The 110,000-nt window shown below is 36.5% G+C and overlaps 4 protein-coding genes and 1 long non-coding RNA gene across 8 annotated transcripts; 4 read left to right on the top strand and 1 right to left on the bottom strand.

Annotated features, from left to right (window-relative positions):
• Positions 1–4,624: 4,624 nt before the first annotated feature.
• Positions 4,625–20,313, top strand: LOC144967951 (ADP-ribose pyrophosphatase, mitochondrial-like). The gene is made up of 9 exons (XM_078905753.1): positions 4,625–4,703; positions 5,919–6,117; positions 8,341–8,492; positions 9,810–9,899; positions 11,360–11,446; positions 13,009–13,114; positions 13,903–14,046; positions 14,441–14,558; positions 15,961–20,313. The coding sequence occupies exons 1-9, from the start codon at positions 4,684–4,686 to the stop codon at positions 16,071–16,073; spliced, it is 1,029 nt and encodes a 342-aa protein (XP_078761879.1). The 5' UTR covers positions 4,625–4,683; the 3' UTR covers positions 16,074–20,313.
• Positions 20,314–24,516: 4,203 nt separating this feature from the next.
• LOC144969273 (sodium-dependent phosphate transport protein 3-like) lies at positions 24,517–60,010 on the top strand. Its single transcript, XM_078908385.1, has 8 exons — positions 24,517–24,766; positions 50,794–50,984; positions 54,760–55,007; positions 56,528–56,631; positions 56,798–56,927; positions 58,058–58,145; positions 59,288–59,382; positions 59,903–60,010. The coding sequence occupies exons 2-8, from the start codon at positions 50,873–50,875 to the stop codon at positions 60,008–60,010; spliced, it is 885 nt and encodes a 294-aa protein (XP_078764511.1). The 5' UTR covers positions 24,517–24,766; positions 50,794–50,872.
• On the top strand, positions 59,288–85,434 carry LOC144967952 (sialin-like). Of its 3 annotated transcripts, none has more exons than XM_078905755.1 (6): positions 59,288–59,382; positions 61,363–61,495; positions 63,369–63,510; positions 83,318–83,450; positions 84,056–84,303; positions 85,034–85,434. In XM_078905755.1, the coding sequence occupies exons 2-6, from the start codon at positions 61,392–61,394 to the stop codon at positions 85,238–85,240; spliced, it is 834 nt and encodes a 277-aa protein (XP_078761881.1). In that variant the 5' UTR covers positions 59,288–59,382; positions 61,363–61,391; the 3' UTR covers positions 85,241–85,434. The 3 variants fall into 3 exon arrangements, with proteins under 3 accessions (XP_078761881.1, XP_078761882.1, XP_078761883.1); XM_078905756.1 differs by having other exon boundaries at positions 63,404–63,510; XM_078905757.1 differs by lacking the exons at positions 59,288–59,382; positions 61,363–61,495; positions 63,369–63,510 and adding an exon at positions 80,635–82,197.
• On the top strand, positions 71,265–76,141 carry LOC144967953 (uncharacterized). The gene is made up of 2 exons (XR_013644487.1): positions 71,265–72,350; positions 75,069–76,141. It is a non-coding gene; the product is annotated as an uncharacterized LOC144967953 (long non-coding RNA).
• A 7,943-nt stretch (positions 85,435–93,377) lies between the features above and the next one.
• On the bottom strand, positions 93,378–107,579 carry LOC144967954 (uncharacterized). 2 transcript variants are annotated; one of them, XM_078905759.1, is made up of 5 exons: positions 107,356–107,579; positions 102,183–102,251; positions 96,704–96,785; positions 95,163–95,333; positions 93,378–93,661 (listed from the first exon to the last, which is right to left on the bottom strand). In XM_078905759.1, exons 1-5 carry the CDS (start codon positions 107,377–107,379, stop codon positions 93,504–93,506), a joined length of 504 nt encoding a protein of 167 aa, XP_078761885.1. In that variant the 5' UTR covers positions 107,380–107,579; the 3' UTR covers positions 93,378–93,503. The 2 variants fall into 2 exon arrangements, with proteins under 2 accessions (XP_078761885.1, XP_078761884.1); XM_078905758.1 differs by having other exon boundaries at positions 95,163–95,330; positions 107,356–107,482.
• Between the last annotated feature and the right edge of the window lie 2,421 nt (positions 107,580–110,000).

The following is a 110,000-nucleotide window of genomic DNA, read 5'->3' on the forward strand; positions in this document are numbered from 1 at the left end:
TTTGACGCGTACCTATCCTCAAGACCTTTGACTTTGCAGGGTGAATTCTTAGACCAATTGATTCCGACAGGCTGTTTATAATTGTGGTTTTTGCTTGCATCTGGTCCTGGGTGTGGGACAAAAGAGCCAGATCATCTGCAAAATCCAGATCATCCAACTGTGTCCAGGGGGTCCACTGTATCCCATTTCTTCTCCCTTTGGAGGTTTCCTTCATTAGCCAATCAATGGCAAGGATGAACAGGAATGGAGAGAGCAAGCATCCCTGCTTGACACCAGTCTTAATTTCAAAGCTGTCAGTAAGCTGATCTTCATGTACAACCCTGCAACTTGATCCTTCATACATCTCCTTAATGAGGTTTACTATCTTTTCAGGGAGTCCATAATGTGCCAGAATTTTCCACAATGTTGCTCTGTCAATACTGTCGAAAGCCTTCTCGTAATCCAGAAAGTTGACAATAAGAGGAGAGTTCCATTCTATAGACTGTTCCACTATGACTCGCAGAGAGGCAATCTGGTCGGTGGTTGAACGGTTTTTTCGAAAACCTGCCTGTTCGTCCCGCAGTTTAGCATCTGTTGCATTCTTAATTCTCTCTAAAATAATACGGTTGAAAACCTTTCCTGGGATAGAAAGAAGAGTGATGCCTCGATAATTATTACAATTACTGAGGTCCCCTTTCTTTGGAAGCTTGATAAGATGTCCTTCCTTCCAATCCTTTGGGAATATCCCGTCATTCCAGATTCTCTCAAATAGTGGGTGCAGGGCCTCAGCATTTCTTTCCGCATCAACTTTTAGAGCCTCCGGTGGAATCTGGTCTGGTCCAGCAGCTTTCCCCCTTTTCATCTTGTTAATGGCACCCACAATCTCTGCTATCGATGGTGGATCACAGCTAATTGGTAGCTCATTCCTTGCAGGCAAAATTTCTGGCTGGTTGTCTGGTGGTGGTCTGTTCAGAAGGCAGTTGAAATGTTCCCTCCATCGTTCAGATTGAGCCTCTTTTCCAAAAATAGTTTTCCCATCTTTGTCTTTGACTGGTACCTCTGGTTTCCCATATTTTCCAGCAAGTGTCTTGGTAGTTTGATAAAGGATCCTCATGTGTCCTCCAGTCGCTGCTGCTTCTGCTTTCTCTGCAAGTCTGTTCATGAATGCTTCCTTGTCTTTCTTCACAGATCTTTTGACTTCCTTAGCTATGGCTCGATACTGCTCTTGTGCATCCAGTCTTGAAGCCCTTGTTCGGCTTGCATTCACTTGTTCCTTCCTTGTTCTCCTCTTTTCAATAAGGTCCAAGGTGGTTGGACTTATCCATTCTTTATGTTCCGATTTCTTTACCCCCAATACCTCGTGGCAAGTTGTTATGTAGACTTCCTTGATCTTTGCCCAATGTGACTCTACATCTATGTCCTCCTCGAGCTCAGTAAGAGGTTGGAATCTATTACTCAATTGTAGTTTGAATTCCTCATTTTTTTCCCCATCAAGTGCATTCACCTCGAATTTTCTTCTTGTATGTGATCTGGCCCCGTGTTTTCTGAGTCGGAGCTTAAGCTTTGCCAATAGCAGGTGGTGGTCTGATCCAACATCTGCCCTCTCCGTACTGTCACATCTTCCAATGAACGTCTGAATCTACGAGAGATACAAAAATGATCAATCTGATTCTCTGTCATACCATCTGGTGAGACCCAAGTTGCTTTGTGGATCCTCTTATGGGGGAACACTGATCCTCCAATCACCAAACTGTTGAATGCACAGAAATTTGCAAATCTCTCACCATTATCATTCATTTCTCCCATGCCATGACGTCCCATGATACCTTCATAGCCTACGTTATCCTGTCCCACTTTTGCATTAGCATCTCCCATCAATATGTTGATGTCTTTCCTTGGCAACTTGTCAATGACTTGTTGTAGCAGACCATAAAATGTATCTTTGTCCTCATCTGTTGCATCATTTGTTGGGGCATAGATCTGTACAATGTTCATGCTGATCTTCTTACTCCGTGTTGTAAAGGACGCCATGATGATCCTTTCTTCGCATTGTTCCCATCCTCTCAGTGACTTCTGGGCAAACTTGCTTAGAATTATTCCTACTCCCTGTGTATGAATCCCGTCCCCTCTCCTGAATATAAAATCTTCTCCCCAGACTTGAGGTGTTTCTGTCCGGATTGTATCCAGTGGGTTTCGCTTACTCCAAGTATATGCAGCCTGTATCTTCTCATCTCAGTCACAACTTGAGAGCTTTTTCCTGCTTCATACATGGTGCGAACGTTCCACGACGCAATTCGAAGCTGCTTGTTTGGCGAAGACGTCATCGGGTCAGCAGAGTCCTTTCGGCTTTGTCTGTTGTCCTTCATAAATTCTGATATTCCAGAAACTCTTCGGTCGCCCAAGCTAAAAAAAGGATTTGGTTTGTCTGTCTGTGTTTCTGTAACGGTTAGAGTTTAACGGAAAGGGGTGTTAACCCTTTGCCAACCCCCAACCTGGAGGACCAGGTGACTCAAAGATGGAGGAATCACACACCATTAGTCGCCTTTTACGACACGCTGGCTTGGCGTTGGGCTATTCTTGACCCTCTCAGTTGAGGGACCCCGGACACCACACGGGGTTATATATATATATATATATATATTATATATATATATATATATATATATATATATATATATATATATATAGAGAGAGAGAGAGAGAGAGAGAGAGAGAGAGAGAGAGAGAGAGAGAGAGAGAGAGAGAGAGAGAGAGATGACAAACCAAAATAAAACGACAACAAAAAATAATAAATAAAAAAAAAAATCAGGTTCATCTTGTAACGGAAACCACTTTAATAATAATAATAATAATAATAATAATAATAATAATAATAATAATAATAATAATAATAATAATAATAATAATAATAATAATAATAATAATAATAATGATAGATGATGATGATGATGATGATGATGATGATGACGATGATGATGATGATGATGAAGTTTATACTATCGAAAGATGTTATCTACGTTGTTGGTAAATCATCATCATATCTTGTCGCGCCAGTGAGTCAGCCAGTCTGGTTGCATTCCCTCAGGTCAGCATTGGTGCAGTGAGGTCCCAGCGAGCATTCAGACAGGATGTGGTCCATGGTCTGTCTGGGGTGACCGCATGGGCATTCATTCAGTTGGTAAATGATAAATGCATAGATATGTGGGTCAATGGGACATTGAGGTCTGGAATGTAGTGCCATGTGCGCATTGAAGCATAAAAGAAAGAATAATGGTGTAATCAATTCGAGCTCTAACAGGCAATTTACGCTACTTTCTGATCAAAACCTCTAGATATATGCAATCAAAACGATGAATAGACAGTACGAGAACTATTTCTTTGTTCTGAATTTTGTGAAGTTTATTGATTTCAAATAGATCGGCAATTTTTTAAATTTTTATTTTGGTTTATTTTACTATTGTATTGATATTTGTCGTACGAACAAAGGAACTAAAGACATACGACGACGTTACGGAAATAGAAAGATATGCTCTATATCTTACTGTCAAAAGTAGTTCGATATTACTGGGTGGGGTCTTTTGTCCTCCCATTGTGGGCAGGGAAGGAGGAACTTACTGTGCCTTCTATCCCCCTATACTGGGTGGGGTTCCTGACCTCCCATAGTGGGCAGGGGGGGGGGGGGTACATACTGTGTCTTCTACCCCCTTATAACTGTTTTCCAACATGCTTTCTGTCTTTGTCTTGGAATGAGATTACTTGGTTTTATCCTGGCCCTGGCCGGAGTCCTAGCCCGGAGGGAAACAGTCAAATGCATAGTATTGTTTTGGGAGATGATATTTTTTTTCCTTGTAAATCATCTCTCTGTTATGTATTATTATAATTGTTATTTTCAATGTATAATGTAAGCATTTGAGTGTGTTCCTCTTTGTTGGATTTTGTGCTTGTGTATGGATGAGACTTGTAGGTGATTTCAAACTAAGTACATTGGTGGCATGCTCTTGGAATCTACATCTGATACCTATATGTTCTCAGTTCCCCTTTGTCTTACTTTTTTTTTGGGTGCGTTAATTGTAATTCTATAACTTTTTACTATCCCATTTTCTTCCTTTTTACTGGCGCTGATATAATTTTTTTCCAACTTGCCCTGTCTTTTTCTTGGAATGGGATTTACTTGGTTATGTAAATGCCCTGGCCGGAATCCTTAGCTGAGAGGGAAGCAGTCGAATGTATAGTTATACTTTTGGGAGATTATATTTTTTCCCTTGTAAATCATTTATTTACTGTTCCTTGCTCTGAATATCATGATTTGTAAACATTTGAGCATTGCTCTAAGTGGGAATCTGTGCCTGTGTCTCGATGGGCCTTTAATGTTATCTCAAACTCAGTACATTGATAGTCTGCTCTTGGCTCTTGGAATATCTCTCCCCTTTGTCTTACTTTTTCTCGTGTGCTTTTAACTGTAAATCCATAATTTTTTGACTATCACATTTTCTACTTTTTTTTACTGACGCTGAAATGTTCTTAATGTTTTGCAAGCGCAGTAAAATCCTTAAAAACATAAAACAAAGGCGAATAAAAACATGGTTGTCGAGAAACTTGGAAGATTAGCCAAAACTAATACCTAATCATTGGATTATCTACCTACTCACTTCACATTTCTCCCCTCAGCTTCCTGTCATAGGTAAACATCTCTAAACCGTATCAATGTTTGCTAGAATTTTCAGGTAATAACAGGTAGTCTAGTCAAGAAAAGAAATGGTCTTAATCTTTTATATATTTAGTTTAAAACGTTATTGTGTAACAAGTGTGTTCTGTGCCTATTGCATTTTCTCAGATTGGTTTATAATGATTAAAGTCAAACTGTCATCGGCAATGAAATATCCATGGAAACTTAATCAACACACATTTCAATTTCATTCATGTCATCATTCACATTCGGCAGTTTTGCAAGCGAATCGTTTTTTTTGTTTGTTTTTTTTTTTTGAATTCAAATGATTATCATTGACCTTTGACTCTTGATTTTACTTTTGATGATGAGGCGTTTTGGAAACTCTAGTCGTCTTGGTTTTGAGAATTGATAAAACTTGGACTTGGCAGAGATTCTCTTCTGACTGATTGCTTCCTGATTTTACTGCCACCCACCATGCCCTTAACTTTTAACTCATTCTTCGTCTTAGAAGTCTAGTTTTAAGTTTAGAGAGTTTTAAACCCTAGAGCCAATATCATATGATCTTCAGATTGCATCAGATCAACTAATTTAAGGCACATGAGAAAGAATTTTCACGCCTTCCTACCCTCTCTCTCTCTCTCTCTCTCTCTCTCTCTCTCTCTCTCTCTCTCTCTCTCTCTCTCTCTCTCCCCCTCCCTATCTATTTTCTTTTGAAAAGAAGGCATTTTATTAGCATACAAAGCCTAGTAAAAACAGAATTGAAGGAAAGTTTAACTAGACGGTCTATACATTCGACTGTTTCCCTCTCAGCTAAGGATTCCGGCCAGGGCAATTAAATACACGTCACACAGTTGACAAAAATTAGATGTTGTATTGGCAACATATTTGACAATCGTTCAAATTCAATGGATTTCTTCTTTGTATTTATTTTTAAATAAAACTTTAATTTCACAGTAATTTTCATGGCTTTTAAAACTTTTTGATTGTTTATATAGACAGCCGGGGTGTCACTGCAATTTACCTTTATTTTAGGAAGTGTCTAGGGAGACCAAGATTTTCGTCTCCCTAGCCATATTAGATTCTTTAATCAAGCTTTAACTACAATCTAAATATTTGAAATTATTTATCTTGGAAAATTCAAGGATTTTCACCTAAACAAACCCAATTGCAGATGGTTTTCATATAGGTAATGATTTGTTGCAACCTTTGAAATGTTTTTTTTATAATGATTACTTTAAAACTAAACATTTAAAATGTTTTCTTTCGCCAGATTTTCATCCCCTTTATTCCTTCACTCATTTCGTAATATCAGCCGGTCCTCTAGATCCTCACAAGGCAAGCACATACTTCTTTCTTCAGCATTCCATCAGCCAAGTACAAAACAGGCCGTCTTTTTCACTGCCTCTGCCTGCCTTTTGGTGTCAGGATCGGCAATCAAAATGAAAACACACATAAAAGCCAGATGTGCAGTAAGTACTTACTCTCTCGAAGAGTATATATATATATATATATATATATATATATATATATTATATATATATATAATTTTTTTTTCTCTCCATGTCTAACCCTTTACAGACAGGGTATGGTTTATATGTTGTCATGACATGATGGTCATGTTTGTATTAATGAAAAATAAGTTAATGTGTAAACAATAAGGCAGTGCGGATAGTTTTCCGCAAATCTGTGGAAATCCACGATTTTGGTATCATAGGAGGAATTTCCTCCTTTTAATAAAAATTGCAACAATTTTCCTAATCAATGAACTGGCATTGAGAGAGTTGATGTGTGGTGGAACAAATAGGTGCAGTGTCCCACTCTCCAGAAGTCAGCTAGAGCCTGTCTGTATATTAATAATAGTTTATCATCTCACTTGCTCTAAAAATGGGGATGGGGGGGGGGGGGGGGGAAGGACACAGTATAAAAGTGGCTTAAAGACCATCATTCAAAATTTTCCTCCTTTTTCACTTTTGTTACCATCAGCACTGATTAAGCTTCATATTTAAAGGTATGATGTTGAGGTTCAATTTATATTATGAATAATGAATGACGCACATCCAGCCCTGAATCAGGTGTAGAAGTATGCTCAAGATCTCAGATTCCCCCCAACCATACGAAACAAAAAATGTTCAGGAAATTTGTGTGATGATTTTATGAAATGAATCCTGATTGTTGAAGAAAAAAAAAACAACACATAAAAAGCGTGATGCCATTTTTAGCATAAAGTAATGGTGAGTGACTAAGTGGCTTGACATTGTACTCAAGGGGGCGGGTTCGAGGTTTTGTCTTTCCCTAAACAAGATTATTTACCTGAGTGGGTTCTTTACACCTCTCATGATGTCACTGTTGCTATGTCTTGTTATATCTCCCTATGTTATATCTCCCTATATTTCCTTTTTAAGGTTGATTTCTGTCTTTGTCTTGGAATGAGATTTTTTGGGGGGTTTTTTCTTGGCTCAGGTCGGAGTCAGTGGCTGAGAGGGAAACAGTCAAATTTATATTATTAGTTTTAGGAGTTTTTTTTTTACTTTGTAAATTATCTCTCAGTTTTGTACTGTAGTAGTATTTCTTTTGTATATAATTTGTAAACATTTGAGTGTATTCCTTTAAAGTGATCCAGTGCTTGTGTCTTAATGAGACTTTAAGGTGATCTCAAAATAAGTGCACTGATAATGATAGTTTGCTCCTTGATGTCTTACTTTGTCTTCCGTGCTTTTTGCTGTCAATCTAGGATTTTTGGAACATCCCATTTTCTTTTGTTTTACTGGCACAGGTATGAGACGTGCTGTATTAGGCCCATGGAGCTGGAGTTAATCCCGGTTTCTATAGCATGAAAGGGACAAAAGCTATTGCTTGCTACTCTTTGGAAAGGATGCTAGCCTATCACAAAGCACTTTTCACCAGATCTTACAGACCCAGCTACCCAATCACTGCTGGGTGGTCAGGGGGGTCAGAAAAAAATTTCGACTTTACCTGGGATTGGTATCAGTTCCTTTGTGTGTGAAGCAAGTGTGAGCTATCTTTAACCCCCTATTAGACATAGCACAAAGAAAAATACAAGAAAAAAAAAACATCTAAAAAAATCAGCTTGACTCAACTTGGGATCAAGCCGAAGACCTCCTGAATTCCTGTCTTAGTTTGGATGATTTAATGCTTATATTCTTCAGAAGGGGAACAAGGGAGGACAAGGATGGAGACATTTGAGTATGATCCCTTTTTATTGCCAAAATATCAATATAACAAATTAGGAGCTGGCACTGTTGTAAGATAAAGATCTGAAAAGGTGTGTATGAAACAGTGCCAGACAAAGCAGAAAGAAAAAACACCCCAAGATAATAACTATCCCAAAAATTCAGCCTGTGCCCACTGGTGAACAAACCCCAAACCTCCTAGTTACCAGTCAACAACTTAATATTGATATCTTTCATACTCAAAAACAAAAGATAAAGATGATAAATAATAGAAATAATGATGATTGATTCAATTGTAATCCAAGGCACGTGGTTATTTATTCTGACTAAGACGTTTGTAATATTTAAAAAAATTAATATTCAATTCTATAGTGTTATTATTACTAGTTTTTCTTTATGGTTTATTTGTGTTTGGTTTGTCAAGTTTTCACTGTAGCTCTCTCAAAACTTAATCCTCGGATTGGCTTAAAGTTTTACATTTTCTTTTTCCTTCATCAACAGGAATACCCTGGTAGTTCTGTCCGAAGACTTCCTGTGCCTGATAACAAAGTATCATGGGATGTGGAATTGCCAGACTATACTCCAGTTGAATACACAAGTGAAGTGGTCCTGAAAAGACCTGTGTGGGCTGATGTGCCTAAAGAAGAATTACAGTAAGTGTCATGACAAGTTATACATTGTGATTTAGCCCTTTCATAATCTTAAATCAGTGTATTATCATCAGTTCTTGAAGATTGGTGTTAGTGATCATTATTTAAGTTTAAAAAACCCCTATTATTTGCATTTTATTTTCTAGTCACATCCTTTGATTTCATTCATATATTATATATAAACATTTTTAGTCACAGATACATCTTTAAAAAAAAAAAAATTTTCAATGCTTAGGATTAATTTTTTAGGCTATCCTCTTTTCCATCCCAAGGGTAAAATTGTTTGATGGGAGTTATACAAATGTTAAGGTAGTCCAAGCTATACCATAAAACAATGTTCATTTATCAAGAAGGACCAACCGATTCTAGAGTGATTTGTTGCAATGTTTTATTCTCTAGCATTTGTTTTACTGCATGGAGGTACAAAAACTTTGCTCTTACCCTTTATTAGCAAGGCTTAATTTCTTCCATATCTATATACTTGCCATTATATCTGTGATTATGTTTTATTTACTTAACTCAAGACACCGGTAGCTTTGATAAGATTTGGGATTCATGAATGAAGCCAGAATCGCATCACATGATACTCGTTTCCTTGTGTAATTGGTCTGCAGTCATAACCAGATAGATAATGCTTCGCTTATTGTTTGCTGTCGCTCTCCCATTAATAAATTTTAGTTGAATGAATAGGCCTTATGCCAAATTTGGTTGGAACAGTAAAAAAATTTCGATAAACCAAAAATGTCTACAAAAAATCATTTATGCTCTTGCCAGTGTGTATGGTTAATTAATTTCACTCTTTTCCTACCACCTCAATGAAAAATTTTATAAGCAATGTCAGAATGGAGAATAGTTAAGTGACAAATTATCTCTGTTTATACAACTGAATGAGTGTAAACATTTTTTCATATGGATACATAACTACAAGGATATACAAGTCCATTTAGCTATTATTTCAATCGCAAATGGTGGAAGACTTGGTAGATAACTGAGATAAAATATTGTTGCATTGATTTTCACAAAGTAATTTTTAAATTGTATGATTAAGTTTTTTTTTTTTCTTCTTTTGTTTTACCCAGTGAAATTAAGGACAATAATATGTCTTTTACCGAATGGAAGTGGCTAGGTTGAATACACAAATGGAAATTTTATTTCCTTTCTTTTTAAAATTCTATTTGAATTAAGTTTAATGAATTAATATGCTTTTCCTCAATTTAAGAAAGAGCTCCAGATTCTTATGTTCGTAGAAAATGTATATACAGATCATTACCTTTGATATTGTAGTTAACTTTGAGTGTGAATTCTTTGTGTCTAATTCAGATCCAACCCAATCAAATTCAACGGCCTTGACGGTATAATAAACAGAAGGAGTCATCTAGGAGACTATCGAATTGTAGATTCATTGCCCAGGTCAGTAACACAAATCCCAAATTCACTGTTTTTATTCAGTTGTCATGGAATTCATCAACTACTTTTTCTTTGTGTGTGTGTATGTGTGTGTGTGTGTGGGGGGGGGGGGGGGGGCGGTGGTTGAGCGGTTGAATTGAGAATTCACATGCTAAGTACTAAGAATTTAATTTAATTTAATTTTTTAAAGAAAACTTTTTATTCTCTATTGTCTTCTGGCACTTTTCTACTCACTTCATTTTCTGTTATTATTAACATAAGTGCCTGCTTCACTCACTTTTCTGAATTAATATTCAACCTCAATATCAGAGCTTACTCAATGTCTCAATCGTCTCTATGTTATATGTTTGTGTTGAGAATAGAGCTTTAGCATTACTGCTGGCTTGTAAACAAACTTTGCAGGGTTGTGTGTCTTGAACCCATGACCTCAAGAAGTCAAGAGAGGGACTCAGGATAGACACTACGTTTGAAACCACTTTTTTTTTAGTGGCGGATGGCGTTGACTGCATAGCATCCCTCTCACGGCCAGGCGGAGTTGTTGTATCAGTAATGTCGTGGGTTCGAGCACCCATCGGCGTGACCTTTTTATTCTCTATTGTATTCTATCACTTTCCTACTCACTTGTTAAGAATTTAACCTAGCTTTCAGCATCTAGACATTTTACTTGAGCAATAAACGGAATATACCTATCCTTGAGTGCTTAGTTTGCAACCAGGGGGCAGTGTGGGTCAGGAGTACGGTCTTTGCTTTGCACCCGAAAGGTACCGAGTTTGTCTACCACTGCCTGTGTGGCCTTGAGGAAGTCACCTTGCCCTAGCTCACTTTGCAGCGCTGCACTCCAGCTAATGCCTGGGTTATTTCAGTCTTCCCTTGGGATAGACCCTAAAGACAAAATTATCTTTGGGGATGAATATAGGGAATTTTATTTTAATTAAAATTTTTGTGTTAAATAGTTGTGAACAAAAATGAATATAATTTTGTATAGGCTTTTTGGTACAATTCATACTGGAGGCAGCTGTACACATGGTGCACACGCCAATGTCAATGAGATTAGAAGTGTTATCTTATTCCTTGTTTTTCTCCACTGCAATGGATATTTGGGTTATCTCTTGTCTATTTTGAAGACAAATCTTTCTTGAGCTAATGTATATCTTTCCAGATTGTCTCATAAATTAGTTGATACCCTCAAAGTATGAGAAAGGATTAGTCGGAAATTGAAGGAATAGGCAATGACCCACTAAGCCTCCTGATTCTTTTGAACGGAGACGAGGTCAAAATAGAAAATGTGACTGAAATGGATTTAATTACCTCTTGTGCTGGTTATTTTATCATTCATTGTTTCTAGCATTATTATTGTGTGCATTCATTTTATTATCATATCAAATTTCAGTTGAAAGTGTTCATTGTGCTATTAATGTCTTCAAGGTTTATTTTTATTATTATTATTCCTCCATCTTCCACAGAAATCCAGTTGGTAGGACGGGACTGACAGGTCGTGGCCTTCTGGGCCGATGGGGGCCAAACCATGCGGCTGATCCTATAGTCACTAAGTAGGTGGTCAGGATATAAACTCAGATCTGTGTTTGGAATCATTGCATTTGACAACAAGCAAATTACACAATGCATTTCATTATTTTTGAAATCTTCCTCAGCCAATATTTATTTGACAAGAATGCGATTTTTCCAATTCGAATGAAAATGAGTTAGTTACTGCTTTATATCTCTGAAAAATTTCCAGTTGCTTAAAAGATTCTTCACAGCCTCATAATTTTTAGAATAATCTCATCGAAAAAGGGATAAAGATTCCTCACAGCCTCATAATTTTTAGAATAATCTCATCGAAAAAGGGATAAGTGTTGAAGGTAGTAAAATGTATTGTTTGTAATTTTGCTGCTCAGAAATAAATCGAATGGGTTGTATCATGTTTCATTGCCTGATACATATTGATGTGTGCTCTGAATCAAGATATCTTGTAGCTTCTTGCTGTGGTTGATTAATTTAATATGACATTATTCCTTTGTGGCTTTAGTTATGTTTCCTTCTTTTCCTTCCACTTTCTGTTGCTTTATCAGACAATGATCCAAGACTAAATAGGTATTTATAGGCGAAATACAATTTCTTTTAAACATTTTTTTGGGATGGCCTTCATGAAAATTTTATGATGTGGATCGACAAGTATGTTGCTTTTAATTTCCTCTGTGCTACTGTATTGCCATTTAAACCTTGTAATGCAGATAACTTCGTGCTATTTTTAGGCACAGAAAAAGTAATACATAAATTTATCTGACAGTCCATCTATTTTGAGATTTTTAAAATAAAGATTCCTGCATGGAAACTGATCCACTTAAGACATATGTCACACTAAAAACATTGACTGCACTTGACTTAGACTTAATGCTTTCTTTTTCACTTCCAAACTACCCTTGATTAGATGGAAATTATAAAACAATTCACACCAATGTGTTTTTGTGTGTTTAAACTTTCACTTTTCTTTCTCTTCTTCGCTTAATATAACTCAGGGTCTGCCAATAGTTTGCCAAAAAGAATATTTTTTGCTTAATTTCACCATCGTTAGATAGTGTGTTTTTTCTATCAGATTGTACATATTCTTTTTCATGAGAATAAAATGTTAACATTTTAATGTAAAATTTTGTTTTTATTTTGTTTTTCGTAAGGTTTCTTTGCATTCTCTCTTCATGAAATATATATTTAAACAATTTTTGTTCGATAGGTTTAAGTGATTTGTTTGCATTGCTTCGTGATTAATTTTAATTTCACCAACACGAACCTGTTATAGTTATTTCCAAAATTGCTGATTAACAGGAAGTGAGATGACTGAAGTGTTATGTTATCAAATTGTACACTTTTTCTCCAAATCTTGCTCATTTTTTTACAAGCAACTTTACAATATTTCTTGTTTTCATGTTGGCAGCCCTTATAAAGTAAGACTTGGTATATGAAAGTAGGCTATTCCTGGAGAAATATTAAAAAAAAAAAAATAGAAAATAAAGATGATTATATTAGAAACAAATGATTTAGGTTTCCTGCATCCCGTGGAAAAAAGTTTTATCTATATTTCATAATTATTAAAATATTTCTCAAATATCTTCAGGTGGAAGAAGGACAAAAATGGTCAACGGGTGATGAAGAATGGCAAACCAGTCTTACAGTTTATAGCAGTCCAGAGGAGGGACAACGGCCAGTGGGCTATCCCAGGGGTGAGATAGATGACCAATCCAATTTCATTTCAGGCATTGAATCCGTCTAGGTTGCAAATTGTTGGCTGAATTTACTCCTCCTTAGTTTTAGAATTCTATGGGTTTATTACAAAAGATTTTACGATGGTCAGGTTAACTCGATGGATAGAGCACTTGACTCACATACAGACAGATAAGATGACAATTCAGATTGAGTTGGACTTTGTTTTTTTTCTGAATGTCCCTCCTGTGAGTTGCTGGATCTATTATATCTGACAATAGAGTGGTATCGTATTCAAAGTGGGAATTATTTTTTTAAAGGAGTTTGTCTTCTCATTTTTGTTGAAAATGAATTGTTGATACTGTAGTGTTTATATGTGATTAATTTATAGTGATGATGATGATGATGATGATTATTATTATTATTATTTTTATTATTATTATTATTATTATTATTATTATTATTATTATTATTATTATTATTATTATTATTATTATTATTATTATTATTATTATTATTATTATTATTATTATTATTATTAGTATTATTATTAGTATTATTATTAGTATTATTATTATTGACTTGGATCAACCTATAAAATAGTATTGTATTCATTTTTAAAAGTTTCTTGAATCTGATTAATCAATACAAGGTACAATAAATTTTGGTTCTCTTTGTTGTGTTTTTTCTCTCACCTTTTATTTGTTTTTATTTTTTATCCCCCCCCCCCTTCACTTTCTTGTTAAAAAAGGGGAAAACACCATGAACTTATATTTGATTTTATTGATTTTTTTATTTTTTTTCTCAGGGCATGGTGAATGCAGGTGAAGTGGTGACTATCACAATTAGACGAGAGTTTGCAGAGGAATCTATGAACAGTCTGGAGGCAACGCCAGAGGAGAAGAAAGCTATTGAGGCAGCTGTAGACGAACTATTTGCCGGTGGAGTTGAGGTAATCCAGTAGAATGAGAGAACATGATTTTTCATGAGTTTAATTATTATTTTTTCTCTTGAATGCTGCTTTTAGGATAAGAAATCATTTACCTGCTTTGTTGTATTATAAGATTTATGGCTAAAACTTTTGTTTGTAATGAATAAATAGATAAATAAAAGAATGAGTAAATAAGTAAATAAATAGATAAATCAATGAATAAATAAACAAATAGATCAATGAAAGATATTATATTTTCATTGGGTACAACAAAAAGCTTTTATTTTTACATTTGTTTTAAGAGAAGATTGTGTTTGGATTACAAACTTGTTTGTCTTCCCCCCCCCCCCCCCAAAACAATATGAAAAAATAAAATTGCGAGTCTCATATTGTTTCTGTGTATTTTGTTTCATAGGTATACCGTGGCTATGTAGACGACCCTCGTAACACAGACAATGCTTGGATGGAGACTGTAGCCATGAACTTTCATGACAAGGATGGCACCAGTGTGTCCAAATTCAACTTACATGCTGGTAAATTCTTGATCATATGACTTAAATGTGATGCATTCATAACACAGCCTGTGACAACTACCCTATCCAATTATCTTACTTTCTAATGAAGTTCAAATTACACATATCAGTTCTCTATCAAGCAGAAGTGTTTTTCTCCATTTATTTTTCTTCATTCATTGACCGATAACAAAACTAGGAATTGCTGTTGATGCACTTAGCCCCTCCCTCTCCCCCTTAAAAGAAAAATATAATAAATGGTACCTATCCGATAATGAACTTGCATAGTGTGTTTCTAAAGGTCTCAAAATTGTCTAATAACTTGATCCCAGCATCAAGTTGTTCTCTAAATAGAGTCAATTTTAAATAGAACAACCTAAGGTTACTGTTGATATTTGGTACAGTCAGCTCCGTATAATCGCAACACCCTGGGATCAGCGAAAATGTTGCGATTAACTGAAGCTGAGTTTCCTGTCCACTAATGCAACATTATACACATATATGGTAAAGTCAAACCAGTCGTTGTAAACATTGTTCTTTGTCCACCGCAGACTGAGCAATTGATTGAAATAAAAACCATATGGCAGCCCTGTTGGTCACAATGCACTGTTATCAATCCCAAAACAAAGGATATCACTCAGTCTCGCTTTACAACCGTCATTATCTGTTGTCAAGACTCTACCCAGCCCCCTCAACTCCTATTTGATAATCACAGATGACATCATAAACCATTACTGCAAAGCCCCCCTCTTTTGTCTCTAATCCAGTGATGACACACTACTTGTAGCATTAAACCCCGCTTACTCTCAATTCTTCAATCTGTCATGATTTGGTATTGAGCTCTTTAATAAATAATAAAATAAATTCCCTGTATTCATCCCCAAGGGGAAATTTGTCTTTAGAGTCTATTCCAAGGGAAGACTGGAATAACCCAGGCGACAGCCACAGTGTAGCGCTGCAATGTGAGCTAGGGCGAGGTGACTTGCTCAAGGCCACACAGTGAAATGGGTAGTCGAACTCAGTACCTTTTGGGTACAAAGCAAAGACCGTACTGCTGAGCCACATTGCCCCCTCTTTTAAACAAAAATAAAATTAATAAATGAATTAATAAATTTGTATTCCTATGTGGCTATTTAGTCCTCTGTTTAATTTTATTTTGTAGTTTGTACATTAAGGTGTATTTATCATCCTTACTCATTCTTGTGTACATCTGTTTTCACAGTTATGAACGAATTTTCATCTGTAAAGGTTAAGTGGTCCTAAATTTCATATGAATTAAAATCAATTGTGGATTTTATAAAAGAGTTGTGGAAATGAATAAATACACATAGAGCTAATGAAAGACTTCAATTTCTTTCTTTTCTTTTTTTTTTTTTAATATAGTGGGAAACATTAGCCATGCCAACCTTTATTCTATTTTCAGGAGACGACGCTGTAGGTGTAAAGTGGATTGACCTTTCCAGCGACCTTGAATTATTTGCAAGCCATGTTGACTTCCTTCAGACCACAGCCCAGAAACACGATGCCAGCTGGTAGCCCATATTCACTTTCTGTAGTAGCATCCTACGTCTTCGGTTACCTCCCCTCTATGTAGGTCACAAAATTTGGCATCTTTTGTTAATATAACCAAAGTTTTCACCACTCATTTTTAAAATTTTGATGCTTGCTTTTTGTGATCTCTTTTGATGTGCTGGTCCCAAGAGGGTTGATAAGGAGAGGAATTCTGTTTACTGAGGATAGATACTTTTTACAATTGAAATAACATTCATTATTGGAATTATTTATTAATTTCGAATTATTATATCTGATTCTTTTGTTTTCGTTATAATCATAACGCAAATTTGATCAAATTGTTAGTGTCTTTTAATACTTCGTGATTGATTCATTTAACCGTCTTTGTCTTTTGAATAAGAGAGAGGTAAACACGGATAATTGACTAGTATATCATTGAAACATATAGCTATGTCGGAAAAAGTTGATTGCTATCTAAGTTGTTGTTTTTGATCAATGTCATATAGAATTTTTCGTTCAATAATTGATTATAGAATATTATTTTTGTTAAAACGACTGACTTTTAGTATCACATTGTTCTTGTTTTGCCATTTGAATTGTTAAATTTTCCTTTGAAAATAAAAAATTAATCAAATATCATTGAACATTATCTTGACATTATTTGTTCAATGAATGGTTAAATGTTACATTTCAAAACGTTGTTCATTGAATTATCTTTTATTGCTACATTAGATTAGAATTGTAAAATGAATTAATATTGAATATTACTAATTACATTTTATTTATATGTCCCTTGAATTGGGAATAGATATTGCATATGATTAAATTTGACTTTTTACTGTCAGTTTGAAAGTCATTAATCTTTAGATACTAAGTGTATCTTAAGGTGAGCTTAGAAAATGGATTATGCCTGGATATACATAAAGAAATTGATTGTTTGTGTCTGATTGAGATACTGGTATGTGTCTGATTGCCATAATAATTTGTGTCAGATTGAGCTGTCTGATTTGACTAGTATAATAGTTTATGTCAGATTTGACAAATAGTTTGTGTCAGAATGGAGTGCTAGTATAGTTTGTGCCTGGATGGGCTAACTGTTTCTTGCTTTTGAAACTTTGATCCGAGTCATAGTGATATTTTGAAATGTAGAGATAGAGACAGGAAGTAGGAAAGATAGGTTTATATCACACTTAATATTTTTTAAAATATCATGACTATTCTTTTTACATTGAATGCATGACTTTTAGTTTGAGTGGCATTTTTAAAATTATAGATTCAGTCACTAGTTATTATTGCTTTTGTTGTGATTTTGTATTACAAATTCTCTTTTATTGCTTTTCTTTTGTATTTTGATTTCAATATAAACAGTGGCGTCTTTGTTATTTGTAGTTCTATTATCCTGATAGGTGAAATGGACACATGGTTTTCCTTCCTGGATTGATTTCTGTCATCCTGAAATTCTTGATATAAGGGAAAACAATCAGATGAATGTTTTTGTCGGGGACATGTTTTTTTTTTGTTGCAAATCATCTCTTGATAGTATGCTATTATTATAAACTGTTAAATGTATATTATTGTCATTTGAGTGTATCCATCTTGGTGGGGTTTCTATGCCAGTGTATAAGAAGTACTTTCTGGAAGTCTCTGACTCGGATGTTGAGATCAACTACAGGTTTCTGTGTGAACCGTTTTCTTTTGTCTTACCTTTTCTTGTCTGCGTGGGCACGGATAAGCTCTCTTTTTTTAATCTATCCCCCATCACTTTCCTTTTTGCTGACTATAATTTCAATGTTTCATGAGCACAATTAATGTACAAATTTAATGAATTGATTCGAGTCAGTTAAGCACAGCACTATATGAAGAAGTTATGAAAAGTTTAAATAGTCATTTTTTTCATTTCTGTTATAGGGCAATGCTGAATAACTGGTCAGGAGTAGCGTCCTTACATATGTTAGGTGATTCTCTAATAACTTTCCTGATTGAGGGAAAAATGTTCAGTCCAGAACTTCTTTATAAACAAAATATTAAAATTCTTTGCTTGGAATGAAATTTTCAAATGTATAGTAATTTTTTTGGGGATGATATTTTGGTGTAAATCATCTCTCTGTGTGTGGTGTGTTATATACTGTTATCGTTTTTTGTTTTGTATTTCATAATTTGTGAACATTTGAGTGTTTTCCTCTTGGATCCTCTTGATTGGAGTTTTAGGTAGTCTCAAACAAGCACATTGATAGAGTGCTTTTGGGATCTAATTCTGTTCCCTATTTGAGTCAGTCTCCTTAGTCTTGCTTTTTTATGGCTGCTTTTAATTTGTAAGTCTATAATTTTTTGACTCTCCCATCTTTGTCATCTTTAATGGCGTTGAGATATCCTAAAAACTCTTTGAAATCATATCTGTCGGATAACTATCACCTGAGAAAACGTTTTCTTGGGGATATTTGTTTTATTTAAGTTATTGAACAGAAATCTTGACATAACTTTGCTCTCACAATGCATTGGTCTTTTTTTTGGCTCAACGTCATACATCATCATTCTGATTTCAAATGACAAGTAAATGCTTCTAAATGATTACAGTCTTGTAGTGATTATCTTGGGAGTTAAACTGGTTTTTCAAATAACTGTTGCTCTTATGAGAAGTTTGTGTAAGGAAATGTATTGGAATGCATGATTACTAATGTGATGTTTTTATTTTATAAACTTTTCCCTTTTTATACAATAACTAACTGTAATCAACATTTTATTCTCTAACAAATCATTTTTGCTTTCCCAATTCACGAATTGAATAATTTTTACTGCCATTTCGTATCTCCAAAAAACTAGAGAACATCCATTTACAGCACACCTTGGGTGTCAGTCACTATCGGTGACAAACATTAGGTGGAATCACGATTCAAGGCAATCAACATTTTGGACGAATTGAGTCATGATGGCTACAAAATATATCAAATCAAGTTGTTCATAAACTCAAAATGGTTTAGTTGTATCTCTATTACTGGCGCAGATGAAAATACTTAATTTGTAAAATAATATAAGGAGTGTACGGATTAAACAAAAAGAAAAAAAAAAGAAACCCAATTCAAAAATAAATAAAACTCTAAATAGCTAAATTTTAAGTAAAAATGAAACTGTTGGTATTTTGCTTCATTGAGTGATTAAACTGATGAATTTATCTGTTTTCAAATACGTGAGGGGATTTGGATATAAGTGAAGAAGAAAATGAGCAGTTGTAATGCAAGTTTAAGGTATACATGGTGTGCCATTATGAAACCCTTAAAAAGAAACACAGCAAAAATTAAAAAAAAAACTCCTTATAATATAATGGCAAGGGGGAAGAAAATCGGGGAGGCAAAGAAGCAAGGAGAGGCGGTTACACATGGAAGCAGGTGGAGAAGATAGAGGAGGCAGCCCAAGAAAAAGTCAAATGGTAGAGCATCATTGATGGCATATGCTCGACTGGGATTAACCCTTTCCTTACCACCCATAGGAAAATCGTCACATTCGTTACGATGCAGCCAACATTTTTCTCATTCTCTATTCTTTTGGACATCACAAAAAAATAAAAAAAATACTTTGATTACAGCTATAACTACTAAACACTGTGTTGTTGAGATCATTTTGCTGAACAACATTATATAATTTTTTGTTTGATTAGATAAAGTCTATTTTTGTGTCGGGTGGGTGTGAATTTTAAGGGGAAATTCTAAAAATGGCTGGTAAGGAGAGAGTTAAGGGCTTAAGTCAAGCCAATGAAGGTGAGAGGGACGCCTCTTTAGGATTTTTTATTTTCTCATCTCTGAAATTTGAAATTCTATTTTCCTCGTTACAGGTTATGATAGATACAATGTGAATTATTAAGTACCATGAATAGATCGCATGAGGTGATTCAAAATGGCAGTATTTATTATATTATTGTTGTTCCTATGATTTATCATTCCTTCATTCTATTTCATTGTTTAGTTTCATGAAATAAACGTCTTGCTATTTATTATTTATCCATCTATAACAATTTATCACTATGTTATATACATATAGTTTTAGCTTTCTTACAGTAAGAAATTTATTATCACTGAGCCGTATAGAAATATAATTTTTACATTACTTTTGTCCACCGAGGCCTGTGGATTGGCGATGGCTAAGGAGAAGATAGAGACAAAGACTTTTTTTTTGTTTTGTTTTTGTTTTTGTAACACTTATGATCATCTGTCAACTAAGCTTAATAATTTTGATCCATTATTTACTTAAATAAATTATGAATAGAAATCACCACGTCTGTGTTTAAGTTTGTTGTTTTGATAAAGTGTTTAAATTATTATTGGTGAGTAACTTGGATGGATATGCCTTGACTTTCATTTCCATGATAACTCAACATCAGTGTCATAAAATAGTCCTTCAAAGGCAAAAGGCCAATGGAGTTGGGAGTTAATCCGGTTTCTATAGCAAAGAAATGGAAAATAGCAATTGCTTGCTACCCTTTGGATCAGATGCTAGTCTATCGACAAGTACATTCCACCAGATATACCCATTTACTGCTGGATGGACAGGGGGATCAGAAAAAAACTTCGACTTCACCCTGGATCGATCTTGGACCCTCAGCGGGTCGATCCCTAGTCATCATCATCATCATCATCATCATCATCATCATCATCATCATCATCATCATCATCATCACTTTCTAAATTATAAATGATCATATTATCGGAGACTGAAATATGGAGACGTGCAACTTAGGGGCTCCTTCCGTATGTGGGTTTTCAATGTCAAGTCGGTATACATGGCAACTGTGTATTGATGGCGTATGTTTAAAAAAAATAAACACCATTTCTTCACGCCATATCAATCGTATAAATCCTTTCTTTAAAAAATATAGCCTTGTGGAGAACATTGTGCTTATAAAAATAAAAAAATTGATACGGCGCACAACTCTACTGAAAGATTTGAAAATTAGAAATGTATTTTTTACAGATAGATAAACAGATAACTTGATTTCCTTTTATAATTTAAAGTCAGTTTGAAAGTTCGTTAAGTCAAACAGATATCATAAAAAATTTACCGAAGACACTAACACCTCATGACCACACCCTCAACTCTATCTGTCCAGTCGAGTCCTTACTTCCGTTGTGTTGATTTAGCGGTGACCAGTATTGTTATGTAGTGTAGTGTGTTCTCATTGCGTGTATGTTTATATGTGTGCGTGTGTGTGTGTGTGTGTGTGGTGTATAGATAGTTCGAAGATGACGTCACTCGTCTTTGTTATTGTTTTTTGCCATCCGCGTTTATGAGTATTGCTCACTGAACTGTATTAACCCGACTATAAACGTTCATGGATACACATAGTTTTGTGTGTTGGTCCGTTATGCTTCCGGATGGCAATGTTAAAGCTCCTTAGCCAAGCGCATACTATCTATACATGTGTGTGTGTGTGTGTGTGTGTGTGTGTGTGTGTTTTGGAAAGTGGTTGCGTGGAAGAAAAAAAAAAAAGGGGGGGGGGGGGGGGGGCGGAGGGTGTCCATTAAGTAGAGAAATTCCTGAGCAAGGGGGAGGGGGGTGTGTTTGCTAGGAACTGTCAGATTGGCATTTTTCAGCAAATCATGGCATTCATGGTGATATAATTCACTTGAACACATGACGGTATTCGGATTTACAGAAATTTTAAACAAGTTTCACCGATTAACAACATCAACTAATATTACTGCTGATATTACTGTCGTTTTTATGCCATCGATGTGATAATTATTGCCCTGGGAAATATTTAGTTAAACGTTTCGGCAAACTGTTAATTGGTTATGTCTAGCTTCTAGCCCGAACAAACCAAAAGTAGACAGATTCGGGGACTTTATATTTTTCGCGTCCGCTTCAGATTTTCATTTGACCTCACATAAGTAAAGCGGAGACATTCCGAAAGCTCCTACATCCCCAGTATTCATTCAATTTGTATTGTCACCGTTGATCTTTTGTCAGGCGTTTATTTATTCAATTTGTCATCATATAAAAGCGTTTTAAAAACTCTAGAACAAACCTTGATAGATTTGTGAAAGTTTAGAATGTCCTAATTTGACCATTATTTTGATTCTCGGCCGCCATTTTAATTTGTGAAGTATTGAAGGTAGTGCAAAGCACTCCCAAGTAAAGCGTGGTAAAGACTTGTGACTTATTGATATTGATATCTACTGACTGATAAACTAAAATCATGCCGAATAAAGCATGGCAGCGACGACAAGCACATTGATTAAAATGTGCATCTAATCGTAATCAAGCTAATCAAGAAAATGATTCTGGCAATATCGAATGAAAATAGTTCTTTCCCCGCGAAATTGCGGGCTTTTTACTAGTACAAAAAATATATCTAGTAGTCTGAGAGAATTTAGTGAAAAGATATCACATCTGGACAAAGAAAGGCTGCGAAAACCTGTGCCAAATCATTACATATTATAAACATTATGAGTGACAGGTTGTTAACTGACTTTACACGACCTGACAATTTTTTTTTGGTTACCACGATGTTACTAATGTGCATCTGCGTGAGTGTGTCTATGTCTATATTGTATCGTTATAAATATGTAACCAAATGACAAATTGACACTTTTTTTGAGGACAATAAAGATTTATTTATATTATATTATTATATTATATTACGCATCGTCTGCCACTTCAGAAGTTTCGCGTCTCTATAGATAATATGCGATTGGCTAAGAAGCTCACACCATTGCCATCCGGAAATGTTACGGACCAACACACAAAACTACATGTAACCATTAACATTTATAGTCTGGTTAATACAGTTTAGTGAGAATTACTCATAAACGCGGATGGCAAAAAGCAATAACAAAGACCTGAGTGACGTCAACTTCATACTATCTATATTGTCGTCTCCGATAATAAAATAGGTTTCAACAGTCGTGACGACACTTCCCTCGTAATGACGCATAGTAACTTAGTAACTGGTTCTAAACTATGGGAACAATGGCCCTTACGAAATACTTCTCCGACGAGCATAAAAGTGTATCCAGAGGTTAAAAACATTATAGATAAATCTGATCATGTTTTGACTTTTATACATTCTGATCACATGACATGTGAAAAAGTTATAGCTAGCACGGAGAATAAAAGGTACCGATTTTCTTTGTTTAGAACCAAGCTGCTGGTTGCTGGGTGGACGTGTAATCAGACTATTAAACTCTCTCGAGTTCACCCTCATTGAAAATCGAACAAATTTGTTCGATTTTCCATGCATATGAATTTGAGAGAGTTAAATCCTATAGATAGAATGCGCTTGGCCAAGGAGTTCACAACATTGCCATCCGGAAGTATAACGGACCAACACACAAACTCTGTGTAACCATGAACTTTTATAGTCTGGTTAATCCAGTTTAGTGAGAACAACTCACAAACGCGGATGGCAAAAACAATAACAAAGGCCTGAGTGACGTCATCTGCATACTATCTATAGACAGTTCGAAGATGACGTCACTCAGGTCTTTGTTATTGTTTTTGCCATCCGCCTTTATGAGTAATGCTCACTGAACTGTATTAACCCTACTATAAACGTTCATGGATACACACAGTTTTGTGTGTTGGTCCGTTATACTTCCGTATGGCGATGTTGTGAACTTCTTAGCCAAGTGCATACTATCTATAGTAGATCGTTTGATGTACGATCTTTTTTCACGCTGGAACAATAATAACAATGAGTGAGTTAATTTTATAAACATCAATTCACAATCAACATTGACACAGACAATAAAATACACACAATAGATAGTATGCACTTGGCTAAGAAGTTCACAACATTGCCATCTGGAAGTAAAACTGGCCAACACACATAACTGTGTGTAACCTTGAAGGTTTATAGTCTGGTTAATACAGTTTAGTGAGAAGTACTCATAAACGCGGATGGCAAAAAACAATAACAAAGACCTGAGTGACGTCATCTTCGAACTATCTATAGATTTCATCACCAAATTGTATCATTTTGACTGTAAAAGTTTAAGGTTACACACATGTTCGTGTGTTGTTACATTATAACTGGCTGGTGGATGTTGTGAGTTATTAACCAAGCGCATACCACCAATATAAATAGAACGAAGCTGACGTCACTCAGGTCTTTGTTATTGATTTTTGCCATCTATGTTTGTGAGTCATACTCACTAAAATGAATTATCCAGACTATTGATAGTATGCGCTTGGCTAAGAAGCTCATAACATTGCCATCCGGAAGTATAACGGACCAACACACAAAACTGTGTGTATCCATGAACGTTTATAGTCGGGTTAATACAGTTCAGTGAGCAGTACTCATAAACGCGGATGGCAAAAAACAATAACAAAGACCTGAGTGACGTCATCTTCGAACTATCTATAAACGTTCATGGTTACACATAGTTGTGTGTGTCGGTCCGTTATACTTCCGGATCGCAATGTTATGAACTTCTTCGCCAAGCGCATACTATCTATAAATTGTTCAGACCCGTGAAAAACAAAACAAAAACGGGCACGGACCGGCGACGGGCTGACGATGGGCTTACTCTGTTTGGACTCAAGTTTAGTGTGTTGATCCGTTATATTTCCGGATGGCAATGTTGTGAGTTTTCTTAGCCAAGCGCACAGCATCTATACTGGGGTGTTTTTCTCCCGGGTCTTATTATTCTTGAATCAAAGCCCAGTGCAGTTGCATTTCTTATCAGTGAAGGAAAAGGATAACAATACATCCCAGATTCGCAGTGAGTATTATGGATTCTCTCATTTATTTACCAAAAATAAATAATTTAAAGAATATATTGTTACATGGTCCAAATAGGCTGACGTGCACTGATTTGCCGGTCTGATAACCCAATTCATTATGGGCTCATTGTTATCATGGAAATCTCAAAAAATGTATTGTCCGTTACAACTGTTAAACTAGGCCCATAATCGTACTCGGATGTCAGACCTGCATGTATGTACATGTCGCAATACTATTATTATCTATAACATTGTCGTATTCTGAACATAACAAACCGAACAAAAAACAAAACAAACCAAAGCAACACACAGAAGGTGCGCCCTTTCATTGACTTTTGGAAAACGTACTGGAGTTAAAATTAAAGTTTTATTAATAAAAAAGAAACTATCTAGATAGACTGGCAGGATTAAAATTAAATATATAAATTTTTTCGTCTAAATTAGTGTCTTCATTTTGTTTGGGTTAGAACACCCGCGGGACTCTCAGACACATCTGATAACTAACCAACATGGTGGCACAACATTCGCTCGACTGAAAATTTTTGAACCATGAAAATAAAGAAAACTCGTCGTTTAAGTGGCTTGATAGGGGTCAATTTCCTTCTTTCTTTGGGTTAATGAAATCAAACCCAGGTGAGCAACAAGGTAAATTGGAAGGACTTTCGTCCCCCGAACCCCCCCCCCCCCCCCCCCCCGCCTCTTTCAACCCTACAAAGACATACTATAACCCGATGAAACATATTATTGTTCGTCATAACTTGCAATATCGAAATTGATGGGAGTCAGAATAATGGCGTCGGCTGGAGTCGTAAAGGACCACCACTCAGCAAGATATTGAATTTGAAATTTGAAAAATCACACTAATTGTAAGAATGAAACTTATCCTCAATAGTAATATTAATTTATTGGACATTGAAACTAACTGAAAATCCACAATGGCTAAAAGATTAAGTGATATAAAAGTGCTGTGAAACTGCGGAAGTCCTCCTCGGGTGTGAATAGATGCCCGAGTGTATACATAGTGACGGTTATTCTAAGAGCTCTATAGATAGAATGCGCTTGGCCAAGGAAGCCATCGAGTACCCACACACAAAATTTGCCCATCCGAGAAGTATAACGGACCAACACACAACTAACTCTGTTGGTAACACATGAATCAACTGTTCTATTATAGTATGGTTAATACAGTTTAGTGAGAACAACTCACAAACGCGGATGGCAAAAACAATAACAAAGGCCTGAGTGACGTCATCTGCATACTATCTATGAGGAGCCCATTTCATACAGCTACCCCTAACCGGACTGGTAGGATTAATGTTATTAATCAAATAAATTTTGTGTCTATAAATAAAGGTATTTATTTTGTTTGGATTTTAACGCCCGGAACCACAGACTAGTCCTGTGTAATCTGTGCCCGGAACTCTGGGGCACAGCGTATCTTAGATGTTAGAGAGAAAGAGATAGATAGATAGATAGATAGATAGATAGATAGATAGATAGATAGATAGATAGATAAGTGGGGGGGGGGTGATATGGAAGAGTTGCCTTTATTTTTTGTTTTATTTATATACTTGCCTTCATCTTGATTCAAATACAGTAATAAACCATCACCTATTCCCACTGGTCCCATTGTCAATTTATCGGGAACTAAGGGTTTCTCACGGATTGAGGTCTTTTTACCTCCATGACAGGCTCAGGAGGTCACTCTTGCCGTGCAATCAATCCTCTTACATCTTTCTCACCCTTCTCTCGTTGCTCTCTCTCTCTCTCTCTCTCTCTCTCTCTCTCTCTCTCTCTCTCTCTCTCTCTTTCTTTTTTTTTTTTTTGCTCAGGAATGGTTGGTATCTACGAGCACATATTATTAGCAGGTCTGATAGCCGAACCCAATTTTGGGTCTGATTTAACATTGTTGTAATGGATAATATTTTTCTGTAAAATTCTTCTTCTTCCTGCATATCTGTAAACCGAGAGAGAAAACAGTCAATGTATACCTAACCCCTTTTTTGAGAGGTGATACTTTTGTAAATCATCTGTTTTATACCGTCACAGTTTTCAGTTTTTGATATTATATAATTTTATTTTGAGTTTATTTATCGGATCCTATCCGTTATACTTTCGATGGCAATGTTGTGTGCTTCTTCGCCAAGCGCATACTATCTATAGATAGAGTGCGTGTGGCTAAGAAACTCACAACATTGTCATCCGGAAGTATTACGGACCAACACACAAAACTATGTGTAGCCTTGAACTTTTATAGTCTGGTTAAAACAATTTAGTGAGAATTACTCATAAACACGGATGGCAAAAAAACAATTAAAGAGACCTGAGTGACGTCAACTTCATTCTATCTATACATTCAAAACAACAAATATAACAATACACAATGGGAGCGATCTATAGATAGAATGCGCTTGGCCAAGGAGTACACAACATTGCCATCCGGAAGTATAACGGACCAACACACAAACTCTGTGTAACCATGAACAAATAATAGATTTAGATTACAAGATCATATCATCCTTGTGCAAAGCTTGATCTCACTTGAAAGTCTTATCTAGCCATAAGCATAAGATCCCACAAAGAGGAACACACCCAAATGATTACATTATAGATAGAACGAAGTTGACGTCAGCCAGGTCTTTTGTTATTGTTTTGTTTTTCGTTTGTTTTGGGGGGGGGGGGGGTTGTTGTTTTGTTGTTTGTTTGTTTGTTTCTTGCCATCCGCGTTTATTAGTAATTCTCATTAAATTGTATTAACCAGACTATAAACGTTCAAGGTTACACATAGTTTTGTGTGTTGGTCCGTTATACTTTCGATGGCAATGTTGTGTGCTTCTTCGCCAAGCGCATACTATCTATAGATAGAGTGCGTGTGGCTAAGAAACTCACAACATTGTCATCCGGAAGTATTACGGACCAACACACAAAACTATGTGTAGCCTTGAACTTTTATAGTCTGGTTAAAACAGTTTAGTGAGAATTACTCATAAACACGGATGGCAAAAAACAATTAAAGAGACCTGAGTGACGTCAACTTCATTCTATCTATACATTCAAAACAACAAATATAACAATACACAATGGGAGCGATCTATAGATAGAATGCGCTTGGCCAAGGAGTTCACAACATTGCCATCCGGAAGTATAACGGACCAACACACAAACTCTGTGTAACCATGAACTTTTATAGTCTTGTAAATACAGTTTAGTGAGAACAACTCACAAACGCGGATGGCAAAAACAATAACAAAGGCCTGAGTGACGTCATCTGCATACTATCAATAGATAGTTCGAGTATGACGTCACTCGGGTCTTTGTTATCGTTTTTTCCCAACCGCGTTTATGAGTAATGCTCACTGAACTGATTAACCTGACTATAAACGTTCATGGATTCACACAGTTTTGTGTGTTGGTCCTTTATACTTCCGGATGGCAATGTTATGAGCTTCTTAGCCAAGCGCATACTATCTATATTCATGTTTCGTCCAACCAAGTCATCAATCACATGCTGTATTGCTGTCCAACGATTGAATATTTCTTCAGAAAAAGTAAACACGCTGCTTTGTTTATAAAACTTGTGAACACACCCATGTGTCAAGCTGAACAAAATGACCGATCGTGATGTTAAATATTTCAAAAACTGTGAACACTTTTCACTATGTGGGTCACTTTGATCACATATTCCAATGTGACCAATGACCTCGAGCACATGGAAATGTAATATAGATCATGCCCATTGAGAAATGATTTACAAGGGAAAAATATCATCTCCCAAAACCATACTACGACTTGGGAAAGGACAAACCAAGTATTCTCATTCCAAGACAAAGACAAAAAGCAAGTTGAGAAACAGATATAGGGGGCATAAAAGACAGAAGGTGACCATTATTGAAGCGGAAGTGGTTCAAACAGGGATTCGACTTGGCGTAGATTCCAAAAGCAATATTAAAACAGAAACCGAGATAACCACACCCATAGATAACATAGGATGTGACCACACCTGTCGGACAGTCGTCATAATGTAAACAAGGGCACTGGTTGGTAAACATAGCAAACTACACAGGTTTTACTATCGATGGTATGTGTTTTAATAAAATACACACTCTGCTCTACCGCTTGATCAATAGAACAAACACAGAAATAGGTGTATGTGTAAACGTAAATGTTTATAATAATATGATCAAGAAAATCATGTGATAACTAGTCAATTCATTTGGCGGTATGAGGTCAATTTTCATTCACGTTATTGTTTACAAACAACCACCCATGTTTGCCCGAACATGTTTGAAGGTGTGTCATAAATTACATGTGTTGTTTGGTCAAAAAATCTATCGAGACCACTTTAAAATGAATAGTCCTATCCATTATATAACGCGGATGGCAAGAAACAAACAAACAAACAACAAAACAACAACCCCCCCTACCCCCCCAAAACAAACGAAAAACAAAACAATAACAAAAGACCTGGCTGACGTCAACTTCGTTCTATCTATAATGTAATCATTTGGGTGTGTTCCTCTTCGTGGGATCTTATGCTTATGGCTAGATAAGACTTTCAAGTGAGATCAAGCTTTGCACAAGGATGATATGGTCTTGTAATCTAAATCTATTATTTGAACCATTCCCCTTGTCTTACTTTTCTTGTGTGTTTTTAAAAATTGAAAATCTTTAATAAATAGATCTTTTATATAGCGAAATATTCACTAAACATGCTCAAAGAGCTTTACAAGGGGTCCCTGGCCAACAACAACACTTAACACTTAGGACGGGACATGACGCCTGTTAGGCAGTTTAACAGTTTTTTTCGGACAGAGACAACGCCGTTATCGGCCAGGTACTCATTTTACAAATGAGTACGATGTGAAAATGTGAGTAAATAGCCTTTTCCAAGGACTCAACTAGGCGCAGAGCGAGACTCAAACCCAGGACCTTCGGATCCGAAAGCGAGTGTCATACCACAAGACCACATAACCGCACAAAAAAAATCTTAATATTGCTATTGATATATTACTTAAAAGAGTCGCAAGCGCCGTGTAAACCCTTAAATACAAAAACATAAAAAGTTAACCACTCCCATTTTGTTATATATTTTTAAAGGCACTTTTCACTGAAAAAAGTAGTAGTCTTTCAAAGCCATTAGACCAATAGACCGGAGTTTATCCAGGTTTCGATAGCGTGAAACGGACAATAACAATTGCTTCCTACCCCTAGGATAGAACGCTAGTCTATCGCAAAGTACTTTCCACCAGATCTAACAGACTCAGCTACCCAATCACTGCATGGTGGAGAGGGGGGTGGTAGTGTCAATAAAGAATCTCGATTGCACCTTGGATCGATCTCGATCCCTTTCCGTGTTAACCCTCTCCTTACCACCCATAAAAAAAATCGTCACATTCGTTACGATATAAATTAACAATTTCTCCATTCTAATTTCTTTTGTATATCACATACTTTAAAGATAATAAAAGCTATAAAAACTTGACACTGCGTTGTAGAGCTTATTTAGTTGAACAATATTATACATAGAATGTACTTGTTGCTTTTCTGTTTGGGTGAAGAAAAATCCAATTTTGTATGATGTTTTAGGAAAAATTCTGAAAAACAGCTGGTAAGGAAAGAGTTAAACGAGCGATCTACCGAGTTATTGGGACCCCCGCTTTTAATTGAAATTATATTTTTCATTCCATCAGCCTCCTTTTTACTGGTCGTGGAAAAGGACTATAGTCAGGTTTTTAATAAATGGCGCGTGTTTTTCGTCATTTTCTCAGCTGTCCCCCAATGCACAGCTGCAAAACTTTGTATGACCCTCTGAATCAATTTGTCTTAATCAAAAAATATTTTTTCATTGATTGTAAAACAATAGGAAAGGATTTCGCTTATAACAGCTATATTAAAATCGATAACTGGTAAGGATCGTAACTCATAGATGATTTACAGTATCAAAATTATGAATTTTCCGATTATCCATTTTGAAGGAATTCGTTAAAATGGAATGTTCGGTTAATTGAAACATAAACGATATACGTACAGTATCTGAATATAAAGGAACGAATGGCAATCCTTAACTATCAGACATCTACATTTTATAACTTTCAATACACATTATTGATGAAAATACAAATGAAAGTGAACATTACGCGCTTCCAACATTATTTTGATTGCTACATTTATAGAAATAGCTTGTGTTTATGCCAAAGATGATTACAGAAATTTATTGTAAACTGGTCAAGAGTAGAAATTTATCATCAATTTATGACACAGTGTTTTTACAAATAGGTACACGTGTTCAGCATTAACAAATACAACGACAACAGCATCAACAACAAGAAAGACATACTGGACACAACAATCATCACATTCTGATGACTAGGATGAGGTAAATGAGAAATGGAACAACTATGAAAAGGTTTCATGCATCACTCTATCCAATAAAATGTACATTTCCTCCTGTTTGCAAAGGTTGGAGCATGCCTTTTCTAGTCTTCCTTGTTATATCATTGATTGCCTCGTCGGTGAGAGAGTAAATTTGATGTTCCACCTTTCAATCTTTCCCTATACTTGGGTCCAATTGAGCACGATTGGATTGCGCTCACCGTGATATGGGGGAAGTCGCGCAACCTCGTGTCAAAACTCCTTGAACAAGCAGTCTGCTTTGAAAACTCTTTCTGTGTTGTTACTTTTCGCTAGAATATAGTTGTAACTTATTTTTATTTTTTACAGTGTAAAATCTCGAATTTTATGACAGCGGTTTTAAAGTAGTTTCTTTTAATAGGTCTTAAAGAAGAAAACTTTTTTTGATATGGCATCAACACGGTCCAAACTCTAGATTCAGTTAAGACAAATTGATTTGGAGGTTGACAGAAACTTTTACAACTTTTGATAGAGGGACAGCTGAGAAAAACCAGAAAAACACGCGCCATTAATACAAAATCTGTATACGCCGTAAAACCCCTAACACAAAATAACAAAAAAAATCTTGAGCATTTATCTAGAGCAATATCCACTAAACGTGTTCAAAGCACTTTACAAGGGGTCTCTAGCCAACAGCAACACTTAACATGTGGGACGAGACCTAACGCCTACTAGGCAATATCATATTTTTTTTTTCAGATAGAGAATATGCTTTAACGGCCAGGTACTCATTTTACACCCGAGTAGATGAGATGATGTGAGTAAAGAGCCTTTTCCAAGGACTCAACTATACGCGCCCAGAGCAGGACTCGAACCCCGGACCTATCGATCGGAAGGCGAGTGTCATACAACTTGACCACACAGTCGCAGAAATGAAACAAAAGACAGTCGTATAATTATGCATTGCATAGATTCAGACTGATTATATACTAGATGTAATAGAATTATACAATTATACTTTTTGGTCCTTTTTATCGATTGCACAATGCATACTTAATTATGTATCGTTTGTTTCCATCTTTCACTTATGAAATATTAATCCATCTTAAATTAATTCTGAACAACAGCTGGAGCGCACCACTTAAAAGAAAAAAAAATCAAGTAATAAAACACAAAAATATATTTTTAAATAACGCAAATTTATAAAAAAATTGCAAAGAAAAATTCCTTTGTAGTTCAGTGATATCCAGTGCGGGCTGTCTGATGTTTGCATCAATCTCACTGCGATCTAAACAAAATAACGGATGGATAATGATATACAAATGTTGTGATGCCGTTGTCAAGTCTTTGTGTTCAATAAACCATTCACGGTGAGTGGGGTGCTGACCTCCTATTAGCCAGGCACACGCCTTGATCTGAAAAAAAGTACGTGAAATTAAAGGGGAGGCAAGAGAAAATCAGCTGATCGTTAAAATAGTAACAGAAAAGTGGAGGTGCTTGGCAATGAATGCAAGAAAGACATTTAAAACGCCGTAAAAAATCACTTAATGTTATAATTACCATCCATAACAACCTGTCAAATTCACATAATATGTAAGATGCCAAGCCAAAATTAATGATAAAATAATAAAGAACACGATTGAACGGTGGTCCGTTGACTACACATGCATACGAGTACCAGAAATATTTTGTAATCAATGTAACACAATATAATGTATAAGTTTCAAACGAAATGCAACCACAGATAACATCAAAGAACAATGTGGGACTACTGTTTTAATTTCATAAAACCAAACGCATGTTTTCTGTCCCCGATAGTGAACGCGTAGTTAGTATGTATCTTACAAACAACATTCGTTTAGACAGGTAGTCGGGATTCTATCGCCAGTTTTATTTGGGCAACCATGATTGGAATGGACTTATATAATAATAATAATAATAATAATAATAATAATAATAATAATAATAATAATAATAATAATAATAATGATAAGTAGTTGAAAGGATATAGTCTTTGGTGTATATGTACAATATTTCTTATAATAAATGCTTCAAAACAAAACAAAACTAAAAAAAAAAAAAAATGACCAAATGAATAAAAATATCTATTTGGGCATTTACTTACATTAATAGTCTTGAAAATCACAATCACAATCCATGAAAATTAAATATCCCAAAATCCGAAGAAGAATGAATTTAATCCCAAATCCAACACAATCTATTTTAATAGGAGACAGATATCCTATTAACACCATAGCATTACTTGCAAACAACAGTACTCTACTCTGCGTTTAACGGGCCGTCACATTGTGGCCGCATTAGGGTAATCGGTGTCCTAAAGACTGACATACTGAGAACTATAAAGAATCCATTCTAGAATTCAACTACAAACTGAAAAGCATGATCAATACCTGAATAATACTTCATTTTAATCTAGAAAAAAGGGCATGGCTTACTGTTTCGCTCATTGATTACATTTCTCTCTCAAATAATTTTCTTTGCTCAGGTTCACACACACTCCCCTTTATTGCAAAACATTGATGAGTGACATAAAGTGTGTATTTCAATTATAAACTTAATCAGATAATCTAAATGGTGGGGAATAAAAACAGCTAATTATCCAAAATTTCACGCATCAAGTTATCTATTTGAACTCGGCATATTTAGCTTAATTACTCAATGAACATATATTTTTAATTATTGTATTGCAGTGTTTCGTTTAAACAAGACCATGACGCTTATGTCTGGACCGGGTATTCGCAAATTCTGCCTTTGTGTTCCACTTTTCGAAGAGAATTAATCTCTATTTTATCCGTTTATTTGCAAAGTTTCTGCACTTTGTGAATAAGACCATGACGCTTATGTCTGGACCGGATATTCGCAAATTCTGCTTTTTTGTTCCACTTTTCAAATAGAATTAATCTCTATCTTATCCGCGGTTATTTGCAAAGTTTCTGCACTTTATAAATAAGACCATGACGCTTATGTCTGGATCGGGTATTCGCAAATTTTGCTTTTGTGTTCCACTTTTCGAATCCAAATAGTCTCTAGTTTGTTCCCTACCTCCACAGTGGGCAGGGAGGTACTTATCGTGTCTTCTATCCCCTTATATCTGTTTTCTAACATGCTTTCTGTCTTTGTCTTGGAATGAGATCACTTGGTTTTGTCCTGGCCCTGGTCGGAGTCCTGGCTGGGAGGGAAACAGTCAAATGCATAGTTATTGTTTTGGGAGACGATATTTTTTCCCCTGTAAATCATCTCTCTGTTATGTATTATTATATTTGTTAATTTCAATGTATAATGTAAGCATTTGAGTGTATTCCTCTTTGTTGGATATTGTGCTTGTGTCCAGATGAAACTTATAGGTGATCTCAAACTAAGTACATTGGTGGTAGGCGCTTGGAATCTACATCTGATCCCTATTTGTTCCCAGTTCCCCTATGTCTTACTTTTTCTTGGGTGCTTTAATTGTAATTCTAGAACTTTTTACTATCCTATTTTCTTCCTTTTTACTGGCGCTGATATAACCTAAATGTGTTGCAAGCGCCGTAAAACCCTAAAAACAAAAACAAACAATCTCTAGTTTATCCGTGTATTTGCAAAGTTTCTGCACTTTATAAATAAGACCATGACGCTTATGCCTGGACCGGGTATTCGCAAATTCTGCCTTTGTGTTCCACTTTTCGAATAGAATTAATCTCTATTTTATCTGTTTATTTGCAAAGTTTCTGCACTTTATAAATAAGACCATAACGCTTATGTCTCGACCGGGTATTCGCAAATTCTACTTTTGTGTTCCACTTTACGAATTCAATTCTGTTCTATTTAACCAATTTAATTGTAAAGTTTCTGAACTTTATAAACAAGACTATGGTGCTTATGTCTGGAACGGGTATTCGCAAATTCTGCTTTTGTGTTCCATTTATCGAATTGAATTCTGTTCTCTTTTATCTATTTATTTGCAAAGTTTCTGCACTTTATAAACAAGATCATGATGCTTAAGTGTGCATCGGCCAATTGCATATTCTACCCCTGTGTACCATTTCTCGAATCGGATTCTTTATTATTTAAAATCGTTGTAATCGCAAACTTTCTACACTTGATAATTATAATCAAGACTATAGTGCCTAAGTCTACACCGGTTAATCGCATGTTCTGTCTAAGAAGTACATTTCTCGAATTAGAATCTTTTTTAGTTAACCATTTTAATTACAAAATTTATATTTATAAGCAAGACAATGACACTTTAGCCCGCATTGGATAATCACACACTCAGCTCATGTATTACACATCCTAAATCAAATTCTTTCCCATTTAGACACATTAACTGTAAATTTTTTGCACCATATATGCAAAGCCACAAATAAAAAAAAAGACGTACAATCTGCTTAAAAGCTCATTCCTTATGAGAAACACAAGAAAAAACACAACTTTTTACTTATCTTCTTCAATACTATAAATACATATATATAACTTCCTAAAGAAATACGATTGCAAATTTGTGGATATGGCAATCCTCTGAAAGGCATAATGAATTATTACATGCTCCGCTGTCCATGATTATGTTGTGGTAAACTAAAGAATGAATTTTTACTATAAAATATGTGTATTATTGAATTTTAAAACAAAAGTAATTGTCTTATGGATCATTTTAAGGCGTATTGCCTATTCACTCAGCATATTGATATGATACTTAAGTGTAATTCAATTCTACAAAAATGCATACTGGTTGCAGATGTGAAAAAATCCATTTTCTTCTTTTCTCTTAAGTTTTTCTGACAAGATTATTTTTGAACCATTGTGCTAACAGTACTATACAAAAACTTTAAAAAATCCCTTGAGTCAATAAACTGGATGATGCTTTTTATTGAAAAGTCTGCATATGAACTGCATTTTTCTTTTTAATGAAAAGCCAAAAAATTATATTGAAGTGTGGGCAAAAATCATCTGCGACTGACGCAGGGATCGGGTCATAGAGACCCAGACTTGCCCATCACGGGTACAGAGCTCAACGTTTATGGGGGCCAGCATCATCTGTAGTAATGGCTACAATAATGTAGCATGTCGAGAGAGAGAGAGAGAGAGAGAGAGAGAGAGATAGATAGAGAGAGAGAGAGAGAGAGAGAGAGAGAGAGAGAGAGAGAGAGAGAGAGAGAGAGAGAGAGAGGGAGAGGTGCTGTATACAAAGAACAAAAAAAAAAAAAAAAAAACAAAAACAACAAAATAACAAAAAAAACAAAACAACTTGCGCCATATATGTTAGACGAAACATGACCCTTGTTAGGCGATATTACACTTGTTGCCCAACAGAGACGACGCTGTAAACAGCGAGGTACTCATTTTACACGTGAAAAAGGTGAGAGAATGCAAGTAATGAGCCTTTTCCAAGGACTCAATTATGCGCCGCTCAGAGCGGGACTCGAACCCAGTACCTTCCGATCCGAAAGCGAGCGTCATACCACAAGACCACATGCATAGCGGCACAAGAAAGTGATGAGAGAAAATAGATACATATGTATTGAAGGAGGAGAGAGCGGATGGAGTGAGTAACGTTCTTGGATATGTATAGAAGGAACCAAATTGACGTCACTCAACACGTTGTAATTGGTTTTAGACAAACTTATCACTAAATTACATCAATCAGACTATAAACGTTCGAGGTTACACGGTTTGTTTGTTAGTATGTTATACCCCGATGGAGATGTCGTGAGTATTTTTCCAATACGCATAACATGTGCAATCAGATTTTATTTTAAAAGCAACGTAAACCACGGAAATTTTTCCATTTTGTCGACAATAAAGTTTTATTATTTATTATCACCATCATCATCATCATCATCATCATCATCATCATCATCATCATCATCATCATCATCATCATCATCATCATCATCATCATCATCATCATCATCATCATCATCATCAATCATCATCATCATATCATCATCTCATCACATCATCATCATCATCATCATCATCATCTCATCATCATCATCATCATCATCATCCATCATCATCATCATATCATCTCATCATATTATTATTATTATTATTATTTTATCATCATTATCAATATATATTGTTATATTATTATTATTATATAATTTATACAAAAATCGACAGTGCTCCCGTGACAGGTTAAGCGGGCACTCCTCGGGACTACCCGCACAACCACCCCCCCCCCCTTTTCAAACATCCACCTCTTTATATTTCATTCTTTTGGGGGGATTTTTTGGTAGACTATGATTCCAGGTTACAGCCTATCCTATCCTATACCGACGCCTATCATCTCGTAGTCAAGGCATTTTGGCATCTGCCAATCCTAAATAAAATGTGTGTGTCAAGATTAAACCGTGATGTCGCGTCAACGGTTGAGGAGGAAAAAAAATTACGGTGATCAAGAACAAAACCTTTTGTTCATCTACCTCTTCCTCAATCAAAATTTATAAAAATATTATTAAAAAAATAATAACACAGCATTTATTTGGCGCAATATCCACTAGACGTGCTCAAGCGCTTTACAAGGGGCCCCAAGCCAACAGCAATACTAAACATGAAGGACGAGACATGACGCCTGTCAGGCGATATTACAATTTTTTTTCCGACAAAGACAACGAACGGCAATGCACTCATTTTACACCTGAGTACGGTGAGAGAATGTGAGTAAAGAGCCTTTCCCAAGGACTCAACTCTGTGCCACTCAGAGCGGGTCTCGAAACCTGGACCTTCCGATCCGAAAGCGAGAGTCATACCACAAGGCTCCACCACAGAGCAAGGAGGGGGGCACTGTTCTGTCGGCCACATAGCTCACTATTAATTAAAATATATTTCTAATTTCATCAATTTTTTGGTGTAATGACATAGTTCTTGGTATCAAACATATTGTAAATTTGACGCTGATCACGAATCTGACGTCAAAACAGCGAAAATCCGAAACAATTGTCCATTTTTTTATACTGCCACGCCCCCGATCGCTGTGTCTAAAACCGGTCGCACATCTAATCGGTAACTTGTGTGATCAATTATCTTTATCGTTATTTATTTCGGGAATTCTCAATGAAAATATTTTGTCCTTAAGTAAGTCCTTCTGAGCCACTTGGGCTCATTGTAAGACAAATTAAGTTCTTTAGAGCCTTGTAGCCAATGGCGCAGGAGTCATCCCGATTTCAATAGCGTGAAGCGGACAATAAACGTATTTGATTGAAAACCTTTGCACAGGACAATTAGTCTATCGCAGATTACTATCCCCGCTTGACATGTACCTTTTTACACCTGATTGGAGTGAGTGATTGGAGTAAAATTTCGTGCTCTTGGAAAGTGCAAATTGTCTTCGGTCGGAATCGAACACAGGACCACTAAGTCCAGAGTACAACGCGCTAACCACTCGGCCATCCTGCCTCCTAAACTTATAGACCCGGAACTTATCCACGTTTCTGTAGGGTTGAGCAGACAGATAACAGTTTAAAATTTAAAAAACAAATTCCTTTTATTCATCCCATTGAGGAAAATTTTCTCGAGGGTCTATTCCAAGGAAGACTGGAATGACCCAGGTGTCAGCCGCAGTGCAGGTGACTTGCTCAAGGCCACACAGCGCAGTGATCGAACATGGTACCTTTCGGGTACGAAGCAAAGACCGTACCGCCGAGCCATGCAGACCCTCTATTATCCTCTTGAAAGGACGCTAGTCTGTCAAAGATTACTTTCATCAGCGAACTGGTAATCATTTGCACCTGGGTAAAGTGAGGTGATTCCAAGAAAAACATTTTAGGATAAGATCGGAGATCACCATAGCCTATGGATTTGATCCTCGAGCAATCTTTGGGTCATTAAAGGATGCACCCAATATTATTTCCTCTTTCCATTTGTCTCTTTTTCTACGTAGTAATGCACAGAAACATGCAACCTCCATTTCATCCATTTTGATAATGCATTTAATACGCGAGGTGTGTCTTGGAACAGTCCTGTCCTAGTGCGGTACCCCTTATGAATAGAAGTTTTCTTCAGTGGGACAGGACAAATTCGTCCTTGGACAGTTCTGTCCTAGTGCGGAAGAAGCCTTTGTGGTTATTGCTCTATATAAATGCTCTGGTTTTTTTTTTCATTTTTCATCGCAACAGCCCCGTTACGCAGAAATCATTACAATTAAGCGGCGTATCTGTTAACCGATTTCGGTTGTGGCCTCATCTGTAGATCATATCAAAACTACGTACAGATAGAACATACTTTACGTCACTCGGGTCTTTGTTATTGTTTTTTTTTTGGACATATATTGATAGAATGAAGTTGACGTCACTCAGGTCTTTGTTTTAGTTCTTTTGCCATCCGCGTTTATGAGTAATTCTCACAAATTTGTGTAAACCAGACTATAAACCATCACGGTTACACAGTTTTGTGTGTTGGTCCGTCAAACTTCCGGATGGCAATGTTGTACGTAAGTTTCTTTGCCAAGCGCACAGCATATTTAACAGGTTACTACCGGACTCTGGAAAACCGTGTCGGTTAATGATTTGGCCAGAAAACTCGTCCTTCAAATATCGATCGATTTAAATGGCACTCACCTTGGCAAAATCTCTTAAACCTGGGACCTCACGAGGTCCAAAGTTTGAGAATTTTGTCAAGGTGAGGATCATTTAAATCGATCGATATTTGAAGGATTAATTTTCTGGCCAAATTTTTAATTCATGGCTTCCCCGTGTACGGCAGTTAACTGGTTAAGGGGAATAGTCCATAAGAGGCTCAATGCCGTTGTTAATTAACGGACGTTTTTATCATTTGAAGACATGACCTTGGCTGGTCCCAGGTTTGATGAGTATTTGCCAAGATGAGGGTCATTTAAATAGATCGATATTTGAAGGACGAGTTTTCTGGCCAAAACTTAAAAAACACCTCTTTCCAGAGAACGAAAGTTAACTGGTAAAAGAAAATCTTCAGTTTTTGTATGCTCCATCTCTCTTCAATGTTATCCATTTGCTCCCTACCATCATGCTTTGTAACGCTTTTTCTGTCCTCATAGTTACTATGGGTAAATCTGCAGATTGGCCTTTGACTTTTTCAAGTTGGGTTATAACTTTATTTGTCAGGGGTTCCATACACTGCAGTTGTATTCCAAGCTGAGTCTTACCCATAGATGGGCATCACTTGACAGTAAACAATGACCGACATTTCGTGGGCGGATCAGCTAATTACTGTCACACCGGAACTAATTCTTTTTGTCTGAAGAACAAATTAAAGACGTTCTTTGGTACATAGACCTAACCAGGGGGTGACGCCGTCAAAGCAAAGAAAGACTGGCAGCACGTGGTAAAACACGTGCTCCTACCTTTTCATAGCAAATTATAGAAAGAAATAACCATAAAATCGTGGTTGTAGGGTGGCAAGAAAAACAAATACAAATAAACAAATATGCATCAAATAACGTCTAGATATTGATATTTTATGAAGCAGGTGGTAACATTTCTCAAAAGTTACCGTCGATAAAATCAATTATTCAAAATTGATGCACTTGTGTGAACAAAACAAGAACTATGCAATTATTTAATCAGTATGTCAAAATATTGCGAGAAATCCCCTCTCACTGGACCTGAACTATTTGTGTGTTTGAGCGCAGGCCTTTTCGTGGACTGGAAATATTATTATAGTCGAGGGGACGGAGCGGGGTAAATGGCAGGACATATTCTGATTGGTTAATGCTTAGTAATCCTGTGTGGGATTCCTAACTCCCATAGTAGGCAAAGAGGCACTTACTGTGTCTTCCATCCCCCTATATCTGTTTTTCAACATGCTTTCTGTCTTTGTCTTGGAATGAGATTACTTGGCCGGATACCCTAGCTGGGAGGGAAACAGTCAAATATATACACTGTAGTAATAAACTTTTTAGAGATGTAAATCATCTCTCTGTTACGCACTGTATTGTTTTGTTTACATATAAATATTCATGATTTGTAAACATTTGAGTATCCTCTTAGTCGGGACCTGTGCTTGTGTCTGGATTTTTATTCTCTATTGTCTTCTGGCACTTTTCTACTCACTTCATTTCTTGTTGTTACCAACATAAGTGCCTGCTCCACTCACTTTTCTGAATTAAAAATTCACCCCATATACCGGAGCATACTCAATGTCTCAATTGTTTCTGTTATATGTTTGTGTTGAGATTATTGGCTATTAAGCTTTTCTGCTGGCCAACTAACTTCGCGTTGGTTGTGTGTGTGTGTGTGTGTGTGTGTGTGTGTGTGTGTGTATCCGCTACCCCCAGTAGTCGGTGAGAGAAGGCTCTAGTAATGAATGACCTGAGTTTGATACGATTTTTTTTGGGGTTCGTGGATAGCTCATACGGTAGAGTCACGCTCTCACCGGCCAGGCGGAGTTGTCGTACCAATAAGGTCGCGGGTCCAAACCCCATCACCGCCGCGAAATTTATAAAAATTCTCTATTGTCTTCTGGCACTTTTCTACTCACTTCATCTCTTGTTAATTCTGGATGAGACTTTTAGGTGATCTAAAACTCCCCTTTGTCTTACCTTTTCTTGGGTGCTATAATAGTAATTCTAAAACATTTTACTATTCCGTTTTCTTCCTTTTTACTGGCGCTGATATGACCTTAATGTGTTGCAAGCACCGTAAAACCCTTAATGACAAATAAAACAACACAAAAATGCTTAGTAACCGACGAATCATCAGCTTGTTATGAAAAATGTCATCATCGATTTCAGTTATGTAAAGGATTAGACTTGTACCTAATTAACGATTGTTTTTTCAATATTATGAGGCTATTGAATTTTGAGAGGTATTTGTTGATAGATTAAATAATTTTTTTCCCCAAAATTAAAAACAATTATAAATATGAACTTACAGGTGGACTGTCACACGGAAGTGTTTTGGATCCTATATTGTTTATTATCTTCGTCAGTGACCTGCCTGATGACATTGATCCTAAATGAACAAAGTTTGCGGACGACCGTCTTTGAATCCTAAAATTTAATCATCATGTTAAACTTGATCTACAGGGCATCTCATGGCATATTGTCTATTCAGTCTTCATGTTGATATGAAACTATATTATATAAGTTATATGTTTTACACTAATATGACGTTATATGACGTTTCTGTATATTTTGTGACCATTTCTAAAATATATTGTGAGGCTATTGACGACATATAAAGATGTTAAAATAGTACTTTTTAAACTCTATTTAAACATATTTATATGGTAAATCTTGACATTTAAAGAACCTATCCGATGTTTTTTTTTCGCTTCAATTTGGGGAAAGATGAAATCAGTAATCCTGAGTGGGGTTCCTGATCTCCCATAGTGGGCAGGGCGGTACTTACTGTGTCTTCTATCCCCCTATATCTGTTTTCCAACATGCTTTCTGTCTTTGTCTTGGAATAAGATTTTTTTTGGTTTTATCCTTGTCCTGACCGGATACCCTGGCTGAGAAGGAAACACTCAAATGTATAGTTAGTTTTGGGAGATGATATTATTTTCTTTGTAAATCATCTCTCTGTTATGTACTGTATTATGTTTTGTTTACGTATTATATATGATTTGTAAGCATTTTAGTGTATCCCTCTTAGTGGGGACCTGTGCTTGTGTCTGGATGAGACTTTAGGTGATTTCAAACTAAGTATGTTGATAGTATGCTCTTGGAATCTACATAGTTTCCTATTTGAACCCCTTTGTCTTACCTTTTCTTTGGTGATTTATTTGTAATTCTGGAACTTTTTACTATCACATTTTCCCCCTTTTTACTGGCGCTGATATGACCTAAATGTGTTGCAAGGGCCGTAAAACCCTTAAAAACAAAACAAAACAAAACAAATCAGAAATATATCATAAAGATGCACATTTTACCATATTTGTTTACTAATTATCAATCTGGGGTGCACATTTTGGGGCTGGTCTCAGTCACCCCTAGTGGCCTTAGTCACCCCGTTCCACTGTATATGTTATATAATATGACGTGATATTGTATCGGGGCTATGTGGTCTAGTGGTATAACACTAGCTTTTGGATCGGAAGGTCCTGGGTTCGAGCCTCGCTCGGCATCATTGGAGAATGCTCTTTACTCACATTCTCTCACCGCACTCAGGTGTAAAACGAGTACCTGGCCGTTAACAGCTTTGTTTCTGTCCTAAAATATTGTAATACAGGCGTCATGTCCCGTCCTTCATATTGAATGTTGCTGTTGACCAGGGACCCATTGTAAAGCGCTTTGAGCACGTTTAGTGGATATTGCACTATATAAAAGCTAAAAAAAGGCTCAATATTGTAGATACGGAAAGCTGTCCGATAAATTCGTGAAAAAGAATCTTTGTCTATTTTTAAACGTTCGCTTAAAACATATGTTTCGTCTTTAGTAGATGATATGAGAAGCAAGATAGGTCTGTCTGGTTTATATTGTGTGTGTTGTGTGTGTATGTGTGTGTGTGTGTGCTTGTGTGTGTGTGTGTGTGAATGAGTATGTTTCAGCCAAAGTAATTTGTAATTTAAGCGCTTAGAGTCTGGTGTCTCGGAGCTATAGCGCTATATAAGTTTTCAGCATTATTATTATTATTATTATTATTATTATTATTATTATTATTATTATTATTATTATTATTATTATTATTATTATTATGTAATCAGTCCTTCGGAGTAATAATAATGAATAGAGTACATAATGGTGGTAAAGCTATATTAACAGTAGGATGCATGGGCAGATTCTTAGGATTATGGGATGTAAAAGAGCGATGATGTGCCATCTTTATTGTCGACCAGCATAATTTATTCAGGCTAGAATATAAAATGCCATCACTCTGGGGCCAGAAGATCAATTACACAAGGTATATATCCAGTTCTCCGGAAGAGTGGTTGTACACTTCCAATGAAATAGGAACCAGTTTTTTTTTTTGTCATCACACTTTTCTTCCTTATTCAGATTAGAACTAAAATGATAGTAAATACGATCCTTGATTTTTTTGTAATATAAGAAACTATATATTCTCTCCACCATAACGAACAGAAATATTAATGATGAACCCCACGTTTCATGTTTGTGACAATAAATTTAATTCCCGTCACCGAGTTTATCTCGACATAAAACCGCTTTGAGTCGATGGGTCACAATTAGAGAAAAGAGTAATTTCAATAGGTCTTGTATTTCATTAAGTCATAGCAAAAAAAAAAAAATAAAAAACCAAACCTCGAGACTGAAAAGTGCTCCTTTCAATTTTATCTTATATTGCGCACTCAGTTCCACTAAAGGCCTTCTTTCTAAACCTGAGCTTTTATATAGTGCAATATCCACTAAAACGTGCTCAAAGCGTTTTACAAGGGGTCCCTAGCAAACAGCAACACGTAACATGAAGGACGTGACATGACGCCTGTAGGCGATAATACATATTTTTCGGACAGAAACAACGCTGTTAACGGCCAGGTACTCATTTTACGCCTGAGTACGGTGAGAGTATGTGTGTAAGGAGCCTTTTCCAAGGACTCAACTATATGCCGAGCGAGGCAGGAATCCAAGTCCTTCCGATCCGAAATCAGTGTCATACCACAAGACCACATAGCCATTCAATTTCAATAAATCATTGTCGCTTCAGATGGTGTTACCAACACGTCTCTTTTCACATAAATAATTCTTTCCACGTTCTTATTTCTCTTGTTTTTTCATTTTAGTTTTTTTTTTCTTTCTTAAATTAAAAAAAAAATTGTTTTCTTACCCTTGAATAGTTCACCTGTTTTTAATAAAATTTCCTTTATTCATCCCATAAAGGAAATTTGTCTCTAGGGTCTATCCTAAGGGGAGACTGGAATAACCCAGGAGTCAGCCGCAGTGCAAATCGGAAAAAAAGCTGTGGCACGACATTCAACCAACTTGGCCTTCCCGGCCCAACTGAAGGCCGCTCACGTTTGTATTAAAATTCAGCTACTGAAAACATTGAGGTTTAATAATAGTCTTATAGAGCGCACGGTATCCTCAATCATGAGGCTCTTGGCGCTTTACATCAACACAAAATAAGATAGAAATTACATGACATCAAAAAAGAAATGTTTTCAAATTTCTTGAACACAGACAATGATTTGGACTCTCGGATGCTCTATGGAATGGTGTTCCATACAGACGGACCAACTGAGACAAGGACCTTCACACCTCTTTTGTACAAATGTGTGGGATAGCCAAACGGGAAGTGTCATTGGAGGAACGCAAAGATCGGGTTGTCGAATATTTCTTTAGGAGTTCTGTGGGGTTGGGAGGGTTAGTGTTTTCCAGACAACGATAAACTAGGACACATGCTTTGAATTTGTTCCTTTTCTCAACAGACAGCCAGTGTAATCTCGGAAGGAGAGGTGTGACAGAGTCAAGTTTCCGCCTTCGAAAGACCAATCTGGAAGCATTATCTTTGACCGTCTGAAGCCGCCGGAGCTAATATTCCCAGACACCAAACAACAAAGCATTACAGTAATCTAGCTTTGAAAATAAAAAAGAAACGACAAGCTTTTGGTAACATCCCCAGAAAGGAACTGTCATATAGAACCATTTTTTTTCAACTGACACATCAATGATTGGATCATTGTCTTAATTTGGTGGTCCATCGACAGTTCTGAGTCTAAAAATGCTCCAAGATTTTTGATCTTGTCAACAATATCTAATGACATCTCTCCTACTTTCAATTTCTTCTCGTTACAAACTCTTCTGATCCCTACATACATCTTCTCCGTTTTGTCGTCATTCAACATTAGTCTGTCCTACACATCCAATCCCTTATACCTAGTACACATTTTTTACATGCACTTATAACATTTTGTAGGTTTTTTCTACTTTCCGATCCAAACAACTGGTTGTCATCAGCATATTGGTGGTAGGACAGGCCAAAGCCCCTGATATATGTAGAGAACAAAAAACAGGTCCCTGTGGGACACCACATTCCAAAGGAATTTGATCGGACTTCAAAATATTTACAACCACAATTAATAAATACGATTTAAACCAACTGAGTGCGTATCGGAAATGCAGAACATTATTTTTAAACGTTTTAACAGTAGGTCGTATTCGATAGTGTCAAAAGTTGATGATAAATCAAGAAGGTTAAGAAGTGTGCAGGAACATTTATCGATGATTTGAAGAAGATCATTTACAGCCCGGACAAGAGCAGTTTGTTAATACCCCGTGGACTCAACACCAGATTGGAATATTATTACTAGACTATCGCATCTCATATCTAAAGTTTGTTTTATTCCCTTCATCGTTGGAGAAGATGTAAATATTAGCTCACATTCATGATCACTTCATTTCAAAAGGATCACTGTCCATTCTTCATTCTTCTGGATTATTTTTTCACACATTTATTGGATTTATTTCAACTGAAACATTAAATTTCACATCCATTTTTATTCCACTCGTGTTTTTTTATGCACCAACTTTTATGCGTTGTTTAATATTCCGCTCAATTTGGCACTCATTAGTGGCCTAGCAAACATTGCAAGATCTTAATACAGAAAGGACGTGCCGAATACTTCTCTGCCGTCGATTTTGTTTTCACTGATATTTTTGTTGTTAGTTGAATAAGGAATATGAGCCCGAAACATTCCGTGTCTGGTATTTTATTCTTTTTCTTTAAGCTATTATATTCCTTTTTGTTTACTACTGTTTCGAGATTGCTTGCTACCTTTTGAATAGGACACTAGTTTATCGCAAAGTATTTTCCGCAGATCTAACAGACCCAGTTACCCAATCATTGCTGAGTGAACAGGGCAGGAGGGGGGGGGGGGGGGCGCAGAAGAAAAGCTCGATTTCACTCGAGATTGATCTCGGTCCCTTCGAGTGTGAAGTGAGTACTCTACCAACTAAGCTATCGGGAAAACCACTTATATAAATTGAGCTTAAATTTTAATTTTTAGTATCATCTTGGGACCGACATGTCGAGGGTTCGAGTTGGGTCCTTGAAAAAAGCTCTTTACTCATATTGTCGCACTGTACTCAGGTGTAAAATGAGTACCTGGTCGTCAACACCGTTGTCTCTGTCCGAAAAAAAAGGTAATATCTCCTAACACGAAACATTTTTCGTCCTTCATGTTTAGTGTTGCTGTTGGCTAGGTCTCCTTGTAAAACGCGTTGAGCATGTTTAGTGGATATTGCACTATATAAATGCTCAGACTTTATATACGTTTCTCTACAACTTTGATACGCGGAGAACGATGTATAAACATAGGTTAGCGGGTGGTTGGATGGGAGCATCACCCTTGAATCATATACCTATGATGTTCGCATGGGTGTACGATCCGATAGTGATGTCGTTTCTTCTTCTCTTTACTAGCCTATCCTGCTTCTTTGGTTTGTGATTGTATTTTTGACAGGGGATATTTTTTTTCTGTAAATCTTCTGCCTGTTTGTTCTTGGTTATTTATAATTTAGCTTATGATATCTTTAGGTTATGATTTTGATTTACATTTGTACTATTTTTGTTAGATTGCTTGTTTTTTTTCTGTTTCAGCGGTCTCTCATATAACCTCAATTGTGTTGGAAGAGACCTAAAGCAACAAACAAACAAAAAAAAACATAGGTTGAGAAACTTATTACTTTGTAATTGAATTCAATAGTCTGATGTCACGTCGCCCAGCAACGGCGGCCATCGTGGTTCTGAACAAAGAAAATCGGTACTTTTTATTCTTCATACTGGCGAGAACTTTTCATATGTCATGTGATAAGAATGTGTAAAAGTCCCTCTGGATACGCTTTTATGCTCGTCTGAGAAATATTTCATGAGGCCATCCTCCATTGTTCCCATAGTTTAGAGCCAGTTACTAAGTTACCATGCGTCATTACGAGGGAAGTCACGACTGTTGAAGCGTATTATTACTCTAAAATATAATTTGACATCCTATCGTCTATATAGGAATATGCTTATGAGTTGGTAATAGCACACGGTATTGATGATTTTTTGAAAGAATATAAGCAATAGATTATATAGATTATAGATTCTAATTAGATGAATAGCGAGCGCTAATCTCTAATGTAGACATCAGATATCTGATCAGTGGATTGATGAAAAAGTTACTTCAGAGGTTTGATCAAAAGGCTATTTGGCGATTAAATAGCGTGCTGATTTTATCGATTTTACTTCTGTTTCGTCAAATCCCATCGAAAACAGACGCTATCATATTTCCACACGTGGGTTGTGGGTCAACGTCCGGTTCGCGTATATGACTAGGGAATTTGAGTACTTACATTGAATCGATACCAGTTAGTGGTTCCTATAGAACAGTAAAGTTGATGCCCCAAACGTAAACAAAGGTCGAGAAGCACATGGCAAACCACATGTTCCTGTCTTGACAGCTCACGTTCCAATGTAAATAATAGAAAGAAAATAACCTTTAAAATTTGGCTGTTAGGTGGCAAAAGAAACACATATTCATAAATACTCGATCATGCATCAAATAATGTCTAGATATGGATATTTTATGGAACAAAAGGTAAAATTTATCAAAAGTTACGTCTATCTATTTTTAGACCAGAGCAAATTATTGCGCTGGTATGAACAAAACGAGAATTATTCGGAGCCTGATTTTCATAATAATTTAGTCTTATATTATTATTTCTGCAACTGTTAGATTTTATGTAAACATATTTTCAATACTGAAAGTGTATTGCCTACAACTCAAACTACAAAATTGGGAGACCTATATTGTGCGTAAATTATTCCGGTCCCTAACGGAAATCACTAGCAACTTGTTATTGTTTACGTTTGGGGCATCAACTTTACTGTTCTATTATATTGAATACAATCATTTTCTTAATTCAGCTCTTAAAATTTGGGAAAATGTATTGCCTTCTAAGACAATAGAAATTGAGTTCAAAATTTATTCAAAATTTGAATGCCCTGAATGCCTAATCGAGTGTTATACCACACGATATAGTATAGAGCAGTAAACTAATATTCTAAAACCCATGTATTTTGCAGAGTTCTAAAGTGTGCTGTGGATAATCATTTCTCTTTCTGGCCAGTTCCAATTATTAATCACTTAATTTTTCCTCAATTCTTAAATGGATTTGTTATGAAGAAAACCTCATTTTAAAATGTCCCATTGGAAACAAATCTATGGCAGCTGTGAGAGTTGATGTCACATTATAATATTTATTTTTTAATGTGTCAATCTGGTATTAAGTCGAAATGAACTCGGCTCTACAAATAAAATAGATTTAGTTCTAAATGAAGTTGAAGAGAATCAGGAACTAAAAACAAACCAAACGCGCTCTTCTTAATAACATTTTTGAAGAGTTTAACTCACATTTTATAAGTTACCGTAGAATAGGATGACTAAGACCGGTTGGGGTGATTGAGACCAACCCCTAAATGCTCCCCCCCCCCTCTGGATAAAAAAACAATAAACAACTATGGTAGAATTTCCACCATTTGGTAGATTTCACCCTCAGTGGCCATGGCCCCCAAAACATCATCATATGATATATCTTTACATTGAAATATTCTTCTTTTTAAGAGTTTGGAAATGACATTGCTTTCTGGAGGGTGTAACCCACAGCGTTTAATATGGCACTGCCTTTGTATGACTCTCAAATTACGAGAATTGCATTTTCAAGATTATGCAATTCAAGTTGTAGATAAGGTCATTTAAATCGATCGATATTTGTAGGACGAGTTCTCCGGTCAACATTTTAAATACGTGTCTTTCCAGAGTACGGCAGTTTACTGGTGAAACCGCTTACAACTTGAATTGCATAATCTTTAAAATGCAATTCTCGTAATTGGATACAATAACCTGATGTCACGTCGCCCAGCAACGGCGGCCATCGTGGTTCTAAACAAATAAAATCGGTACTTATTATTCTTCATGCTGGCGAGAACTTTTCATGTCTTCTGATCAGAATGTATAAAAGTCAAAACATGATCTTATTTATAATGTTTTTCTCATCTGGAGAAATATTTCATAAGGGCGTCCGCCATTGTTCCGATAGTTAAGAGCCAGGTACTAAGTTATCATTCGTCATTACGAGGGAGGTGACGTCATGACTGTTGAAGAGTATTTGATTCATACAAAGGCAATGTCATATTAAACGCTGTAGATTACACCCTCGAGAAAGCAGTGTCATTTCCAAACTCTTAAAAAGACGATTATTTGATTATACAAGACGTATGTTCAAGGCTAATTTATACATTGTGTGAGTTTAAGAAAAATGCTCAACCAATGGTTGGGCAGAAGGTTACTTGCTGTGTCTTCTATCCCCTTATATCCGTTCTGTTTGCCGAGTTGCTTTCTGTCTTTGCCTTGGAATGGGATTTCTTTTGTCCTGGACCTTGCCGAAGTCTTTAGCCAAGAGGGAAATAGTCAAATAGTTAGTAGCTGTTTTGGGAGATACATATGTTCCCTATTTGAACCAGTCTCCTTTATCTTTCTTATTCTTGGGTACCTTTATTTATATTTTTTTTTTCAATATCCCATATATATCCTTTTTAGTAGAGAAAAATTGACCTAAATGTGACGCAAGCGCAATAACAACTGTAAAAAGAAAAACAGGAAAATATGCCCACGGGCTCTACATTCAAGAAAAAACAAAACAAAACAAAACAAAAACACCAAAACAACAAAACATAACCTCGTAGGCTGTTTTAGGGGGATTTTTTACATTGTACTTTTTCTTACTTTTGTATGCACTGATTCATACATACTTTTTCAGATCTTTATCTCACACCAGTGCCTGCTCCCTAATTCGTCACATTTTTTCGTAACAGGATAATCTGTCACATCTGCGAAAAATGACGTTGGATTCGATTGAGAAAAAAAATGATGATAATATATTAATATATACAGAAGAGGACAAAATTACAGACAAATCGAACAAGGAAAACGTAGATAATCCAGAAAAATGTAAGTACCTTTTTTTGTGCTCAGACATTTGTATTTCACTCCTTCTTCTTCTTCTTCTTCTTCTTCTTCTTCTTCTTCTTCTTCTTCTTCTTCTTCTTCTTCTTCTTCTTCTTCTTCTTCTTCTTCTTCTTCTTTCTTCTTCTTCTTCTTCTTCTTCTTCTTCTTCTTCTTCTTCTTCTTCTTCTTCTTCTTCTTCTTCTTCTTCTTCTTCTTCTTCTTCTTCTTCTTCTTCTTCTTCTTCTTCTTTTTTTCTTCTTCTTCTCTTCTTCTTCTTCTTCTTCTTCTTCTTCTTCTTCTCTTCTTCTTCTTCTTCTTCTTCTTCTTCTTTCTTCTTCTCTTCTTCTTCTTTCTTCTCTTCTTCTTCTTCTTCTTCTTCTTTCTTCTTCTCTCTTTTCTTCTTCCTTTTTCTTCTTTCTTCTTCTTTCTTCTTCTTCTTTCTTCTTCTTCTTCTTTCTCTCTTCTTTCTTTCTTCTTCTTCTTCTTCTTCTTTTCTTCTTCTTCTTCTTCTTCTTCTTCTTCTTCTTTTCTCTTCTTCTTCTTCTTCTTCTTCTTCTTCTTTCTTCTTCTTCTTCTTCTTCTTCTTCTTCTTCTTCTTCTTCTTCTTCTTCTTCTTCTCTTCTTCTTCTTCTTCTTCTTCTTCTTCTTCTTTCTTCTTTCTTCTTTCTTCTTCTTTCTTCTTCTTCTTTCTTCTCTTCTTCTTCTTCCTTTCTTCTTCTTCTTTCTTCTTCTCTTCTTCTTTCTCTTCTTCTTCTTTTCTTCTTCTTCTTCTTCTTCTTCTTCTTCTTCTTCTTTTCTTCTTCTCTTCTTCTTCTTCTCTTCTTCTTCTTTTCTTCTCTTCTTCCTTCTTCTTCTTCTCTTTCTTCTCTTCTCTTCTTCTTCTTCTCTTCTTCTTTCTTCCTTCTCTCTCTTCTTCTCTTCTTCTTTCTTCTTCTTCTTTCTTCTCTTCTTCTTCTTCTTCCTTCTTCTTCTTCTTCTTCTTCTTCTTTTCTTCTTCTTCTTTCTTCTTCTTCTTCTTCTTCTTCTTCTTCTTTTCTCTTCTTCTTCCTTCTTCTTCTTCTTCTTCTTCTTCTTCTCCTTCTCTTCTTCTCTTCTTCTTCTTCTTCTTCTTTCTCTTCTTCTCTTTCTTCTTCTTTCTCTTCTTCTTCTTCTTCTTCTTCCTCCTCTCCTTCCTCCTTCTCCTTCCTCCTTCTCCTTCCTCCTTCTCCTTCCTCCTTCTCCTTCCTCCTTCTCCTTCTTCCTTCTTCCTTTTCCTCATCTTCTCGCCCCCTCCCCCTCCTCTTCCTCCCCCTCCTCCTCCTCCTCCACCTCAGAAAGTGGGAGGCATACCACAAGACCGCAGCACACAAGCCTCCTAAACTATGAAACAATATCCTGAGAAGTTGAATTATAGATAGTATGCGCTTGGCTAAGAAGCTCACAACAATGCCATCCGGAAGTAAAACGGACCAACACACAAAACTGTATGTAATATTAAACGTTTATAGTTTGGTTAATACAGTTCAGTGAGCATTACTCATAAACGCGGATGGCAAAAAAAAATAACAAAGACCTGAGTGACGTCAACTTCGAACTATCTATAGGAATTACATACAAATCAAACGAGAAACGTTTGAACCTTTCTAAATTTTGATGTAGACAATTATTTTTCTACCTATAAACGCACGTGATACACTCGTTAATCGAGACTAGTGTTATGTCAAGATAGAATAGGTAAAGATATTAAGGGGCAGCGTGGCTCAGCGGTACGGTCTTTGCTTCGTACCCGAAAGGTACCGAGTTCAATCACCCGCCGCTGCGCTGTGGCCTTGAGCAAGTCACCTCGCTGACGCCTGGGTTATTCCAGTCTTCCCTTGGGAATAGACCCTGAAGACAAATTTCCCCTTGGTGATGGATAAATGGGATTTTATTTTATTAAAATTTTTTTTGTGAAATATTAAATTCGAAATAATCATATTTATAAAATTGTGAAGTTTATTTTTCAGTTAGAAATATCATACTACGCGGAGTCCCAGGTTTGAGATATTTTGCTAAGATTAGGGTAATTTAAATCGATTGATATTTGAAGGAAGAGTTTTCTTGACAAATTTGTAAATATGAGTTTTTTTACACAGTATGGTTAAATAGTCCAGAATTAAGAGTACTTTAGTCACATGAAGTTAGTTTTTGAGAAAATAGAGATTAAAGCTTGGATTCAGATGTAGAGAATGGTACAAAAAATAAAATAAAATAAATGAAAAGGGAAAAATCGAGATTGTATTACTAGCCGACAAGTATTCCTTCAGAGCCGGAGTTTATCCCGGTTTCCATAGCGCGAAACGGACAATCGCAATTTCTTGCTACCCTTTGGACAGGACACCAGTCTATCGCAAAGTACATTCCGCCAGATCTAACAGACACAGCTACCCAGTCACTGCTGGGTAGAAGGGGGGGGGGTGGTCAGAAAAAATCATCTCAACTGCACCCGACATCGATCACGGTCACTTTGCGTTTGACGCGAGTGCTCTATCAACTGAGCTATAGGGACCTCCTCTAGTCTACAAGAAGTGCCAAATACTTTTCCGCCGTCTGCCTAGATTTTACGTGATGTAATAATGTTTTTATTGTTTTTTTTATTGTCTGAAGAAGGGGTATGAGCCTCGTTTCCTTTATTGTCCTTTAAATTAATGTTCAATACTTTCTTTACAGTCCACAGCTTCTAGCAGGTTAGTATTACTCTAATAAAATTAAGGCATTCAGATAAAGGACTGAGATTATACTTATTATAAAAGCAATTGGATTCAATAGTCTGATGACACGTCGCCCAGCTTCGGCGAGCAACGTGGTTCTAAACAAAGAAAATTGGTACTTTTTATTCTTCATGCTGGCAAGAACTTTTTCATATGTCATGTGATCAGAATGTATAAAAGTCAAAACATGATCATATTTATAATGTTTTTCTCCTCTGGACACACTTTTATCGGAGAAATATTTCACAAGGGCGTCCGCCATTGTTCCGAAAGTTTAGAGCCAGTTACTAAGTTACTATGCGTCATTACGAGGGAAGTGACGTCATGACTGTAGAAGCCAATTAGTGAGTCAACTAAGGTGCTTTTTCCTTAAGTTCGTCACAAGTCAACTGAAACATCATGAAAAATGTGACTGAAGTTCTTTTAGTACTTGTGCTTTTAATTTCTCTACTGTTTTATAATTTAGACTTTATCTAATCTTTGACTCTCTCCTTACTGATCATTTTCAGTATTCTCCCAAAATGGCAGGCTTACCCAGCAGAAAAATGTTTTAAATCACAAACAATCTCTCTACAAAACAACTTTATGTCTTATTAATTAAACAAAGATCATTCTTCAAAGTTTGTAATGTACAAAATAAATCTGAATTTTTAAAAATGTATATTGTATCGAAACAAATGTGACGATTTTGATGCAGGTAGGGAAAGGGTTAAAGTCACCATTGCCATCTCGTCATAATATCGGTATGGGATGGACTGTTAAACGATAAAGTCATCTACATCTTCACTCTGAGAGGGACATTTTACTATATTTCTCTGGTGGGGCCCCAAAAGTATGGAACAAATTAGGTTAACAAATCAAAGACGCCCCTGAACTCAGTAATTTTAGGAAACTTTTGAAAACATTTCTATTTAGTAGTATTAGTATTTATTGCGTTTTGTGTTACCTATTGTCTTTGTATGTGTAGAGCCTTAGAGCACTTTGTAGATTCTGTGCGCTGTAAACATTAATTGTTATAATTATTACATTATTGCATTACATCCCACCAGTACCATTATGGAGATCATGTCGACTGTTTGTGACCATACTTGGAGCTTTGGTCATGAGTACGTCCATTGCTAGTCAGGCCAGCATGACTTCAGCCATGGTCTGCATGCTGAAAGATGATAACGAAGATAACATTCTCAGTCACCACCGTCAGAAGATGAATTCAGGCAATCCTGACAGTAATAGCATTTTCCTGAAAAACGGCACTGCTTTTGACGTAGTCACATCAGGAAATGAAAGTGGTAATGAGGTAATTGGTGAAAAGAGGATTCTTTCATTTGTTTGTATTGAATAAACGATTTTAAAATATTTTTTTTCTAACCTCAGGAGTGAGGGACATGTTTGTAGTCATTTTGTTAGTTTAGTTTTATCTTCATCTTATACATACAATAAGAAACATAGGCACAGGGATATTGACCTTAAAACAAGATCACTAGCTAAACAAATAAAGAAATACATAAATAACTAATTAACTAACTAAATAAATAAATTATTAAATAAATAAATAAATAAATAAATAAATAAATAAATAAATAGATTTTTTAAAAACCTGGATTTAATATGACTTAATAAATCTTTAGTATTATAATATTATGATTAAACGAGTTATTTTTATCGTGCATTTGCATGTAGTAGCCCTCTTAAAGGTGATTCATCTTAACTATACCATATCTCTCATTCGTCTTTAATGTTTCAGTCATCGTGTTTAGTTGACAAAAGAGAAACCAGAAACCTTCACATTATGTTTATCGTTATTCAAATTGAAGCGTCCAATCCCCAATCCGTTTGTCTATTGTTATTTATTTCTTCGAGCTTGAAGCAGCGACATTTGCATTGTGTCGTGATGCGAGTTTTAGGTGATCCCAAACCAAGCAATTAATGGTTTTCTTTTTGAATATAAGTCTATTCCCTTTTTTTTTGAGACAGTCCAGTTTGTCTTACTTTGTTTCGGGTATATTTAATTGTATATTTATATTTTTTCAACAATCCAATCGTCTTCCTTTTTGACCCCCCCCCCCCCCCAACAAACAAATAAACAAAGCAAGACAAGAACAACACCCCCCCCCCCCCAAAAAAAAAAAAAAAAACCAACAACAAAACAACAAAACAACAAACATTGGAAAGAGCAGTGAAGAGTAAGTTAGGACAAGTTATTCAAATATGATCAAGAAAATCTGTCTTGTCATGAAACTTGGAAAAAAATCAACCCAATTAAAAGTCATGAGCTAATATGATGGAATTTTTTTATAAGAGCAGTTGCCAAATCGAACACGAATAAGTGAAATAATAAAGTATTCGTGAATAATTCTTCGATGTTTACTTTTGACATGTTGCGCAAAATGTAACGAATTACTACTTTGTTGACATCCTTATAATATATATATATATATATATATATATATATATATATATATATATATATATATATATATATATAATATGTAATAATAATAATAATAATAATAATAATAATAATAATAATATAATAATAATAATAATAATAATAATAATAATGCACATTTATATTGCACAACCTATCCCCCTGGTTGGAGGCTCTGGGCGCGCGCGCGCGCACACACACACACATACACCACACACATATATATATAATATATATATATATATATATATAAATATACACATATATAATATTACAACTCCAGAAGTACACACCGTTTTAACTATAAAACATCCCCCCTTTTATTTACACACATTGATGTATGTATCAAGTGATATCAATGTATTTTATTTTATTTTTTTATATTTTAGGGTTGGAAATTTTCATGGGATTCCCAGACCCAAGGCTGGGTGGTTTCTTCATTCTTCTTTGGTTACTTTTTTATGCAGATTCCCTCTGGAATAATCGTTACAAGGTGGGTAATGTTAAGTAATCGAATACTATCATGTGCCCGACTTTTTAAATAAGGACCAGGGCCATTCATACCGGTACTGTCAACTTTCAAAATGGATCACATCTACAAGTGAATAATGAACCCTTTGATAATACTTCCCTCTCACATAATTTCTAATCCAAATCAGGTTGGGTCCAAAAGGTGTGATGACATTTGGGCTGATCACAACTGGAATTCTGCATCTCTTGAGTATCCCTACAGCCATTTGGAGCCTTCCGGTGTTGTACACTGTAAGAACTGTGGCAGGTCTGACCTGTGTAAGTTGCATAGTCGGTTGCACTTGTAATTTACTCATATTTTGTAAAACAAAACAAAAAGAAAAACAAAAATAGAAAAGACACGTAGTCAATATTGAATTATCATCATCATCATCATCATCATCATCATCATCATCATCATCATCATCATCATCATCATCATCATCATCATCATCATCATCATCATCGTCATTATTTGTTGTTGTTGTTGTTGTTGTAGTTGTAAGAGTTGGAGTTGTAAGAGTTGTAGTTGTAGTAGTTGGAGTTGTAGTAGTTGGAATTGTTGTTGGAGTTGAAAGATTCAACTATTATTATACACATACAGACCCTAGTATAAGAAATGACAAGTTCTAATCCCAATAACAATCCGGTAGCTTGACCTTTGACAGCAAGGGTTCGATTTTACTCCGAGTTGGCATTATACTTACCATCATTACAAAGAGGGTAGTAACTGAGATGCAACTTGAACTTTCAACGATTCGGGTTTAGCTAGAAGGCAGAGATTTGTCGCGCTTATCGCCCTCTTGGTCAGGTTAAAGTAAAATAGACACCCAGTCGTTTGGATTAATAAGTAAAGCGCACGACAAGAGAGTTTCGTTTATCTCTTTATTGAATCCTTTTTTTTCTTACCCCGCAATAATTGCTTTGTCTGCCAACGATTCGGGCTGTCACAGATATATCGGGCTACCCCACATTGGAGACTGACTCCGACGGTCCGGCACTGCTGTCTTCTTCCGTCTTCCGGAAAAAGACGTCGGGCACGGACCAATTACTAAGAATAAAGAGAAGAGCCGCTAGACCTACCCGTACCAAGTTAGAAAAAAAAACAACAAAAAAAAAACGACAGAGGACGTCGGGCGCTTGGTATGGGTAGGTCTAGGGGCTCTTCTATTTGTTCTTAGTATTTTGTACGTGCCCGACGTCTTTATCCGGAAGACGGCAGAGGACGGCAGTCGTCGGAGAAGGTCTCCGGTGTGGGTTAGCCATAACGCACCTTCACATAGCTTTAAGCCAGAGATTCGTCACAATAACCGCTCTCTTGGAGCCCCGCCGTAACGGCTAATACGTAAAGCGCATGACATGAGAGTTTCGCCTATTTATTGATATCATTAATTTTTTTTCTTTCACAGGGTTTCATGTTCTCCGGAATATTTGCTTTGGTTGCCAACTGGTGTCCTCGCCAAGAGACCAGTGTGATGTTTGCTTTGCCTTGTCTAGGTGAGTGACTGGGTGGGAGGTTAGTCGGGGCTTCTGGTAGAGTCTTATATTGTAATTTTTTCTGGTGGCTTTCTGACTTTTTTCATTTAAATGAGACACCATGGTTTTTCGAAAACGGTGTTGAAATCCTATATGTTATATTTTTGTTCTTAATATATAATGATATGTAGGCATTTGGATCCCGTGTTTTGGTTTGGCTGAGACTTTTAAGTGATATCAAACACAAGCACACTGATTGTATGCTCTTTGAATCTTCCCCTGTTACCTATTTGACCATTCCTCTTTGCCTTACCTTTACTCGTGTGCTTTTAATTATAAATCTAGAACTTTCTGACGAGCCATTTTTTACTTATCACTGGTGCTGAAATGACCTCAATTTGTAGCAAGCGCGGAAAACCTTTAAAACATGAAAACAAACATAATAGGGATATTTTACCGGAAATTATAATCACATGATGATGAATCTTGTATATTTTAACTCTATTAGGGATAGGTTCAATGGATCTTATTTTGGGGGCAGGGGGGGGGGGGGTTAAGCTTTTTTGGCGGGTTAATCTGTATTTCGAGACTTTTATTTTTTTAAGCAAAATGGATGTATCTTTAGTAAATTTATAAAACTAGTGGGAAATCCTCAATATTTGCGGATAAATAAAGGCTTTTATGAAAAGGCACTCATCTATTTTTATTATTTGTGGAAATTGTCAAAGACCGAGAAGAATGTTTTGAGCCATCATCGATACAATCGGTTCGTTAATAAAGTATGTAGGTACGCGCAAATTAATCTGGCATTAGGATGGCCAGATAGCGATTCTCACGACCAAGATCAAATTAAGGATCATTGTGACCTAGCAAATTCTATTCTAAATAGGCATTTGAGTCAATGGGTGACAGAATTACCTTTAATTAAAAAAGCTTTGCAAGTTATTCATATATCAATCTGTAAAACATAATTTTATCATTTTTAGATTTTCCAGTAATTCCGTGCTCGTTGGTAATATTTAATATGGGCTTTACTAACAATGTTAACCCCCAACCCAATTTTAAAAAATAATAGTTGTAACCTACTTTCGATTTTATTAGCCGTTATATAATAATATAGCTTAAATGGTCTACAATTGGTGACTGAATTATTACCTTTACAGGTTTTGAGTTTGAAACAGCTTTATATTTTTGGTGGCCTTATTTGGATGTGAACTTGATTTTCAAGGAGGATGGCCTGTTGTGTTTTACGTGCTGGGTAAGACTATTCAAAAACGCGTAATTCCGATTTCTATGGCGTATTCTATTTCTTTTAAAACCGTATTCATTCATCTATATCATTCTATCTCATTCATCATCATCATCATCATCATCATCATCATCATCATACATCTCTCTTCTTCTTCTTCTTTTTCTTTTTCTTCTTCTCCTCCTCTACCTCCTCCTCCTCCTTCTTCCTGTGTATTGTGACACTCGTCGTCTGATCAGAAGTCACTGTCTTCAGTCCTCTGTGGTTATCACAAAATAAAGTCACTCACATTTGATCACCGCACTCAGGATTACAAAGAGTACCTGGTCGGGAACGGCGTTGTCTTTGGAACCAAATAACTGTAACAGCGCCTTATCAGCATCATGTCTCGTCTCACATTTTTAGTTTTTTTTTCTGTTGGGTTGAGTCCCTTTGTAAAGCGCCTTTAGTACATGTAGTGATACCAGCTAATACCAGTGAATTGGACAGAGTTTATGACACATATACAATTTTGCCATCTGTTCTTCAGTCTCTATGGCTCAATCCGTGCATGCTGGTACCGCCCGACAGTCAGATTCGCATTGCCATCTCTTCCCCTGTCTCTTGTTCAATACGTACTTATAGTGAAGAAAAGTAATGACGTCACATCTTCTAATTCATTGGAAGTGTATGTAACCAGTCCTTTGGGAGACTAATAATCAGTAGCTTACATAATATATATTATAGAATCATAAGGTGGCATAGCTATTTTAGTATCAGGGTGTATAGGCAGATTCTAAGAATTGCGGAACGTAAAAGATCGAGGGTGGATAACTTTTATTGGCGACCAGCATTTATTAAGCTATAAAATACGATTCAATCACTCTGAAACCAGAAGATCATTTACAAGAAATTTATCCAGTCCAGTGAGCTAGGAATAGTTTTGTTTACATCACACTTTTGTTCCCTATTATGACTGTCCCTAACCTTTGTAAACTCACAGCAGGCTTCAGGAGTTATGACCATAAGTAGTAGTATTAATAGTAGTAAGGCTCGTAGTCCGAATGACGCTAGCTGAGAATTCTGTGATTCAGTCATGGTCGATAAGTATAGCTGCTCTCTCCATCCATGTTGTTAATTGTTTCCATTGGTCACGGTCCTGGGCCAGAGTTTTGAGGATGTCAATATCTTGTTATGACTTTAGTACGGAGGGCACTGCAGTATTTCTTAGTTCTTCAGGGATGAATTCGGCCTCATCTGAATCCAGCAATTTCTGGTATGTAGAGAGATCCTTATTCAGGGTAGTTACTATTGATGTTGGTGGTCTTCCCAGATATTTGTTGCCATGAAGGAAATATTCTGTCATTGAGATGGGCTGGGATGTTATCTTCTCGACGTAAGATGTGACCAAATAGCCTCCATCGCTGTTCTTTTATTATTGTACTCAGGCGTTGGACACTTTTTTCATAGAGATCAGTATTTGTCTCTGGCCAATAGATTCCGACTTTGCGACGATCTAAGTTATTTTTTGTGAGGCCCCAGGTTCCACAATTATATGTCAATATCGGAATAATCAGTGCCTCGTAAATTTGTATTCGTTTATTCTCGTTGATTATGTTATTTCTATTCCATAATGTTGGAGTTGGTTGAATGCATTGGTCGCCAGCATTATGGCCATAAAAATGTCTTTAAAACATTTGTTAATTACTGCATTTTTTCCCTTTTATTTAACTAAAAACATTGATGTTACAAACAAAATTGTTTGCAGTCTTTGTTCGTTTTTAATATGTTTCAGCTTTTGTTTCTTGAATATATTTATATGACTTGTATACCGCACAGCACACTTTGTCGCCACTGTTCTCAAAAAGCAATTCATAATTCACCATCATCATCATCACCATCATCATCATCATCATCATCATCATCATCATCATCATCATCATCATCATCATCATCATCATCGATTATCCTCAATCATCATTATCGTCATCATAATCATCATCATTCCAGGAATTTCTCAGGTACTTGTAGGCCTGGTTATGTTATTTGGCGTGACAGATTTTCCAACCAACAATCGTTTCATAAGTCAACAAGAGGCTAAATACATTACGAAGTACAGAGTACATGAGGACAAAGCAAAGGAGTGAGTTGTAAATATTGATAAATACGTTAACTTCCCGTCCCCCTCTTCCTCCTCCTTCTCCTCTTCCTCTTTCTCCTCCTCCTCTTCCTCTTCTCCTCCTCCTCCTTCTCCTCCTCCTCTTCCTCCTTCTCCTCCTCCTCCTCCTTCTCCTCCTCCTCTTCCTACTTCTTCTCCTCCTCCTTCTCCTCCTCCTCTTCCTCATCCTTCTCCTCTTTCTCATCCTTACTCTCTTCCTCCACTTCCTCCTCAATCTCCTCTTCCTCCAACCCCTCTTCTTTATCTCCACCTCATCTTCTCCTCCTCCTCCTCCTCTTCTCCTTCCCCCTTCCCCCTCCTCTTCCCTCCTCTTCTTCCCCTCCTCCACCTCTGCCCCATCATCATTATTGTCAGCACCATCACCCTATTTTTTCTTTTCTGTATCTTCATGAAAACTGAACAAAACATGAGCTTGTATTAAGCGCAAAATATCCTACTAAACGTGCTCAAAGCGTTTACAAAGGGTCCCTAACCAGCAGCAACACGTAACGTGTAGAACGAGACATTTCGCCTGCTAGGCGATACTACAATTTCATCTGACAGAGACAATGGTGTTAACTGCCAGGTACTCACTTCATACTTTATATTTATTTTTTACACACCTGAGTACGGTGACAGAATGTGGCCAAGAGCCTTTTCCACGGACTCAACTATGTGTCGAGCGAGGCTCGTACCCAGGACATCCGATCCGAAAGCGAGTGTCATACAACAAGACCACATAGTCGCACATCAGAAATTTCAGCAATCGGAGCTTTTACTGTCGATGATGATGGAATGATTGAAAACTATGACAAATTTTTAATGTGGTGGTTTTGGAAAGTCGATGTATATTTAATGCCTTTTAAAACTTGAAAGTATGTTAGTATTTTTCATGTTGACTACTTCCTCTCTGCTGGAGGTTATCCATACATCTGATGGGATCTTTTATAGTGAAAGACGAACACCCCCCCCCCCCCCAAAAAAAAAAATAAAATAAATAAATTCATCTTGAATAATAATAATAATAATAATAATAATAATAATAATAATAATAATAATAATAATAATAATAATAATAATAGTAATAATAGTAATAATAGTAATAATAATAATAATAATAAATAATAATAATAATAATAATAATAATAATAATAACAATAACAAACAACACCACCACCACCACCACCAACAACAATAATAATAATAATAATAATAATAATAATATAATAAATAATAATAATAATAATAATATATAATAATAATAATAATAATAATAATAATAATAATAATAAAATAATAATAATAATAATAATAATAATAATAATAATAACAATAGACTCTTATAGAGCGCACAGTTTCCTCAACCACGAGGCTCTTGGTGCTTTACATCAGCACAAAACAATATAGAAATTCTACATGACATTTTAAAAAAATGTTTTCAAGGATTTCTTGAACACAGACAATGATTTGGACTCGCGGATACTCTGTGAAAAATATTGCGTCAGCACCTGGGATAGATCTCGGTCCCTTTGCTTGTGAAACGAGTGCTCATGGAGCCGGAGTTTATCCCTCTTTCTATAATTGGTTGCTACCATTTGGAAAGGACGCTATCTACCAGATCTGGATTTAAAGTGACCAATATATATTAACGTTTTTACTGTTTTTGTTAATAGCCGAAGAAGGGGTTTGAACCCAAAACGTTCAGTGTTTGATATTTTGTTGTTTTTTTTTTTTAAAAAACACTGTTATATTTATTTTTATACATTACCTTTTACAGTCGACAGGTTCTTGCAGCGCAGGAATTCACTTTAAAAATACAGAAATTCTCTCCTCCTTTCTTCGGATACTTTTTTTTTAGAATTCCCTACTGTAGAATCTTACGTTCTTTACCAGTATGGGCATTCCTGATGGGTCAATTTGCCACAGAATATGCCTACTACACCATCATGACACAAGGTCCAGTATTTCTAAGAGATATCTTGAAATTATCACATTGGAAGGTCAGTCCAGGAATATTTACTTTTTATTTTTTTGTTTTGTTTTTGTTTTAATGTAATGAAGCGTTGTTAAAATTTTGTGAGTCTCCCTCTCTCTCTCTCTCTCTCTCTCTCTCTCTCTCTCTCTCTCTCTCTCTCTCTATCTATCTATCTATCTCTCTCTCTCTCTCTCTTATATGCATGCGTGTGGAAGGGTAGGCCTCGTGGCTAGGTATTTGGAAAACATTTCTCAATTAAACAAAGGGTCTAACCTATATAACTATCATCATCATCATCATCATCATCATCATCATCATCATCATCATCATCATCATCATCATCATCATTATTATTATCACGGTTATTATTATTATTATTATTATTATTATTATTATTATTATTATTATTATTATTATTATTATTATTATTATTATTATTCATTGTTATTATTATTATCATCATTATTATTATTATCATTATCATTATCATTATCATCATCATCATCATCATCATCATCATTATCGTTATAATAATAATTATTTTTATAATTATTATCGTTATAATTATTATTAGTATTAGGCAGTCATCTATTATGCTTATATTTCTGTGTTATAGACGTTGACATCGATCGAAACAAATCTTATGAGCCATCAACGATCAAAATAGGTCTGGTTATAAAGTCTGTAGTTGTCTGCAAATGAATTTGGCAAAAGGATTTTTTGATAGCGATTCCCAACGTCAAATGACCGGTCAGAATGCCCTATCGAATGTAGACATGGTTGATACGTACTATCACGAGTGACAGACGAGGACTCAGACACGCTTTTTTATAATATACTTTCACATAACATCACTTTATCTATACCTATAATTAAAAAATGTCATGTATGAAGACGATTTCAGAAAATTAAGTAATTTTAGATTTAAAGTTTAATTTTTTAGAAGTAATAATTTAAAGAATGATAATAAAATTGACAAATAAGACACATTTTGATAAAGATTGTTACATTTTAAATATATGTATAATTATTTCGTCCACTGTAATGTTGAAATATAGAACTGTAAAATTTGAAATATAGAAGAATTCGTGGGGATTTAATTCAGGTTTATAGATTGGTACATGGTATGGATAGGATAGACTTTTCTGATTTTTTTTCATATTCTAATATTACTTTTACTAGATGGGACAAGTTTAAGATTTTTGTCTCTAGATGCAAAACAAACACAAGACTGGTTCGGTATTCGTATTGTTCAGAAATGGAACAGTTTGAAATTTGAAACAAAGAATGCAAAATCTATGGATTATTTCAAGGTGTTAGTAGACAGGGAATTATATGATGGGAGATTTATATATGACGAATAATACGTGTTTGCTCTGCTGTTGACATGGCTTTCAATCTTGTATATATATTATGCATTATTATATTATTATGGTCATCTTCTATACGCGTGTATGTGTGTGTGTGTGTGTGTGTGTGTGTGTGTGTGTGCTTTGCATGTCACGGTTAAAGATATATGTTTGTACACCACATGAGTACATTTAAGTTGAAATCCTATCTTTACCACGTATATCATTATTGTAATATTTAATCAATAGATTTATGGCATTACTAATTAATATTAAGAGGACGCGAGGGAAATATAATAAAGATTGAAACATGTATAAGTGTATGTGTATGTGTTTGTGTGTGTGTGTTTGTATGTGTGAAAGAAACAAAGGGGAGACGGAGAGAGTGAGGTAGACATGAAGAAAGGGATGGAGGCGGAGCAAAGAATTGTAGGGATAATTTAAAGAAAGCATTTTGTTACAAAGTAAGTCATAGTCAATCAACTGGAAACATATTGACCAATGAGATTGCAATTAAAGAAATGGGCTGGTCAAATCAATCATTGCATTGTTTCCATGTTGAGTCAGATAACAGCTTGAGGAGGAGGGGTGGGGCTTATTGTGTAGTGACTTACATGAAAACATGGTATTGAATCTCTCAAGTTTTCCTTAGCGTTCCACCACATTGTTCATTGTCTAAAAAGAACCCCCCCCCCCCCCCCCCCCCCCCCCCCTTTCTTTCCGTAAACAAAGAAAGCACGACAAATCGAACATCTCTCTCTCTCTCTCTCTCTCTCTCTCTCTCTCTCTCTCTCCTCTCTCTCTCTCTCTTCTCTCTCTCTCTCCCTCTCTGTTTGTCTCTCCCTTGTAACTATCTATCTATCTATCCACCTATCTATCTACCCATCCATCCATCCATCCATCCATCAATCCATCTATCTATCTATCTATCTATCTATATGTCTGTCTGTCTGTCTGTCTGTCTATCTATCTATCTATCTACATATCTATTTATCCATTAATAGGTTTGTCTGTCTGTCTGTTTATCTATCCATTTCATTTTTTAGTTACAGTTCATTAATTGTTGAAGGCTCTATCTATTATTCTGCTTTTGTACTTAAAATTAAATGTTTATCCTACAACAATCTCTGTAAGTGTAAGATTAGGCAACTGTTGTCCTATTCTTCTTCTTCCAGTGTCATCTCATGGTTTGAGGTCATAGCCCTACTATAATACTCTTTTAGTACGCCATGGTTGAGGTCGACTTGAAATGACACGCCAATCTTCCCTGTTGACAGCTTGCTGACTGCATTCGGCTGCCGACAATCCTGTCCATGTCCTCACATCATCTATCCAAGTTCTTGCTGGCCTGCCTCTTCCTCTTTTCCCCTCAACTCTACCCTCAAGAATGTCCTTGTTGACAGTTTGATGGCGTCTTAGGTGTCCAAAATACTTAAGTTTTCTGGTTTTTATTACTTTCATTAGGGTCGGTCTGATATCAAGGATGTCACAGACTTCTTGATTTGTTTTCTTTTCTTTCCAACTGATTTTTCCAAGGCGACTGAAAGTCCACATTTCAACGGCCTCAATTCTTTTCTCTATTTGTTTGTTCAAGGTCCATGTTTCTGAGCCGTAGAGAAGTGTTGAGTGGACATAACATTTGAATATTTTTATTCTCGTTTTCATCTGCGTTTGTTGCGAAGTTAAAATGTTATTCAGTTGTCCTATTAAGTATTAGCATATCCTATAATTTCATGAATAATTAAAGAGGGACAAAGGAGGACCCCCACCTCAATCATTACCCAATACAGCTAGACACAGATATAAAAGCACGTGGTGTGTATCAAAATGCACAAACACACACGTATGTAACACGCGCATGCTGACGTCATGAAGCATCGCCCGAGCATTATGGCCTACAGCCACAGCGCATGTGATGAGCGTTGACCAATCAGAATCATTCATTTGTAAGGTTGTCAGGGAAAAACCTAGACTTGTTTACAGTTTTTAAAGTTCATTATTGGTTGAACCATGAAATTGTGGAAACAGTCATGCTTTCTCTGAGATAGATAAAGACACGCCCTTTGCTGTGATATCTTACATCTTATTGGTGGAGAAAAAGACTCGGTATTACTAAGCTTTGGAAAGGGTGGCTCTCTGAGAGAAAGTCAACTCTCGTTTTGAATGTGTCACTGATAGTTGCATTATTAAACTTGAAATTTATATAACTTATCGTCAATGTTTATGTTGAATTATTATGTTTTCATGTAGAAAAATTATTGTAGTTTCTGAAACAACCAAAAACTGAAATTTGATAATTTTGACCATTTCCACTTTAAAACCGGTTTTCTTCGTTTTCCAAATCCCGACTTAATACCGGTTCGAGGCGGAGGGTCACAATTGTAATTATTTCGTCCAGTAATGTTGGAGGAATAACTTGCCCACCCTCTCTCTCCATTGTTTGATAAGATTTATGTTATCGATTCATATTTTATGGGGCATATATCTATCATAGTTAAGCTTGTGTTAGTAAATTTGTGATGTGTGGTAAAATTAGTTTTAAAAAGTTGTCCTTTTCACTACTTCGTGTGGAATTCATATCTATTGGAATTAAATTGATATGAATATTGGCTCCGGTGCATCTTTGTCAGAGTTGAATAGTGATTGTCATGCGCACTCGCACTTCTCAAGTTATTCCTCCAACATTACTGGACGAAATAATTACAATTAACCGGTAGATAACCACGCCTCTCGGACAATCGTCATAATGTAAACAATGGCAGTGATTGGTAGACACAGCAAACTACACAGGTTTTATTATAGTTGGTATGTGTTAAGTAAAATACCCACTGTTTACCTCTTGATCAGTAGAATCAACACAGAAAACTATGTGTAAACTTAAACGTATAGATAGTATGCAGATGACGTCACTCAGGCCTTTGTTATTGTTTTTGCCATCCGCGTTTGTGAGTTGTTCTCACTAAACTGTATTAACCAGACTATAAAAGTTCATGGTTACACAGAGTTTGTGTGTTGGTCCGTTATACTTCCGGATGGCAATGTTGTGAACTTCTTGGCCAAGCGCATTCTATCTATATAATATGATCGAGAAAATCGTGTGATAACTAGTCACCCATTTGTCAATATAAAAACAATAACAACGATCAGATGGAGGTTGAATTAGTTCACGTTATTGTTTATAAACAACCAACTATGTTTGTCCGAGCACGTGTGAAGGTGTGTCACAAATTCCATGTTTTGATTGGTCAAAAATCTACTGGTTAATTACATTTCACCTTACAAGTAAGCCTCGTCTAATTCCATTGGTTACTGCTGACTATGCATACCTTCACCGAAGAAGACCGGTCACCCATGATTACACCCAATGATCAACAACGACTTTCAATTTCATCGGATTAATTATCCAATTTCATCGAGTTCTTCCGAACAATTTACTGGATTATATCATTATTAAATTAACTGTGACTGTGTTATTGTGGAGAATTTAGAATTATTTGTGTTGTATTGGACTACTCATCCCTCTTTACCGGTGTTTGCTTGTTTTAGCTAGACTAGGCTGAGTTCGTTATAAACAATGGCAGACGCCGTGAAATCACTCCTGTCTCTTAGTGAGAGATCGGAGAAAAATGTCGCAGAAATAAACCATGATGACTTTACAAAGAAAGGTCCTAAATCGTGTTCTAAAGGGAAAAGAAAAGTTGAGTCAAAAAATGAAGCGTTGAACACTAATAGTGTTACAACATCGCAGTCTACGGGACAATCATCGGCTATGACTTCTCTCTCACGCACTAATTGTGCTAAGATGAGTCGTAATAGTTCCCTCGCTAATCGCGAAGAGGAAAGAGAGGCGAATATGAGCCACACTAATACTCTCGCTAATCGCGAAGAGTCGAATACGAGCCACACTAATACTCTCGCTAATCGCGAAGAGTCGAAAGGGAAAAAATGCGAAAACAGTGAATTATCAATGATTAGAGAACAATTAGCGGAGTTGACTAAAATTATTCCCGTAGTTGCCGAATTGAAAACGGCGTATGATAACTATCACGAAAGTGAAACTCAACAAGATACCCCTAATGAAACCTGTGATTTTCCAGGTAACGATCATGAAATGATGACTCATGTGACTGGGACTTCCCAGGCGGATATTAATAGACATGACCAAGACGTTGCTAGTGATAACTGTAGCATCGCATACTTTAAGGACGTGCCCTGCACAGTTGTGCCATCAGGGCCCATAATCAACGACGACATTGCAGTTGGAATTTCTAATATTTTAGAGAAGGGAATAGATAATAGCACCAAAGACGGGCTATATGCTAAATATGAAGTCCCGCAGAATTGTTCTAGACTTAGAGCGGTAGAATGCAATGAAGAAATTACTAAGATGGTGTCTAATCCCACTAGAGTTCGAGACACACATTTAGTCAAAGTTCAAGAAGGAATGATGAAGGGTATCACTGCGGCTATTGGCGCTTTTGACAGTTTAAGTGCACTGGACAATTTAAACGAAGATGCCAAAAATGCGGTAACAAGACTTGCGGATTCACTGGCATTAATGGCTAACTCGTCTCATTATCTGGACATCTGTAGACGATTTTTGTTTAAAGGAGAACTTAAAGAAGAATTTTCTCAACTGTGTAGCGACTCGTATCCTGTCAAAAGTCTCCTATTTGGAGAACAATTACCTGATAAAATCAAGGATGTGTGTGAAACTCAAAAAATTACACAACGACTCACAAAACAACGTATGGAACCATACAATACCAACCGCGCTGGGAAAAAGTTTCCTTTTTTAGGTCAAAGAACCCCGTTCTGGAAGAAAGGATGGGGAGGGGGGCAAAAAGGTCGTCAGACCCAGACACGAAGGCAGAACAACTACCAAAACTATAACCAGGGTTGCCAGTTTGGCATTTTAAATGCCAGATTCCAAAAATCTGGCATTTTTGAAAACCGTTTGGCATTAGAAAAATCATTTGGCATTTGGCATTTTCATTTGGCATTTTCTTTTCTTGTATATTATACTTCAAATGACACCTTTCTAAACGCGTAAAAACAAATCTCTTCACATCGGAAAACTTTGCTATTAAAACTCACACCCTGAACTAGCCCTGCCTCCCTCAGATATTCACTCAAATTCAGCCCTCGACAAGTATCCTCGTAAGTTTTCTGGGAATCTCCTGCAAAACTCGTGTATATTTGCGTCATGGTCGCCTGTTAACTTTTAACTCTGTTCGTTAGGGTGGTCTGATTTTACAGCATCCAATGATTTCACTCCTTTACGTATTTACCTTTCATGTTAATGTATTTCTTTTCATTCTTAAAATCCAACCGTGGTGTAGTGGTTTAGCACTCCACTTAGTAGTCAGTAAGTAAAAAATTACCCCAACAGGAAATTTAGTATAATTCAAAAAAAAAAAAAAAAGAAAAAAAAGAAGATAAAACACGCAAGCCACCAGGATATGATAGTAAATTGTCTATCAAAAGTGAGTAGTTTTCTTAGTGGGGGGTGGGAGTCAACAGACTTTGGCATTTTTTTGAATGTTTTGGCATTTTTTGAGTCTTCCCCTGGCATTTTGTTGAAAAATAATCTGGCAACCCTGACTATAACCACCAAACTCACAACAGGCAGCCGTACATGAAAAGGGGCTCAGGAAACAGGAAGTAAAAAGAGTAAGTTTTGAGTTTGAGAATTTAGACCATCCGTTAGGAGGGCGCACTCGACATTATTTACATATATGGAAGAAATTTACTAATGACCCTTTTGTTTTATTATGTGTTAAAGGTTGTGAAATTCAATTCAATAGTAAACCCTACCAAACAAGATTGCCCCCTGAACTGAGGTTTAATATGGAAGAATCAGACGCCCCAGACATAATGATAAAAGAAATGGAGGATCAATTAATTATCGAAAAATGTAAATTTGATAGTGGAGATTTTATGAATAATGTATTTCTTAGAGCTAAAAAGAGTTGCGAATCAGGTGTCAAAAAATTTCGAATGATATTGAATCTCAAATGGCTTAATGAACATGTATGCTATCAACATTTCAAAATGGAGAGTCTGGATTCATGTTTACATCTAATGGAACCAGGATGCTATATGGCGAGTCTCGATATTGTTAGTGCTTTTCACACCGTGCCTATTGACAACCGATTTACTCGGTACCTAAAATTTCGTCATAAGGTACAAGTGTATAAATATCTAGTATTGCCTCAAGGGTTTATAGACAGTCCTAGGATTTTTACAAATATTTTACGCCCTATTTTAGCCCACCTTAGAAGAAAGAACTATTTGTCAAGCATGTATATTGACGATTGTACTTACAAGGTGGCTCCTACCAAGAGACTATGGATAATATCACATATAGTATGATGACACTTAAATCATTAGGGTTTGACATATCCCCCTAATCTACGATAGTGCCTACTCAACGACTACACCATTTGGGCTTCATACTCGACTCGTTAGATATGAGGGTTTCTTTAAGTGAAGAGGAAAGGGAAACAATCATTCTAAAAGCTTCCTACCTTAAAATTTCAGCTAATCATGTATCCATTAGGAAAGTAGCTCAACTCATTGAATTGGCACGTTTGTAGCATGCTTCCCCGCTGTAGAATATGGTCCTTTATTCTATAGGGAATTAGAGATGACAAAAATTAAAGCATTAGCTGTTTCTTATGATTATGATAAATGTATAACATTGACAGAAGAATGTATCAATGAAATTGAATGGTGGATAAATGAAGGGGTTTACAGTGGAAAAGCTCTGTATCAAAATCACCCAGATTATATAATTAGAACTGATGCTTCCAAATTAGGCTGGGGTGCAGTTAAGGGGGAGAAAGTGACACAAGGTATGTGGACCTATGAGGAATCACAACAACATATTAATGTGTTGGAAATAAGAGCAGCTTTACTGGGCACTATGGCACTTTGTGCCAATTTACATAATTGTCACATTCAAATACAGATTGACAATACTACTGCAGTGGCTTATAGAACAGTAAAGGAAGGTGCCCCAAACGTAAACAAGGTCTAGAAGCACGTGGCAGACCACATGTTCCTGTCTTGACAGCTCACGTTCCAATGTAAATTATAGAAAAAAATAACCTTTAAAATTTGGCTGTTATGTGGCAAAAGAAACACATATTCATAAATACTCGATCACGCGTCAAATAATATCTAAATATTGATTTTTTATTAAACAAATCGTAAAATTTATCAAAAATTACTGTCGGTCTATTTTTAGACCACGGTCAATCTCATTCTCCAAAATCAATGCGCTTGTGTGAACAAAACAAGAACTATTTGAAATCTGGTTTTCGGAATAATTTAGCCATATACAAAGAATTTAAATAAATAACTATTTTATTTGTACGTATTTGTTTTTAACTGACTGAGTATTATCTACAATTTGAACGACAAAAACGGGAGACCTGTTTTGTGCGCAACGTTGTCCGGCTGCTAAAGTTCCTAATCACCAGAAAAGAATGGCAGTCCAACTCATGCAAAGGTAAGATGCCAATTTCAGTGTTTGAGTTTGTAATTTGTATCGATTGGTTTTGAGAGAAGGAAACGATTTAGTTCAATGTTAATCCATAATAGCGTTCGGGTATTTAACTTTGGATGTCTCACCGGCATAATTTTAGAATGCTTTGTTTATTTGTTTTCATTTCACTTCGCAATTTGACTGCTGTCAGTCATTACAAATTACAGTTACAGTTACAGTACAGCTTCACTCGCCGATTCTCACTTACAGAGTTTACGTTTCCTTCACTCATGTCTGCTTCATGCTCATTCAGTGAGTGATTCGAATACTACTCTGTGAGAGAACACACTTTTCGTAATTTATGACATTTTATGGGTAACGTTTACAGTCTAGAACGTGTGTCAGTGTCAGCGTCAGTCATAACTTGACCGAAAAACAAAACAGAAAGGAACAAAAAAAAAGAGCAGACACTCCCCTCCTCAGTAGTTGAAATCTCAACAAAAGTTGTTTTTTTAAATCCTCATCTTTCGTGGCGCGTAGCTTTCACCGCTTGTCATATTTTATTGACTCTCGCTCTTTCCTGACCTGATAATAATAATAGATTTCGAAACAGTCTTCATTCTCTCATTATCTATTCATGACTGGAACTGGAAAAGGAACAAGACAAAGGGTCTCTGCCACCGATTTTCAATATCTTGTGTTGTTTGAGGGATTTAAGTTGGTAGCCGTTTTTGCCACATAAGACTTGTTGTTATTGTTTTTGCTGAGAGTCGATGGGATAAGGAATGGCAGAGAGGGAGGAATGGGTGAAAAAATGAGAATGTCTGGGAAAAGAAAATGTCCCACTCAACCCCTTCTCGCATCTTTGATATTTGGCAGGTGTCAAACTACATGTATGACGTTTTGGATCTTCCAAGCCGTTTCGCCTTATTTGGTCGGTAGCTCTGTGAAAGAAAACATACAATTGTAAAATGCAGGGAGTGCGGTCTGATATTTTCGTCGTCGCTATGATTATTCCCAGACAGGGTCTGCCAATAACGAAAATTGGTTATTCCCAGACCGATAGAGGAAAAAAAAAAACAATATTTTTTTATTTAAAAAAAAAAATAAAAACAATTTTAAGAAATTCATGCTCAGAAACGGAACAAGGCCAAACAAAAAAGGATAAAAGAATAGACTCGCTCCAAAAAAAAAAAAAAGATTTTAAAAAAAAAAGGGGGGGGGGGGGGGGGGGGGGGGGGGGAGACGATTGAATGAATCTGTGCAGCTAAAATGAGCAACGAGTTTCCCTTGGCTCAAGAGGAATGAAAATGAAAAAAACTGTGTTTAAGTTTTTGTATGAGTGTTGTGGGGGGTCGTGGGGTTTTGTTACAGTTTTATACTTATAGATAGAATGCGGTTGGCCAAGGAGTTCACAACATTGCCATCCGGAAGTATAACGGACCAACACACAAACTCTGTGTAACCATGAACTTTTATAGTCTGGTTAATACAGTTTAGTGAGAACAACTCACAAACGCGGATGGCAAAAACAATAACAAAGGCCTGAGTGACGTCATCTGCATACTATCTATACACATCCCTGTTAGTTCAATCTATTTTGGGGGTAATGATCAAGTGGGGCCTGGTCCCACAACTCTTTACGGATTTACCTTGGATTGAAATGAAAACTAAACCTCTCTGATTACTTTAGATTACCTAATTTTATTTCATACGTTTTTTTATGAAGAAGAAGCTTTTTAGGATTTTGTAATTCATAGGAAACACCATGATATGTGACATGATGTCTTATCTAAATTTTGCCTGAGGAATGATAAGCCAACAATTTTGAAAAGCTCTCTCTATTGATCGAATTATCAAAAATTTTATTTGTGATCAGATATTTTATTTGACTTTAAAGTGAAATCTAGAGGCATTAAAAAATATTCAATGTTTATTAGACTTTTCTTATGTGATCAAAAAGTTAAATACAGGAAATACTGATCAAATGAGTTCACCAGAAGGTAAATAAAAGCCCATTTTTTAAAAGCTAATCGACATTGGTTATGTAATCTTGCCTTCATGATCATAAATCTCTGATAAAATTAGACCTGACACAACGGTTTTAGTTTTAACAACCTAGTGGTATCTGAGTTCCAGGTCCATTATGTTTTCTAATGTTTTTATTGAATATAAGCAAACCATTAAGAAATAGGTCATGTCTATATATTCAACATTGAATGGTATTTCTTCTTACATTGAAATAAGTGGTTCTTTAGAGTAATAAGGCTCATGGAACTGGAGTTATTCCTGTTTCTGTAACATGAAGCAACAGACCTTAAATAGTGCTTGATAACTTTCTTTAAACAATAAATGGTATTTCATCTTACTTTGAAATAATTGGTCCTTTAGAGTCATAAGGCTCATGGAACTGGAGTTTTTCCTGTAACATGAAGCAACAGACTGTAACAAGTGCTTGATGAACTCTGAATAAGTTGCACATTTACATTTTACTTGTAGAGTTAGATCCAGTTATTCATTCAAACATTGCTATCTTAATTTCAAATTGGCATTTAATTAATAATAATAAATATAAAGTTAAATAAATCCAATGATAATAATTGATAAAATAAGATAATTATAACTTTTATTCATTGGTTGGTCCATATGAATTTTACTTTATGATTTTGTGTGAGATGATATTGCTTTTTATGGGACCATGGGAAAATGGTTTAGGATGCCATGCTTATCTTTTTTTTTCAGATCTAAATAACATTACAACAAGAATGAGTCTCTGCATTCCTTTAATTGTTCTGGAAGCATTGGCCTGCCTATACCATGGGAATTAAACAATTTATATTCAGGAAGAAGTATCATTATTATTATTATTATCATCATCATCATCATTGAGTCATATCCTTCAAGATTATCAAAATGGCTTTCATTTGTTACTGTATCTTATAGAGTTCCTCATATATCATTATGGACCCTTCTATGTTTTTTTAATGGAATTAATGTTTTTATTCTATATTCTTCATAAAACCTCTCAGCTTTATTGACCTACCAAGTATAATCTAGAGACTAGAGAGCGGTGATTGAGAGAACAGGACCATATTTTGCTTTCGAGCGTTTCTTAATTTTAAAAGCAGCTTACTGTAGTTTGTAAAGATTTTAAAAAACTTTTTTCTAATGACAGCGTCTAATACACGTTAAAACCAATGCATTTCTATCCGTTGTAATTTTTGGCAGTGGTATCTCCATTTTAATGGTATTGGCTCCTGTTTCTTTATACAAATGCCCTGTGAGCTTGTTATACACTCGAAAGAAACATTTACATAGGGAAGTCAAGAAGAATATAGCAAAAGAAACCTGCTTCCTTGGTTATGAATAAGAAATTTAAAAAGAAATAGGCAAATATCTCTTTATCTTGTCTACCATTTAACTTTCTAATTATTTTTAAAAGTTTATTATATCCTTTTCTATATTTATAATTTAATTTATCAACAAGATAAGAGTACTGATGAATCTATTTATGTAGCTGATTTGTAATGGTAGTAGAATTTGATAGATGGGACCATGTGATGTTGCATATCAGAACCTTTCTTAATCAAAGCTTTTGCTAAGGCTCTTAAATCACAGATTTAAAAAAATGGAACTACACAGTTTCAGTAATAATTATCAATTTTCTTTATTTTTTTTCTTTCTCTTTCACAGGATGAGAATACAAGCATACCTTTATAATGGAGAAACATCTTATCTATATTTTTAAAAATGATTTTCAGTTTGAATAACATGAATATGAATGAAATGACAATAAAAGTGATATAAATTTATAATCTGCTTTTAATTTATTTCGATTTCACAAGTTGTGTTATGGCCCTCAGATACGGCAGGACGGGTGAGACTGAGAACCAGTCCTCACAATAGCACTAGAGGTCTTGTATGCAAGATGTGATTTCCATTGATGCAGTTTAAAGACTGTCCTGTTTTATTCATTCTGGTGCACGCTGTAGGTTTTTTGGGGTTTTTTTTTTTGTTTCTTGTTTTAAAGAAAGATTCTTTGGGCTTTTTTCTTCAATCTAAGACTTGATTGAATTCTGACTCAATGCAAATCAACTTTGTTCCAACTCCAACTCCTCAATTTCAAATTACAATGAACTTGTGCGCCCTTCCTTCTCTGTTAACCTACAGGTTATTGGATATGTAAGTTTAATACATTTACGTCTACCACAATGATAGACTAGCAATTTATCTAAATATCTTGCATTCGTCTTTTGTAATAACTTTTCATTCTGGGTTACACATGAAAGTTAGCAATGCCGGGTTACAAAAGTATTTTGATATTAAAAAGATCATCATCCTAACATTCTAATCTTAATCTTTGTCATCTTACTTTTTTTTTTATATGTTGCCAGGTGTAAGACTTATTAATTTTGCAAGTCATCATCATCATAGCTTGTCGCACCAACACCAAACTCACTCCACAGCATTGGGGAGCAGACTCTTAGGTCATGGTCAGTGCAGCTGAGCCCATCCTGGCATTCTCTAAGGATGTCTGCTCTGGGCATTCACATGTACACAAGCTAGTCTCAGCCAGCCCCCACTTTTTCATGCCACCAGTTGTTCTCACAAGTTTTGCCCGTGCTGTGTTCAGTGTTACCAATTCATTCCTGGGGAGCTCGGTTCCGTAGGACAGTTCTTCTCTCGGATCTCCAACAGCTTCATTTGCATGATTGTCCCACTCTGTGTGGAAATCCTGTATACAGCTGCATGGTCAGGGTTGATGCTTTCTTCCGTCATGAAGCTCTTTCTCGACTTCAGTCTACTTTTTATTGGGCTGTGGTCATGTTGGGGGTGCCTTGGGTCCATTTTCTGTTTATATTTCTGGGCTTTGGAAGCAGTGGCTCTTCGAATGTGGGGAGGTGCAATGCCAGCCAGCCGATGGAGGACTGGAACTGCAGTCGGTTTCAAGTTACTCTAATGATCCGGCAGGTGTTATTTTGACATGGCAGGATCTTACTCAGACTGGTGAGACCTTTTCGGCTGTTGAATAGCAGAGGGCTAGTATGGTTGTCCTGACTGTTTTCTGATCTGCTCCCCGTGTAAGTTTTTCTTCTCTTTTCTTAGGAAGTTGTTTCTTTTGGCCACCTTTGCTTTTGTTTTCTTTGCGTTCTGAGAAAAGGACATTGTGCGGTTTACGGTAACACCGAGGTACACGGGGAATGTGTTGTTCTCCAATATGTCCCCATTCCAGGAGATGTTCAGTTTCCTGTTTTCTTTAGACTTGGCGGCTCTTTATATGGAAAGCACACTCTTGAGTTTTTCCTGGGTTAGCATTTTGTGAGTTCTTTAAATGTGGGCTCAGAGAGTGGCTCCAGGACATCCGTTAGTCTCTCCTCAATGGTCTTGAAATCAGAGGCCTGGGACGCGAGACACAGATCATCAGCATATAGAAACCCTGGATGTTCTCGAACTGAGGTTGGTCATTGGTATAAACGTTGAAAAGGATAGGTGCAATTACGATCCTTGAGGGAGTCCGTTCTTTTGTGATCTGCTTTTCTTCCCATCCATTTCCACAAAAAAGTGATGGTTTGACATAAGGGATTTTATTATTGCAACTATTTTTGTGTTACGAGTTACCCTTGCAACCTTTAGGAGCAGTTTCCTGTGATTTACTGTGTCATAGGCAGCTGCCAGGTCCACGAACACAGTTCATGTAATTTGTTTGTTCTCGTAGAGATGACTGATCCTACCTCAATGGCGATTGGTCCGGATTGTGATTTTGGTATGGGGTTGCCGACAGTTTTTGACATGGCTGGAAGACACAAATGCAGGGTCTGGGTTGTAACCTGTTCTCCAGCGAGCGCTTGAAAAGGATGATTCATGCGTCATAGAAGAGTGTCAGATTATATTGGTCAGCCCATTCCTCAACAGTATCTACATCTTCGTTGTTCTCATTGTATCCCCATTTGGTGCTGTGGCTGTTAAAGTCACCTATCACAATCATTGGTTTCTCACTAGTGGTGGATGTAACTGGCCACTTGAATGGCGTTGGTGGAGGTTTGTTGACAGATATCACATTGAAGTGTCTGCCTTCAATTCTGAGAATTTCCACCTCACTTACTGTCATGTCCTGGTTGTATGTCACTATTGATTTGTCTTTGACTTTGATGTAGTTAACGCTACCGTGAATGTTGCTTTCATGTTGTATGACTAAATGCATGCCAGGGATGTTTAGTGCCACGGTCTTGTGCGTCTCTTGTAGACAGAGTTGCGTCGCTGGAGGCCGATTGCTACAACACACACAACACCAACATTTTGCAAGTATCTTTAACACTTTTACCATTAAACGATGATATTGACAACAACAATAATAATAACTATTATTATTATTATTATTATTATTATTATATTATTATTATTATTATTATTATTATTATTATTATTATTATTATTGTTATTAATAATGATATTAGTAGTAGAGGTCTAGTAGTAGAAATAGTAACAGTTGGACCAAGTACATAAATATGAATATTTATACAGCGCATTTCAACAGATTCAGATAGCCGTGAGCAATGCGCTTCACAATGTTTCATATTTATCCCCCCCCCCCCCCCCCCCCCTTCAACAAGCCGTATGGAACCATATTTCTTTGTCATACAGCCTGTTAAGCGACCCTTGTGTACTAAACCTGTCACTACCCGTCATTTCTGTAGCCAGATACTCATTCAATCGAGTGGGGTAAGCGGTAAAGTGCCTTAGCCAGGGAAACAACGCGGGGACCACAATTTTTCACGATTAGTCATCCATCCTATTACTGATCACACTTAGCATTGGCATTGCTCGACTTTTGTGACAAGACGAAAACCGTACCGCTGAGCCATACGGTCCGTTAGTTCAGTCTAGTTTTGTGGTATCAGTGGTTATAATACAGTAGTGGTAGTGCAGTTATAGTAGAAGTACGTAGTAGTAGTCTTCTGTTCAAAATGGTCATCTGAGCGAAGAGATAGGAGATAGATTCGAATTTACTCTCTTCATTGCATTGACCGTATGCTTTGACTTTGATCATTTGATACGCTGTAAAAAAAAAAAAAAAAGTACGGTCCACCTTGACCAAAAACAAGCAACAATCTTAGTTTCCCTGAACATAGATATGGTTTTGTTTACGGGAAGAGGGGGAACCATGATTATGGTTTTCCTACAAAATAAAAGGAGCATTTGGGCTATAAATAATATGATCGTGGCCTCCCTAGCTATCTCAGGCTCGGAGTAAACAGCTGGAATTTATTCACGACCAGCTTCAGTTTGCTGCCTTAGCAACATGTAAACAAAAAGTTGGTTGGATGCGCATGACATTACTAAAGGTCAACTGCAGCATAGTTCGGGTCATTTATAAAAAAAATCTGGGTCACGTTTGACGTCAAATGTTATTGTTTACATATGGGGCACCTTCCTTTACTCTTCTATATTAATCATATGGGCGGTACACATTCTTCGTTGTGCAATAATTATACCAAAGAACTACTGCTGTGGGGCAAAGAGAAGAATATATGGTTAACTTCATGTCATATCGCAGGAGTTGATAATACAGAAGCAGACTTTTATAGCCGTTATCTCGATACCCATACTGAGTGGATGCTGAATATAACTGTATTTGAGCAGTTATGCCACACTTTTGGAACGCCAGAAGTTGACCTTTTTGCGTCTCGCATTAATCATCAAATTGAGAAATATATGTCTTATCACCCAGATGCACAAGCACTGGCTGTTGACGCTTTAGCTCATAAATGGGATAAATATGTTTACATTTTTTGTCCATTCAATCTCATCTCCAGAGTATTAAGGAAAATTATTCGAGACAGAACACCAAAGGCGTTAATGATATTACCGAAATGGGAGTCACAGATATGGTGGCCAAAAATGATGCGTTTGTGTCAGAACTCCCCTCAATTACTGACAGGACAGAGATCCTTACTTCAACTTCCTCAGGATCCTGCAGCAGTGCACCCGCTGTATCCAAAATTAAATATGGTAGCCTGGGCGGGGATTCTGACCTCCCATAGTGGGCAGGGAGGTACATACTGCGTCTTCTATCCCCTTATATCTGTTTTCCAACATGCTTTCCGTCTTTGTCTTGGAATGAGATTACTTGGTTTTGTCTTGGCCCTGGCCGGAGTCCTAGCTGGGAGGGAAACAGTCAAATGCATAGATATTTTTTTGGGAGATGATATTTTTTTCCTTGTAAATCATCTCTTTGTCATGTATTATCTTATTTATTTTTAATGTATAATGTAAGCATTTGAGTGTATTCCTCCTTGTTGGACTTTGTGCTTGTGTCCTGATGAGACTTATAGGTGATCTCAAACTAAGTACATTGAAGGTATGCTCTTGGAATCTACATCTGATCCCTATTTGTTCCTAGTTCCCCCTTTGTCTTACTTTCTCTTGGTTTCTTTAATTGTAATTCTAGAACTTTTTACTATCCCATTTTCTTCCTTTTTACTGGCGCTGATATGACCTTAATGTGTTGCAAGCGCCGTAAAACCCTTAAAAACAAAAACAAACAACAAACATGGTAGCATGCATTGTGTCAGGTAATCAAAATGCTTATGAAGGGATGGAGGAAAAGCACAAGACTGCAATATGCTGTAATAAATGGCTGGAATTTTGCGAGGATAAAGGATGGGATCCTCTGCTGGAAAATGTCTCGAATTGTCTGGAATTTTTGTTGCACTTGTTTAAACTGAAATACAGCTATAGTGCTATAAATACGGCACGTTCTATGTTATCTACCATTTTCAATAACCCACCTATTGGCGAACATATGCTTATTACTAGATTTATGAGGGGTGTATTTAATTCACGTCCCAGTAATCCCAGATACTGTACCACATGGGATGTGTCTATAGTTCTTAAATTCTTGGAAAAACTTTCTCCGGGTCGAGAATTGTGTCTTCGACTATTAACGCTAAAACTAGTTACACTATGTGCATTAGTCACTGGCCAAAGATGCCAGACTATCCATGCTTTGGATCTCGATGACTGTATTATACAACGAACAAAGCAATTTTTTCCATTAAAAAAGTGTTGAAACACTCCAATCCGCGGGCGTGTCACACTACCATCATACTACCCGCATTTATAGAGGACAAGAGATTGTGTGTAGTTACTTACTTGAATGAATATATTAAGCGTACAAAACCGTTTCGCTCATCTTCAAAATTATTTCTGAGCTTTATGAGCCCTCATGCGGCGGTTTCCAAAGACACAATTAGTCGATGGATTAAACCGATGTTAACGAAAGCTGGGATTGATACAAAGATATTTAAATCTCATAGCACGAGAGCAGCCTCCACTTCATCAGTTGTTAGAAATATTGACATATCACTTATACTCAAATCAGCGGGGTGGGCTAGGGCATCTACCTTTGGTAAGTTCTATAATAAACCGATCGTAAGAGATAAGGATACAGCCTTTGGATTGGCAGTACTTAATAATCGATAGTCCTTTGCTCATTGGCGGTTATGGCTTTAAAATCTTCGGTGAAGGTATGCATAGTCAGCAGTAACCAATGGAATTTAAAAATTAAATGAGGCTTACCTTAAGGTGAAATTTGATGATAATTCCATTGTTACTGCATGACATGCATATTCCTTCACCGCCCGCCCTCTGCCACCCTATACATATCAATTTTTGTGAGAAATTCATGTGGGAAGGAAATAGTATGTGTGATTCTGAAAAGGATTATATAGATCAGACAACTGCATCGTACTCTACATAACCGCCAACTCGCCTTTGAATAGTGAGGAATCATAGGTGACCGGTCTTCTTCGGTGAAGGAATATGCATGTCATGCAGTAACAATGGAATTATCATCAAATTTCACCTTAAGGTAAGCCTCATTTAATTTTTAAATTATACAATTTTCAATGTTAAATCACCGCACGTTTTATAGTTCAAGGGTTAGAATTTTAAAAAAAAGAAAAGATGAGAGGTAACTCTTTATGTGATAGTGACATCAGTAGCAGGTTTATATTGATTAAAACAAAAATCGCAGTATTTTCGGAGAAGTAAAGACTATTTCGAACAAGCACTTCTCTATTTTAATTATCATATTACTGTATTGTGAAAATTAACAGAGATCGTGACGAGTGTTTTTAGCCATCACCGTTGATCGGCCTGGTAAGGCGTCCAAATTATGGCAGCAGCCTCTTATGGTTGTCACACTACTATGTTATGACGATCGACGACAATCAGCAAAGTCCGGTCAGCATTCGTGCACCGTCGCGAACCCGCCTGGTAGCATCGTCACAACACACCGTTCGACTAGATGCTCTGCCGTTTCGGGTTCTTGCCCACATCGGTTACATGTTGGACAAGTGGAAAGTCCCCACTGATGAAGCGCACTTGCTGTTAGGCAGCTCCTCGACCGAAGCCGATTCGCAGCCACCCAGCGTCTCCTCTTACTGGTATCAAAGCCTGGCAACTTCTCAACAAGCTTAGAGGAGTGTACGTCCCCGCCCCCACGAGGGATTGAATTCGTCCAAACCGACTTCCATCTCGTATGTGCAGCTCTGTACGTAGTCAGGGAATCTGCTTACAAGGGTTTGCCGGGACTTATTTCCGCTCGAAACGGGGGCACCGTCCATTATGCGCTTCAGAGGGGTATCCCCATTCCCTCTCTCTTTGATCTTACTCAGCCAGTTTGCCAAATTATGGCGATTCCCATGGCCAAATGTCAAATAAAGGACCGAGCATTACGCTCTAGGAGATTTTCTTAAATGTTCGTTAGAGTCAACGGCTGATAAAATCACCCTTAATTTAAGAGAGGTTTGCTACTCGTATCTCAATCTGTTTAAAAAACCCCAAATGTTTTATAATTTATTGATTTGCTAGTTAGTTATTCTGTACTCGATGATAAAAAATGTAACATTGACTGCACGGAATACTCTTGACCCCCTATTTAAAAAAAAAAGAATAGATTATTGTTATTTTGAATACAATGTCCACAGATCAACACGGTCTCCTCTGTCCCTTTTTTGATTGCAACACCGACTGCCTTCATCGTGGGATATGTGTCAGACAGACTTGTAGCAAAACGATGGATATCCACAACATGCATGAGGAAATCTAACGAGGCCATTTGTAAGTTTGTTGATTTTTTAAATATCTCATTTCCCATGCCATCTCTTGATTCTCGAACGGGGGACAGCGTAGCTCAGCATGACGGTCTTTGCTTCGTATCCGAAACGTACGTAGTTGGAATACCCTCTGCATTGTGTGGCCTTGAACAAGTCACCTCACCCTTGCTCAGTTTTCGGCGCTGTAATGCGACTGACGCCTGAGTTATTCCAGTCAGCCCTTGGAATATGGCCTAAAGAAAAATGTCTCCTGAGTGAAGGGAATATTATTTATTTATTTATTTATTTATTTATTTATTTATTTATTTATTTATTTATTTATCCACCACAAACAAAAACCATGAAATAATAGTGCTCAACTTTTTGATAAAAGGAGCTATTTATAAAACATTTCAAGTATAATTATGATTATTTAACTTTTACAACATTGTCTCAAGTGCTTCCTGTTGAGAGCTAACACTTGAAACAATGTTGTAGAAGTTAATCATAATTATACTTGAAATGTTATATATATATTATATATATATATATATTATATATATATATATATATTATATTATATATATATTATATATTAATATATATTTATATATATATATTCTTTAACAGCAAAAATACTGGTAGCAGTGAGCCTCGGAATACTGGCCGTCCTGCCTGTGGGCGAATTTGTGAGTGCGTTTTGCATCTACCTTGCTGGTGGTATTGGGATACAGTTTTGCTACATCGGCTTCATGGCGAACCCAGGGGATTTAAGTCCCGCTCACGCAGGATTTTTAGCTGGACTTGGTCAGGCATTGACCACATGGGTATCATTTGTCATCCCTGTTATTACTGGAAATCTAACGTCTGAGTCTGAGGTGAGCAAATTCCTACCATATCACTGTTGCATTATTTTAAACCTGATAAATGAATCGTCCTAAAAATTGTTGCACCAAGAGGACAAAATCGTAGTCCTTCATTAACCATAATATAGTCTATGAAACCCGAATTATTCCAGTTTTTCTGTTGCGTTAAATTGACAGTAAAAATTGCATACTATCCAATGTGTACATATTTTGAGGTCTGATAACCAAACGCAATTATAGGGGCATGATTTAATATTGTTGTATTGGACACTATTTTGCGTTGGTTTGATAGTATTTCCATTACAACAATGAGTCCATAACAATTTGGCTTATCAGACCTGCGAATAAGTACACGTCGATACTACCCTTAAGATTGAACGTTGATGCATAGCAAATTACTTTCCATCATATAAACACTCTTCTGACTTGCCTGAACGGTCAGAAAGAAGAAGAAGAAGAAGAAGAAGAAGAAGAAGAAGAAGAAGAAGAAGAAGAAGGAGGAGGAGGAGGAGGAGGAGGAGGAGGAAGAGCAGCAGCAGCAGCAGCAGGAGGAGGAGAAGAGGAGAAGAAGAAAAAGAAGGGCTGATGGAGAGAATAGGTGAGACCTGGTCGTTGCTGTCTGCTAAAACGTGGCAACTCATTGCTTGTATTAAAAAGTGTCTGGTATCTATTTCATCCAATCATCATTTATTAATTTACAATTGCTTACTGAAACAAAATATCCTTATTTTACTCTCAACAGAAAACAAGAGGAGGCTGGTTTGTCATGTTCTTCGTCGCGGTTGGACTGCAAGTCTTTTGTCTTCTCTTTTTCTTACTCTTCGGCTCAGGCAATCTTCAGCCATGGGCGAAAGGGGAAGTAAATGAAAATTACCCCATGATTGATAAAAACAAAAACAGTGAAAAAACTGGTAAAAGTTCTTTCCGATATCGGACATTAAGTGAGTGAGAAAAACAGGAAGGGAAAAATCGATGTATGCTGAAGGAATATAAATTATGCAATATTACTCAACTAGGATCTTTGGATATATATATATATATAAAACATAAAACAATAAATTTATACTTTTCCATTACCTTTGGTATGTAATTAACATGGATTTTAAAACAAAAACAAACATTATTATTCATAAAAAGTAATGAACAAAAACGATGAAAATAGCAGCTTTGAAAGAGAACAAAATAACAGACACGAGACATTCTGGGGACAAAACCATTTTTCTGCCAATGTATTTCCGTAGTGTTTGGTATTTATTAAAGCGTTATATTCATTCTTGTTATTCTTTTCTTTATTTATATATATATATATATATATATATATATATATATATATATATATATATATATATATATATATATATATATATATATATAAATAAAGAAAAGAATAACAAGAATGAATATAACGCTTTAATAAATACCAAACACTACGGAAATACATTGGCAGAAAAATATGGTTTTGTCCCCAGAATGTCTCGTGTCTGTTATTTTGTTCTCTTTCAAAGCTGCTATTTTCATCGTTTTTGTTCATTACTTTTTATGAATAATAATGTTTGTTTTTGTTTTAAAATCCATGTTAATTACATACCAAAGATAATGGAAAAGTATAAATTTATTGTTTTATGTTTTTGTTACTCGCTAATAAGTAAATAAATATAAAATATGAATATATAAATATAATGAGAGTATCCTACATTCATTGTGACGGGGAAATTTGTCTTTTTCAAGGGGATATTGAAGTAACTGTGACTGAGTGGGGTCTTTCGATGTTCCATGTGGACAAGAGGTCATTTTCTGTGTTTTCTATACTACTATATCTGGGTTTTTTTTCTTTTGTCTTGGAATGGGATTCTTTGGATTGTCCTGACCATTGTCGGAGGCCTTATCTGAGAGGAAAACAGTCATAGGTAGGTGGGGAGGGTAAGGAAGAATATTAATGGGTTCTTTTGTGTAAGAAGTAATTTTGAACAGGAATTATTTTTCCAAGATCTGAATTAGTTTTGCTTCTGTCTTGTTTCACTAAGTAACCAGTAGTACTTTTTGTCTTGGCTTTACAAATAACCATGTAAAATGCTTTAGGTTTAGATTTAGAGTTTTTAATGATAATTTCTTCAAGCCATGTATGCACGATGCATGTATCCGTATCTGGAAACGTTCTCTCCGATATTTCTCAAACTTGTGCAAAACTTTGTTGGGGAAGTAACTGTCCTCCATTGTGATCCCTGCATTTTCAATATGTAAACAATTGAGTGTATTCCTCTTAGTGGGGACCTGTGCTTGTATCTGGATGAGACTTTTAGGTGATCTCAAACTATGTACTTTGATATTGTGCTCTTGGAATCTACATCTGTTTCCTATTTTAACCATTTCCCCTTTGTCTTACTTTTTCTTGGGTGCTTTAATTGTAACTCTAGAACTTATTACTATCCCATTTTCTTCCTTTTTATTGGCGCTGATATGACCTTAATGTATCGCAAGCTGGGTGGGGATCCTGACCTCCCATAGTAGGCAGGGAGGTACATACTGTGTCTTCTATCCCCCTATGTCTGTTTTCCAACATGCTTTCTGTCTTTGTCTTGGAATGAGATTACTTGGTTTTGTTCTGGTACTGGCCGGATGCCCTGGCTGACAGGAAAACAGTCAAATGTATAGTTAGTTTTGGGAGATGATATTTTTTCCTTGTAAATCATCTCTCTGTTATGCACTGTATTATGTTTTCTTTACGTTCTATATGATTTGTAAACCATTTGAGTGTGTTCCTCTTAGTGGGGACCCGTGCTTGTGTCTGGATCAGACTTTTAGATGATCTCAAACTAAGTACATTGATAATGTGCTGTTGGAATCTACATCTCTTCCCTATTTGAACCAATTCCCCTTTGTCTTACCTTTTCTTGGATGCTTTAATTGTAATTCTAGAACTTTTTACTATCCCATTTTCTTCCTTTTTACTTGCGCTGATATGACCTAACTGTGTTTCAAGCGCATTAAAACCCTTAAAAACAAAAAAACAAACAAACAAACAATGTATCGCAAGCGCAGTAAAACCCCTAAAAACAAACAAACAACTTTTTTTGTCACTGTCGTGGAATGAGATTACTTGGTTCTGTCCTTTCCCGTGAGAGGGAAACAGTCAAATGTTTAATTTATGGGAGATATTTATTTTATTGTAAATCAACTCTCTGTTCTGTATTGTTTTATTTGTTGTTTTGAATGAAAAATGTAAGAATGTGACTGTGTTTCTCCTATTGTGTTCCTTGCTTATGCTTACTCAGTTAATAGTGTGTTCTTGGAATCAACACGACCTGTTCCCCATTTGAACCATTTCCCCTTTGTCTTACTTTTTCTCGTGCGCTTTCAATTGTAAATCTATAATTTTTTTGACTATCCCGTCTTCTTCCTTTTTACTGGCGCTGAAATGACCTAAATGTGTTGCAAGCGCCGTAAAACTCTTAAAAACAACAACGAACATGGCTATGAATCACACATTTCAAATAAGTGATGAGCGGCAATCGTGGCGGACACGTGATCGACCACATCAATCTGGTATCTTGTCAGAACGATCGAGATTAAGAAACAAATTTGAGTTTAACGTCAAAGTGATCAGAAAAAGAATCATTTTAGCTATTTTAAAATGCAGCCCTATCTTACTGGTATCTTCTATGAAAATCCATACCAGACGTCTACATATATGCAGGTCTGACATCCGAATCAACCCACTTTCCCTTATGGGCCTAGTTTAACATTGATGTAGATAATGGACAATATTTTGTAATTTTTTAAAGATTTTCATTACAACAATGAGCCCATAAAACATTGGGTTATCAAAATGTACGTCAAGCCACACACATTCAAGACTGAAGTTTTTTTTTTTCTGTCTTAAACTAAACGTGCAAAACGCAATGCTATAATAATTTTTTTTTTCAGATAAACGATCTCCTCTACTAGTCGTAACTTTAAATGGCTATCTTAAAAATATATCTTCAGAATGTTTGGTGAATAAAATAAATTTGACAATAAAATATGCTGGTTGTATTGTAACCGCCGTGTACATTTATGCAGGTCTGGCATCCAAACACAATTATGGGCCTAGTTTAACATTGTTATAATGGACAATATATTGCGTGCTTTATTTTCGAGATTTCCATTACAACGACGACCCCAAGATATATTGAGCTATCAGACCTTGAAATAAGCGCATGTTGGCATGGAAAGGGTTAAGAATCAAAACTCATTCACCTTAATAAAATCATTTATGCTTACTTAAATCTTAATACTTTTCTTTAACCATTCAATCTTAAGCATCATATTCACTCCGACATAATTCTGTTTTGGTAGGATTGGTCAAATATTGGTCCAAACTTGATTTACCTTCTAGATTCATGAAATCGTTTGCCTGGTCCATGCAGCTTGGTGTTCTATCTCTGGGCAAATGCCATAATCTGTCCGTGCAGTGGGAGGCAGGATTGGATTATTTTGATCAGTACTGATCCGCAACCCATTCCAGCTCGTGTCAGGGTCCACGTAGGGGCATTCTTCCCCGCCCGCCTCCTGGGCAACGGTTGGAGTATTCCGAAAGGAACTTTCTAACCGGCTGATGACACGAGTTTCTATGTGTCTGAGGTGACGGATGAAGGGAGGAATCAACCGCCGTGGCCAGATTGCCCTAGTTCACGCAATAAGCTGTGCTAGCCCATGACGCTGGTGGGGTGAAGGGAAACTGTCACTCTACAAAGATACCCTCCTGGACTCCCAGCCTAGACACCATTAATGGGTGGACAGAGCTCATAGCCTTGGAAAGCAGTCTGTCTAGGAGAAGGAAAACTCCAACTTCAAACCACCACTGCCTTGTGGATCTGGGAAGATGAAAGGCTATGGAATCACATCCAGAGAATAAAGAACCGCTGAAGTCGGAGTCGCAGAGCCGAAAGGCGCAAATAGTCTGGAGAGGGAAACCAACCCAAAAATTAATGTGACACGCATCCTCCTCACCATGATGGACAACAAAACTGTCGGACGATATGGCGCGAAGTCTGGGGATTCCCGCCGGACGGACCTAGCGTCGAGCCCTGATAAACAGGGTTCACCCAAGCGATCTGGTGGTACCTTGCCCTCCTACTGTGGAACCAGGGTAGGAGATGCAAGGTTACGGACTACTGGAACTATCAAATTGCTACAATGGAATGCAGAAGGGATACAACATAAAAAGACTGCCCTCTCCAAGTTTCTTCAGGATGAGAAGATAGATATTGCCTGCATACAGGAGACACACCTCACAGAAAACATTAGGTGTTCAATAAGGGGATATCAACATTTTAGGAAAGACAGAAAAGAACGGAACAAAGGTGGAGTAATCATCTTCGTCAGAAATGACATAGCGACAAATGAAATAACGACAGATGAATCTGTTGAAATATTGGCTGTAAAAATTACCAAAAACAAATTGCAATACACAATATATAACTGTTACAGCCCACCATCAGAGAATCTGCCAATTGAAAACATAAGAAGTGAAGAAGAACAGTTCATTGTTGTGGGAGACTTCAATAGCCACTCCCCAAGCTGGGGATACAATGACTTAGACAGAAAAGGTGAAACCCTTGAAAATTGGCTTACAGACAGTAAGCTTCAAATTGTCAGAAATGAAGATGACCCAGATACATACTTCTCAAGAGCATGGAAGACAACATCAACCCCAGACCTAACTCTCATATCTGAAGATCTCACCGGAAAAGTCAGTAAACAGATAAAGGAACAACTAGCAGGAAGTGATCATCGTCCCATTCTGGTTGAAATAACTGAAGAATATGCAAAAGACAGAAAGGCACCACCTCCGAGATGGAATTATAAAAAAGCAGACTGGACTCTGTTTTCAAAGTTGACTGATAGTTATACAAAAGAGATAAACTGTAAAACAAGGAATGTAGAAAAATCAGCCAAAGCTTTCACAAAATCAATCATGAAAGCTGCAAAAGAATCAATCCCCAGAGGATCAAGAAAGGACTACTGTCCAGGATGGACTGAAAAATTAGGAAGTCTCAACAGCCAAGTCACTGAACACAGAAAAAAAGCAGAGAGAGAGCCAAATGATGAGAATATGGAAATTTACAAAGAGGCTGAAAAAACTCTCAGGAAAGAAACAATAAAAGCAAAACAGGAAGCATGGCATGAAAAAACCAGACAACTTGACTACGACAGAGACGGAAGAAAGTTATGGAACCTAACCAAAGCTCTAAGTGGACAAGAAAACAGATATGCTGCACCATCAGTAGAAGATGATCAGGGGAGGATTCTCAACAAAAAACAAGCAGCAAACTTTTTTATGAAGCAGTACTCAAGTGTTGGGAGTATACAGATTAGAAAAGAACGAAAACGAGAAGTCCATAAAGAATTGAGAAAACACAAGGATACACCCAAAGAATCCACAGATGATGTCATGTTCAGTTCGATTAAAAAAGAAGAAGTAGAAATTGCCTTGAAATCTCTAAAAACGAACAAATCACCAGGTCCAGATGATGTTACTAATGACATGTTGAAACACCTAGGAACCCTCACAAAGAGGAAAATGAAACAACTGTTCAATGCAAGTTGGAAACAGGGTAAACTTCCACTCAAATGGAAACAGGCAACCATGATACCAATTAAGAAGGATGGCAAGCCAAAAAATAAACCCGAAAGCTACCGACCAATAAGTTTGACAAGCTGCTTGGGTAAACTGATGGAGAGAATTGTTAATCGCCGTCTCCAATGGTATTTAGAAAGCAATAAGTTGATATCAGATGAACAGGCTGGTTTCAGACAATTTCGCTGCACAGAGGACCAGATAACATACATCTCGCAGCTGATCGAAAATGGTTACCAAGAAAAAAACACACAGTCACAGTTTGGGTGGATATGGAAAAGGCATTTGACAAAGTCTGGACAAAAGGACTACTTCTCAAACTTAAGAAAGCCAACGTTTCACACAACATGTTTGCATGGATTAAAGATTACCTCACAAATCGAAAAGCAAGAGTCCAATCTCAAAACTCTAAAAGCAAGCTAACGAACATGACAAATGGAGTACCACAAGGCGGGGTTCTCTCACCAACCCTCTTTGTCGTTTTTATCAATGACATCTGCGAAACCAAATGCAGAGGAGTAAAAGCAGCCATGTATGCAGATGACCTTGCACTGATATGCACTGAAAGAAATATTGGTACTGCAAAGGCCAGGATACAGATGACACTTGATGCTTTGAGCAAATGGACAAAAGACTGGGGTATGAGAGTAAATGCTGATAAAACCACATACACAACATTCAGCTTATCAACCAAAAAGCAATCTATGCGATTAACTTTAGATGGAAAGATTCTGAGAGAAGACCTTATGCCTAAGTATCTAGGAGTGAAATTTGACCCTCGACTCACTTGGAAACATCAAATAGATGAAAGTCAACAGAAAGGGTACAAGAGAATGCAGCTTCTCCGAAAACTTGCTGGAACGCAATGGGGAGCAAACTCAAACGTCCTGAAGAAGACATATCTTGGATATGTAAGACCTGCAATAGACTATGCCATATCGGCATGGGGAACGTGCTCACAGGCTCAATTTCAAAAGGTTGAAAAAGTCCAAAACCAATGCCTACGCGTGATCACTGGAGCAATGAAAACAACACCAATTCACAAGATGGAAACCCACACAGGAATAAAACCTCTCAAAGAACAACGAAATTTAAAAATAGTGACACAATTCTCAAAGATAAAATTCATGGAATCCCAACCACTGCATCCAAGTACAATGGAAAAGAAAGAGAATCGACTCAAAAGGGAAAACTTCATCGCCTTGGGACAAAAACTAGAGAGCGAATATAAAGTGACACCAAAGGAAGATATTGCCCAAATCAATGTCCCAAATCTCAAACCACCACCGTGGAAAAAGAAACAAAAATCTATAACCATCAACAAGAAAAACATTCGAAGCAATAATGACAATGCTCAAACCCTAAAGATGATCGATAAAAAATACCCAATGACCAACTGGATAAGAGTTTATACAGATGGCTCAGTTTCCGGCCCCCTCATGAATGGAGGTGCTGGTGCACTCATACACTGGACAGATAAAACAGAAACAAAAATATCTGTATCAGTGGGTTCAATGTGCACAAGTACTAAAACTGAAGAAAAAGCCATCCTCAATGCAACAAAAGAACTATCCAGAGATCACAGAATATACGGGAAAAATGTGGTTTACTTGACAGACTCTGATGATGCTCTCCGGTCTATTGAAAATTACCAGGACTCTGAAGCCGCACACACTGTGGAGGCCCTTGAGGGCTTATCTGATAAAACAGGAAAAATTGTGCTGCAGTGGATTCCAAGTCATGAAGGTATATATGGAAATGAAATTGCCGATCAACTGGCCAAAGAAGGAGCCCAGAAGGAACAACCGAAGTCGTCAATCACTTACCATCAGCAAAAGAAAATAATAAAGCTAAAAATAGACAAAGAAAGGAATGACACACACCTAGAACACAACAAGCAGGATCCAATCCATGCCATTCAGCGAAGTAGCCAAGTCACTCTATTCCGCCTCCGAACAGGACACAATAGACTAAGAGGACATATGTTTACAAAGCTAGGTATTGGAACAACCCCTTATTGCCCATGCGGAACCGACCATGAAACCACTTTACATGTGCTTATGGATTGCCCATTATACAACGTGCAACGTTCGAACCACTGGGTCACCCCTACAACACTCAACACAAAGCTCTATGGTGAGGCTGAGGACCTAAAGCGGACCACAGACTTCATAGCAGATATCGGACTGCAGCCATAGATGTCCATCAGAGGAACGAAGAAGAAGAAGAAGAAGTCCGTGCAGCGGCCTTGTCTGTAGTCATTTTCCGTGATGGAGACGCTCGGATGCAAACTTGTTTTCCCTTCAATAATTTCAACATAACAATACATAGACGAACCCAATTCCCCCGTCCGCCCGCAAAATAAAACAAAACAAAAAATAACAATAACCAACAAAAAAAAAAAAAGCAAAACAAAAAATAAATCCCCAAAAAACAAACACATTAAAAAATACCAAAACATAAAACATTTGGTTGACTAGGTATTTATTATTGTAGATGTTAATAAACCACAATATTTCGATGTAAAGTAAAACGAACAATCTCACTCAGAGCGGGTTTGATCAGTATTGTTGGAAGTGTAGGTGGAAATCGGTTAGAAAACAACACATTCCAGTTTACACCCATTGTTACAACATTTTTGATCCATTCTACAGTCCCAGTCATTCTTGCACTCATCATAGCAGAGGTAGTCATATTCGGTCATGGGTCCCCTGTTAGGAAGTGGACATACCCCAGGCTTTACTCTTTTTTCTAAAATGAACAATGAAAAAGAAGAAGAAATGAAATTAATGAACACTCATATATTTGCATTCAAGCCAACATATCAAAGTTGTATCGAGGGGCGAACGCTAAATAAATTATGGAAAATCATACTTAACAAGTCTTCTATCCCCCTATATCTGTTTTCCAACTTGCTTTCTGTCTTTGTCTTGGAATGCGATTACTTGGTTTTGTCCTGGCCCTGTTTTGGGAGATGATATTTTTTTCCTTGTAAATCATTTCTCTGTTATGTATTATTATTATATTTGTTGTTTTGAATTTATAATGTAAGCATTTGAGTGTATTCCTTTCAGTGGGGACCTGTGCTCATGTCTGTGCTCATGGATGAGACTTTTAGGTGATCTTAAACTAAGTGCATTGATGGTATGCTCTTGGAATCTACACCAATTCCCTATTTGTACCATTCCCCTTTGTCTTACATTTTCTTGAGGGCTTTAATTGTAATTCTTGAACTTTTTACTATCCCATATTCTCCCTTTTTACTGGCGCTAATATGACCTAAATGTGTTGCAAATTTGGCCATAAAATCCGTCCTTCAAATATCGATCGATTTAAACGACTGTCATCTTGGCAAAACCTCAAACCTGGGTCCTCGCGAAGTCGCAGGATGAAGAGTTTTTAACCAAGATGAGGGTTATTAAAATCTATCAATATTTGAAGGACGAGTTTTCTGGCCAAACTTTTAAGTACATGTTATTCCAGGTACGACAGTTAATTGGTTAAGGAGATGAGAAGGTACAAACATTAAAAATAATTTTTCAGACTTTCACAAAATTGCTCACAGTATTCCGTTCATCCATCGCAACAACTGGCGCCATCATTAACTCTTTCCTTACCACCCATAGGAAAATCGTCACATTCGTTACGATACAACCGACAATTTTCTCATTCTGATTTCTCTTGTACATCACAAAATCTATAGAAATGCTTTGATTACAGCTATAAATACTAAACACTGTGTCGTAGACATCATTTTGCTGAACAACATTCTGTAAAGAATGCACTTGTTACTTTTTTGTTTGATTAGGAAAAGTCTTATTTTGTGTCGGGCGGGTGTGAAGTTTCGGGGGGAAATTCTATAAATAGCTGGTAAGGAGAGAGTGAATGATATTGACCAAATATGAATACGACGATTTCAAAGGAAAAAAAAGAAATTAAAACAAATTCAAGCAACAAAAAACAAAACAAAACAAGAAAAACATAACCGCACAAAAACAAGGTTCTTTACTTTCAGGCTTACTCAGTTGTTATCGATGTCCCTAATTACTCTTATGATAACCTATTATGTTTCTTTTTGTAACGTTTGTCACGAACATGACCTTTTATCACAACCTTATCTATAAAAAAATATGTTTTAGTTCAATTAACTACCATTCTAGGAAAACGTCATAAATTTTGATTTTTTAATGACAAGAAATAGATAGGGGGGGGGTGGAATTGTTATAATTCATTCGCTTGAACATCATCATACCTGGGTCTGTGAGACAGCACATGGAAGACGAGTCCATCATAATGGTGCTGCAATAGGCGCTATCTGGGCATGGGGCCTTTTGGTAGCAATACAGGTCTTCCTGTTGTCCTTTGTCGTTTTTGAACAGAATAGGACTGCTATGCATACATCCACCCTTGTCTGAATTTCCTGCTGTAAATGGTAGCGATAAATAAATGAAAAAAAGTTTTAACATTTCTGCTTCTCACAGATTACTAAAGATAAGTGGTCGAAAAAATGTACGAATGTGAAAGCCAGTGCCAATCAAACTATAGCTCAAGAAAAGTTAGGGTAGAGTGTTCCAATTCGGACGCCTTACCGCCGTCAATTTTAATGCTACATTCAATAAAAATTATGACATAGAGCTGTGAGAGTAGGAACCTAATAAACGGAAGGGCAATGAAGTAAGCTTTGTTTTGATACCTTTGAAAAATGTCATTATCTGAATTCCGATTAGTTTGTTATTCTACTCATTTTTTCTTTCTTTTACTTCATTCCAAAATAACACACGATTGGCAAGATGGGTCAAACATACGCAATGTTAATTCGATAATATTCATGCATGACCACCTATCTGTGGCCACAATGACACAGTTTGAAAAAGACCACAAGAAGATAACATCATGCCTACAGACAGTTTAAGTCAAGCTTCATAATGATGTCTAATTTTCAACATAATGTTGGTCTGTATTCTGCTCGCTGTTTGTTTTAACTATTAGGGTTCAGTCATCCAAGAACAAGAAATTTGCATGAAATAATTGTAACTGTAACTTAATTGGATTCTTGTCTGCAGCACATAGTAATAAAAAAAAACAACTTTTGCCTTTGAGTTTCAAAGACATCCAATCATTGTGATTTAGCTGCATGAACACATTTGCTGTCTTGTTCTATGGGAACCACCTGAGCGAACCAGAAGCAGAGGCTGGCAGAATAAAACCTACATTGACTGTCTGCTAGATGACACAGGAATGGACAACACCCGGGAGCTGCGTACGCTTATGGAGGACAGGAGAGAATGGCGAAGACTTGTGGCTCATGTTGGGCGCCCCAAGGGGCGGCCTAAGTAAGTAAGTAAACACATTTGCATGTCTGATAACCGAATGCAACTGTAGGACACGTCGTAGTTTGGACAAAATCATAGTGGAGTGCGATAATGTAGATATGACTGCTATTTAAGGTGTAACTTTTGAATTCTTTATTGTGATGGAACCGAGATAAATATAATTATCAGCAAAACACGCAAGAAATTAAATATCATAAATTAAACTTCAGTAGAAATATGGCGGTAATTAATAAGAATGTAAATGAAGGGAGGGAGGAGAAAGAAAAGAGACACAAGGAAAATGGTCAAGATTAAAATATAGATTGAGGGTGAGAGAGAGAGAGAGAGAGAGAGAGAGAGAGTGAGAGAGAGAGAGAGAGAGAGCGGGGAGGGAGAGTGATAGAAAGAATGAGAGAGAAGGAAGAACATGGGAAAAGGAGAGATAAAAGGTAATTGAAATCCAAGGAAAGTCAAAACATACTTGTACATATTGCGGTAATGTTACACTTTTCCATCAGCTTACACGGCTTGAAATGTCTGCAGACCTGGCCTGAAGGACAGTTCTTGAGAAAAGAATAAGACTTGAAAAAGTCAGCATAATATACGTACCGTACATTCTTCATTGCATTCTTGGTCGATCACAAGATTGATAATTGTGTCAAAGAGTACAACTACGCATCTTTTGGTCAGTGTCAGGCTATAAGTTTACGAAGGCTATAGTCAGAGGGTACCTGGCGTAGCCATCGTTAACTTAAAGCCAGACACAAGAACCCACTAGGACTTAGGCCTATGGTTTGGTTTCATTTTTTAGGTTTTGCAGAGTATAGTGAGTTTACCTTAGTAGGGGGAATTAGGTCCAAAAACCCCTTGAATTGTGCAAACAGGGTTGAAAGCATGAAAATTACATATGTTGTAGAATATGAAAAACCCTATAATTTATGATATAGAACCACTCTGAGAGATCAGTATTAGTTGAGATACAAGGTTTTTAAGATTAGAAAATTTTGAAATGGACGACAATAATTTCTTTCATTTTTATTGTGTAAACATTCGAGGCAAGCCGACCAAAGGTTGTTTTACGTCATCCTTTGGATTCCCATTGGTGACTATTTTTAGCGTCGAAGCGGATGTTTTCCTTTCCCTTGACTTTCGATTCACGAATCATACAAAGTATTTAATCGTAAATATTATTCAATTTCACTTGTTTTAAAGGACGTCTAGCGAGCAATATTCTATAATATGATATTTTTCTGCATCTGATTATTATAAGTATAATCAATTGCTCTAAAACGGACGGGCAGACGGGAAGACGAGCAGACGGGTAGACAAAACAGACTAGCAGAATACAGCTCAATAAATGCCGATAACCGGTGTTGACAAAGGACAGTGCTCCTTCTCCCCTCCGCCTGTTTTCTTTTCTTTCCAAAAATACTGCCATAATAATTTTACGTGAGTTAAAACCTATTTCTGTCAAACTTGATGACAGTAAAGAGTCAGCATACCACTTACATTGCTATAATTATCATCATTATCATCATCATCAACCACTATGATGCTGTATTTACTCTACGTTATTTACCGCAAAGGGACAATGGAAGAATGTTCTTCTTGTACTGGTGTGTCCTTATGTAAGGCACTGCACCCATTTTGCCTGCTGATGATGGGTCTTTAACAGAAAGAACGAAAGAAAGAAAGAGAGAGAGAAGAGAGAGAGAGAGAGAGAGAGAGAGAGAGAGAGAGAGAGAGAGAGAGAGAGAGAGAGAGAGAGAGAGAATATTGCATATGCTTAATAAAGGAATGCGTTTGCATGATTTCAGATACACATACAATAGCAAAAAGAACTGCTCCCAGAGACTGGGACAAGTGATTGATATGCCAACAAGATAACACAGACCGTTTAGAATGTCCCTCTAAGTCGAGGAGGTATGACAGGGCAAGGCTATGAAACTCTTTTTGAAGAGTTAACACAATTCAATTATTTGGTGTGTGATGAAAACAAGTTGGATGTATCTATTTTTTTAATTCATCAGAAAGAAATGAGATTATTGATAGCTTAAAACAAAATGATTCTAAGTGGCATAAGTATTTTTGTCGTGTAAAATTTAATGCCAACAAAATTAGGCGATTAGAATTAAAGAAATCTAAATGAATTGCCCTACAAGAATTCCAAACTTCGTCATTTGACTTGGAGGAGTCACCGAATGAATATATTTCGCAACCCACGAGAATAATGAGACAACGTTCAAAATTAGAGATCGGCTATAAAAAACAAACGTGCTTTTTTGTAAAAACATGTAATCGGGAGTACTCCATTCTGTAATGACAACAGATATGGAAGAAAATATTCGTGAAATAGCGTTATCTATAAAAGATTCTGATATGTTGTCATTTATTGCCGGAGGAGATTTTGTCACTCAGGAGGCACACTACCGCCCTATACCATAAAATTTGTCATGCACGATACTTAGAAAAACAAGCTTTAAAAGATGTCACTGCTGATGATAATCATGATGTCACAGTTCTTGAAAGAATTCGAGCTTTTGCTAACATTATAACTTTTATAGAAGAGAACCCTGCAACAAATGTCACTGTGGATCTTATTTCCAGAATTGTCAAAAGTGTCTCAAAAACTCATCAAATGTTCATGTAAGAGAGAATGTATCGGCACCCGATGCAAGTGTTTAAGGTCCGGTTTGCCTTGCACGGACTTGTGTAGATGCGGGGTGTGTGTGTGGGGTGTGTGTGTGGCGGGGGGGGGGGGGGGGGGGGTGTAAGGTCAGTACATTAATGAGTAAAATTCTCTCTCTCTCTCTCTCTCTCTCTCTCTCTCTCTCTCTCTCTCTCTCTCTCTCTCTCCACCGTCTCTCCAGCTCACTCCCTCTCCCGCTTTTATCTACTAGTTACAACACGAAATAACCATCAGTTAGCTACCGTAAATGGTTACCAGTGTATTTAAAGTTTTAGAACGCACATTGTATTATCGTGGTTATTTCCTCGGATAAGTAATGCTATATAGGAAAAAATAAAAGTGCTAAAAACGCACTGTTATGATAAATTGCCAGAGTGGTTCTATATCAGGTGTTATTTATACGGGTCATAGCTACCTATATGCCAGTTTTCATGATTTCAACCCCAATGTGCACGGTTTTAGCCTAATTTTCCCTAATACAATGAATATGAAGAAAATATATACTTTTACGCAGTTATTTCCCTTGTTTAATATAGCTATAATAGGTAAATTCTAAGACCTTAAACCGATACGTTATGATTGATTGCCAAAGTGGTTCTATATCAGATGTTTTTTCTATGGGTCTTAGCAACCTGTATGCAAATTCTCATGCTTTCAACCGGAATTTTCACGGTTTTAGCCTAATTCCCCCTACTCTAACTCACGTTAAATTAGATAATAAAATTCTATGCACCAAAAACTACACGTCTTAACAGATGACAATATCAATGGATCAAACAGTCTCACACGTTGTTTTATTCAGATGGCAAGATCTATGGACCAAAGTCTCACACGCTGTTTTATTCAGATGGCAATATCTATGGACCAAAGACGTCTTATTCAGATGGCAATGTATGAACTAAAGTCTCGCACATCTTTTTCTAATGGCAATAGCTATGGACCACATTATTTACGTCTTATTCAGATGTCAATATTTATGAACGAAAGTCTCACACATTTTATTCAGATGGCAATATCTATGGACCAAAGTCTTCACGTCTCATTCACATTGCAATATTTTTGAACTGAAGTCTCACACGAGAACATATTTGCAGGTCTGATAAGGAGACACAGTTATGGGCTCGTTTTAACATTGTTGTAAAGGAGAATAGTTTGCGTTGGTTTGAGACTATTTCCATTACACCAATGAGACCATAACAATTTTGGTTAATAGAGATGTTGTTATCAACCAAAGTTTTCTTACAAACGTTGATGATGATGATGATGATGATGATGATGATGATGACAATAATAATAATAATAATAATAATAATAATAATAATAATAATAATAATAATAATAATAATAATAATATCGTCATACAAAGAGACAGGACATTTGAATGTATCTACCGATAGTCTACATTTCATGTTATTTTTTCAGACGTGTCCAAACGGTGAAATCTGTAGACACTTCAAACCTTGCGGGGTAAATGAAAATTGTAACATGACTGTTACTTGCACAGGTACTTCATACTTTACAGGAAATTCATTCATCTCTCGTCTAAATTTATTCATTAAAAATGTTTACAGTTCACTGTTCTGGATTGGGTCTTATGACCTCCCACGATGGGCATTGTTGTCACTTGCTGTTGTCCTTTTCTATGCTGCTATCTGTCTTTGCTCTGGATTGAAATTGCTCGGGTTGTTTCATCGTCCTGGCGGGGATCCTTAGCTGGAAATGAGACAGTCAATGTATAATACCTTATTTGAAAGATGGTATTTTTTCCATGCAAATCATCTCTCTAGGTGGGGTTCCTGAACTCCCATAGTGGGCAGGGGGGTACATACTGTGTCTTCTATCCCCTTATAACTGTTTTCCAACATTCTTTCTGTCTTTGTCTTGGAATGAGATTACTTGTTTTTTTTTCAAGGCCCTGGCTGGAGTCCTAGCTGGGAGGGAAGGTCAAATGCATAGTTATTGTTTTGGGAGATTACATTTTTTTCCTTGTAAATCATCTCTCTGTTATGTATTATTATATTTGTTATTTTCAATCTATAATGTAAGCATTTGAGTGTATTCTTTGTTGGATTTTGTTCTTTTGTCCGGATGAGACTTATAGGTGATCTCAAACTAAGTACATCGGTGGTATGCTCTTGGAATCTACATCCGGTCCCTATTTGTTTCCAGTTCCCATATGCCTTACTTTTTCTTGGGTGCTTTAATTGTAATTCTAGACCTTTTTACTATCCCATTTCTTCCTTTTTACTGGCGCTGATATAACCTAAATGTGTTGCAAGCGCCGTAAAACCCTTAAAAACAAAAACAAAAACAAAACAAATCATCTCTGTGTTATTTACTTTTATAATTATTAGTTTTGTATATGTAAACAATTGAGTGTATCCTTCATAGCGAGATCTCTTGCTTGTATTTTGATAGGACTTTTCAGTAATGCCAAAATATAAACATTGATAAATTGCTTATAGAATCGTCTGTTCCATTATTTAACTAGTCATAATTGTCGTACTTTTTATTTGGTGCTTTTAACTTAAGATCTACAACTTTTGCTCTATCATTATCTTTTTTAGTGGAGATGAAAATATGACCTAATAGTGTCGCAAGCGTCGTAAACCCCGAAAAAAATTATGCTGAAAATGGAATTTATAGTCTATGATCTGATTCTTTGGCTTAGTTCATGTGTTTTATTAAGTCCAATCAATTTAATAGAAGAAATGAAATTGACGTCACTCAGCTCTTTTTTTTAAAAAAATGTTTTTAGTCAGTTATTTGTTATGAGTAGTTCTCATTAAATTGGATTAATCAGACTATAAACGTTCAAGGTTACCCATAGTTTTGATTGGTACGTTATATCCCGTTGGCGGATGTTTTGCTTTTTTTTTTTTTAACTAGACGCATATCATCAATAGTTTCATGAATAAATTTAGACGAGAGATGAATGAATTTCCTGTAGAGTATGAAGTACCTGTGCAAGTAACAGTCATGTTACAATTTTCATTTACCCCGCAAGGTTTGAAGTGTGTACAGATTTCACTGTTTGGACACGTCTGAAAAAATAACATGAAATGTAGACTATCGGTAGATACATTCAAATGTGCTGTCTCTTTGTATATTATTATTATTATATCATCATCATCATCATCATCATCATCATCATCATCATCATCATCATCATCATCATCATCATCAATAACAACAACAAAATAATTTTAAAAGAACAAGAAAAAAAGTAATTAAAAAAAAAAAGAAAATGGCAAATCATGACCTCACATACCACGTCTTTGCACGGGTCCATCACGTTGACCTGGCATTGGAAACACGGCAGAATAGCCGCAATGGCGACCTGGAAAATATTGAACGTCAGAAACGTTAAATATAATGCATCACATTGATCATGTTTTACTCATGTGGAATAAGGATAAAGTCAACCAGGCTGGACCAGAAAGATTGATTGACTTTAAGCAAGATCGACTTTCTCCATTAACAGTCTTAGATAAAGAAAATAAAATATTAAGAGTACTAGTCCCATACGATTGGCAGTCATATTTGCAACACCAGATCCAAATAATGGACATAACTATATATTCAGAGTACAAGTTCCATCATATATGGTAATATCAGATCCACTACTAGCAACGGTAGTAGGAAGGACTTTTTAAGTCTACTAGGTCTAACTTAGTCTAGTCTAAGTTAGACTCTAACACTGACTATATAGTCAATATTAATCAGTTAGCCATATCGAAAAAAAGATATAAATATAAAGCCAAAGGCCATAATAAAATAAGAAACAGTAGATTATCCGAATCAGGATGTCGGAGATCTGATCACCATATCTAGTAGGCCTAGCCGCTAGCCGACGTGCGAATAGACAGCAAGCAAGCACGACAATGGGTCCAACTAGCAGGAACTACAGCAGATGCTAATTCTAAACATTTCTGTTCATCCAAGAACACCACTGGCCTTGTTTTGTCTAGATTGACGTCTTAAAAATGCGAGCGTCACCAAAATTTAGGTGCCAAAATTTGACAAAAGACATGTTGGTTGTTTCATCCATCTACCGAGGAGCCACAGGAGGACTTTTCATAGAAAAAGGTTTGACACTGCAAAATTAGCGGAACATTTCAAAGAAAATCCCAAAATCCCCGAATTCCGCGGATCCGAGGAAGATTATCATCACTGATTATTACTCAATTATTATTGGTACTTACCAATTGTCAAATATTCTGGCTCGGTAACTTCTTCTTCTTCTAGGTTCCATGCCTGGTCCAGGCTTCGGATACTGCATGAATTATCTCTCTCCATTCCTCCCTGTCTCTTGCCTTTTCAAACAGCTCTTGGATTGTTAGGCTGGTGAAGCCCTTCAGTTGGTCTATGAGTGTTTTTCTTTGTCTCCCCCGGGCGCGTTTACCAGGTATTTTTCCACAACTTGCCAGGTATTCATTCTTATCTTTCCTTACTATGTGTCCGAAAAAGGATAGTTGTCGATCCACTATTAAGGGCATTAGTTTCCTTTGTTGGTATGTTTGTTTTAGCACTTCTTCGTTCGTTTTGTGTGCAGTATACGATATTCTCTGCATCCTTCTCAAGCACCACATTTCAAAAGCTTCAATGTTCTTTTGTGTTTCTGCATTTGTAGTCCAGCTTTCGCATCCGTATAACAAGATTGGCCACACGTAGCACTTCAAGACTCGGAATCTAATCCCGAACGACATCTGTTTGTTTTTCAAAATGTTTCCCAGGTCCATGAAGGCCTGTTTGGCTTGAGTTATTCTTGCTCGTATGTCTCGGTTACATCTTCCATCTGTTGTCACTATTGAACCTAGGTATTTAAAACTTTCTACGTTGGTAAGTTGCTCGCCGTGAATCGTTATATTGCAGGTGTTGTTGTTTTCGGGGTTTTTCTGTATTACCATGCATTCCGTTTTGGTGATATTCACTTCCATTCCCTTGGCTTCACTATCTACTACCACTTTGTCAACAATCTTTTGAAGTTGGATTTCTGATGTTGCAATGAGTACCGTATCGTCTGCGTATCTTATATTATTTATGTTGTGACCTCCCACTTTTATTCCCTCCATATTATTTATGCCCCTCATGATTGTTTCTTGGTATAGATTAAACAGATCTGGTGAGGCAACACACCCTTGACGGACTCCTTTCTTAATAGGAATGGAATTTCCTGTAGAGTTTCCGATTTTGATAGATGCCTGCTGGGTGTAGTATAATGTTTGCATGAGTCTGAGGTCTTTCTCATCAGCGCCAATGGAGTGCAGTTGTTTTAGTATTTCTTCGTGGCGTACTCTATCAAAAGCTTTTTTGTAGTCGACAAAACAGAGGTATAGTGGGGTCTGAACCTGTATAGCTCTTTCACTTAAAACACGGAGGAGTATATTGCGTTCCTTGTCCCTCTGTCAGGTTGGAATCCATATTGTTCTTCTGCGATTTCGGGGTTAATCTTATTCCTTAGCCTGTTGATAATTATACGCAACAGTATTTTGTTGATGTGGCTTATTAAACTTATAGTTCTAAAATTTTCGCATCTGACTGCACCTGCTTTCTTTGGTATTGCTATGAAAATAGAGTTACAGAGATCTTCTGGAATTTTCCCAGTATTGTATATATTGTTGAATAATATGTGAAGTTCATCAATTGCTAGATCTCCTAGGCTTTTTAATACCTCTACAGATATTTCATCAGGGCCTGTTGCTTTACCATCCCTCATTCGTTCCATGGCATGTTCAATTTCACTTTTGGTGATGTTTGGTCCGCTTAATGGTTCTTTGAATTTCAGTGGTGGTTCATTTCTATTTGGATCATTGTACAGTTCGCCTATGTATTCTACCCATCGGCTTTCTATATGTTGTTCTTCAAATAGCAGTTCCCCTTGTTTGTTTTGGATACAACTTCCTGCTGCTTTGCTTTTCCTTTTCCCTGATAGTTCTTTTATTCTTTGGTGAGCTTGTTGGGGGTTGGGTTTGTATTCTCTTTCGATTTCGCAGCATTTCCAGTCTAGATAGTTCTCGTGTGCCTCGATGCATTTGGATTTAATGTGGTTGTTCAATGTTTGGTATTCTGCAGACCCTCTGTTGCATTTTCGTCTTTCTTCAAATAGGTTTAGAATTTCATTTGTCATCCATTCCTTTTTGCTGTTTATTTGAGCTATTGGTAAATGCTTTTCTGCAGTTGCTTTGACACACTTTTGGAATATATCAAATTGTTTTTCACATTTTTCATTATCAGGTTCACTTTGGCTTTGTATCATGAGTGCATTTTCAAATTCTTCTCTCATTTTTGTTTGTATGCCATTGTCTTTGCATAACCTGTAATCCCTCTTTATTCTACCAGCTGTTCTCTGAATAGCTTTAAACTTTATCCTTATTGTACAAACAACTGGACATGGTCACTGTCTACATCGGCGCCTGGGTAGGTTTTGCAATTTAATATGCCATTTCTGAATCTTGATGATACTGCTATAAAGTCTATCTGGTTCCTTGCTCTGTCCCCTGGTGATTGCCATGTCCAGGTTCTTCTTGGGTGTTGTTGAAACCAGGTGTTTGAAATCATTAATTTATTTGTTCTACACCAATCTGCCCAGATGTTTCGGTAACTAAACCATAGTTATTTAAAGGTATTGAAAGCAGATTCGTACTTCGTACTTTCGATTTCAAAAAGAATACAAACCCAATCACTCAGTTTGTAAGAGGGCGTCATAGAAAAATAGTTCATACTTTCCAGTAAAATTTTTGATAGTTCACTACTTTTTGTATAGTTTCATATCATTCGAGACATAAGAAATATTATTTGAAACTTGTGGTCGCCAATTAACCAATTTATTATAAAGTACCGAAATTATAAGAACAGAATCAATTATTGCGCATTCAAGGAAATTGTACCAAGGCAGAAACGTAGTATTTTTGCTTGAAATCCTTATCAAACCAAACTAAGGAAATCCAGGTGCTTTAGATTAAATTATCAAAATATTGCTAATTGTAATATGTTTGGCTTTGTGGTCATGCAGTATGACACACGTTTCGGATCGGAAGGTCCTGGGTTCGAGTCCGCTCTGAGTGGAGCAGAGTTGAGTCGTTGGAAAAGGCCCTTTATTTATAATCTCTCACACTGCAGTACATTGTCTCTGTCGGGAATAAAATGTACGACCGCCTAACAGGCGCCATGTCTCGTCCTGCATATCAAATGTGGTTTTGGCTAGGGACCGCGTGTAAAGTGCTTTGAGCACATTAAGTGGATGTTGCGCTAGATAATTTTTCGAGTTTGCTTTTTGAAAAATACTTCATGACCGACAGTTAAAAGCTTAAAAATTTATGGCAGTTTTAATGATAATTTCCCCCATTTTTTTGTAGCAACTTTTTGGAACGGTTGCACCAAAAAACATGGTAACTAGAGCTGACGATAGACAATGATCAAACTCTGAAAACAGTACCAGTTCTGTAGAGCGCACGGTACCGATGAAAGCAGTAATTTTGGGCTTTCGTTTTGACCTTGGGTAAGCATATCAGGATTGAGTAACTATCTGGTTGTACGCTGTGAAGGGTAGTAGTAGTAGTAGTAGTAGTTGTAGTAGTAGTAGTAGTAGTAGTAGTAGTAGTAGTAGTAGTGATAGTAATAGCAATATAGCACCAGTGGTAGTAGTAGTAGTAGTAGTAGTAGTAGTAGTAGTAGTAGTAGTAGTAGTAGTAGTAATAGTAGTAGTAGTAGTAGTAGTAGTAGTAGTAGTAGTAGTAGTAGTAGTAATAGCAATATAGCACCAGTAGTAGCAGCAGCAGCAGCAGCAGCAGTAGTTGTAGTAGTAGTAGTAGTAGTAGTAGTAGTAGTAGTAGTAGTAGTAGTAGTTATTGTTGTTGTTGTTGTTATTGTTGTTGTTGCTGTTGTTGTTGTAGAATTTGTTGTTGTAGAAGTTGTTGTTGTTGTATTTGTGGTAGTACTGGTGGTTGTAGTAATAGTAATAAAAACGATAATTAGAAGAAAGAGAAGAAGAAGAAGAAGAAGAAGAAGAAGAAGAAGAAGAAGAAGAAGAAGAAGAAGAAGAAGAAGAAGACGAAGAAGAAGAAGAATTATTGTCTCATGTCAAATCGGAAAAGACGCGTCAATCATTACATTGCAGTGATACATAGGATTATCCACATCTCAACAAACATAGACACACGCACACACACTCACGCATACACACGCACACTCGGAAACACACACACAAACATTCATTTTCCCTCAACCAAGAAATCCAACACCATCAATGAAATAATTCAATAAATTACAAAATGGTTTTACATCTATCTAGTAGGCTACACGGCAAGGCCGGTCAATCATTTACACACAATAATAAGACTGCATTATAAATTCATCACCAACAGATCAACACGTCCATTGTCAGAACACACAAAATTCACACACTATAAATGTTATTATTAAATTCAATTTTGTCTACTTACCAAAGAGAAAATATACATCGTCATCTTCTTTAAAATAACACCACTCTTGACTCAGAAATAAATGTACAAGTGGCAATAAATGAGGACTGTGTTCTGATCTCACCAATCTTATTCTAAATTGCGAACTGTCACTGTCAGGCGGTTGGCTGAATGGCGTAACAACTACTGTACTAATCTATTCTTGTTTTTGGAATGTTGCCTCCTCTTTTGTCTATCCCAGCAACAAAAATGTCATGTTAGAAATAATGCTATTGTTTGTTGGACGTACTTTATTCTTATTTATTCTTTATTCTTTATTCTACTTGTCAGAATTACTTGGTCTCCTTTTTTTATTTTGGGTCTTCACTTGGAGTATTGATGTTTCATAAAACTGTAGGTTAGCTGTTAGTGTTGACTGAACATGGAGCATTCGATCTACTATTGGGCTGGTGTGACATTTTGGTTTTTATATTATAGTCGTTTTGTTTGCTGAAAGATTGTGTATAATATGAAGTTTGATCATTATTCAAATATTATGTATAACGAATAGCTCTCTCTCTCTCGCTCTCTCTCTCTCTCTCTCTCTCTCTCTCTCTCTCTCTTTCTCTCTTTCTCTCAAGCAGTATTAAGTGTGACCAACGACAGAATGAGTGACAACGATAGGGAATTCACAAGATAATGTTTTTAAAAAAATATAATGCATTTGAACAAATTAACGCCAACCGTCGTCAGTGTGAATAACTACCTGGCGATAGGCATTGATGGATACTGTAAAAGTATAAGAGCAAATAATTATGCTTTCTTGGTGATTTGTACAGCATGAAATGAAAATGTTGTTCTATGTTGTCGATGCTGCTACTACTACTACTACTACTACTACTACTACTACTACTACTACTACTACTACTACTACTACTACTACTACTACTACTACTACTACTACCACTACAACTACCATTACTACTACTACTACTACTACTACTACTACTACTACTACTACTACTACTACTACTACTACTACTACTACTACAACAACAACTACCATTACTACTACTTCTGTAACAAACAAAATAATTAAGAATTTATACTGCAATATCTACTAAACGTACTCAAATCGCTGCTAGAAACGGGCCCCTAACCAAGAGCAAATAATGTATGATTTAGGCACAGGCTTTCCGTTAATAAAGGAAACAATAAACAATGAAACGTCAGCATAAATCTGAATGGCTAGTTAGTACCATTTCTATCCGCCCCATCCATCTTCTTTTCCAGTATTTTAATCCCACCCCTCTTGACAAATACGTTCTCTCTACGCACTCTTCAATCAACTAATTAGATTAATTGTCCATTTCTATGCCCCACCCAACTAGCTAATAAATATAACAAAGCGTATAGTCCAGCAGGGGGAATCGGCATAATAATAGTAGGTAAAATAAGCTCCTCCTGCTCTGATTTTTGATGAATTCTGTGGAGACGATCAACAATTCTTTTTGATGATACACAACTATCAACCGACATTTCACGTATTTATGTGAGGACACAAAGAATGAAACTCACCTCTTTGAACTTCCTGATCAGTCTCTCTAACTGATGATGAGACATATCTAGTAAGTGTACGTCGAGCGATACCCATTCAAGACTGAAGTTTATTTTTTCTCTCTTAAACTAAACGGGGAAAATGCATTGCATCTAAACGCAGTTTAACATTGTTATTATGGACGATATATTGCGTGCTTTATTTTCGAGATTTCCATTACAACAATGGCCCCAAAATACATTGGGTTTCCTCATACGATTTTCCTCCTGTTGGCATGGGAAATGTTAAGGATCAAAACTCATTCACCTTAATAAAAGCATTTATCCTTACGGAAATCTTAAAACCTTTCCTTAATCATTCAATCTTAAGCATCATATTCACTCCGACCAAATTTCGATTTGATAGGATTGGTCAAATATTAGTCCAAATTTGATTTACCTTCTAGATTCATGAAATCCATTGCCTAGTTCATGCAGCCTGGTGTTCTATCTCTGGGCAAATGTCATAATCTGTCCAATCAGAGGCCTTGTCTGTGGTCATTTTCCGTGATGGAGACACTCGGATGCAAACTTGTTTCCCCTTCAATGATATCAACAGAGGAATACATAGACGGACCCACCCCCCCCCCCCTCCAGCCAAATAAAACAAAATAAAAAGATGAAAAACAAAAACAAAAACAAAAACCCCCAAAAATACAAAAACAAAATTAACAAAAACAAAAACAAAACCCAACAACAGAAAACATTTGGTTGACTAGGAATTTATTAATGTCGATATTAAGACACCATATAATATTTCACTGCAAAGTAAAACGATTAATCTCACTCAGGATGATTTTATGAATCGAAAGGAATGAATAAATGCATAAGTACACAACCATATATTAACATGACATGAAATGACATGAATTAATAATAAGGAAACGTCTAGGGCGCGGCGATATAATTAGGAAACGTCTAGGGCGCGGCGATATGATCAAAAATTAAAAATCGTTTTTATAAATTTTGAAAAAAAAATAATGATGCAGTTCTATTGTGTGGATTGGTTACATTAACCAGTTAACTGCAGCTATCTGGAAAAACTGGTACTTAATTTGGCCAGAAAACTCGATCTTCAAATATCGATCGAT

This window comes from Berghia stephanieae, chromosome 3 (assembly GCF_034508935.2).
Source record: "Berghia stephanieae isolate SIO BIC M18660-M18661 chromosome 3, UCSD_Bste_1.3, whole genome shotgun sequence".
Lineage (NCBI taxonomy): Eukaryota > Metazoa > Mollusca > Gastropoda > Nudibranchia > Aeolidiidae > Berghia > Berghia stephanieae.

Bases quoted from the DNA above. Each gene is read 5' to 3' on its own strand.
- LOC144967951 (XM_078905753.1), top strand. From the start codon at position 4,684: ATGTTTGCTAGAATTTTCAG. The intron at 6,118-8,340 runs GTAAGTACTTAC...CTTCATCAACAG, and splicing joins ACATAAAAGCCAGATGTGCA to GAATACCCTGGTAGTTCTGT. The intron at 8,493-9,809 runs GTAAGTGTCATG...TGTCTAATTCAG, and splicing joins GTGCCTAAAGAAGAATTACA to ATCCAACCCAATCAAATTCA.
- LOC144969273 (XM_078908385.1), top strand. From the start codon at position 50,873: ATGACGTTGGATTCGATTGAGAAAAAAAATGATGATAATATATTAATA. The intron at 58,146-59,287 runs GTGAGTGACTGG...TTACCTTTACAG, and splicing joins GTTTGCTTTGCCTTGTCTAG to GTTTTGAGTTTGAAACAGCT. The intron at 59,383-59,902 runs GTAAGACTATTC...TCTGTTCTTCAG, and splicing joins TGTTGTGTTTTACGTGCTGG to TCTCTATGGCTCAATCCGTG.
- LOC144967952 (XM_078905755.1), top strand. From the start codon at position 61,392: ATGTTATTTGGCGTGACAGATTTTCCAACCAACAATCGTTTCATAAGT. The intron at 63,511-83,317 runs GTCAGTCCAGGA...CAATGTCCACAG, and splicing joins TGAAATTATCACATTGGAAG to ATCAACACGGTCTCCTCTGT. The intron at 83,451-84,055 runs GTAAGTTTGTTG...ATTCTTTAACAG, and splicing joins GAAATCTAACGAGGCCATTT to CAAAAATACTGGTAGCAGTG.
- LOC144967954 (XM_078905759.1), bottom strand. From the start codon at position 107,379: ATGACGATGTATATTTTCTCTTTG. The intron at 102,252-107,355 runs GTAAGTAGACAA...AATATTTTCCAG, and splicing joins CGATGTATATTTTCTCTTTG to GTCGCCATTGCGGCTATTCT. The intron at 96,786-102,182 runs GTATGTGAGGTC...TCTTTTCTCAAG, and splicing joins TGGACCCGTGCAAAGACGTG to AACTGTCCTTCAGGCCAGGT.